At 43.8% G+C, this 144,179-nt stretch overlaps 1 protein-coding gene across 2 annotated transcripts; it reads left to right on the top strand.

Moving 5' to 3' along the window:
• The first annotated feature begins 28,893 nt into the window (after window positions 1-28,893).
• Window positions 28,894-90,400, top strand: RNF43 (ring finger protein 43). Of its 2 annotated transcripts, none has more exons than XM_073667574.1 (10): window positions 28,894-29,649; window positions 77,513-77,635; window positions 80,195-80,269; window positions 81,762-81,893; window positions 82,006-82,107; window positions 82,825-83,001; window positions 83,317-83,419; window positions 83,895-84,977; window positions 86,008-86,245; window positions 89,646-90,400. In XM_073667574.1, exons 1-9 carry the CDS (start codon window positions 29,422-29,424, stop codon window positions 86,052-86,054), a joined length of 2,070 nt encoding a protein of 689 aa, XP_073523675.1. In that variant the 5' UTR covers window positions 28,894-29,421; the 3' UTR covers window positions 86,055-86,245; window positions 89,646-90,400. The 2 variants fall into 2 exon arrangements, with proteins under 2 accessions (XP_073523675.1, XP_073523677.1); XM_073667576.1 differs by having other exon boundaries at window positions 89,632-90,400.
• The last annotated feature ends 53,779 nt before the right edge of the window (window positions 90,401-144,179 follow it).

Raw genomic sequence — 144,179 nt, 5'->3', positions numbered from 1 at the left:
AATTATTGGATACAGTTCCATTATTAAACTATCTCTACCTTCAGTTCAGGTCGTCTATTAACTGTTCGGCATCAGAACACAGCTAAAGCAAAGCAGAGACTATTTCAAGAAGCTTCTATCCATCCCATTCTTAGAAATAATACTAATTCTTAGGGATTGCAGGAATTGTACAAAGGCCCAGTGTTTGTGTGTGGCACAAAAGCTCCACAACAGCTGCAAAAAGCCACAGGATTGATGCCCCGTTCTTTTGATGTTCATGATACAGCATTAGAGCCCATTCGCACCCGCATTTTGATGAATTTTATTGAGCCAAGGAAAACTGCTTGAGAATTTCCCATTCCTTTAAGATTATTGCCCTTTGTCTAAGCCTATCAAATGACTTATCCTTTATTTGTGTCATAATATTAACACAATGCCGAGTCATTTACAATGACTATTCGCCTCGGTCTCACAGGGGCTTTAAAGCGCATTTTAAGTGTAAATGTATATGTGGTTTTTATTCTGGAATAGTTGTCTTTCTTTCTCATCTGAAATCATTTCATAAAATAACCATAAAAACACAATGGATAGCTTAAAAATATGTGATCAAGACTTACAGTAAAACCCCAGTGGGTAACAGCACTAAACAAATTGAAATTCAGAGTTTTCTGGGATTTTTTTTGTATATTTTATATGTAATGTATTGCACCAGATTAATGCCACCAAAATATGCTGTATGGTTCCCAACTGAATACCCTATCACACAACCAACCTTTAGGGGGCAGTGTTATCAGAATTATGTTTGGAGTGAAAGCAGAAAAGGTCACCGATTAGAAGTGTAAAATCAAACTGTACTTTCAACAAACATTGCATAAATCAATGGTACAAGCCAATATAAGGAACTTTGTAATGCACCCCTCAACACTGAAACTGCAACACCAAGAAGGAAATAATAATAATAATGATATGCAAATTATGAAAAAATGTAAACAAAATATGCGGCCTGCCGTGGTCGTGTTGAAAAACAACTTCTGGAACACTTCAGCATCAAATAGTGACCACACAGAAGGCATTTGCAAAACATTGGGCTACGAGCCAGATGTCCAGCTACAGATGTTCCATTGACCTCACGCCATTGATCTCACGCCATTGATCTGAAAGGCTATCAGAGCAAGATGGCAATGAAGGATGAAGGCTGGATTGGAGATCTTTCCTCTACAGCGATGAGTCCCACTTTTGTAATGGATGTAATGATAGCCAGAGATTGGACTGGAGACCATGTAGGCAACGCTGTGAAGAGGCCTCCATGAGAAAATATCTCACTGGTTCTACTCCTGCGATTATGGTGTAGGGTGGCATAATGCACAGTAGCCAGAGCCCCCTAGTCTTCAATCCAGGTACACTTTGATTTTGTTGTAGAACCAGTGGTTTGGCCATTTCCACAGTGTCTCAGAGACTGTTTTTCTACACAACACCAGGCTGCATGTTGAGTTGCTCGTGCTACTGTGAGCAGCCTAGCCTAAACGTGTTTTTATGGCCTACAGTGTCTCCGGACTTGTCTCCCAACAAGCACATCGGGGATGTCATTGGTCGGCATTTGCAAAGGAAGCTGCCAGCAGAGGATTTTGATGATTTGCGTACCCAGGTGCATTCAGAGTAGCAGAACTTTCCTCAGACCACCAGTGATAAACTCATTGTAGGCATGCCAAGGCATGTAAGCACATGTATCTCTGTCCGTCGCGCTCATACGCGATACTTGAAATGTTTTGAAAATTTTGTTTCCATATTTTCATCATTTGCGTATCATTAACATGTCTATCCATCCAGTGATTTCTATAAGTAAACAACTTCTGGTTCTTTGTGTTACAATGTCAATGTTTAAGAGCGTATAGCTTATCAAAGAAATTTGCTTCCTTGACTTATCAGACATTTTTTCCTCTCGTCTTGTCTCCTGAACGCACCCTCCACTCTGAACAAGCTGTTCAAATCAGTCTTGCTCAGACAAGAGGGACAGAGAGAACTCTGGGGTGTCATGTTTCATAGCCGATTATACTCTATGGAGAGGGCATGGGATTTAGGAGCACAGACAGGAAACAAGCAGAGGGAGACACAGAAAGATGGTGCTGAGCTCTCTTACAAGTCTTTTGCCTCCCATAGAAACTTGATTCACAACCAGACAGCTCAGTACTGCTGTATAATGTGATCCATAACTCTGCTGCTCTTATCTGTATGCTAGAAAAGAAATGAAGAGCAGGAATCTCTCTCTGTGTGCTGTTTATGGGAGAGATCCCAACAGTTTGTCTCCTCCCACCAGCTCAGAGTGGAATGCAATTTTAGAACTAGAGCCTGCAGAGGGTAAAACTAGTGATAATAGGTCACCAATGTCATATAATGGCCAGAATAAGTGTTATTCCTTATGTACACAGACAGACCTGCTTATTTTGAATAGTTACTTGAAAGCATGGATATCCTTTAAATGAACATTCCTGGTTAGCTGTGGGCTAAGTGCTTATTCTGCAACAGCTTTTCGCCCCGTCCCCCCAATATACTGTATATGCAGCTTGGGTGAGCGTTTATGTGTTCTGAATGGGGAAAGGAAAATAAGCTGCTGCCACGCATTTCTGGCAGAAGCTTATAAACCATAAAAAACAAAGAATTGGGCGTTAATATTCCGTACGCCTGATACATCTCTCTCCCAATATTACCTGTTAGTGAGGAGTCGGTAGAACCACTATACATTTATAGTTGTTGGCTAGTTCTCAAGAAATTGGTGCAATTTGCTGACAACAATCTAATATTGAATACAAACACATGGGCCATGCACACGGTGAACAAGTCTATAGGACAGTGTTCACACCACCAAAAGACTGAAACACACAAGGACACAGTAAAACAAACGTATAAAAATACTCTGTTGTAAAAAAATAACAGTAAACAGCAAGTGATAGTAAAAAGGTGATAAAAAACAGGGTATTTAGTTGACACGTTTTTTGCAAAAAATGTATACTAAGCCGCTCTACCAACGTCAAGGTAACCCAGATCAGAGCAGTCCCTATCTGATGTATTTAAAAACCCCTCCCTTGTGGGCCATGCACATAAAATGCCATCCTCTGCAGCGTGTCCACATGGACATTACCTGTCTGATCTGCTCATATAGGTACCATACACATGATCAGTTTTTAAATACATCAGATAGGGACTGCTCTGATCTGGGTTACCTTGACGTTGGTAGAGCCGCTTAGTATACATTTTTTGCAAAAAACGTGTCAACTAAATACCCTGTTTTTTATCACCTTTTCACAAGCATTTGCTGTTTACTGTTACTTTTTTACACGTTTGTTTTACTGTGTCCTTGTGTGTTTCAACAATCTAATATGCCTGGCCACCTTGACTCTGATACAGTGAGTTAAGTAAAAGGTATTTCCCTACTTTTAAATTTACTGTCAATGGGCCCAAGGTGGGGTAATAATAAAAAATCATATACTCACCTCCCGGACCGGTGCTGTGCCTCAGAGCTTGTTATTGTGTCTTCTGCCGAAATCAAAGCATTTCCACCCGTAAGGGGCAGCCAAAAGGTTGAAACCTTAACATTCCATCCAAGCGGAAGAAATCAGCTAGGTCGGAATGTATAGGCTGCAGCCAATCAAGGGTCATGTGATGCCCCCCTGACCAGCATGGAACACAACAGCATGGAACACTTCTCCTGTTGCTGAAGAAACAAGAGAAAGCATCTCTAAGTCTAGCACAGGGCCGGCGGCAGCTGTTTGTGACTAACGTATGTGTCATCCCCCCACCCCGACCTACTGTCTCTTCCCCCAATACCTCGTAGATTGTAAGTATGTGAGGATAGGGTCGTCCCCCCCACCCCGACCTACTGTCTCTTCCCCCAATACCTCGTAGATTGTAAGTATGTGAGGATAGGGTCGTCCCCCCACCCCGACCTACTGTCTCTTCCCCCAATACCTTGTAGATTGTAAGTATGTGAGGATAGGGTCTTCCCCCACCCCTCCTCGTACCTGTCTGTCGCTGTTAGGTCACGTTCACATGTTCAGTATGTGGTCAGTATTTTACATCAGTATTTGTAAGCCAAAACCATGGCCTTACTGTGTTTACTCTACGATTATAGTATATGTGTATTACTTATATATAACCCTCTTCACCTTGGAATTAATATTGCTTTTACAATAAATAATAACAGTAGATGCAATTCCTTCTTTTTTAGTAAAGTATTATTATTTTCAGTTAATTTTAATGCATGTTGCCCAAACATTCCATAATTTAATCACTTGGAACTGTTGGGGGGGGATTAAATTGTTTTGATGGCCGATATTGATGAATGCAAATAATTTTTTCCATTTTAATGTTTGGAGTATTCATCTGCTATGGCTTTACCCAGGTATTACAAGGCAAATTCTTGATGGATCCAATGGAATGGAGGTATCATGCCACATTGGACTTGTTTATGTAGTCGTGTCATGGATGGGCTACTTTTCTTTCCAGACATGCAGTTGTGAAGTGTTGAACCACTTTAGTGAGGTTGAAAGGGATAGTGTGTGGTTTATTGGGTGGCTCCCTGTGCTGCTGAAGACAAACACTGACCTTTGTAGACTCACTGTGAGGTCAGAGGTCACTTGCAAAGCATTAGCCCCATCATCCTAGCTATGTCAAAGGATTGGAACAGCTGAATTCCTGACCCTTGACATCTGCTTGATCCCTATCCTGATTAAAGTTAACATAGAGAAAGGGATAGAAACATAATTTTGTCCCAGGGTGGAACAAAGCGTATGAACGATGAATGATGGGCTTCTTTTATCCTATAGATATGGTTAATTTTAAAGCATAGTAATGAGAATTGATACACAATGTGTTATTGTGATAATAATAATAAAGAGCAATGCTCAGGGATTTCGGTCTTTTATGTTATCGTTATAAGCTGGCACTTGTAAGGAAGTGAACTATAGTTTACCTGGGGACATAAACCAGCTTGCTTTGACCGTTCATGGTCCATCATTCATAAAGGCCCAGGTTTCTTTTTGATGTTTTTCACACTAGCCTCATCAGAATGTTTAAAGGGGTTGTCTTGGACTAACAAATTGTAGCATCGGCGTCTCTGCCCCGTACTAGGCAGAGACGCCGTCCCTCTCACCTCCCCGCTCCTGGCGCGGCGTCCTCCGGCGCTTCCCTCCCCGCTCCTGGCGCGGCGTCCTCCGGCGCTTCTCTCCCCGCTGCTTCCGGCACGCGCTCCTTCCCCGGCAGTGTGCTTAGGGCGCGCGCGCGCTCCCCCTCTCTTAATGGGACCGCGCGCGCCGTCCTAAGGAGTCCCCGGCCAATTGCCGGAGGACCTCCCATATATAAGGCACCTCCTCCAAAATGGAGGTGCCCGAGCAATGTTGTAGCATAGTTCATCACTCTGCTTCAGCCCTCAGGTCCCGTTACCAGTTACCTGCCAGTTACCTGCCAGTTTCCTGTCTGATACCTGCCTGACTCGTGTCTATCTGCTGTTATTCCTGCGGTCCGACAGTCTGCCTACCAGCCCTGCCAGTCTGTCTATGGATCCGTCTGCCCGCTCACCTGGGAGCGCTCACCTGCTACCTGCCTGCTAGCCTACCTGGAGGCTCTGCCGTCACGTGCTGTGACCACCTGCCCGTCCAGAGTATCTTACCCGCTCACCTGGGAGCGTCCACCTGCTACCTGCCTGCTAGCCTACCTGGAGGCTTAGCCATCACTTGCTGTGACCACCCGCTTGTCCAGAGACTCTCGCCCGCTCACCTGGGAGCGTCCACCCGCTACCTGCCTGCTAGCCTACCTGGAGGCTTAGCCATCACTTGCCGTGACCTCCCGCCTGTCAAGAGACTGTCCCCGTCACTTGCCGTGACCTCCTGCCCTCTTACCCAGAGACTGTCCCCGTCACTTGCCGTGACCTCCTGCCCTCTTACCCAGAGACTGTCCCCGTCACTAGCCGTGACTGCCTGCCCGCCTTCCCTGGGTGTCACCCGCTTCCTTACAAGGACTGCCCCTTTGTATAGTTGCTCTGTGGTTCCACCTCCCAGACCCGTTACACATATTGATCAATATGAGATAGTTTGTGGTCCGAAACTGGGGACCCCAAGCGATCAGCTTAAATCTGCTCTGAGAGCGGCCAAATGTAAGCAGTATTCTACTCCATACATTGCCTACATGCGACCGCTGACAAGTTGGGGTGCCGAGTGTCAGACCTCAACTGATCTGATATTGATAACCAATGCTATAGTCCCTGACAACTCCTTTAATGATCCATTTGACAAGTGGATCCATGCACATGGATGACCAAACCCAACAATTTTGGACCAACTATTTCATGTGGGCATCCTATGAGGGCCTCCTGACTCGATGATGTCAAGGTAAGAAGGATCAGAATATCAACTCTGACTTGTTTGTTTTCCTGGAGATAAACCACTGCCAAAGGTGTCCGGCACCTGCTTCACCCCTCTGCCCATTCAAAACAAATGCATGATTGGCGTGAGGAATAGTGTTGGTCTGACAGCTATTGAAGGTATATGGGCATCTTATCTTCATATACATCCTGGTGTTAAAAAGTGCCCATATACATAAAATCAATGGTGGTGGATTCCGTCAAAATTGATGGTATCTTCCCATAATCTATTATTGCAGACTCCAAACTGTCCCTTGATGACACATGTTGGCCATCAGCTATCTTATGTATATAGCCATCTTAAGAAAGACATGGCTCACTTGAATGCATCCTCCATGTGTGGTTTCACATTTTTCTATATATTATGACCATAATCTTTAAAAAGTTAATCAGTAAAAAATGTACAGTACAATTTTTAGTTTATGTCCCCAACTCCAAAGAATTGTACAGGATTTGCATGAATTTGTAATTAGTATCCATGTCTTAATCTACTGAGTATACTACGTGCTATGTACTGAGTATATTGCTATATATGCTGTAAATGTGTATTATGGTGGATAATTTGTCAAATGCCCATTTCTTGGTTCTAAAGTACAATAGAAGGGGAAATAAGATTGTAGAATTCCTGCACAGGAAGAGGGAAGTGTACCTGCCCCGGTATGCCACGCTAGCCAAATTGTATACCATCAATCAAAATTCCATACAGTCCGTAGAACCCTTGCCTCCATCTTCCCCGGAGGAAGGTAACGGCTCTAAGGAAACAATGGAGGACTGGTGTCAGCAACTACATTTGGGTACTGACTCCACTCCCTCACACCAGAAACAGGGAGTCTATCGGGTGGTTCAAGAGTACGAGAGAGTGTTTAGTAAACACCCGTTAGACTTCGGGCGAGTCAAGGGGGTAGAACACCACATCCCCACGGGAGACCATCTTCCCATAAAAGAGAGGTATCGACCCGTACCCCCTGCACACTACCAACACGCCAAGGGGATGCTTAGGGACATGAAGGAGGCTGGGGTGATCAGGGATAGCTGTAGCCCCTGGGCAGCTCCACTAGTCTTAGTCAAAAAGAAAGACAACACCATGAGGATGTGTGTAGATTACCGGAAAATTAACCGTATCACACACAAGGATGCGTACCCCTTACCAAGGATAGAGGAGTCTTTGGCTGCTTTAAGATCTGCTAACTTCTTCTCTACCTTGGATCTCACTAGCGGGTACTGGCAGGTTCCTGTAGCAGAGGCGGACCGGGAGAAGACCGCATTCACCACCCCGATGGGACTTAGCGAGTTTACCTGTATGCCGTTCGGACTCTGCAACGCACCGGGAACCTTCCAACGATTAATGGAGTGCTGTCTGGGCCACAGAAACTTCGAGACGGTCCTGTTGTACCTGGACGATGTCATCGTATATTCCAAGACTTATGAGGACCACCTGAAACACCTGGCGGAAGTGTTCGAAGCTCTGGCAAGCTACGGCTTAAAGGTAAAACCCTCCAAGTGTCACCTCTTGAAACCAAAGGTGCAGTACCTGGGACACGTGGTGAGCGCTGACGGAGTGGCTCCCGACCCTGATAAGATCACCGCAATTAAGGAATGGCCAAGTCCCTCCAGTGTAAAGGAAGTGCGGCAGTTCCTCGGGTTGGTAGGCTATTACCGCAGATTCATCCCCGGTTTCACCAAAAAGGCAGCTCCTATGCAGGACCTCCTGATAGGCCAGTCCCGGAAGGCCAAGAACCAGAAGCCGCCCTTCAAATGGGAGAAGTTAGAAGAAGAGTCCTTCCGCCAGCTGAAGATGGCCCTCACGGGGGATGAAATCCTGGCGTACCCTGATTACAGCCAGCCCTTTATCCTCTACACCGACGCAAGTAACATCGGGCTAGGAGCCGTACTGTCCCAGATCCAGCAGGGGAAAGAATGAGTAATCGCTTACGCTAGCCGAAAACTGCGACCCACCGAAAGAAACCCTGAGAATTACAGCTCATTTAAGCTAGAGTTCCTGGCAGTGGTGTGGGCAGTCACCGAACGCTTTAAGCACTACCTCGCTTCTTCCCGGTTCACCGTGTACACGGATAACAACCCGTTGACACACCTGGACACGGCAAGACTCGGTGCCCTAGAGCAGAGATGGATGGCCCGTCTGCCCAACTACGAGTTCACAATCAAATACCGGGCAGGACGCTCCAATACCAACGCGGACGCCCTGTCCAGGATGCCAAACCTACCGGACGTAGGAGAAGATCCAGAGGGACTGGAAGAAGTCGAACTCCCCGCGTTCCACCGTCATGGGACTATCCAGTATTCCCATCGGGTAAGGAGTAAGCAAGCCGCTACGTTTAACCCCTTGCCTCACTACAACTGGGAGGAAACGCAAGACAGTGACCCTGCCGTCCGGCTGGTGAAGGAGATGCTGACTCGGCCAGAGGCTCGCCTTGACCCAGACGCTCCGGAGGAAGCCAAGCAACTGTGGGCTGAGAAGAGTCGACTGTTCCTTTACAAGGGGAAGTTGTGCCGCAGAATGGTTAACTCCCGGACGCATGAACTAATCTGGCAAGTAGTGGTGCCACGGAGAGACGCAGCCATGGTGATGGAAGCATACCACGACGGGGCTGGACACTTCGGATGGAAGAAGCTGGAGTTCCTGCTGCGTGGGCGGTTCCACTGGGTAGGCATGAGAGGAACCATCGAGAGGTGGTGCAGAGACTGTGGCCCGTGCAACCTAAGAAGGAAGGACCGTGCCAGCCAGAAGACTCCCCTGCAGTCCATCGTCACCCGGCAGCCGTTGGAACTGGTAGCCTTGGATCATGTAAAACTGACCCCAAGCAGAAGTGGCTACGTCTACGCGTTAACCATTGTGGATCATTACTCCCGGTTCTTGGTTGTCGTCCCCGTCAAGGACTTAACAGCTCGAACAGCAGCTAGAGCCTTCCAGCAGCATTTCTGCCGTCCACACGGGTACCCGGACCAAGTGTTGACGGATCAGGGACCTGCCTTTGAAGCGGAGGTCTTCCAAGAATTCTGCACTCTGTATGGCTGCCGGAAGATAAGGACGACACCCTATCATCCGCAAACTAATGGACTTTGTGAGAAAATGAACCAGGTGGTGATAGATCTTCTAAAAACATTGCCCCTGGAAGAACGCAGTCTGTGGCCTGAGAAGCTGCCCGATCTAGTGGACCTATACAACCACATCCCGGTAGGTTCCACCAACTGTACCCCGGCTTACCTAATGAGGGCGAGACCTGGTAAGTTACCTGTTGACCTGGAAATGGGAGTCCTGACACCCGAGGACACTTCACCAGAAGCAGACTGGGACACAGAGAGGCAGCAGCAGTACCGGAAAGTACAGGAGAGCGTGGAGCGAAGTCTCTGTCAGGCTAGGGAAAGACAAGAGAAAACTTACAACCAGTATGCTCCCGCTGTTCCCTTGGTACCCGGAGAGCAGGTCTTGAAGAGGAAAAGACGGCTCCACAAGTTGGACGACCAGTGGGAGAAGGACCCGTACACCGTACTGCCCTCAAGCCACGAGAACCCGAAAGTCTGTACCATCAGTAAAGACGGAGGGGAGACCATAGCCATTGTATCCCGGGATCACCTGAAGAAGTGTCCTGAACAGCTACGGAACCCTGAAGAGGAACAAGAAGACCATCGACCCGTAGAGGAAAGGGAAGATATGGTTAGTACTGTGCTCGGAGACTTCCCTCGGTCCTGGACTCAAGTCAATGGTGCAGTTGTGGTACCCGTCCTCACGTTCCTCCAACCAGCATCCCAAGTGCCTACGGAGCAACAGGTAGAGCTGGAAGAGCAGCCGGTCCAGGAGGCAGAAGACTCCACACAAGCAGAACAGGAGGATCAACCCTCTGTTTATAGTGAGCCTGCCGTACCCCTAGTGAGCCAAAGAGCCGGTAGACAGCTGCGCAGTTTACCCTTGACAGCTCCTACACCCTGTAGTTCAGGGCTAGACAGTCAGCTCCGTAGGTCCACTAGGGCCACTAGAGGCCAGTTACCCGCACGTTGGAGGATTTGAAGTGTATAAATTGTTTTATTTGTGGTTACCTGTTTTTCTTGTTGCTTGTGTATAATTATGTGTTTCTAGTTATTTATAGGAGTCCTTGGTGGATTTACCGGGAATCCTTGTATATGGTTGGAGCGTAACCTAGGAATGGACTAAAGACTGTTAAGGACTCGGGGCAGGACAGACCCCTACCTGGTTACGTCTCCCTGTTTTGGTGAAATGTACACCTTGCTTTTCTTCAAAAACTGCACCCGGTTGCGGACACGCCGTAACCATCTTTATATGTTTTTCTTATTGTACTATTATTGTTTATACCTTGTTATGTTTAAAAATATGTTTAGTCCCGGAGTACTAAATTTCACTAGGGGGGAATGTGGCACCCCAGGGGTCTGGTTTCCACAATAACAGCAATGTTATGTCTGAGAGCAGGTGGGAGGTCTCTTGGTCAGGGATCCTGTGCATGCCACACCTCCTGCCCAGTCCTGGGAGGGGAAGAACTTCCCCTATATAAACCTAGGGCTGAGGCAGGGTTAGTGAGTAGAGAAGAAGTAGAGACAGAGAAGAGAAGCAGATATAGGAAAAGAACATCAGGAGCTCTGTGGGAGCAGTGCTATAAGGAGTCAGGGGCTGGCAGCTGCAGAGCTCGCCCTGACTGAGAAGCTATCACCGGACCCGGAGTCCGAGGCTGTGGGGACTAATCTTTACCCAGCAGCAGAAACCGCCCGGCAGGGGATTTCAGGTCCTCTGGCCAAGAAACCCGAAGGCACGGTCACACGCGTGGGACCAGCACCGCCGTCGTGGAGCGGACGCCACTAGAAGGCCCCGAGTCACCGGCCATACGGGTGAGCACCACACGGTACACTCAGGGACGTGGGCTACTTATACCCGCCTCTAGCAAGGTAGCCAGAAGAGTACAGTCAGTTTGGGAGGCCTACAACTCCGCCTGGCCAGGGGAGATCCCATCTGCTCAAGGACTGACCAGGCCCCGATCGCTAGCCAGTACTCCGGGAGGGTCTATCTTTATCACCAGTAAAGACCCTGAATTACACCGCATCGTCTCTGAGTGATTCCTGCTACCCCATCATCCACGTCGGCTGCCCTGAGGCCATACCCCTCCCGTTGGGGGTGATACTATCACGCTGCACAATCCTACCACCGGCCTCAGCGGTCTGCCCTGCAGCGGCAGCTCCTTCGCTGCATTCAACGGGTGGCGTAGTCGTCCAACATCTACCGCTAATACAGCGCCACTTAGTCTGACTCCCTGGGCACGGACCGGTTCACCGCCACGAGACTACAACCCTCAACAGATCCGGCTCCGGGTAAGCTCCCGCGTGCGCAACGCTGCGCGACACAGGCCCAGGGGTGCGTCATGTCCATTCTTCAATAATCCTGTTATAGTTTTTAGAAATCCGGCCATACACTAGAGATGTTGGCCCAACAATCATGTGGCCAATATGGATCTCTCCTCACACCCCATGAGCATGCTTGGATGGACTTAATCATGTTTATTTCAGTGGTGAGATGATATAGGCCACTGTCAGACCTTTTCACCAGCAGGTTTTTTTTCCCACACAAAGAATGAATAGGGCATGCTGAAATCCAATATGCCCAAGCCTTCTTTTCCATTATCATTCTGCTGCCATGCACATTAGCCCATTTTGAGGGGTTGTCTCATGAAGGAAAGCTCATTTTACAATGAAGCCGACCTGGCAATTAGCCAATAAACCCCGTTCCCCTTCTGAAAACCTCAGCTGTTACTGAAGTATTGCTTACCTGCCTTTCACGTAAATGGCTGACCATGTAATAGGTGGCTTGGCCTAGGGTGGCAGAGCGAGCATCAATATTTGGTATTGTTTCTCTACTCTGGTTAATAGAAGAGGAGAGGGTCTCAGTGAGACCCTCTCCTTCATGACACTCACATGGCCCTATTGAGAAAACCCCATTGAAATAATAAAAATATACAGGTGCATCTCACAAAATTAGAATATCATCAATATTTGACTCTATATAATGACTCTAGATAATATATGAGTTTCACTTTTTGTATTGAAGAACGGAAATAAATTAACTTTTTGATGATATTCTAATTTTGTGAGATGCACCTGTATATTAGAAAATGAGAAATAAAGTTTCTAACAGTCATGTCTGAGTACTGGATTTTGCCCACCAGGGAACATGTACAAAACCCGATACTGCCCAAGATACTACACTGCTCAAAAAAATAAAGGGAACACTCAAATAACACATCCTAGATCTGAATGAATGAAATATTCTCATTGAATACTTAGTTCTGTACAAAGTTGAATGTGCTGACAACAAAATCACACAAAAATCATCAATGGAAATCAAATTTATTAACTAATGGAGGCCTGGATTTGGAGTGACCACCAAAATTAAAGTGGAAAAACACACTACAGGCTGATCCAACTTTGATTTAATGTCCTTAAAAAGAAGTCAAAATGAGGCTCAGTATTGTGTGTGGCCTCCACGTGCCTGTATGACCTCCCTATAACGCCTGGGCATGCTCCTGATGAGGTTGCGGATGGTCTCCTGTGAGATCTCCTCCCAGACCTGGACTAAAGCATCCGCTAACTACTGGACAGTCTGTGGTGCAACGTGACGTTGGTGGATGGAGCGAGACATGATGTCCCAAATGTGCTCAATCAGATTCAAGTCTGGGGAACGGGTGGGCCAGTCCATAGCTTCAATGCCTTCATCTTGCAGGATCTGCTGACACACTCCAGCCACATGAGGTCTGGCATTGCCCTGCATTAGGAGGAACCCAGGGCCAACTGCACCAGCATATGGTCTCACATGGGGTCTGAGGATCTCATCTTGGTACCTAATGGCAGTCAGGCTACCTCTGGTGAGCACATGGAGGGCTGTGCGGCCCTCCAAAGAAATGCCTCCCCACACCATTACTGACCCACTGCCAAACCGGTTATGCTGAAGGATGTTGCAGGCAGCAGATCACTCTCCACGGCGTCTCCAGACTCTGCCATGTCTGTCACATGTGCTCAGTGTGAACCTGCTTTCATCTGTGAAGAGCACAGGGCGCCAGTGGCGACTTTGCCAATCCTGGTGTTCTGTGGCAAATGCCAAGCGTCCTGCACTGTGTTGGGCTGCGAGTACAACCCTCATCTGTGGACGTCGGGCCCTCATACCACCCTCATGGAGTCGGTTTCTAACCATTTGTGCAGACACATGCACATTTGTGGCCTGCTGGAGGTCATTTTGCAGGGCTCTGGCAGTGCTCCTCCTGTTCCTCCTTGCACAAAGGCAGAGGTAGCGGTCCTTCTGCTGGGTTGTTGCCCTCCTACGGCCCCTCCACGTCTCCTTTTGTACTGGCCTGTCTCCTGGTAGCGCCTCCAGCCTCTGGAGACTACGCTGACAGACACAGCAAACCTTCTTGCCACAGCTCGCATTGATGTGCCATCCTGGATGAGCTGCACTACCTGAGCAACTTCTGTGGGTTGTAGAGTCCATCTCATGCTACCACGAGTGTGAAAGCACAACCAACATTCAAAAGTGACCAAAACATCAGCCAGAAAGCATTGGTACTGAGATGTGGTGTGTGGTCCTCATCTGCAGAACCACTCCTTTATTGAGTGTGTCTTTAAAATTGCCAATAATTTCCATCTATTGTCTATTCCATTTGCACAACAGCATGTGAAATGGATTGTCAATCAGTGTTGCTTCCTAAGTGGACAGTTTGGTTTCACAGAAGTTTGACTTACTTGGAGTTATATTCTGTTGTTTAAGTGTTCCCTTTATTTTTTTGAGCATTGTGTTTCGTGGAGGACACATCTTTGAACATCTTGTGGGATTGTTGCTTCGCAGAGGGCCTGTTGGACATCCTGGAACAAAAACTCAAAGACTTAGAAGAAGCCTAACGTACCACTCTGTACTTTAATGACTATTCCCTGGGATTTCATTTTGTTGGAGCCATCAAAGAGGCCTGGATCCTTAGGCTGTGTTCAACATCATATTTTGGCCACTGGTCAATGGCTCCGTCAGGGCATCGGTCTGAAGAATGGGATTCAGGCGGATCTTCCAACAGGGCCATTGACTTTAATGAAATGTTCGGAGTCACTTTGTTTTCTGTCTGACCTCATTTTCGTCATCTTTTTGAGGCTGGCACAATAGAATGGATGACTGCGCTTTTGTACCCACCTCAAAAAGGCAGACACTAAGAATGTTGTGTGGCTTGCCAGGAACTGGCTCATTTGTGGATGGGAGAGCATGTCCATCCAGGACTGCCTAAGTCTGATCCATAGCCTGTGGCATCTTGGTCAGTACGGGTGTCGATTAAGAAGAGGACTAATACCTTCTTCTTCCCCTTTTCTCTCTTTGTGTCATTGTCTCTCAATAAAACTTTGAATCTGTGATTCCCCTCCCTGTCCCCTGTTTGCCATCCCTTTCCCCTATCACAGCTTGTAATGATTTGTTGGGTGACTTGCTGTACTAATCTGCTGGAATGTTATTGTAGTATGGGGGTTGATGTATAGTGTATGATAACCTGTAGAGCAGGGGTCTCAAACACGCGGCCCAAGGGCCAAATGTGGCCCCTGAGGCTCTGTTGCGCAGCCCTCGGGCCCCTGAAACAATCGCATCCAACGAGCCAGGGGCGGCCGACATCAGAGCTTTTTTTTTTTAACTGATTGCCAATTGAAATGAATTGTTGCACAGAGACCAGCTCTCTACACCAAAATACCAATAGCAGCCACCCGCCAATCAGAGGCCATCGGCTGACGTCAGCATCCTGGTGCGACAGCACATGACATCATTACTAAGCTCCCTGGCTGTGGAGGAGGAAGAGGACACTTTTCGCAGAGGGAGCGAGGTCAAATGGGAAGAATTTTTTTTATGTGTGTATAGAGCAACAGAATGTGGGACACGAAGGGGGACAAGGAATGGAACATCTCTATAGGATGGGACCAGGATGGGAGAATTACTATAAGATGGCACCAGGACCGGAAGATTACTATAAGATGGGACCAGGATGGGAAGATTACCCTAAGATGGGACCAGGACGGGAAGATTACTATAAAATGGGACCAGGACAAGAAGATTACTATAAGATGGGACCAGGACAAGAAGATTACTATAAGATGGGACCAGGACGGGGACATTACTATACGATAGGACTAGGATGTGAAGATTACTATGAGATGGGACCAGGATGTGAAGATTACTATAAGATGGGACCAGGAGGGGAAGATAACTATAAGATGGGACCAGGAGGGGAAGATTACTATAAGATGGGACAAGGAACTGAAGATTACTATAAAATGGGACCAGAACGGGAAGCTTACTATAAGATGGGACCAGGACGGGAAGATTACTATAAGATGGGACCAGAACCAGAAGATTACTATAAGATGGGACAAGGCGGGGACAATACTATAAAATGGGACCAAGATGGGAAGATTACTATAAGATGGGACCAGGATGGGGACATTTCTATAAGATGGACCCGGATGGAAAAATTACAATAAAACGGGACCAGGATGGGGACATTATTTTAGGACAGGGGACATTATTACAGGCTGATGGGCATTATTACAGGACAGTGACATTGTTAGAGGATTAGGGAAATTATTACAGGATAGGGGACCATTATTACAGGTTGAGGGACATTATTACAGGACAAGGGATATTATTTCAAGCTTGGGTATATTATTACAGAGTGAGGGACATTATTACAGGACACGGAAAATTATTACAGGATGGGGACATTATTACAGGACAGGGGACAATATTACAGTATTGGAAGCATTATTTCAGGATGGCGGCTAGAATTACTATATAGGGCTAATTGTAAAACTATATTACTGCGTGGGGCTGATTGAGAGTCAATAAAAAAGCAAAACAAAAAAAAAAAAGAAGTAAAATAAAGAATGAAAAATAATGGAATAAAATTTGGTAACTAAAAATAAAGTAATAGAGAAGACCTTTAAAAAAAATGATGAAAAAGTCATATAGAAAAATAATGGCATCACTGAAAACGTAATCTTCTCCCGCAAAGAACGCGATCCTTCATATTCAAACTTTTCTATGTGTGGCCTATTTACCGGCTGAGTTTGAGACCCCCTGCCGTAGAGAGTGTTTTGCTCTCATGCTATATACGGTAGATGGTATTATTTATTGTATGCTGCTACTTAGCCTGCGCTGCATCCCACTACATTGTATGTTTGTGTTTGACAACTGATTTTTAATAAAGATATTATAAGTGAAAAAAGTAAATGCCTGCCATTCAAATAAATGGCTGCCGTGTAATAGGTGGCTTGGTCAAGTGTGGCAGAGCAAAAGTCAGTATTTGGCAGTCTCCACACTCTGGCTAACAGAGCTGGGGGACTCAGTGGACCCCCCTTCTTTATCACACTTATATGGCCCTATCGGGAAAACCCCATTGATCTAATAAATATATATATATTTATAAAATGAGAAATGAAGTTTATATTACTTATGTTTGACAAGTCTGAGGAGTGACAGTGAAACCGTGCACATCAAAAGCATTCCTCAGTGCATGAGAACGACATGATTTACATGTCAGCGTAAATTACTTTTTGGGTGTAGTTCTTTGATTAACATAAGATGTAGCAAGGCGATAATTACCCTTAAGAGACATTGCAGGAACATATTTCTCCTCATTAGACCAATGCACAACATATAAACCTTCTGCTGACCTTGCTTCAGGTTTAAGAAATATAAGCAGACTTGAACTGACCACTTTCACTAAAAGGGAACTTGTCATGTCCCCAAGCACTAGTAAGCTGAAGATATAGGGTCAATCTGCAGGGTAATGGCGTTCCAATGCTGTCCGGCCGCCGCACTGAAAGCTGACGGCTTTTAGACATAGGGAGTGTCGGCTGTAAGAACGCCTGACACTTTGACTGACAGCTCACGCTGCACAGATGTGCTGCAGAGCAAACTGTCAATCAAAGTGTTAGGGCGTGTACCGAGTGGCCGGACAGCATCGGAACATTATTACCCTGCAGATTTAACCCTATATATTCAGCTTAATAGTGTTTGGGGACATAACAGGTTCCCTTTAATAAAGAAGTTTTCATGGTCTTATATAAAAAGGCATTTTTTTAATATAAGACCACCTGCATCGATCATAAGAATGAAGGGGCTGTAGGAGTCGTGCAGCGCTGCATCTCCAGCACAGTCTTTCACTGCACAGTGGCACTTCTGGACGCCAGCTACCGTTCTCTTTGAAGTGGGTGACTTCATTCTTGGGAATGTCTGCTAGGACCTCGAGCATACAGCACGGTGGCTCAGTGTTCATTGGCACTGTTGCTTTGCAGATTTGGGGTCCAGGGTTCAGATGTTAAGTAAATTAAGCAAACATAATAAAGAAATAAATGGCATATCCTGTGGAAATACCATGAATGTACAAGCTGGTCACACCCCTTGCCTGAAAGTAAGGCTGACAACATATTCACCCAAGAAATGGTAAGAAAGGATGTTGAGAAGGCCGAACCTTTTAATTCCTATTTTGCATCTGTTTTCTCTCAGAAAGAAAATGTAACATCAACTGATCTTCACTGTCCTTTTAAAGGAATAGAAGAATCCAAGTTATCTGTAAACAGAAAGATTGTGCGGGAATATTTAGCTAACATAAATGAGTTCAAGTCTCCAGGTCCAGATGAATTACACCCCAGAGTACTGAAGGAGATCGTAGAAGAAATTTTAGAACCACTCTCCATAATCTTTGAAAATTCTTGGAGAACAGGAGAAGTCCCAGAAGACTGGAGAAGAGCAAATGTTGTTCCTATCTTCAAAAAGGGGAAGAAGGTGGACCCAGGGAACTATAGGCCAGTGAGTCTGACTTCTATACCAGGAAAGATCTTTGAACAAATTATTAAACAACATGTATGTAAGTACATGGAAAAGAATGAAGTGATTAACCAGAGTCAGCATGGGTTTGTAACTAACAAGCAGGGGTGGATTAAGAGTAGCAAGGGCCCCGGGTAGTTTAGACGGCATGGGCCCCCCCCCACACACACACACACCTGATGTATCACGTGACTTGTCACAGGATCCCCCTTTGATAGATCATGTGATAGTTCATGTGAAATTAATTCTGCACAATATTAATATATTAATTATAATTATTTTTTATAGTAATTGTATGACTTAATATTGAGCACAATTAAGTATGCTGACATCCCCCTATGTATGTAGGGTCTCATACTGTATAATATGAGCTTTCGCACGGCGCCCCCCACAGATGCAGCCGGAGGCCGCACGGCGCCCCCCACAGATGCAGCAGGAGGCCGCACGGCGCCCCCCCCCCCCAGATACAGCCGGAGGCCGCACGGCGCCACCCCCCAGATACAGCTGGAGGCCGCACGGCGCCCCCCCCCCAGATACAGCCGGAGGCCGCACGGCGCCCCCCCCCCAGATACAGCCGGAGGCCGCATGGCGCCCCCCCCAGATACAGCCGGAGGCCACACGGCGCCCCCCCCAGATACAGCCGGAGGCCGCACGGCGCCCCCCCCAGATACAGCTGGAGGCCGCACGGCGCCCCCCCCCCAGATACAGCCGGGGGACGCACGGTGCCCCCCCCCCAGATACAGCCGGGGGACGCACGGTGCCCCCCCCAGATACAGCCGGGGGACGCACGGCGCCTCCCCCCCAGATACAGCCGGGGGACGCACGGTGCCCCCCCCAGATACAGCCGGAGGCCGCACGGCGCCCCCTCCAGATACAGCCGGAGGCCACACGGCGCCCCCCCCAGATACAGCCGGGGGACGCACGGTGCCCCCCACCCCAGATACAGCCGGGGGACGCATGGTGCCCCCCCCCCAGATACAGCCGGGGGACGCACAGTGCCCCCCCTAGATACAGCCGGGGGACGCACGGTGCCCCCCCCAGATACAGCCGGGGGACGCACGGTGCCCCCCCCAGATACAGCCGGAGGACGCACGGTGCCCCCCCCAGATACAGCCAGAGGACGCACGGCGCCCCCCCCCCAGATACAGCCGGAGGCCGCACACACACAAACAAACATATGCAGACCTATACAAAGACAAATACATACACGCATGGGCTGCGTGCCCACTGTGCGTTTTTCAAGCGTTTTTCCCACGGAATTTCCGCAGCGAAAACGCTGAAAAACGCTTGGTAATACGTGCCCCATGGTCTCCAATGATAATCCGCTGTGCTGTGCACATGCAGCGGAAATTTCCAATGCGGATTATCATTGCGGAAAAAACGCAGCATGTCCATTAATTTTGCAGACACGCAGCGTAATTGCCGCCATTGAATCGCTTAATATCCGCATGACTACATGTGCACATGCGGATATTAAGCGATTCAATGTGCGGATGGTACCCGGGTTTTGAGAAGAGGAGGCTCTCATCCAGACCCGGGTACCATAGTACCTGTAAAAAAAAGAATTTAAAATAAAAAAAATAAAGATTATACTCACCTTCCGATGGCCCTCAGCGATACGTCTGGTCAGTTGTATGCGTCGCGGTGGTGTGAAAGGACCTGCCATGACGTCATTTAGTCATGTGACAGGTCACACGACAGCTGACATCGGCTGTCGCGTGACCTGTCACATGACTAAATGACGTCATGAAAGGTCCTTTCACACCACCGTGAGCCGCCCAACACACCGGACGCATCGCTGAGGAGACCGGGAGCCATCGGAAGGCAAGTATAATCTTTATTTTTTACCATTCTTATTCTTTTTTTTAACTATTACTTGGTCACACTATATATGCCGGTTGCATGGATTTATATAGTGTGACCAAGTTGTCAAGCACTTTTCCAAGTGATGCTAAAATCGCCTGGAAAAGTGCTTGATAACCCGCATGCGGAAATGCATGCAAAAACGCTTGACAAACGCTTCTAGCTGGCGGGAAAAGCGCATGTAAAATCCGCATGTGTTTTTCCTGCCAGGGAGAAGCGGAAAAAATATGCAGCATTTCTGCATCTTGGGCACATAGCCATAAACACATTTGAAACACAAAAATACATATAAACAGACATATCACACAATGATATCTGCACACACTGACACATCACTCACCGTTCCCCTGCTCGGCTCCAGTCGTCCAGCTCCTCTATGGTGGTAAGAAGCAGTGCAGGGCACACTGCATGACGTCACGCTAGCAGACACTGCCGCGCACAGGGCCGTGTCTTCTAGCTGTGATGCACGATATGCAGATATGCGCACAGACACATGCATACAGGCATACGTACATATCTTATAAACACATAAAACTGTCCTGTCCAGCAGCTCCTCAGGCATGTCCCAGTGCAGGGCCGCCGGCATGTCACAGACATGGCCCTGGACCGTCAGAGGGGCCCACTCGCCGTTGGGGCCTGGGCTGCTTCTACAGCATCTGTGTAGTACCTCTGGCGCTGCTTGATTGCCGGCACTTCACTCGACATGGCCGTGCGCTGTGCGGTTGTGTCTGGTAGTAATGGCGCGGCAGGGGCAATACACAAGCACAATTATAGGCGCAGTGTCGCCCCTGCCGTGTCATTAATACCAGCCACAGCCACACAGCTCACGGCCATGTCAGGTGAAGTGCCAGCGGTCCTGCACAGGGGAAGCAGCCCGGGCCACGACAGCAAGTGAGCCCCTCTGATGGTCCACAAATACATAGATATAGATACATACATACACACACATATACATACATATATATATATATATATATATATATATATATATATATATATATAAGTCACACACACACTGCACATGGCCTTACCCTTTCTGTACATGATGCAGGTTCTTCCATCTTCTCTGTGGGGCAGCCTCCCCTCCTCTTGAGGCCCGACTGCAGAGCTCTGGTGTAATTGCAGGGCAGGAGGGGGAGAGCGGAGAGGTAACATTCAGAGCAGGGGAGAGGGGCAGGGAGAGCAGTGGCCATGCTGTAAGCTGGCTCTGTGCTCTGCTGGAGGCCGGAGCAGGTGGGCGGAGCCTCTTCTGCACTTACACAGTCAGCAGCTGGTGAGTCATCCTCGCAGCACCGCCGGACACAGCAGAGCAGATTCCATCTTCCGACTCCCGGGCCCTCCTGTCACACATTATAATGAGGTCAATCCGGCCACAGGCCCCTGGGAGCCCTGGGGCCCATGGCAGCCCCGGGCCCCGGGCGGTAGCCCGGATTGACCTCATTATAATCCGCCTATGCTAACAAGTCATGTCAGACTAACTTAATTTCCTTCTATGACAGAATCACTGACTGGGTGGATCAGGGAAATGCTGTAGATATAGTATATCTTGACTTTAGCAAGGAATTTGACAAAGTATCTCACACCATCCTTATTGAAAAAATTACCAAGTATGGAATGGACAAGGCAACTTTTAGGTGGATTCATAACTGGCTTAGTGATTGGACTCAAAGAGTGGTCTTAATGGCTTCACATCCAGTTGGATGAATGTCTCAAGTGGGGTACCACAGGGCTCTGTCCTGGGACCTGTATTGTTCAACATCTTTATCAATGATTTAGATGAAGGAATTGAGGGTAAACTGATTAAATTTGCTGATGACACAAAACTAGGAGGGATAGCTAATACTAGAGAAGAGAGAGGGAGGATTCAAAAAGACCTAAATAAACTGGAGCAGTGGGCAGTAACTAACAGAATGGTTTTTAACAGGAAAAAATGCAAAGTACTACATCTAGGCAATAAAAATGAAAAAAGCATATACAAAATGGGATGAATAGAGCTAAGAAACAGTACATGTGAAAAAGACTTAGGTATACTAATAGATCATAGACTGAACATGAGTCAACAGTGTGATGCAGCAGCAAAAAAGGCAAATACAATTCTGGGATGTATTAACAGAAGCATACAGTCTAGATCACGTGAAGTCATTATCGGACTTAACTCCTCTTTGGTCAGACCTCATATGGAATACTGCGTCCAGTTTTGGGCACCACATTTTAAAAAAGACATCGACAAACTGGAGCAAGTTCAGAGAAGAGCGACCAGAATGGTGACCGGTCTGCAAACCATGTCCTATGAGGAACGGTTACAGGATTTGGGAATGTTTAGCTTGCAAAAAAGAAGACTGAGAGGAGACTTAATAACTGTCTACAAATATCTCAAGGGCTGTCACATTGAAGAAGGATCATCTTTATTCTCATTTGCACAAGGAAACACTAGAAGCAATGGGATGAAACTGAATGGGAGGAGACACAGATTAGATATTAGAAAAAACTTTTTGACAGTGAGGGTGATTAATGAGTGGAACAGGCTGCCACGAGAGGTGGTGAGTTCCCCTTTAATGGACGTCTTCAAACAGAGGCTGGACAGATATCTGTCTGAGATGATTTAGTGAATCCTGCTTTGAGCAGGGGGTTGCACCAGATGACCCAGGAGGTCCCCTCCAACTCTACGATTCTATGATTCTATGATTAATTCAATGGAATGCTAAAATGGACAAATTAGTGATATGACAAAGAAAAAATGATTAAGAGCAGACAGGCGTATAATCATCGGAATCTGACAGCAGGTTTTGCTATGTAATCTGAGAGCAGCATAATATAGGGGCAGAGAGCCTGAATACAGTGATGTGTCACTGACTAGGCTATTTTGCTGTTTTAATACAATCAGCAGGATATTAGCACTACAGGACAACTGGCCTCATGCATCCTAGTCCAACCACTCCCCCAGCACTGATTAGCAGCTCTCTGTTACTATAGAAAGTACACAGAAAGCTGTGGTGTAGGTTGAGGTTATACACAGCTCAATTACTGAGCTCTGCTAGATCTGCCGCAGAGAAGACTGACTCCATCATAAGTGCTGCACCCAGTAAACTAAGTGATACATCGCTGTAATCAGGGTCTCTGTCCCTACCTCATTCTGCTGTTTATTACATAGCAAAACCCTGCTGACAGAGTCCCTTTAATGTATCATATACTAATTGTTACGCTCGCGCCCGGACTGACTGGCGTGAGCGTGATTAGTAATCCCACTGTACCATGAACCGAGGAGTGCCTGGAGGGGCGTAACTAAGTATCAACCCGATCTGACCAAGGTCGCACGGCAGCTCAGTCGATTCCGTGAACCAAGGAGGAACCGAGCAGAGGGACCAGGTGCTACTCCAGGTCAGACCCCGGTCACAGCTGTTGACCCACACCGGGGAATGCAGGAACAGGCAGGTTAGACTGGCATACAGGCAGGTGGGTATTGGCAGGCACGGCTGGTATGCAGACAGTTGGATACTGGTAAGCACGGCTGGTATGCAGACAGGTGGGTACTGGCAAGCACAGCTGGTATGCAGACAGGTGGGTACAGGCAAGCACGGCTGGAGTGCAGACAGGGAGATACTAGCAGGTTGGAGCGCAGGCTGGATAGGGTCCAGTACAGACTGGGAGACAGGAACAGAGCCACAGATGCGGTAGAAAAGCAGAGTAAAGCGAAACCGCCGGAGCGGTGGACTAGGCAGAGCGGAACCGTCGGAGTGGTGGACAAGGCAGAGCAGAGAGGAACCGCCGGAGCGGTGGGCAAGAGAGAGCAGAGAGAAACCGCTGACGCGGTGAGCAAGCAGGGCGGAGCGAAACCGCATGTGCGGTGGACAAGGCAGAGCAGAGCGAAACCTCCGGAGCGGTGGACAAGACAGAGCAGAGAGGAACCGCCGGAGCGGTGGACAAGGCAGAGCAGAGCGAAACCGCAGGTGCGGTGAACAAGGCAGAGCAGAGAGGAACCGCCAGAGCGGTGAATAAGCAGAGCAGAGCGGAACCGCCGGAGCGGTGGGCAAGGCAGAGCAGAGAGAAACCGCTGACGCGGTGAGCAAGCAGAGCGGAGCGAAACCACAGGTGCGGTGGACAAGGCAGAGCACAACAGGGCTGAAGGTGCAGGCAGAGAGTACAGGGCTCTGTTCACATGGAACAGACTGGAAAATACAGGAAGGTGGCTAGAACACAGGAGGTAGATACAGAGGAAGGGAAAAGGGACAAGCAGAACCAGATACACACAGGGTACTTACAATGAAGTAGCGAGTGGACACTACACTGTGTTCCAAATTATTATGCAAATAATATTTTCTCAGATTTTCCCAAATTACCTATATGAATTGCAGTCATTGTAATTTTCCAGTCATATAACTATTAGAGTACAATTGAAAGGTTTTTGTACAAACTGACTATGATAACAGTATATTTAAAAAAAAATAAAAAGCTCAAACTGCACTCAAAATGCATGTTCCAAATTATTATGCACAGCAGAGTTTTCAACCTTTTCATTTTAATAAAGAACAAAAATATGGTCATTTTTGAAATTATAAGCATTAGCAGGTTATTAAAAACTGAAATCAAACAGTTTTCAACTCAAAACTTTATTGTAGGTGATGTTACATTTGCACATAGGATCCCTTGTTCGAAAGGAGCTTCTGAACTCTCTCGTCCATTGAATTTGTCAGGTTTTGGATGGTTTCTGCTTTAATTGTTTTGCATGAGGACAGAATACCCTCCCAGAGCTGTTGCTTAGATGTGAACTGCCTCCCGCCATCATAGACACTCCTTTTGATGATGCTCCAGAGGTTCTCAATGGGGTTGAGGTCAGGGGAGCATGGGTGCCACACCATAAGTTTGTCCCGTTTTATGCCCATAGCAGCCAGAGATGCAGATGTGTTATGTGCAGCATGAGACGGGGCATTATCATGCATGAAAATGATCTTGCTGCGGAATGCACGGTTCTTCTTCTTGAACCATGGAAGGAAGTGCTGTTTGAGAAACTCAACATACATTATGGAGTTCATCTTTACCCCTTCAGGGATCCTAAAAGGGCCGACAATCTCTCTCCCCATGATTGCAGCCCTCCTTCTTGTTAGCGCCGTAGCCGTGTTTGCATGGGGTGTCCATCAACCAGCCATCCTCCACTCCATCCATCTGGACCATCGAGATCATTTCATGCATGATAATGCCCCGTCTCATGCTGCACATAACACATCTGCATCTCTGGCTGCTATGGGCATAAAAGGGGACAAACTTATGGTGTGGCCCCCATGCTCCCCTGACCTCAACCCCATTGAGAACCTCTGGAGCATCATCAAAAGGAGTGTCTATGATGGCGGGAGGCAGTTCACATCTAAGCAACAGCTCTGGGAGGGTATTCTGTCCTCATGCAAAACAATTAGAGCAGAAACCATCCAAAACCTGACAAATTCAATGGACGAGAGAGTTCAGAAGCTCCTTTCGAACAAGGGGTCCTATGTGCAAATGCAACATCACCTAGAATAAAGTTTTGAGTTGAAAACTGTTTGATTTCAGTTTGTAATAACCTGCTAATGCTTATAATTTCAAAAATGACCATTTTTTTGTTCTTTATTAAAATGAAAAGGTTGAAAACTCTGCTGTGCATAATAATTTGGAACATGCATTTTGAGTGCAGTTTGAGTTTTTTATTTTTTTAAAAAATATACTGTTATCATAGGCAGTTTGTACAAAAACCTTTCAATTGTACTCTAATAGTTATTTGACTGGAAAATTACAATTACTGCAATTCATATAGGTAATTTATGAAAATCTGAGAAAATATTATTTGCATAATAATTTGGAACACAGTGTAAACTCACAAACAGAAGTACAGAGACAACGAGTTGGGGTTAGGTGCAGGTTCAGACACTGCAGGAAAAGGGAAGGTACGGACATAGAGACAAACAGGTAACAGGCTAGGATACAGTTCAGACAGGAACTGCTACTGCAACGAGCTACAAGAACGAGCCTGGGTATACAGCCCCCAGAGTGGCGGAAACGGACTAGAAATCACAGGTAACAGGTCTGGGTATACAGCCCCCAGAGTGGCGGAAACAGACTAGAAGTCAGAGATAACAGGTCTGGGTATGCAGCCCCCAGGGTGGCAGAAACAGACAAGATACAGGACAAGACCTGGCAACTCAGAGGCAAGGAGCACACTGATAGTTAGTGCTGCTCAGGCATCTCCTTCTGGGTGGAGGGGGTTTAAATATCCAGTGACTCACAGCAATAGGCTGAGGACGCATTAGGAGTGTGCCCACAGCAGCTATAAGAATCAGGAAGTAACCGGGCCGCCGCCCTAAGCAATCAGACAAGAGACATGCACACAGCATGAACTGGAGCAAGGTTTGCAGGCTGGACTGACAGGTAAGATTGCGGTCTTGCATAGTGGGAGGTGGTGCACTATGCAAGCACGCCACCAGGAATGTTACACTAATGCTTCAATCCTACTGCTAAGGCACAGATGGTGCGGTGCCGCTATGTGGAGCTGTGTCCTACCGTTAAAGAAAAGAACTGTATTCTACTCTAGAAGAACTTATGTAATTTGATCTTTTTTTTCTAATATAATGGAAAAACTACCATGTAAAATTAGAGGCATAAGTGATATGTAAGAGACAAGAGAATTTTATGAGCGCCGTGTTCGGCCATATAATGAGGCCCTTATGCATCTCCGTCTTTGGAGCAAAGGACTTTCAAACCTTTGAGATGCAGAACAAGATGATAACATTTTGGAACCATATTGGCAGAAGACACCCAGGATCCACAGACTGGTGATCATTATGGTCGTCACTAAGTTAAAAACTAGTCCAGTGCTTTATTGTTCTGTAGATTCACCACGAACAAGGCAAGTTACAGCCATTCTGCTAATGTGGGACTACAACTCCTTCCAGACTTTCTCTACTCCTTCCAGTAGTTCTTCCTGGAGAGCAACTGTTAGGTTGCGTGCCCACGATGCGTTTTTCAAGCGTTTTTAATGCGGAATTTCCACAGCGTAAACGCTTGCAAAACGCTTGTTAATCCGTGCCCCATGATCCCCAATGATAATCTGCATGTTCTGTGCCCATGCTGCAGAATATTCCGCAGCGGATTTTTCTTGCGGAAAAATCCGCAGCATGTCCATTGTTTGTGCGTGTCCGCATGCGGATTTGAGATCACAATGCATCTGAAAAACGCAAGTCAAATCCGCATGTAAAAACGCGTGTAAAATCCGCAAGCGTTTTTACTGCCCAAGAACATGCAGAAACGCTGCGGAAATTTTCTGCTTCAATTCCGCATAGTGGGCACATAGCCTTAGACTAAGCTTCTTTGCAGAGGTCTCTAATCTGTATCTCTTAAACTGCTGCAAAACTACAACTCCCAGCATGCTCTGACAGCCAAAAGTTAGTGAACACTACACTGTAATTTGCTGAGAACTTTAGTTGACCTTTAATTGCAAGCTCTTTGCCCAAGTGGCATGCCTGAGAGCAGATTATATTTCTATAAGAAAACATAGCCTATAACTGCAGGGAGACTTAAAGGTAAAGGCTTCTTTACAGATTGATAGCTCCACAGATCACCTTTACAATCCAGACTTGTCCAACTTTTTAACTTTTTTTTTAATTTAACAAAGAGCTCTAAAAATAATAAAAACCACATACCTACCGATCCCCTGACACTCCTCTGTACCGCTGTTGCGATTCCCCACTAGTCTATATAAAGAGGATCGTTCCCTTTAAATTTGAGCATCACTAATAGTCAAGGACTGAAGATGTGGAGCTGTGCTGTGTTTGCCATTTTCACTTTCGCCTGTGCCCCAGTTGTCCTTTTACAAAGTCAATCATCTCCCCAACCTGATTTCCTAAGCATTGTGGGGAGTTAGAGGGGGGCTCATAGCCGTGCCATCACTTACTCCAGCTTGCTTAAAGTTGTGGTTTAACAATAAATAATAGCAGGAAAATAGGGTTGGCGACTATGTGAGGTATGTTCCTCACCTCAGTTGTAACACCAGAAGCAGCCTGTGTACGAGAGTGGCGCTGTTTCTGAATGCACACGTACTTTTCTAATCTCATACAATCCCATTTAAAAGCTATGGTAACACCATGGATTTTTTTCTGTGAAAAAATTACCAGCGACTCCGTATCAGAAATCTGCGATTAACGCAGGGTGAAAAAAAATGAATGGACGGAGGAATGGCAAAGCAGATCTTTCAACAAATTATGGCATAGAATACACGCTTAGATCCATATTAAATCACCACGTGACCACTGACTATGAAACTGCTTGAAAACTGCAGCATATAACAGGTGTGAACAGCGTCACCAGCACAGCTTGCATGTTGGCCGCACAGGGGGCGATACTTGTTCCCATTGGCAGCCCCTGCACATTCCTTGGTTCTGCCCTACAGGAAGCTCCACAGCAGGACTGGACATAGGGTGCAATGTGTGCAGCTGCATAGGGGCACAGTAGATTAGGGGGCCCCGACTACTAGGATCCATGTTAGGCTGATCTCTTGGATTCTGAGAGAAATAATGAGGCGCTTTGTGATGTACTAGGGGTTACTGTGGTCCCATACACAGTCCTTGCACTGGGGCCTCTATATATATCTGCCTGCGCTCCATGGCCATGTGTGACACCCTGACACTGACTGAGCAGTGCATTATGTGCAGAGAGGAGGCTGCAGCAGCAGGCAGGCAGGCAGTAGGCATCCAGCAGCAGGCAGGGAGCTGCCATCTGTCCGCCAGGCTGCAGAGGGAGTCTGGGAGCCAGCAGAACCACATTCTCCAGTGAGGGGGGAGGGGAGGGGATCGCCTGCAGCTGCTCCACCCTCACTTTGTGTCAGCAGGTAGGAGCACAGCAGCACAGTCCCCGGGGAGGGAGCTCAGTGTCCTGGGAAGAAGCGTCCTCACTGCGAGCACTGAGCTGCGGACAGAAGTTGTACACAGGGCGGCAGGAGCTGGAATCCACCTTCTGCTCAGCTGGGATTGGCTCAGGGAGATGTGAGTGGAGCTAGAAGGGGCCTGTGCTGCGACCACTGAGCAGGAGGAGGGGGCACTGACCGGCTACACGGCCTCATCTACCTGTGCACCTCGCCGGGCACGGCGCCTCACGCTGCGGGCATGATGCTGCCCATGTACCAGGCTGAGCCCCCCTGGTGCTAGTAGAGGAGTCAATGAATGGACGGGGCTGTGCTGTGAGCAGCTACTGAGGATTACGTGACAGCCCAGGCCATGGATGGGGGGCCCCTGCCCTGGGGGTAGCGGCTGGCACTGCTGGCACGCAGGGTTCCTGGGACTGGCTATGGATGCCGGCTGCTGGCTGCAGTATGACTAGAGCCCGGCTGCAGCTGGCATCCCACTGGCTGCTGCTTCTGGTGACTCTACAGGCGAGGCTGGCACTCACTGAGCAGGAACCCAAGCAGAAAGCCCTGCTCAAGGTCTACCCTCTGAAGATGGAGACCCCAAACTTCACCGTGGAGGGGGTGTTCGCCATGGTGGCAGATGTGACCGGCGCGGAGGGCAAGTTGTTCCAGGTGAGTGACCAGAGCTGGAGCTAAAGGGGCAGTTTGCTGTATATAACCACCCTGCCCCTTGGCATGTAGCACCTGCCGCACACGTCCTAGTTGCCCCTAATGACTCTCCTGAGTGCGACCAGGCCTGGCAGTGCCCACAAGTTGTTACATGTAGGTGCTGTGGGCACAGTCATGGTGTGCGCTGCCATGTTTGCAGAGGTGAGGACCTGATCGGGCATAATAACTATGTAGTGTACAAAAATAACATGAAAGCCACCGCAAATGCTGCCCTTCACTCGGAAAGGTAGAAGGCACTACATGCCCGCTGCCCACAGACCTGATGGCTTCACCTGGGCGACCATGTGCTGGAAATCCAGCACCGATATGGGCGGCAGGTAATAATCAATGTCTAATGTTTCCTAGGAATAATATTTCAATTGATTTTGTCTGAATGTTGGCGCCTAATTCTCAGTTATTATCATAAGCCATAAACTTGGGGTGAAACGCCAGCACGTCTATGGCGGCTCTGCTGGCACAATCACTACGTACTCGTGATGTGGAGATAAGGACTTCCAGTGTGCCGGGTAATAATGACCTTCATACAGCGTCGTATGAAACCTACCATGCCAGATAACGAGGTAGCCTCGTGTGACACGTTCCTCATGGATTGTCAGACATTTCTATGCAGAATTCTCCTGGGAGAGACACTTTCTAAGACCAAAATAATCCGATTTTGTTACCTCTATTTTATGTTAACCCCAATCATTTGTGTGACGCCAGGACTTAAAATGGAGCAGTGGTTGCACCTCCAAAAATAAAATGGTTCTCTCATCCTTAGTCTCTGTTCACATTGGTGGTATTCGCTTTCCATCAGGTTCTGTTTTTTTACAGTCTGTGCCGCCATGGGTCCCGTCGTAAGTCAGCCAAGACCTTTCTAGATTTCAGGTGCCACCTCCTGAGCTGGCGACATCATAACCCCCAGATTTATATGTATCATACAGTGGACAGTTCTACAATTGTGTAACATCATTGTGTCCAGTTTTAAGATTTTTTGCTTGCTGTCAGTGAATAGAAACATTCTTGTTTACTTCCAGGGGCTGAAGACCCCATACAGACCCCAGACCGCTCCCAGGTTAGGGGTTTCTGCCATTGCATCCAGTCCAGACCGTCCTCTGCTGCAGCACAAATCTGTCTTCTTTGCTGACAGTTTAGCTTCCATGTTTATAAATCCAGGTTATATACAGTAATATCCCCAATATTTACCATAGTATTGAACACGGCTTTATTATCACCCGGCCTCTCAGGTCCCTCCTGTGCGGTCACTTTTGGGAATCCGGTAACTTCACAAATAGCAGCGGGGAACACAATGTACCTGGACCACTTTCTGTCACAGTAGGCTACAACTATACTATTGTATCTTCTATACAATTTTGTGCACTTGTAAAACTGTAGCGTTAAAGTGAAACTTCACGTTTAAGAAAACATTAAGAAAGCTTGTTCAAAAGCTTTGAAACTTGCAAAATTCAGTCTAATTATGAACTGGGATGTATACTCTGGCAGGGGGTCTTCTGACCCAAAACGCGACAGCCTCATATATGCCTATGAGACTGTCGTATTCGGGTTCGGAGACCCTCGTCCACTCCGTGCATCTCAGTCCATACCTGGTGGTGTGAATCCAGCCTAACTCTCCCAACATAATGTGATTTTCCGCTAGTTAGGGACCTGTGAATGCATTTGTCAAATGAAAGTGGCCCCAAAGTTGAAGCGTCACTAATCTTAAACACGACGTAGCGTTTGCTTCCAAGTTCAGGTTTTTGCTACAGTTTATGAAGCCAAAGCTAAGGCCTCATTCAGACATCAGTGATTTTTTTACAGACGCAGAAAAAACAGTCCACGTTTCATCAGTGTTTATGATCTGAATTGTATCAGTGTTTGTTTGATCAGTGATTCTGTTTTACCATCAGATTTTCGTCAGTGTGTAAGATTTTGCCATCAGTGATTTTATTAAATAAAATAATTACAAAAGCTTCTGCTATTCATTACAATATTAATCATGTACAGCACACAGACTGCACAGTGACGCCATCCCATTGACTTGTATGGTTGATTTTGATCCGTGGCTCCGATCAATAAAAGACAAGTCTCCGTGAATTTTTTGCGAACACACTGCTCCATAGTTCAAGTTTATAATGGGTATGTTTTTTTCCGTGAAGGCCATGCATAGGAGATATACGTGAAAAATGAAAGTCTGAATGAGGCCTAGGCGTGTATACAAAAAAAGGGAGAAGTCTTAGGAGATAATTGATCAAGACTGGCGTTCTGTATATCAGGCTTGTTATGAAGTTACCACATCTTTCAGCAATCAGTGTGCCAGAGCCAGAAATCTAGTAATCTAGTACATTTCTGCTGTAATTTATCATGTAAATTAAAGCCAATCTATTGGGCAGCAATAAGCCACGCTCCCTCCTGACAACTTTTCAAAAAGTTAGTGGACTTGACATGAAAACACAAAAAGTCACGAAATCTTTGTGCATCTTCGCCATTCGTGCACAAACTAGATATTTTTCAGTTTTTTTGGTAAAAACATCTTGATGAATTCGCCCCCTCAGTGTTTTCTTCACTTTCATCTTCTATTTATGATCTAGTTCTAAGTTTGGCCCGCAATGGCTCCTGACCGTCTGCACATACCCTTAATGGCCACAGGGTACATAAACAAAAAGCAAATCCATACTTACCACCTGGACCAACCTCATTTCTGTGCTCTGAATCCTGTGATCTCTGGCGGTATTAGGGTCATCTTTAAAGCCTAAATTGGGACATTTCCTGCCACTTTATCTTACATGAGCCCCATCACTGTCAGAACAATACGGTACATTTACATTCTGTAAGTATAGTTTTCTTAGTGTCCCATACACATGAGCTCTACAGCGCTCTGTAATAAGCAGCAGAACCCCCTGTAATCCTATCATTCCTATAATGAGGCACAGAATAACTGATTCTACAGATTACTATAATAAAATTGCCCGCTGAATGCCAGCTTTATCATGCCACACAAGTGCCTCTTTGTTCCAGTTTGATGATTTTATATCTTCATGTATAACATTAGGATGTGTGCTCACTTTTATCATTTCTTAAATTCCATCTCCTGGTCAAGTCCAGCCCCATAAAATTCAGTTTGCTGCCATCATATCAAGATCACAATTTAGATAGGTATATCTGTGTATCCAAAGAAATTAGGAGGTCTCGAGACACCTTGCATAAATAAATAAATAGTAGAAGCAAATATTAGAAATACATCTTTTCAGAGAAATATGCTTCTTTCTCCGCTTATGAGCCACCTCTGAAATTCAGCTAAAATCCTGCCAGCTCACTGAAGTATCAGATTACAGCTGCATATTGAAGTCTATGGGAAAAGGAAAGAGGAGCTTAGTGAGAGGACAGGTTGATGGAGACATACTGATTGGGATGCAGCTTTCTAGTAGGTGTTTAATGTTAAACGTTCAGAGACATGAAAGGAAATAGTGTGTTTTTTGTGTGTTTTTTACTCGCTCTTTTTTTCTCTTTTAGTTTGTGTTTTTTTTTTTTTATGTGTTTGCTTGTTTTGTTTTTTTATATTTATATATATATATATATTTTGGGCAGGTTTGATGTTTCAAGATACTTTCGTCTGATTCGTCAATTGTGACTTTTTTTTTTAAAGTAGCAACATTTTTGTGCAAATATACTCCAGCCACCCCCTGGAGTGATTTTTATGTATGCCTTTTTCTTTTAACTCAAATTTTGCAACATCTTAACAGAACATGTGACTGCGCTAAAAAGTCACAAAGTGGGTTAAATACAAAAATAAAGAGCATGTTTGATTTTTTGCAAAATTGATGAACCACTTGTGCCATTACAAAGAATTTGGCACAAAAAACATCAACAAATTCCACAAGACAAAGAAAAGTGGCTTAAAAAACTTTGCAAATGATAAATCGGGCCCTATGTGTATATTACACTTAGCCGCATATATAGTCCCAACAAAAGCTCTAGTAAGTACTTTATTATTGCCATAGGCTCCATTCCCTTAGTAGAGGCCAAAAGGACATTCTGGCCGTTATACGTTGGCATACTATTATACCGTATAGGAAAGCGCTGCATACAGAAAACCACTGCAAAATTAAGTATGCCGTGCTATGGATTTCTATGACGGATGGATGCTGAGTTTTTGAGTAGAAGAATAGCACTGAACGTGGGACTAGTTTTGAACTGGATGCTGTTATAAGTTAGGTAGGGTCATCAGGTGCCTTTGCTTTCATTACACAGGATAGGTAATAAATATATGATTGCTGGGGAGTAACTGCTGGGGCCCCCACCTAGCGTAAGAACAAGGAACCCATGTGTGAATGGACCAATAGCGCCATGTATGACTACCGCTCCATTCTCCTCTATGAGACTGATAGCTCAGCTATGTCCGTCATTGCCATATAAATGAATGGCGTAGTGGTCACGCATGCAGACTACTACTCCATGCACACAGGCTTTGGTTGCCTGTTCTTGTGATCAGTAAGGGTCCCAGCGGTTGCACCCCCAGCGATCACCACTTACAATAAGCTAATGGCCCCCTATGCAAAATCACTAACAGGGACCCCAACTATCACAGGTATTTAATACTATTGGTCTTCTTATATGGCCAAAGAGACCTCTTGGGACTCCCGAGGTTTCAGTGTGGCTACAAACGCTGTAGCTACGCTCTGATCACCTATCTTCTGGCAAAGTTATGTAATTACTGGGAAGACCTATTTGACATATTGCCTGAGGATCCTAATGGTGTGGTCTAAGGCACTGGCAGACACAGACAGAAGAGACCCCTGTGCAAGAACAATATATCGGCCCTTTGCAGTCCAATAACTCCTCATAATGCACAATTCCACCTGCTTTAAAGGTGGACATGGGCCCCCTTACCTCTAGACTCCTGTGCGACTGTACCGGTTCCCCAATGATATGTCCACCCCTGGTCCTAGGACTGATCAACACTTATTAGTAAATGAATCCTATTCTGTAGAACAAATTATAGAAAGTTTAAAATAAATGTGTAAATGGCAAACACTATACAGGATTGTGACAGGGGTTGTACATAATCCTCTTCTCCTGAGAAATAGCGTAAGCTGCCGTCTATAAACATGGATGAACTTTGGCCGCTTATCTCTAGTTTTAGATTTTGTGATAATTGTGGTCAATTATTCAGAATTTCCAGCTATATATTATATTGCTGCCATTTTAGACCCTTTTTTTATTCCCTCGCTGTGGTGTATGTAGGTGATGCTAAGCCCATAGTAAAAAAAAAAGGAGCATTGTTCACCCTATGGGAGTGCCCGTGAGAGCCAAGTACAGTGTTTGGGTTTTTCTGTCACTTCCAAAGTGAATGACTGGAGCGGTGGCTGCACGTATGTGAGGCCATTGCTCTATTCCAACGGGGTATTCCTGAGCCCCATTCTTGGGATCCGTGGGGGGGTCTATGCTGTCCGTCCCCCACCGATCCACACATTATTGCCCATCCTATGGCTGGGGATACTTTAACGATAAGAATAACCCTTTAATCCAGATTGCTCATACAATACTTAGAACAGTGGATATGGATGAGATTTATAAAACCCCATTATATATGTCTTATATTGAATTCCTTTGCCGATCTGCGGCAAAATCCCAAGCACATAAGATAAATGCCCCAAATGCCGAAATAGCGTTTCATAAAATGTAAGAAGAGCTGAAGTGTAAAGCATGGATTTAAAGCAGAAGAATCAGCCTCCGTTAAGACAGGAAGTGGATATCGGACAATTTCAGACCTCCATTACACCAAGAGTGGATAAATCCCAGGAGTCTGCAGCCAGTGCATCTTGAAAATTGCAAATCGATTAGGCTGTCTTTTTTTATGGCTCGTATGCCTTTGATATCCCAAGTGTGAACAAGGCGAACAACAAAAAAAAAAGATTACTTATGGTGAGTCAGGCCTGTAGCAGAAAATTGTGTAATATCAGAAGATATAGGACGGCTAGCCGGTGGGTGCATTCGTCAGGTTTCAGCCATATTTCACACTTGGTGAGGTTTGTGGGAACCTTAATTACTTGTAAGCCCTGTGTAGTGCGCACACGCATGCATTGTTCCTGGCACCGATCAGGGCAGCAGCAGTGGGTGAATACTTCTGCCTGGCATGAGGACTTGGCTGTGGGAGAGGGAGCAGGTGGGTTGTAAGGAAGAGAGCTCGCTCTGTTATTGAAATGCATGCTTTTTATTATGTCATTAATGTTACAACATACAAGAACTGGGGAACTTCTCATTATCCAACTCAAGGCTTCCGACCAGCGCCATTGCCAAGGAAAACAGATCTGTTCTCAGAGCAAGATGTTTTTTTTCAAGCATAAATTTTTATGGTGTTTTTAAAGTGAATAAAGGAAAGTTTGTGAGGACATATGTTTACGTTTTCACTTTTTCCCCCTTTATGTGCCATTTTAGAAGTGTCATACTCTCCTCTTAACTATCCTGGATATGGAATAATAGAGAAGGCAATGGAGTCACAAACCTGATTCTGGGGTCCAACAGTTATATTTTTTGGAAAGGTTCATTACAGTTTTAAAAAAGTCATTGCAATAGGGGTCTAAACGTTGGGAACCCCATTGGCATCCAGTGCGTACAGCCTTCACAGAATACCAAGATGCTCTATTTTAGGACGTTAGCGGGGTTCTCAATGTAATTTTGTTTATATACAGTACAGACCAAAAGTTTGGACACACCGTCTCATTTAAAGATTTTTCTGTATTTTCATGACTATGAAAATTGTACATTCACACTGAAGGCATCAAAACTATGAATTAACACATGTGGAATTATATACTTAACAAAAAAGTGTGAAACAACTGAAAATATGTCCTATATTCTAGGTTCTTCAAAGTAGCCACCTTTTGCTTTGATGACTGCTTTGCACACTCTTGGCATTCTCTTGATGAGCTTCAAGAGGTAGTCACCGGAAATGGTCTTCCAACAATCTTAAAGGAGTTCCCAGAGATGCTTAGCACTTGTTGGCCCTTTTGCCTTCACTCTGCGGTCCAGCTCACCCCAAACCATCTCGATTGGGTTCAGGTCTGGTGATTGTGGAGGCCAGGTCATCTGGCGTAGCACCCCATCACTCTCCTTCTTGGTCAAATAGCCCTTACACAGCCTGGAGGTGTGTTTGGGGTCATAGTCCTGTTGAAAAATAAATGATGGTCCAACTAAACGCAAACCGGATGGAATAGCATGCCGCTGCAAGATGCTGTGGTAGCCATGGTGGTTCAGTATGCCTTCAATTTTGAATAAATCCCCAACAGTGTCACCAGCAAAGCACCCCCACACCATCACACCTCCTCCTCCATGCTTCACGGTGGGAACCAGGCATGTAGAGTCCATCCATTCACCTTTTCTGCGTCGCACAAAGACACGGTGGTTGGAACCAAAGATCTCAAATTTGGACTCATCAGACCAAAGCACAGATTTCCACTGGTCTAATGTCCATTCCTTGTGTTCTTTAGCCCAAATAAGTCTCTTCTGCTTGTTGCCTGTCCTTAGCAGTGGTTTCCTAGCAGCTATTTTACCATGAAGGCCTGCTGCACAAAGTCTCCTCTTAACAGTTGTTGTAGAGATGTGTCTGCTGCTAGAATTCTGTGTGGCATTGACCTGGTCTCTAATCTGAGCGGCTGTTAACCTGCGATTTCTGAGGCTGGTGACTCGGATAAACTTATCCTCAGAAGCAGAGGTGACTCTTGGTCTTCCTTTCCTGGGGCGGTCCTCATGTGTGCCAGTTTCTTTGTAGCGCTTGATGGTTTTTGCAACTGCACTTGGGGACACTTTCAAAGTTTTCCCAATTTTTCGCATTGACTGACCTTCATTTCTTAAAGTAATGATGGCCTCTCGTTTTTCTTTACTTAGCTGCTTTTTTCTTGCCATAATACAAATTCTAACAGTCTATTCAGTAGGACTATCAGCTGTGTATCCACCAGACTTCTGCACAACACAACTGATGGTCCCAACCCCATTTATAAGGCAAGAAATCCCACTTATTAAACCTGACAGGGCACACCTGTGAAGTGAAAACCATTTCCGGTGACTACCTGTTGAAGCTCATCAAGAGAATGCCAAGAGTGTGCAAAGCAGTCATCAAAGCAAAAGGTGGCTACTTTGAAGAACCTAGAATATAAGACATATTTTCAGTTGTTTCACACTTTTTTGTTAAGTATATAATTCCACATGTGTTAATTCATAGTTTTGATGCCTTCAGTGTGAATGTACAATTTTCATAGTCATGAAAATACAGAAAAATCTTTAAATGAGAAGGTGTGTCCAAACCTTTAGTCTGTACTGTACATATTAGAAATCTAAATGTTTTACTATAATATGCAAAATAATGTACAATAGTAGCTTCGACATACGACGGATGTATACAGAGTATGGGCCTGTGCACACGTTGCAGATTTGTTGCTTTTTTCTGCACAGATTTGTCAATAAACCTGAAGTGTTTCCTGATGCCAGCAAAGTGAATGAGAATCCTGAAGTCTCATGCATGCATTGCTTTTTTGTGACTTGCAGATTTGATGCAGCATGTCAATTCTTTCAGCGTTTTTGCTGCAGATTTCACTTGTTCACACGTTGCTTTGCTGCGATTTTGCAAATTAAAAGCTGCTTTTTACAGTATCAGCAAAAGCTATGAGATTTCAGAAATCTCATACATGCTTGTTTTTTTTCTTGACTGAATTTGAAAACTGCAGAATGTAAATTCTTTCAGCGTTTTTGCAGCATTCTATCACCCATAGACAGCAATGCGAGTGCAAAAAACACTGCCATCAAAAAAAGCAGGTAGAGCAGCATTTATTTTTGGGATTTTTCCCAAGTTTAAACCAAAATGTCTTGGTCTCCTCACCTAAGCCTGACATTTTGTACAGTTTAATAAAATTAGTGATATGTGTGAAAGTAAATAATACCTGAGCATTTCAATGCCGGATCAACATGTGAAATTGAACAATACCTGACCATCTCAATGGCCCTACCAATGTGAGAAAATAAACAATGTCTACCAACTCAATGCTCTGCCAATGTCTTAGGTAAACTATGCTCGACCAACCAGGGCTGTGGAGTTGGTAAGCCAAACTTCCGACTCCGACTCCTCAATTTCCATGCCACCAACTCCGACTCCCTCATACATGGTTCATGTTTAAGTGATAAATTTACTGTAGCACAGATTTATCTCAGCTAAAAGTCTAGACCCTTAGATCAGGAATAGGACAGACATTTATAGGACATTTCATAACTTTCCCAAATCCTTATGAAAAAATATTCCCCACAAACTGCATTGAGCTACTGTACCAAATTTATTATATATTTTAGGAGTCGGAGTCGGTTCATTTTATACCGACTCCACCAAAACGGACTCCGACTCTACGACTCCGAATCCACAGCCCTGCTGTTTTTACATTTGCGATTATGTATTTTTTCATGAACTCATGTGACCTTTTTCATTCAGAATAGTTGCTATTTTTTCAGACCTAAAATACTTTTTCCACTAAATAGTTTGATCAAATTGCTCTTTGTTCCAAAAATGTTTTATGGTTTCACATATTTCTTGAATTGGTGGCCAGACACCTTGTATTGTTCATGCTTATATGGTGGAAGCAAATTTGAACTTTGGTATCTTGAAAAACGCAGCAAATAAAACAGTCAAAACCTGCTTTTTGTCTGCAGCTTTTTTTACTGCCAAGAGATCAGGTTTTGACTGCAGAAAAAAAAGCCGCAAAAAAAAAAAAAAGCATCGTGTGAACGTAGCCTAATAAGTGGGGAAAAATCTTCACCAAAAACGCATGTGAAAAACACAGCAGACAGGCATTTTTCCTGCCAAGATATGCAGAAATTTATGCACCAAATACTTAACGTGTGCACGAACCCTTAGAGTGTTAATAGGTTTATATGTATGTATATATATATTTATATATTTACACATAATACTCCCTATATATTATGTAACTATATACTGTACGTATATATCTAGATGATACTCTCTATATAATATATATGTATTTTGCCTCTGATCCAGTGTACACTTAACCATTTCTAAAACATTTTTGAAAATTGCCATTTTCTTGATTTCTACGTAACCCTTTTCTGTGGCCTTACAATACATTTACTCCTGCCAGCTGCAACTGTCAAATGACCGCCAATCGGCTATATACAAGCTAATTGGCAGTCGTTTAATAGCCTGGCCGAGTGCACTCGGATGTCATCTGATTACCACGGATGTCTGCAATGGAGAAGATGGAGAAATTACTTTCTCCATCTTCTCCGCACCCGTGATACAGTTTTCTCTTGCGAGAGGATTGTAGCACAGTGAACTGACACTCGGCTCAAACTCTGAGTTTGAGCCAAGTGTCATTTGCATAATCGGTCGAGAAAATAGACGGCCGTGTGCCCCTGGCCTTAATCTGATCATTTTGTGCACAGAATATCATTGTTATTGGCAGCACATCGCCTGTTTACACGGGGTGATGTGCTGATGATAATGGTATTTCGCCCGTATGTCGGGTGATTGCCGGCATGTTTACACAAGTCAGTAATCAGCCCACAAGTGCTCTAACGAATGCGAGCTCCCCATTATTGGCTCATCTTAATGGGCTTTTACATTGACTAGACTGGCTCTCAGCCAAGGATGACCTCTGCAGCTCGATCGCCCATGTATTAGATAGCCATTGATAATTGACCCCGGTTTTGGTCATTACATTTAATGTTACAACAAAGTTGCCCATGTAGCCCTCAGCATAAAGATAATAACCAGTTATCTTTCAGGAACACAGATTACAAGATCAAAGCAGAGCACCGGTTTGTTTTGAGGCCAATTTAAAGATATATCACAAAGGCTCTCATGCTAAAAAGAATACTACCTTTTTTTGTGGTATATCAAGGTTTTCCAGTCTGATGATGAAAGATCGCTCTTTTGATCTCTATCTAAAGCACAACGGTCACTCACACTTCAGTTCTTTGATCAGTATTTCCCATCACTATTTCTGAGCCAAAACCAGGAGTGGATCAGAAAGTAGTGCAAGTGTTTCCAATTCTCTTTTTTTTTTTTTTCGCTTTTGGTTTTGGGTTAAATATAATGATGGAATTACAAACAAATACTGATGTGTGAACTTGGCCCTAATCGATTTCATGCGTCTGACATTCACAGTTCACGTATAGACTGCGATGTCCTGACCGGCCACCCATCTCCTGACCTGAACTCAACAGCCAGAAAGGCATATATGTTGTTATTGTGTTCGGGTCAGGAGACCCACGGCTGGTCCAGACATCATGATCCGTAGTTGGACTTCTGAAGCTAAGCAAAGGCCAAATGATGGTAATGATTAGTGTAATAATGACTTGATAACAGACTGGTCACCATAGAAGGAGAAGATTCTTCTGTCAAGATCCCAGATGATGACACCAAGGCATCTCCATTGCCTTTCAGGTCCAGTAGTGGACCATCCATCTAGAGCTGTCAGGGCAGGCGCTTGCTTATCACTTTTTAAGTTGTCTGCGTGAAGAGGACAGAGGGGTCGAGCTGTCATGAATTCCCAGCACTGTCTGGAACGTACAAGAGATTGTTACATACAAGCAGCTGCGGATCGGCTGCTGGCATGTACTGTATTATCAGGGCACTGTGGCTGGCACAATTCAGGAGTATCACTTGCATCGCTAAGTGTTGGCATTCAGCTGAGAACACAGTAATCTCTTCAGCCTATGATCAGTGGTGGTTTTTGGGCAGGGTTATGGTGGACTCGTATCTGAAATATTTGCTGCTGAGGGGTTTCCTGAATGGCAGATGGTTATTATTGTGGGTTTGAAAAGAAGAGCGGCCAGACACCCCCTTTATAGTATTTAGGGAATTACTGTAATGAGTGAACGTTTACTCAGAAATGAAAAATGAAGAACTGACCTGCAATTTTTGAAATCTGTGAAATTGAAATGTCTTTTATCATGTGAAGAAAAGATGTCCTCTGCGGAAATGCTAAACACATGATGTGCAGCTAGTGAATGCGCTCAGCAATTATCCAGCCACTGATCATCCTGTAACCCTTCCGTGTTTGTGTCTTTAGGTCTTTGAAGTTTTGCAGTGGTCTGTACTTGGAGAATCTTTTTTTCACTTTTGTCCCCTTGTTTTGTTACCTGATTCACTCCACCTTTATTCTGGCTAGTCCCCTAAGTATTCCCTTTTTTTTTTTTTAAATCCACCATACAGTCCCAGAAATATGTTTCTTTTCATTTAATGCTAATTTTTATGGTCTTTACAAGGGGGGGTTTCTCGCAGGATAATGATGCAGAGCGTCCCCAGGGAATCCTATGAGCCCTGATCCCTTGGTAAAGATCATAAAAATTAGCACTTAATAATAATACCCATATATCTGGAATCGTACGGCATTTTAAAAAAAGAAATAAAAAAAAATAAATTGGAATTTTCAAAGGTTGGATGTGGAGCAGGCATAATTAAGAGCAAAAACTGGGCACAGGTCCTCTTTCTAGTGATGGATTTCTCAAAAATGTTTATTTTTTTCATTTATTCATCATTTGATGTAAAAATGTGAATAAAGTGCTTCTTGCATCTTCAAAAATTCCTGTACTGCTGGTCTTAATACGTGTGGCTGCTGCGGTCAGCAGGATTTTCTGCTGCTATAGGAAAGAGTTCATTCTACGTTTACGTAGGGACAGTTTTCAATTATATTTTTTAACCGTTCTTTTTTTCTGACTTGACTTTTCTTACAGACAAGATAACCAATATGGTTATAGTGTGGTAGGATGAAAGGAACCAAAAATAGTCCAAATCAAAAAGGTTATTTACAGGTCATATGCGCAAAAGAAAAGATTTATTCCTTGGTTTAAAATAGATGAGCAATGTAAATAAATCTTTTCCACCATGGAGTCATAACTGGCACTCCCAAGTTAGGCTAAGTTCACATTATCCAGTAATCATCCATTTGAAACAGATCCAGCAGAAATCTGTTATTTTAGCAGGACAAATTTAATTTTTGTCAAGTTAAAAAAAAATGATTGCAACTGGATCCGTTTTTTTTTTTTAACATTGAAGTCTTAAGAAAAACGGATCCATTAAATAGCCATCTATTTTTCTTCCATTTGAAACGGATCCATCTTTTGCTTACTGGACCAGTTTTATATGGAAGACAAGCAGTCATTTGAAACTGATCCTTTTTGTCCTCCTAAGATAACAGGTTGCTGCTGGATCCTTTTCAAACAGATAATTACTGGGCATGTGACCTTAGCCTTACATATAACAGTTTCAGCCCTGTTAGCGCTCTTACTTTTAGGATATGGAAATGATTGCCCTTTGAGACCTAATCGATAGAGCCAGCCAGAGTCCAATGGGATCCCAAGTCTTAGGCTGTGTGCCCACTATGCGTTTTTCAAGCGTTTTTGCCTCGGAATTTCTGCAGCGAAAACGCTTAAAAACCTCTTGGTAATACGTGCCCCATGGTCCCCAATGATAATCCTCAGGGGAAATTTCCGCAACATGTGCACAGCACATGCGGATCATCATTGTGGAAAAATCCGCAGCATGTCCATTATTTTTGCAGAAACGCGGCATAATTGCCGCCATTGACTTGCATTGAATCACATAATATCCGCATGACTACATGTGCACATGCGGATATTAAGCGATTCAATGTGCGGATGGTACCTGGGTCTGGAGAAGAGGAGGCTCTCATCCAGACCCGGGTACCATAGTACCTGTAAAAAAAAAATAATTTAAAATAAAAAATATATACATTATACTCACCTTCTGATGGCCCCTGGTCTCCTGTACGATGCGTCCTGGCTCCCCGATGGTGTAAAAGGACCTTCCATTACGTCATTTAGTCATGTGACAGGTCACTCGACCGCTGACATCGCGTGACCTGTCACATAACTAAATGACGACATGGAAGGTCCTTTTACACCATCGGGGAGCCAGGACGCACCGGAGAGAAGACCGCGGGCCATCAGAAGGTGAGTATAATGTTTTTGTTTTTTTTATTTTTTACCATTTTTATTCTTTTTTAAACTATTACTTGGTCACACTATATAAATCCATGCCGGTTGCATGGATTTATATAGTGTGACCAAGTTGACAAGCACTTTCCAAGTGATGCTAAAATCGCTTGGAAAAGCGCTTGATGACCCGCATGCGGAAATGCATGCAAAAACGCTTGACAAACGCTTCTACCTGGCAGGAAAAACGCATGTAAAATCCGCATGCTTTTTTCCTGCTAGGAAGATGCAGAAAAAATATGCAGCATTTCTGCATCGTGGGAACTTAGCCTTAGAGCACTATAGGTCCTGCAGAAGACCACTCCAATTGAAGCTGATGGTGGAGCATGCAACTAGGAACTCATAATAAGTCATTTTACAAATATTAGACCTTATTACTGTAATATATCTTGTGTGTGCAATGATCACAGCAAAGTTTATGATGCAATTAAAAGTGCACATATGTGTTGATGGATGGTGAAGAATTTACTTTCTGGGCCCTAAAAGCTCCATATCAACACAGTTTAAAAAGTACCTGTCACTAGGTTAAAAAAAAGGTCAGTTTTTTGTCTTATTATACTTCCGCTGCTCTTATTAGCATGTTTTTTGTATTTGGTTGCATATGGATTCTTTCATATAGTGCTAATTTTTAGGAGTATTGCTCACAGAGTAATAATGCAAAAGCAGCCAAAAGACATGCCCCCAGAGAATCCTTTAAGCCAGTGCCCAACAAAGAATATTGTGAGCCACTCCTCCAGACAATCCTGTGATCCACTCCCCCAAGGAGGACCCCCATGAGCCACGCCCCCAAGGAGAATCCTGTGAGCCACGCCCCCAAGGAGGACCCCCATGAGCCACGCCCCCAAGGAGAATCCTGTGAGACACGCCCCAGGAGAATCATGTGAGCCCCGCCCCCAAGGAGGACCCCCATGAGCCACGCCCCCAAGGAGAACCCCCGTGAGCCACGCCCCAAGGAGGAACCCCCATGAGCCACGCCCCCAAGGAGGACCCCCATGAGCCACGCCCCCAAGGAGACTGTGAGCCACGCCCCCAAGGAGAATCCTGTGAGCCACGCCCCCAAGGAGAATCCTGTGAGCCACGCCCCCAAGGAGAATCCTGTGAGCCACGCCCCCAAGGAGAATCCTGTGAGCCCACCTCTTCTTGGTGAAGACCATAAAAATTACCACTAAACAGAAAGGTCTGCATCTCTGGAACCGCATGATAAATAAAAAAAAAACAACAAAAAAACGAATACTGAGAGTAGCATTGGGAATACAATAATAGCAAAAACTGGCCACTTTTGACCTGATAAGTTCTTTTTAAAACAATGATGTCATGCGAATAGCTTTGGTTTTAGTGCAGTGATGTAAAAGTAGAAAAAAGGGACACGTGACAATCTGTTTGCCTTCTGCTTCCAGTCATAAAGTGGTTAAGCTGCAATCAGTGTTCCTGAGTAGCGACAAGCAAATAAAACCCACTGGTCTTATAAACATTGTCCCATATATCATTATGATTCAGACTACCGGATGATGTCATTTGTACCCTTTTAAAATGTGGTTGGAAATGCTGATGTGCAGAGAAGTGCAGAGGTTTCTTCATGTGTTGGAGACATTTATTTCTACAAGATGTTTCATTTGTCTGACAAATCATCTATATTCTACATTAAGCCTATTTCATGTATATATCTGTACACAATTTCTACTTTCTTCCTCTGTGTTTTGTTTGTATGTTTTCATCTAAGTGCAGCATCCACAGTGTGACGCCTTGGGGTTCCATTAGCCCTTGGGGTTGGCACCTTCAGGGATAGATAGTTGGCACACAATCCACAACCAGTTTTATTATCTTCATGGACAGCAACCCAAGTTACATTGCAAAAACAAAACAATCCCCCAGCCGTCCGCCCACAAACTAAACATCAGCGAATAAATCGCACATTATGGTATTTAACGCCATCAGACTTCAATGTGGTTTTCAGCTGGATTATTCTAAATTCAGTGGAAATTGATTGCCTGTTGTTATGGCAGTGTTATAGTGCAGAGGCAATGCAAGCAATTTACACTGAATTTTCCCGTTGAAATTGCATCTGCATCTTAGCCACATGTCTACATGATCCATTAATGAACCCAACAGCTTCACTTGAGCCTAAGGCCTCATTCACATGTCAGTATTTTGCATCAGTATTTGTATTCCAAAACCAGGAGTGGAACATACCGAGAACACCTATAATTAAAAAATTGACACCTGTTCTGGGTTTTGGAAACGCTCATGGTTTTGGCATAGAAATATTGAAGACATACTGATCAAAAATACTGATGTGTGAATAAAACCCAAGGAGGCTGTCCAACAACTTAAACAGAAGCATACTCATTTTCCTTAACCCACATGAATCTGCGTCACCTCTATAAGGCCACCGCCCCACTATCAGTATTTGGTCAGTATTTTTTCCCAGGAGTGGGTAATAAATACAGAATTGGTGACTTGTTTCTATTATACCTTTTCTCTGATTGTTCCTCGCCTGGTTTTGGCTCCCACTCCTGAGAAAAAATACTGACCGAATACTGATCAAATACTGATAGTGGGGCCGTGGCCTAAGCGGTGTGTCTGTGTCCTCGGGATGGCAGCAACACAGCTGAAGCCTGTGATTGTCTACAGTGGTTACTTACCTAGAATAGTGTATCATCAGAGAATTATTCATTCCTGAACAAGCTTTTTATTGAAGACTTGGCCAAAATCCATACTGGTTGGAGAAGGAGTGGCATGTCCAACTACCGACTGGCCTGCCACTCCATTAAAACCCAAGCCCAGAGATAACGCTTATCCAAAGACCCAACATTTTATTTTTGCTGAGAAATCCACCTTTCCAGGATTGTTTTCTCTCTCCTGGGTAAGATTCTCCTTCTCTCCAGTACTTTTCCTGCTATGGACTCAAGAAAGTTCCATTCAATGAAGAAAATTTGAAATATTGACATTTACTTGTGTGAATTTAGTGGCTTTTGATTATTGCTGTGGAAGGACAGTCCAGTCTGCTTGAAATAGCTAGAAGCTTTCCGTAAGGACAGATGGGGGATCTGGACAAACAGAAAGTAGTACGTAGCCGAACAGCTATGGGAACCCCAGGACTCCTGCAGATGACGGAGCCCATACCTGAAGCTGTAGGGCCGCACATTACTTCCCGTTCCACTGATTGCTTTCCACACTCGCCCAGTTAATAGGCCGAGCATCTCACCTCAGAGCAGGTCACCACGCCCCGGGTGTTCGGAGTCCACCCCTGGCTTGGAACAATATTTCGTACTCATTTGCACAGCAAATATATGTTAATAAATTAATTATCGTAGGTTTTGTCAAGGTGTGGAATCTTTTACATCTGTAATGTGTAAATGTTTTATTAATGGTGTCTTGATGTTTGTGTTAGTGTAGCCATAAACAGGTTGGTGTCACTTCAGTGGGTGGATAGACCTGTACCTACGTGTCCTCAGATCCTATGTGTCACTATCGAGACGTAACATGAGTGGGGGACATTGCTCCTCCTGGGAAGTGGATGCCCATTGCTTAGACAATTTCCACCATTATGGAAAATCTGTAGGTTTGGCTATTTTGCTCTTTACGGCCTGATTTTTCTTCTTGATTGAAGAATGGCATCAAATTCAGAAAGTGTAAAGTCATAACAATCCTAGGATCACCCAGTGAGTGAGCAAAATGTGTATGGGAGAGATAGAGGAACCATTGTTTAGCCAACAGTTAGCTACAGTATCTGTGGGGCTTTTGTCTTGTTGATTTTATCTGTAAATAGCACCTTTTTTTTTAATTACAGCCTAGTTAAAGTAAATCGGTCACCAGGTTTCTGCCACCTAATCTGAGAGGAGCATAATGTAGAGACAGAGACCTAGATTACACAGATGTCACTTACTTGGCTGCTAGCTGTAGTTTTGATAAAATCACTGATTTCCCACTGATTGGGAGCTTTCTGCCTATGCACAGTGTATACAGATATGTGCCAATCAGTGGTGTGGGCGGGGTTATACACAGCTCAGCATTCAGAGAACTGCTAGATCTGCAGTAGAAAACAGATTTTACCAAAATGACCCCAAGCAGCTCAATAAGTGATACATCGCTGGAATCAGGGTCTCTTCCCCTACATCATGCAGCTCTCAGATGGGGTAGCAAAACCTGGTGACTGGTTTGCATTAACCTTGTGCTTCATTACTCATTATTTCCCATAAATATCACCATCGTGATGATCTGTCACCACTCCTGGCAGGTAGACTTTTGCATTGAGCTGTTCTTCTGCTTTTCCTCCTAGACATTTCTGCAAAACATGACAACTGGGGATGTTTCCCTACACACACAGATATTGCCCAATCAGTGCTGTCAGGCAAAGTGTATAGCGAAATGCCCCGTTCACATTGGGAATGGTGATGCCCAATTGTCAATTGATTCAGAAATGAACAGGAGGAATAATAGAAGAACAGCAAAACTCAGATTTACCAACAAAGACGCTCCAGAATTGCTAGAACTGCAAGTATTTACTAAAACAGACACACAGGGTGTGCAGATGTTTAAAGACGGAGAACCAAACTTGAGTGATAAAATATTAGAACAATTGATTGGAGAAATCCTATCTCATAGAAGAAAATGAAATGAGCTCATGTTCTGCTGCTTGTTACAGTCATTTGTTTTGTAGCTTAAGCAGGAAACTTGGGGGAACAGTTGACGGCTTGCAGAAAGCTGTAACATAACATGGTTGATTATTCTCGCTTCTACAGTTCTGTAACTATTAAATACAGCCCCGCTCTGACACAGCTGCATTGTAAGCAACGAGTAGGAGCGGGGTTAAAGTAAGGGCAGTGCATTGGTATCTTATAAAACACAGTGTAAAGTAAATAAAAATGTCACTACACGTCGAAAGATTAATATTATTAATTAGGATCCCTGCACACAGCTAAACATGAAAAACCACCAGCGTGCTCCTCTAGAAAAGACAGACCCCTTATATGATGTAAACAGGATTTTGGAAGGCACACTTCAGAAACTAGCTTTTCTGGAGATTAAAGGGGTTGTCCACTACTCAAACAACCCCTTCTCAATCCCTATGTTGCCCCCTTGTAATATAACACTTACTCTCACCTCTGGTGCCGACACCATACCAGCGTGTTAACACTGGCTTTCCCCGGGATCTCGTGACAATGTTATATCATGCATTCCCTGCAGCCAATCAGTGGCCGCCTCACTATCCTCACCTTTGAACAACTCACATACATCTGGAGGAAATGAGAGAGCTGCAGCTGATTGGCAGCAGGGATTGTGTGACAATGTTATGCAATCCCCGGGAGAGCCAGTCTCAACACCGCTGAAACGGCACTAGCACCGGAGGTGAGGATTAAGAAGATGTTGTCCGAATAGTGGCTAACGCCTTTAAGGCTAAGTTCACATGATTGTATAAAAAACTGTCTTATTTTCCTCAAGAAGAAAAGGTTGATTTTTCATCAGTATTGGCACATGTGTGGCTTCTGCTTTTATAGATCAGCAATAAATAAAATCTGCAAAACCAAATACTTTTGGCAATGTATCCGTAAAAAAAATCAATGTTTAACGAATAGGGTAGGATTGTGTTTGCGCACCCATAGACAAGTCTCATCTGAAATATGGAAAAGAATAGTGCATTCTGCAATTTTTTTCATGCGGGCATTCGATTCATGTGAACAAAAAAAAAAAAAGTAATCCGAACAGCCGTATTAAATAACATTGGTCCTAGCGCTGCCTGTATTTTCCATGGACAGCACTCGGATCGAAAATATGTTAATGTAAATGCAGTCTAACGACTACAAAGCTATCTATCTGGTTCCTCATTCTGCTTGGTTACCACATCTAAGCCTTTTTTGGTTTAAATCCACCACCTCCCCCGAGATCTGATCCGCTACTAATAAACGTGACATGGTGATATAAGCGGGATCTAAGTGGTTTCATTTTGTAATCACTCATGTGTCACCCACAAAACTTTCAACAGGACCCCTGTAAAACCACTGGGCTTCACGACGACCCACTTGCGATTCTGTCAACTATATTCGTAAAGCAGATGCCGCATTATTCGCAACACGGTTTTTACGTTGTAGTGGCCTGCTCTTATTTTTATAAGCCTTTCTTGCTCGTTGCAGACTGTCATTAAGTTTTACAATCAATAACTGTAAATACTAAACCTGGGTCATTGCAGGAAACCTAGGCAGGGCTTTGATCTCACTGGAGAAAATGCCTGCATAGCATATCCAATTCCTTCACAGCAAGAGATTATTACTAACAAAGGGCAGAATTTCACATGTGTAAATCCATAGCAACTAGTCATCATTTAGCTATTGAATGACCCTGCCACATGATAGACCACTGTGATGATCTGCTGAACACTTGAGGAGGGGGGCTTACACCAGCGAGAAGTTTGTAGATTCTTTTGCAAAATTTTAGCCAAAGCGTTTTATTAGTTTATATGCTGTGATTAGTTCATTTAGGTTTTTTAGGTCGGCTCATCCAGACGAAATCATGGATCCTTGCAATTTAGTGATTGAGTAAATGGCAATTTCTGTAGTCGGGCAGAAAAGGATTAAAGTTATTCTTCTGTGCCATTACGCATTTGAAACTATAACTCTGGGTGATGGACACACAAGAAAATATTTTCACATAACGCTCATTCAACTTGCCTGGTGTCCTTGTTCTTACGCTGTTTCTGGCCTTGACCTATGTGATTGTTTAGAAATTCTAAGCCTACATGGGAGGGCTAGACTGTAGTATACAGGATTCCAGTTACTTTTCTTCTTACTGGTCTCCAGTAACTCAAACTCGGTGAACTTAAGGGAAAGGCAACTTTGAGTTTATTAAACCCACCAGAGAGCGTGCCGCAGTGCCTGGTTTTGTGTCCTCTGCCACCGTATGTCAAGCATTTCGTGGTGCTTGGGGATGGCTCTGTTGTAAGTTCTACATGTGGGTCCCGGAGATTCAAATTAGGACACAACCACTCCACATTGTATAAACCGTAAGCCAAAAAAGCATCAAAGTTTCATTGTTTCAGAACAATAAATGGACCTTGAGCGTCATCAGATGCAAAAATGCTATAGACATTTTTTTTGTACAACGCGCCACACATTAATTAAACTCACGCAACCTTTTGCCTAAGGCAACGTTCAGTATTTGGTCAGTATTTTACATCAGTATTTGTAAGCCAAAACCAGGAGCGATACAATCAGAGGAAAAGTATAATAGAAACACGTCACCACTTCTGTATTTAGCACCCACTCCTGGTTTTGTCTTACAAATACTGATGTAAAATACTGACCAAATACTCAACGTGTGAGCGTGGCCTAAAGTTGACTCTACATTAGGAATTTCAGACTCTGGTGTCCTTAAGACTTCTCACTAATGGTTGGCTCAGATAATAATGGCTTAAAAGGAATCTGTTAGTAGTATCAACCCTCCTAAAGCCCCCGTCTCACATAGCGATATCGCTAGCGAGATCGCTGCTGAGTCAAGGTTTTGGTGACGCAACAGCGACCTCACCAGCGATGTCGCTATGTGTGACACTTTGCAACGATCAGGCCCCTGCTGTGAGGTCGCTGATCGCTGCAAAGTGTCCTGGACCATTTTTTGGTCGTTGGCCTCCTGCTGGCCGGCACACATCGCTGTGTGTGACCAGCGGGACCAACGATCAGGCTGGTATCCATGGTAAACATCGGGTTACTAGGGGCACGCGCGCACTTAGTAACCCGCTGTTTACCATGGATACCACTCTGCTACGGTGCGCGGGAGGTTACCGCTCACCTTAGCAGAGTCGTAACCATGATAAACAGCGGGTTACTAAGTGCGCGTATGCCCCTAGTAACCCGATGTTTATCATGGATACGGCTCTGCTAAGGTGAACGGTAACCTCCCGCGCACGGTAGCAGAGTGGTATCCATGGTAAACAGCGGGTTACTAGGGTCACACGCGCACTTAGTAACCCGATGTTTATCAAGGTTACGAGCCTCCTCCTGCTTCAGCAGCAGGCTGGTAACCGGGAGCAGGGCATCGTGGAACGATTCTTTCCACGATATCGCTGCTCCCCTGATCGCTGGTGAGCCTGCCTGTTTGACAGCTCACCAGCGATGTATTAGCGACGCAGCAACGATCCCTGACAGGTCGTATCGTTGTCGGAATCGCTGCTGCATCGCTTAGTGTGACGGGGCCTTTAGTCATCTATATGGGCTTGAAGGTCATAGAAAGCTTAAGAAAATGATACCTTGATATTTACGATCCGATGGTTTTTCTTAATATGTAAATGAGCGGATAAGATCTATGGGCCGGACATAGATCTCCCTGAAAGTCTGCCTCCAGTGGTTAGCTTAAAGAAAAAGGGGGCGTTACCAGTGTGTGATATGTATATCAGGAGAGCAGACTGTCAGTCATTACATGTCTCATACTGGTAATACTCTGGAGGCAGATTCTCAGGGAGACCAGTGTCCGGACCATAGATCTTAACAAGTCATTTACAGGTTAAGAAAAATGTGGATTATTCTGGAATAAAACACCGGATCATAGATATCAATGTAACATTTCACTCAGCTTTCTATGACCTGTATGTCCATATAGATGGCTGAGGAGGATTGATCTACTGACAGATTCTCTTTAAGTAAAATGACAACTTGCTCAAAATGACTAATCTGTGACCTACTCTGTTCTTCCATTGATGGGATGTAGATTTATCTATACACAATGCACAATAGATAGCAGGCAGAGGAACAATGGTTCTGTCTATCGTTTGTCTGGCAGCTATGTCTCCCAACTCCTCAATACACAGGAGAGCGCTCTCTGCTGAGCATTCCTGTGCGCTCCACGAGAGAGCCGCCGTCAGACTCCTCTGCGACTTATCTCAGCGAGGACAAAGGGATCTGCCTTCCGAAATCGGACGTGCTGGATCCTGATCACCCCTGACGTTAGCCTAATGTGTATGGCAACATGGCAGATTCAACAGACATGTGGCATCGGTCAACACCTGTCACTATCTTTTTTTTGTCACTAATAGATGATGATTGTAGGAAGAAAAATGTCAATCGGCCTTTTTGGCTTTCTGAGGGTAAGTACACACTGAATTTTTTTTGCTGCGTTTATGGAGCAGAAGCTGAGCAGATTTGGAAGAGTTTCCACTCAGTCTCTACTCCAAAAACACCTAAAAAAACTCAAAATGTATGACCACCTTAGAACCTGAGCTCAGTATTTGAAGTGTTTGTTAGCTTAACACGCTGCCATGTGATGCTTCCTAAAATCTGGATTATAATTATTATATTGTGATATGTGTTTTGGACATGGCTGGATGATTGACTGAATATCAGATCACATCTCATTTAGCAATGCAAACAAATTATATTAAATAATGTGTTTTATTGGTTAATTCTTGAATTGATCATCAAAATGTGGAAGTAAAAGACTAGGTGGTTTGTTTATCAGTTGTATTATCTAGATTTGACCTGTAGAAAAAAATTATAATGTAAGGTCTGCATTGACATCATCTTCTGCGGTCCAAAACTGCCGATCACCCAGTGCACATAGGCTGATGAGAACAATGGCAGCCTTTCCTCATTGAATACTCTACTATATGCATCGTTTACTGCGGTCAGCCTCTGTAAACAAGCTATTAAACGACTGTAAACGGTAAAGGTTTTCCAATCAACGGTCGTTAAGTTCCCTCATTCGGGCCGAGTAAACAAACGCTTACTATTCTACTTGATAGACAATTACCCATGGTATCCCCATGGTATCAAGATGTCGAACTATAATTCCCAGTTGGTGACTGGAAGAGTGTACAAGTTGGGTGACCATATAATACCTACTAGTGATGCGCGAACGTGCTTGGATAAGTAGCTTTGGCGTGCTTGAAAACTATGTTTGAGTCTCCGCGGCTGCATGTCTCGCGGCTGTTAGACAGCCTCAACACATGCAGGGATTGCCTAATAAACAGACAATCCCTGCATGTATTGTAGCTGTCTAAAAGCCGCGAGACATGGGGCCGCGGCGACTCAAACATAGTAGCTTCAGCGCGCTTGAAAACTATGTTATAACACCTTATCAGAGTACGTTCGCGCATCACTAATGCCTACTTTTGCCGAATATTTCCCACCTACTTTTTAGCCAAGTGCCCAAACACAAACAGATGTATGTTGTCCGAGCAAAAATTGGAAGCACACTGGCCAATGTAATTCAATAAGGCTGTTCAGATGTCTGAGCGTCCGTGTGAAGATAATAGCGGCATGCACTAATCTCTTTTGTATATCCGATGAGACTCGCCCATTCAAGTTTATGGCTGCTCAAAGCAAATTGGATCCCATACGGATCGCATCCAATTTTTGCGGATATATTGGCATTTTTAACACAGGAAACTATTTTACTAAGTACATTTTAAATGTTGGTATATAAAGACTGATGTCACATGGAAATAAAATATGGACACTCGGGTGACAATACAGACGAAATTCGTCCAAATTTTCTGGATAAAAAAAAGCCGATCTTTCATATGCTAATCTGACTCCACCTAATGGTTGATTGAACGATTCGATTCATCTTGTGAACCATTACTTTGCTGATGAACACCTGACAAAAACAGTTCAAAGAAAGACGACCAATCTTTCTGGGAATTTCCTTTTATATACTGATCTTTCGTGGGCTAGCAGCCGAAAATATAAAACTTCTTTCCAGATGAGGGTGGTCTGTCATCAGTCAGTTAAAATGATCAATTGTTGTTAAAGGGAATGAATCATCAGAAAATGACCTATTGTTTAAAACAGGTTTTTTGGTTCTATGTATTAAATTTTTTTGTAATATTTTTCATATTACGATTTAAAAAAAATAATAATAAAAATTAGAAAATCCTGCATTTTTCACACTTGTGTCATGGCTCGATTTTGAGATTCAATCCGGTGACCTCTGGCTCTGTGGTCTGTTCCCTTATCCGTTAAGTTATTGTCCTTTTCTTCCCTGTCTTTATGCTGATGGTTCCTATTGCCTTTATTTTTCCTTTCTGGGTTTGCTCCTCTTCAGGTGTTTCCCATTGTTTTCTTTTGGTTGCCATATTACATTCTGGGTTGAGCTATATATATTCCCCCTTCACTATACTTCCTTGCTGGCTATACTTCTAGGTGGATTAGTGCTATATAGTTCCAGCCCTTTATCGAAGGGATTTTCCCTGCTAGGCGAACATTGTATTTCTGCTGTGTGTTTGTTTGTCTGCATTGCCAGCACCTTTCCGTATGTACAGGGACCAGTAGGGTGCGGGTACGGCTTCTCTGTGTATAGGCTTTAGGCTTTAATTATTCCCATCTCCTGTCTGTGAGTAAGTTATGTGCCTAACAATTGGCCACTAGAGCTTTTTAGATTCATACTTCCTGTTTTTTAGGAAGACTTTTCAGCAAGGCTCCATATCAGCAGAGACAGGATTACAATGACAGGTAACAACTCCACACAAAGGTGATAACATAGGACCCACCTATCACAATAGAAGATGTCATTATGAGAGGACACAGTGTCAGGTGTGACCTTTTTACAAGTTCACTTAATACTTCAATACAAAAGATCTGGTCAGGATCTGACCATTGTGGCTATGACCATACAGCGGTCAGTGTGAAAATTTCAAGATTTTTTTTTTATTATTTTTTTAACATAGATTGTGACATGTTAAAAAAAAAATTGCCAAAATTACAAAAAAAATACATTTGACGCAAAACACTGATTTACACAATAGGTTATTTTCTTATGACACATTCTCTTTCAATTCCATCTGATGAACAATCGGTTTGGTGGAAATAATCCATTGTGAGCAACTTTACACTAAAGTGTATGGCCTCCAATAAGGTGAATTTTCACATTATTGATTTCAGAAATGTCTGCGATAGGAAATTAGTTCCATTTAGGGAAGTATGATTTTGATGGTAAAACGTGGATTTCTGCAGGCTCCAAATGCCACGGATTCAGCACAAATAAAAAGCGAGATCAGCAGCAGAAATATTCTGCCACGTCTTTATTTGCCCTTACAGTTCGGCAGCACATGGATTACGCCTGCTGTAGATGGTTTAAAGAATATATTCTACGCGGATTAAAGTTCTGGTGCCAGTTGTAGTGTTTGCGTTTAGAACCTGTGATACTGGAGAAAGACCATCCTTTCTGAATAATAACTGTTTCCTGTGAATCATATAACCTGTAATTGATACGCTTTTGTTTTACACTCTCCTTTGCTGATTTATGTTGTTCATAGCCCTACATTATAAAGGGGGTGGGAGTGGTGGCGGTGCACCAGGAGTATTAACTGATTGTGTCCCAGTGCAGCCTGCAACCTAATCATCTGCGGGAGTTTAAAGCATTAGCTGGTGTTTCGGTTCAGTGTTAATAAGGGTCAATGAAGGGCAGAAGGCAGCAGAAGTCTTTTTCCTAACCTGACCTCCTTTAGTGTTAGGTTTAGGCCTCGTTCAGACGTCCAGCTTTCCCATACGAGTTCTATCTGTGTTTTTCACAGATAGCACTCTTACCTGTGACATTCTATGGGACCATTCACGTCTGATTTTTTCTCCTCGGACCGGGCAGTCTGCGTAAAACATTGGAGACATGTCCGATTTTCATCAAAATCGTCAATGCAAGTAAGTGGGTCTGTGAAAATTATCGGACTGCACTCGGATGACATCTGAGTGCAGTCCTATTCTAACAGACTGCCAGAATGTTGAAGAAGAAACTTTATTTTTAAAATGTACGAGAAAATCAGATGACATTAGGACCAAACTTTGATCAAATGCTGGTCAGAATAATTGGTTCAATTTTCTTGTACGTGCAAAATTTGAATGTCTGAATGAGGCCTTATGGTAATGTAAAATGTAATATACTCACTTTAAAATTGTACATTCACACTGAAGGCATTAACACATGTGGAATTATATTCTTAACAAAAAAGTGTGAAACAACCGAAATATGTCTTATATTCTAGGTTCTTCAAAGTAGCCACCTTTTGCTTTGATGACTGCTTTGCACACTCTTGGCATTCTCTTGATGAGCTTCAAGAGGTAGTCACCGGAAATGGTCTTCCAACAATCTTGAAGGAGTTCCCAGAGATGCTTAGCACTTGTTGGCCCTTTTGCCTTCACTCTGCGGTCCAGCTCACCCCAAACCATCTCTATTGGGTTCAGGTCTGGTGACTGTGTAGGCCAGGTCATCTGGCGTAGCACCCCATAACTCTCCTTCTTGGTCAAATAGCCCTTACACAGCTTGGAGTTGTGTTTGGGGTCATTGTCCTGTTGAAAAATAAATGATGGTCCAACTAAACGCAAACCGGATGGAATAGCATGCCGCTGCAAGATGCTGTGGTAGCCATGCTGGTTCAGTATGTCTTCAATTTTGAATAAATCCCCAACAGGGTCACCAGCAAAGCACCCCCACACCATCACACCTCGTCCTCCATGCTTCACGGTGGGAACCAGGCATGTAGAGTCCATCCGTTCACCTTTTCTGTGTCGCACAAAGACATGGTGGTTGCAACCAAAGATCTCAAATTTGAACTCATCAGACCAAAGCACAGATTGCACTGGTCGAATGTCCATTCCTTGTGTTCTTTAGCCCAAACAAGTCTCTTCTGCTTGTTGCCTGTCCTTAGCAGTGGTTTCCTAGCTATTTTACCATGAAGGCCTGCAGCACAAAGTCTCCTCTTAACAGTTGTTGTAGAGATGTGTCTGCTGCTAGAACTCTGTGCGGCATTGAACTGGTCTCTAATCTGAGCTGCTGTTAACCTGCGCTTTCTGAGGTTGGTGACTCGGATAAACTTATCCTCAGAAGCAGAGGTGACTCTTGGTCTTCCTTTCCTGGGGCGGTCCTCATGTGAGCCAGTTTCTTTGTAGCGCTTGATGGTGTTTGCAACTGCACTTGGGGCCACTTTCAAAGTTTGCCCAATTTTTCGCACTGACTGACCTTCATTTCTTAAAGTAATGATGGCCACTCGTTTTTCTTTACTTAGCTGCTTTTTTCTTGCCATAATACAAATTCTAACAGTCTATTCAGTAGGACTATTAGCTGTGTATCCACCAGACTTCTGCATAACACAACTAGTGGTCCCATGGTCCCAACCCCATTTATAAGGCAAGAAATCCCACTTATTAAACCTGACAGGGCACACCTGTGAAGTGAAAACCATTTCTGGTGACTACCTCTTGAAGCTCATCAAGAGAATGCCAAGAGTGTGCAAAGCAGTCATCAAAGCAAAAGGTGGCTACTTTGAAGAACCTAGAATATAAGACATATTTTCAGTTGTTTCACACTTTTTTGTTAAGTATATAATTCCACATGTGTTAATTCATAGTTTTGATGCCTTCAGTGTGAATGTACAATTTTCATAGTCATGAAAATACAGAAAAATCTTTAAATGAGAAGGTGTGTCCAAACTTTTGGTCTGTACTGTATATACACACACACAAAAAATGCAGCAGCACTCCATATGGCCAAGATACGTCTTAACAATGAAAATATTAGATCTAAACTGTTTTGCTCAGTAACAAGTACTTACAGAAAACGAAGGTTTTTAGCGCATAAATTGGCCAATTCATGTGTGCCCATCAACCACGGCAAGGTAACCACCCCCTGATGGGTAACTACTCTGCCTTCCATGCTACAAGCCTACAACTAAACGGGCAAACATGTCTTCTTCTGGGCTAAAAACACCCACATTTAAAGGGCAAGCAGAGCTGTTTATACAACACCTGCTGGTTAATGGGAGGAGTGCAGAATCAGGCAAGAGGCAGTGACACCCCCTTATAGTAATACAAACCAGAGAAACCTGACCAGCACCTCCTAGTGTCCACTGATAAAGTAACAGTTAGTTAGCTGCTAGTGGTCGTAACCTTGGATACCTAAGGTCCTGCGATGCCTGCACATGAGGAAACAGACAAAGTGAATCAACGATACTATACTACATTTCTAATTGGAGATATTTGCTAATATTATTACTGTTAATACACCTACTACATATTGGGATAGGATCTTGGAGATGGGAATACCCCTTTAAATGTATTCCCACTTCTGGAGAGCCTGTGGCTTCTGTGTAGATGTGACTGACTACTAAAATGAGATTTCTTTCAGAACACACAAGACATCTTCATAAATAAGGGTTTGTGCACACATTTAAGTATTTGATGCAGACATTTCTGCATCAAAAACATGTCTCTTGGCAGGAAAAACGCTGCATAAGGCTGAGTTCACACGATGCGTATTTAATGTGTTTCCGTGGTGTTTTTGCAGTTGCGTAAACGCCGCGGAAACGCATGAAAAACGTATGGTAGAAGGGCAGCAATGTTCCCCAATTGAAATCCGCATGTGCTGTGCCCATGATGCGGATTTTTCCGCAGCGTAAACGCTGCGCTCAAAAATCCGCAGCATGTCAATTAATTTTGCATAAACGCGGCGTTTTCGCCGCCATTGACTTGCATTAGAACGCGCCAATTCCGCAAGACTGCATTTGTACTTGCGCTATTGGCGCGTTCTAATGTGCGGATGGTACCCGGGTGTGGAGGAGAGGAGAGTCTCATCCACACCCAGGTACCATTAAAAAAGCTGTAAAACAAGAATAAAATAAAAAATATATATACTTACCATCTGTCGGCCCGCGCAGCGCTCCTCCTTGCTTCCCGGCACTTGCAGTGAGTTGAAGGACCTGCGCTGACGTCAGAGTCATGTGACGGGTCACGTGACGCTGACGTCGGCAGGTCTTTCAATTCAAAGTTGCCGGCAGCCGGGAGAACGGAGTGAGCAGGACAGCGCGGGCCATCGGAGGTAAGTATATACACTCTCTCGGGTCACACTATATAAATCCATGCTGTTTGCATGGATTTATATAGTGTGACCTACTTGTCAAGCACTTTCCAGGTGATGCTAAAATTGCCTGGAAAGCGCTTGTCAATCTGCATGCGGAAACACATGTGGAAACGCATGTGGATCCGCATGTATTCTGCAGGAAAACCGCATGCACAATCCGCATGCGTTTTTTCTGCCAGGGAGATGCAGAAATGATGCAGAAATTTTCTGCTTCATTTCTGCATCGTGTGCACATACCCTAAAAAAGTGTGTTTTTTCTCATTCATTAAGATGGGTGAAAAAGTTGCAAAAACGCTGAAAGAATTGATGCGCTGCAGACGTAAAACTGCCTCAAATATGCAAGGAAAAAATAAGCAACATGTGCACAAGACTTCAGAAATCTCATTCATTTTGCTGGGAAAGTAAAAGTCTGAATTTTTCGTGACAAAAAAACCCCGCTACATGTGAACATACCCTAAGTCTTGATTTTTTTTCTTGTAAAACTGATGCCTTATATCTTCTTCTCAAATGTGTGCACAGTGCACTAAACATGAAATCACAGTCCACAATATGCTTTTCTCCGATAAACCAGCCATAAATGAGTGTATGAACTTAATTGTGCTTTTGTTTCGGAGCGTTCTGTAGTTTTGTGTGTTGGCTAATAGCTAATCTTTTTATGCCCCTTGCTTTTTTTATATTTTTATGTAAGACAGAACTGATAGCATTATCACAGTTGTCATGAGAAAGTTGACTTACAAACTGGGATGTATGGCCATTTAGGAGTAGAACTGGGGCAATAAAGGTGTAAAATGTCTTTATTAACTTGAGTTGATGCATATGTCTATAAAGCCAATCACATTAGAAATATGTGGTATTCTTTTCATTTACCCTACATCTCCCTAAGAGTATACAGTCACATTGCCAGTCTGACCTGCTGTCAGTCATATAGACTATACTATATAGTATAATGGGCCCCATATAGCCTTTCATATAGTATGATGGGCCACACATAGTATTCAATACATTATAATGCGCCCTGCATTTCCCTCCATACAGTATAATGGCCCACATAGTCCTCCATACAGCATAATGGGCCGTGCATTGCCTTACATACAGTACACTCCCTGACTGAAGTTATGTCGCTTATCCATGTTAGGTAAATAAAAGCTTATAACCTGACGTTAAATTCATCCATTGGTTTTATAAATTACTCTTTTGAAAGCTGAAACCCTCCCAAATTTGGTATAGGTTAAGAAAATAAATTGGCATCAATGCTGAAATATTGATCATTTAATGAACACAGAATGGTCAGATTTTGGCAAGACAAAAGTTTTGTCGCCTGGTCATATAATGCACCCAATCCTAGTTTACATCCTCACCAGTGCTCAGTAAATGATTGGTTAATTAGTGGGTGAATAAAAAGAAACCTAGCACCCCAGACCTTCACTTGAATTGCAACTTGAGCTCTGGGAGTGTAATAGCCCCGCAGTCCTCCATATAGTATAATGTCCCCACATTAAAAAAAGTGAATACTCAATTCTCCCACAGCCCCACACTGTTCCGGTCTCAGCATTGAGCGCTCTGAACCTCTTCACTGTTCGGCACAGTGGGCGCGTTGTAATGACGTCATTGCATCGGCTGCACTGAGATGTCAGATGCAGAGAGAGAATGATGGCGGAGGGAGCGTCAGCTGACGGCTTCTTCTTTCATCATTGCGTTCAACTGTATCCAGGATGCCAATACAGTTGAAAGTGTGATGCCTGGTGGCCTGCGGGCCGGAGTTGACGTGTGCAATAGAGGAACAGCTTTTTAAGTATCTTCATTTATTTTAATGGGATGAGACCTGCTTACTTATTGTGAATAGTCTCAGAAGCCAAAACAACACTGACAAGTCATAAGACTTTGTCTTGGGAAAACCCTTTTGTACAGCACTCAGTTTTCTCTATATATAGGTACTAGCTATTGAACCCGTTCTACGCCTGGGTGGCGAGCATTTTTATTGGTATATGGTTTCCCATACTGGTATGTGCTGCCCCCCTCCTGTCCCCACCATCCTATCCTGGTATGCATGGCACCCCTCATCCCCAATCCTGCTATGCATGGTATCCCTCATCCTTGTATGCATGGCACCCCTCATCCCCAATCCCGGTATGCATGGCACCCCTCATCCCCAATCCTGCTATGCATGGTATCCCTCATCCTTGTATGCATGGCACCCCTCATCCCCAATCCCGGTATGCATGGCACCCCTCATCCCCAATCCCGGTATGCATAGCACCCCTCATCCCCAATCCCGGTATGCATGGCACCCCTCATCCTCAATCCCGGTATGCATTGCACACCTCATCCCCAATCCTGATATGCATGATCCCGTCACCCCACAATCCTGGTATGCATGGTCCCCTCACCCCCCAATCCTGGTATGTGTGGCCCCCTCATCCCTTTCACTCTGTACTCACATACAAAAAAATAAACAGTTATACTCACCTTTCTTCTCTGTGCTCCAGCGCTTCTGTGTCCTGTTCTGCCGGAGGCCGGGGGAGGAGTGTGGCGCCGGAGCACCGCGCTGTCCGGCGCCATTTTGCTGAAGACACACTGCAAATGTGTCTTCAGTAAAATGGCGCCGGATAGCGCTATGCGCATACGCCGATCCAACGCCTCACTCCTGCCCCGGTCTCCGGCGAAGAGAGAGGCGCCACGGCAACGCTCCTCCCGGTCAGGTAAGTATGGCGCCGTAGATCGCGGTATTCGTTCAGGGCCTACGTATACCGCGATCTCTGGCGCCATACACCTCCTCTTACCTGTAACGGCTGGATGCGGTCTTCTGTCTGGAGCCAGACTGTGCGTTGCACATGCGCAGTCCATAATGGCTTCAGACAGACACACGCTTAGCCGGTTATATTATAGATGCACAAAACATGGAGGCTTAGTTGTTAACCGAGCTTGGACCATACACTTAGCTCTGACTTGGGTGCTTAGACTTTACATGTTATTCCTTTGTTCATGTGGGTCCAGTATTAATGTTTCATTTTGTATGTAGGTTTAATAAAAATAATAGGAAAATCATAAATAAGAATTTTTCTCCTGGATGAATATAAAATAAAAATTCCATGATCTCATTGGAAAATTGTTACCTCCAAGTATGGGGTTTAGTCAGTGTAGATCATTGAAAATTTGGATCAGGTAAACAGAGATTATACATCGAGGTAAAATATTACAACTGTGTTGTAATAAAACTTTCATAGATTCGTAGTATTAGAAGACATACGGCAAGTCTATTGAGTAACTTACCTATAACCCAACATGTTGATGTCAAGAAAGGCAAAATGCCCATGAGGCTAATTTTTATTTTATTTTTGTTTTCATGGTTTTTGATGTTTCCGTTTTTCTCTTCTAAAATTCTTTTACTTCTCAGAGTACATGGGGAAAACACTTTTCGACTAATAAAAAAAAGTTTCATCTACTTAATATTTGAAGGTTTCATATGAGTTAAATCTCCGCAGTTCTGGCATCTAAATGTTACAAGGCAGGAAAAGTCTTCTAGATGTTTTTGTTAATGAGCCTGTTTACTCCTTGACTTCGGCATGGAGAACTGTTAATAAATAGGAGCACTTAGAAGCTGCGAGGCAGGACATGACCTTTCTCTGCATTATCACTCTCCTGCTATAATGGAAGGATAATATACTTCAGAGGCACCGCTCATTTTGCCTTCAGAACACGCCCTGGGAACAACTTTTTTTTTTTTTATTACAAGTGGAACAAAAGAAATAGTTTTATAACCATGCTACGTGCAGCTGCTGGCAGGATTGATAAAAGGGAGCGAGTTGGGGGAGAGTGAGGGAGATTTGAGATAATTCCTTCACAGTAGAGACCTGTAGAATTTTGTTCATTGAACTGTACTCCAAGGTGAAGAAATGCTGGAGCTGCGTCTGCTAGATCCATGTACACATGTGGGAAGACATGTTGGGATACGTAGCCACAGAGGAATTCTGCTTGCCTGTATTCACAAACACGTGAAGAGGCACTACATTGTCTAATTTGTTGTAAAACTAAATATGGTGTTATTATACTTGTAGTATTAATACTAGGGCTGCCTGTTATTGAGAAGAGCATCTGTAGAAAAAAAAGTATTTGCCCTAAAAAACAAATAAAATCACACACCACGTTACCATTACAGCTTCCATATATGTTGTCATCCATCTTCTTCCAGATTCCAAAATGATGTTTCTGCCTTAGCCGAATTCTGGAGACTGTTGTATATTGGACCAGAGTCAAATTGCAGATGTGACTGGGGCCCGCATGCAGGTCCCTGCGCGTGTCCACATCATGGACTACCTGCGATTGCATGTGGTAAAATAGTGCATGCTGTAATTTAAAGGGCTTGTCTAGGACTATTTTATTTTTTTTACTATGGGTCTAAAAACTAACAGGCAGGAAGTTGCTAAAAGAAGTACCTTATTTTTCGGACTATAAAACGCACCGGACCATAAGACTCACCTAGGGTATAGAGGAGGAAAATAAAAAAAAAATTGAAGCAAAAAATGTGGTCATGATGCACTGTTATGGGGGAGGGGGGGGTCTGCTGCTGACACTGTTATAGGGGTAATGTCCCCCAATTCTGTATCTATATCCCCCATCCTGGTATGCATGGCACCCCTTATCCCTCATCCTGGTATGCATTGCATCCCTCATCCTGATATGCATAGCACCCCAATCCCCCATCCTGGTATGCATGGCACCCCTCATCCCCATCCTGGTATGCATGGCACCCCTCATCTTGGTATACATGGCACCCCCCATCCTGGCATGCATGGCACCCCCCATCCCTCATCCTGGTATTCATGGCATCCCTCAACCTGCTTTGCATGGCACCCTTCATCCCTCATCCTGGTATGCATGGCACCCCCATCCTGGTATGCATGGCACCCCTTATCCCTCATCCTGGTATGCATAGCACCCTCATCCCCATCCTGGTATGCATTGCACCTCCATCCCCATCATGCTGCACACAAAAAAAAAAGATTCTACTCACCTTCCTCCCCTCTGCTCAAGCGCTGCGTCCTGTTCTGCTGGCTGCAGCTAATCTCAGCGTGTGGGCCACGCATGCATCACTGCCATGCGCCCTCAGATGAGCTGCCGGAAGATCCACTGCTCTTCACGCCGGGACTATGTGCGTGGGGTGTAGTGACTTCATTCTCCTTAATAGCGCGCACACTGTAGCCGCAGCCGCGGCTCCTGCTGCGGCTGGGCGATCACGTGTGCCCTCTATTAAATAGCATGAATATTCACTCCTCTAGTGAATATTCATGCTCTTTAATATCGGGCACACGTGATCGCAAGCCACTGCAGGAGCTGTGGCTGCTGCTGACACTGTGCGCTATTAAGGAGAATGAATATTCAGTGCTCCACACACCCCATGGGCATTGAGAGTAGTGAATATTTATTTTCTTTAGCAGCGGGTACAGTGTGAGCTGTAGCAGGCGGCTCCTGCCTCTTGTGCCCCGCTCCCCCACTGCTGCCGTTCCCCCCACACCACCCACCATCCACAGCAACAGTATAATATAGTACATTCGGACTATAAGACGCACCCCCCCCCCCACTCTTTCCTCCAAAATTTTGGAGGAAAAAAGTGCGTCTTATAGTCCGAAAAATATGGTAACTACCTGCCTCTTCTACCTGGCGCCGCCTCAGAGCGGTCACTGCCTGCTCCTGCCGACAGTTCAGCTGCTCCACGTTCTTCTACCAGGCTGCTCTGTCAGTGGGGCGTAACTGCAGGCATCATGCTGATTGACAGCCGGGCTACTACAGTTAGGCAGCGGGGAACCAGCTGCCAATGAGCATTACCTTGGTAGTTACGGCAAGGCGGAAGAAAAGTCGCTGCTCCGTGTACCTGACATCAGCGGAAGGCGTTGAATCGCCGGCAGGAGCCGTCTGTCTGTTTTGTGCCGACAGAGCTCAGTGTTGGGCAGAATAGGCAGGTAGTTGCTGCCTGTTACCGTAGTTTTTAGGCCCATAGTAAAAAAAATTATATAATCCAGGATAACCCCTTTAAGTAGGACATATGTTAACATTGGTCAGTATGCTGTGCGTGTGGGATTTGTATGAACAAAGCCTAATTTTGCAGGGATGTTCATAATCAAAGGCACTAGGATGTTTGGTGACAACCTAAGTTTTGTTCTTAAAGTGAAGGTATCAGCAGAAAATTACCCTTTGGTTAAATCAGGATTTTGTGTTGCACATATAAAAAAAAAAAATGGGAATGTTTTTTCTTTTCCTATCATAATCTTTATTTTAAAAATAAACAACACAAAATTAATATTCCTGCAATTTTCACAATGGCCACTGGGGCTTTTTTTTAGACTTATACTTCCTGTCCTTTCAGGAGGAGTTTGGCTCCTTATCAGCAGAGGCGGGATTACAATGACAGTTAACAGCTTTATACAAAGATAACACAGGGTCACACCTGACCTTACTCCTTCACCATCACAATGGCCTTTGCACAGGCTCATTATAGATACTTCAATACAAAAAGATCTGTTCGGGGTCTGACCATTGCAGATCATGTACATATGTTGTTTCCTTAAACAACAGGAAGTTAGAGTCTTGAAAATCTCCAGTGGCCAGTGTGAAAATTTGCAAGCTTTCTACTTTTTTATTTTTAATACAGATTGTGATATATAAAATAATTAAAAAACATTGTCAAATTTTAAAAAATATATATACAATTCACACAAAAACCTGGGCAATAAGTTATTTTTTGATGATAGTGTCCCTTTAAAGAAAGATGTAACTTACAGGGCTTATACACATTAGATTAATTCAACCAAACCTGTTCATTTTGCCAAGACGTGCTGGCCACCTAATGTGTATTGGGGTGTCTTGACTCTCAACTGACGGCAGATTTTGGAGGGAAAGAAGGGTCGGGTATATTGGATTTAATAGACCTGAGTCTTTTTACAACCATATCAGCTATGTTACTTGCCCAAACTTGGCCAGGTAGTCCACTATTTGAGACACTTAGCAGTTGGCAACTCTTGATTTGTTTATATGAAGTTGGCAAGAATAACTGTTTTCCAAAAGATTTATATTTACTGGTGGTCCTTTAATTTTTTTTGTCACTTGAATGGGGGCAATCTGAATTGAGGACCACAGCAGGTCGGACTGCAGAAATCTAAGGATCATGCTCAGAGTCCTGCCACAGATTGACTGCAAATAATTTGCTAGTGTACTTGGTGCAGTCATCGTTATTTGACCAATGTCTGCGCTGATCATTTCACAAGTACTGCATGGTAAAAGAAAAACTAAGCTTCTTTGGTTTCTATTACATAAAATGTTGACATTTTCGGTACCAGTTGTCAGTTTTTGGGAGTTTTCCCTTATGTCAGTTTTTTTTCCTTCAGTTGCTGGTCATACGGCTAAATTAATGCTTTAGTAACTTGTCTTTTAGCTCATGTCCAAAAGACTCATTTTAGACAATTAAAATGGATAGAAATTATAAGGCTCATGCATTGAGTTATTATTTTTGGTTTTCAGTTGTGATTTTTGTTTTATGGTTCTGGAAGTGTCAGAAGAAAAGAGACTCTTCACCCAAATAATAAAATCCATACAGTGCTTCCCTTGCCGCTTTTTATGTACCCTCTAGAAGTGGGGAGCAGAAGTTACCGCCATGGTAAATCATTGTGGAAGCTCAGCGGTATCTTTTGTTATGTAGCCTGCAAACAAGCAACTAGACGCCTCCTTATATTATCCAAGTACCTGTTGTGCCTAAATTTGTAAATCTGTATGTTACTCCCTTAGTCGTATCCCAGGGTCTTCTGTTCCTGACTAAATTAAAGGGGTTGTCCACTACTCTGACAACCCTTTCTGTCGGCGCAGTTCCAGCGTCGTTGGCACTGGCTCTCCCGGGGATAGTTTGACATTTCTATGTCATGCAATCCCTGCTGCCTGTCAGCATTGGCTTTACTCTTTGCTCCCCTTCTTAGACATGTGGAGTAAGAGAGAGATGTCTTGATTCATCTGTAGGAGAGGAGAGTGAAGCCATTGCTGTTTGGACACAGGGATCACGTGACATAATGTCATGCGATCTCTGGGAGAACCAACATCTCTGGAACCGGATCGGCACCAGAGGTAAGTATAAGTGTTATTTCTTTACTGGGGTGAAACATAGGGATTCAGAAGGGGTTGTCCAAGTAGTGGAGAACCCCTTTAAGGTACCCATGTATGTTAAATGAGTGTTGTCTGAAACAACTGATATTGCTAGAGATGGTTGATGTGTATGAGGATTTTCCAGCTCAACCCTGATATCAGATGGAAAAGAAGGATTGTGCATGTCTAAAACATTGTATTTTCAAAGGCATAAGCCACCAGATTTGGCAGTGATTTATTCCCCTCTCATTGAGATCACATACATATATGAGAATTTCATCATAAAATTATGTTAAATATCTTTCTGAATATTAATGGGTAAATTGCTTTTAGTCCTGGACTATTCTAGAACTTCATGACTGTATACTGGGAAAATTACTGAAGTGAGAACAGACTGGTGGAGCTAATTTGTGCTTGTTTGGTTGGCACCGTTTTCAAAGAAGTAAACCTGACTCGGCTTGGATCCCCATTACACAATGCCAGCGCTCATGTAGCCATTCAGAGAGAAGGCTTTTTTTTTCTTCTAAGTTTCATACGCTACAGCACGGCCTTTGAAAGCCAAGAAGTATGGAACATTTGATTAAATTAACTCCATTTTCCATATGTGGGAGTTGTTACATAAGATCACACGTTTCGAACAAGCCCTTATTAAATGGAACAGATCATAATTAATACTATATTAAAGGCATTGTTAAAAATAACACTTACACAAAGTAACCACATTACTGATTTATGAGGCAACAACTTATTAACCAGGGACGTCTGAAAACTGCTGCAGGTACCGTGCAAACCATCTGTGATTTCACTGTTCTCACACTCTGCAGCCCCAAAGGCTCCCCTAGAAGGCAGGAACCAGTAATATTATCTATAGCCAGGGAAATGGAACATTTTTACTTTAACAGCTAATTGCATCATGTCTCCTATTAGACTTTTAGATCTATTGAGTGCTGCTCATGTATTTTTTTTAAATCACTTTAATCATACTTCTGCCCAAATTATAAATCTTACATGAGCTCACATATGATTCAATTCTCTTGATTGCATTTCAAAAAGTGTAGCAGCATGCGGTGCGCTAAGATAGATGCAAGCATTGAATATATGAAATGTAAACTGCATTACGGCCGTATAGCATATACGGTACTTTGATTGAAATAATTGGGACACAAATTGGCCAATTCGTGTGCGCCCACCAGCCACAACCTTTCTTTGATGGGACCCTAACCTTTTCTATTAGACATACCTCCCTTGGGCCAAAAGTTTACAAATTTAAAGGGCAAGTACGATCCAGCGCTGATTAAAAACAGCCTAAAGCCTCATCCAGACATCTGTCTTTTTACACAATTGTTCTGTGTTTTTCACATGTCTGTGTGTTTTCTTTTTATCTCCACCTAAATACAGAAACATATTTTGATCCTAGTCAAAGATCAAAATCGCCCTTTCTAGTCTGTGACAAAAAACGGACAGTGCACAGATGCCATCCATGTACTGTCCATTTTTAACATTACAACATGTAGGAGAAGCTTTGCACATGTGAGGGGCATATGAGAAAATCACTGATGAAACACTGATGATAAAAATTGAATAACTGACTGAACACTGAAATCTGATACAGAACACTGATGGAAACTGTCTGAATGAGGCCATAGACTGATGGGAGGAGTGCTCAGCCAACCCAAGCATGGAGGCAGTCACCACTTCCAAGTGTATTCTACAATAAAACTAATCTGACTAGCACCTCCTAACAGAATGAAGCAAGTGTGAACAGATGCCAAGCTGCTGTGACTGCAATGTATCATATATGCCAACATTGAGTATACAAAAATGTAAACAGCATTACTGCCACATAAAATATACTTATAAAATGTAGGTACTTGGCACACAAATTGGCCAATTTCTGTGTGCCCACCAGCCACGACAAGGCTACCTTTCTTTGATGTGACCCTAACCTTTTGTCAATCATACCTCTCTCGGGCACAGTGTTTCCCTTATAAGGGTATGTTCACACCTGACTTTTGTGATGCGTTTTTTCTACATGAAAAATGTAGCAAAAATTATGCTTGGAAAACCAGTTAATAAATATTTAATTTTGCCCCAGAAACTATAAGAATGTACATTAAAGACAAGCAGACTATACAGATGGGAACTTTGACTCTTTTAAGTTGTCGCATTTACATTTATGTCTTATACTAATGCATTTAAAGGGAATCTGTCACCACCAGGGGCATAACTCTAATAGCTGCAGAGGTTGCAATCGCACCCGGGCCCTGGAGACTAGAGGGGCCCCAAAGGTCCTTTTGCCCCATATGAAAAGACTATAACCTGCGGTAGTGGTGGCCCCATTGGATATTTTGCATTGGGGCCCATAAGCTACAAGTTACGCCCCTGGTCACCACAGAACACCTCATACACCCTCACACTACAGTAATAAGCGAATAGGTTAAAAAAAAAGAGGATGGATCCGAATGTGTAACTTATTTTTCCCATAGTGTAAACCGCCCGTGCTCTGCATGTTAATGAAGCCATTAAGAGTCCTGGTGTGTTATATTGCTGAGCCCAGGAGTCCAGGGTATGCATTAGCTGGCAGTGAGTACAAATATAAACATTACAGATTCGGAATCTGCATCTTTTCTGCTCTCCAGCCATTATACTAGTTTAAGGGATATTTTACATTGCAGGGAATCTATCACAAGGTTTTTGCCACCTAATCTGAGCACAGCATAATGTAGAGACATACACTTACTAGGTACCTTGCTGTAGGTTTGATAAAATCACAGTTTTATCAGCAGGAGATTGTCACTAGAGGACTAGTCAACGTGCTGCCATGTAGTCCTCCATATTCATGAGGTCTGTATAACCCCACCCTCACCACTGATAGGCAGCTTTCGGTGTACACTGCATAGGCAGAAAGCTGCCAATCAGTGGTGTGGGTGGGGTTATACAGAGCTCAGCATTCAGAGAACTGCTATATCTGCAGCAGGTAAAAAAGGGATTTTATCAAAACTATAGCAAGCAGCCCAGTAAGTGACACACCGCTAGAATCGGGATCTTTGCCCCTATACCATGCTGATCTCAGATGGGGTAGCAAAAACCTGGTGACAGATTCCCTTGAAAGCCATGTTCACACACGTGATTTTCTGCTGAAAATCTGCTGCTAACTTTTCTCTGGCAGGAAAACAGCTGCGTTAAAAATGCGGATTTTGCTGCTTTTTTTTGACCACCCATTACTTCCTATGGGTGAAAAAAACGCAGGTGCGTTTTCCGCTTCAAAAACGCTGAAACAAGTGACATGCTCTATTTTCCAAATACTCAAGCAAGGCAGAAAATAAGCAGCAAACAAAAAGCAACATGTGTGAACAGAGAATTCTGGTTTCTCATACACTTTGCTGGTACTGCAAAAGGCAGCTGAACATTTGCATAAAAATCTTCTGCAAAATACACAACATGTGTGAACATAGCCTAAGTTGCCTTATTGTTGAGAGTTTTCTGGAGCTGTTTAATATTAGTTATACCTGTTTCTGGAAAAGCCGGGTAGTTGATTGACCTTAGAAGTTCACGGGTGAAGCATCTATCCTCCTATTATTCAGCCATCACTATATAATGTTCAGAGGCATTCAGTGCATCTGTAACTTCATTAATGCTGCCAGGCATAGTTTTTATCACTGGTGTATATGAGGCCTTACATATTCATTAACCACAGCTATATACTGTTTGGATGGCTCATTAATAAGTGGCTGACCTATTATTAATGCACATTTTTTATAGGTCAGTTTATGTACTTATGGCTTTTTTCTCTTATTGTTATGTTGGCATGACTTTATCTTTTATACTTTGTTTAGTAGAAGAAGTAAAATATTAATCCCCCAGTGTAGCACATGTTTACAGCGCGAAGAATCCTCCCTTTGCTCCTTTTCTGCGGCTGCCCCTGCTCGCTCCTTTTATCAGCATGTTGGCTTCTGTGAGAATGTGCCACGGGTGTGTAAGAATTTCGGCTTGCAGCCAAGACACACACGGCCTGCAATCGTTAACTCTGCTCTGCAAAGAGTTCAAACAGCACTAAAGGGGCCGACAGTTAATACAAGATGGAAAGAGAGCGAGCGAGGCAGGTCGCTGCAAAATCTCAGCGCCTGCCCTGTCACACACATATTCCTCTGACTTTTCCATTTTATAATCCTTCATTTTTTTTTTAATCTCTACAAAATAAACCTTGAAGTTGGTATAGGGCTAAGGGCATTATTTTTCCCCCCTGAAAGTCTAAGGCCACGTTCACACGTTCAGTATTTGGTCAGTATTTTACCTCAGTATTTGTAAGCCAAAATCAGGAGTGGAACAATCAGAGGAAAAGTATAATAGAAACACGTCACCACTTCTGTATTTATCACCCACTCCTGGTTTTGGCTTACAAATACTTAGGTAAAATACTGACCAAATACTGAACGTGTGAACGTGGTCTGAAGGTTGGGTTGTTGACTACATTCAATCCCAATAGCCTCCCCTGATATCACACTCAGCAGGTCGGGATTGGGGTTTGTTAATTGGGGTCCACACACTGGAGAGTTAGTGGTCATCTGTAAACTATGGCTCTGCAGAGGTGGAAAATGGCCAAACATTCTCACAGATGATAGTCACCGATGCCTCGAGCCATGAATATATATAAAAAAGGAAAGACCAAGGGCTTGTTCATACTTTGCGGATTTTTTGTGCGTTCTTGTATTGGAAAAAAACACCCCATTTTACAGTACCAGCCAGGTAAATGAGATTTCTAAAATCACCTGTTTATTTTTTCCTTGTCGATTTGAACCTTCAAAGCGTTGTTCACATCTGTATCATTTTTGTGTTGTTTTTCATCCATTCAAATGAATAGGGGGGAAAAACACAAGTAAAAACCGTTCAGAAATGCACAATTTTTACCCAGCATTTTTCCTGACAACATTGGTTTTCAAAAAAGAAAAATCTGCTGCAAGTACTGAACGTGTGTACATAGCCTAAGGCCCGATTTAATTATTGCTGTATTGCTGTTTCAATATTGCATGCCAATTTTTTTTCAGCATTTTTACTTTTCAACCTTGAGATGAAAATGTAGTAGCACTTAAAAACAGCACATAAAAAAAAATGCACCAAAATTACACCTAATTTTGACTGCGGTTTTCTGGCCATGCTAGAAAAAAAGGCATCAAATATGCTATGTGTGGGGTAGCATTATAAGGCTATGTTCATATGTCCAGTAATCATCTGTTAGAATAGATCCAGCAGCAATCCATTGGCAAAAAAAGTTGTACAGGTAAAATTTCTTAGTCTGTTTAAAAAAAAAGAAGAGATTTCTGCTGGATCTGTTTTTTTAACATTGAAGTCTATGGAAAACGGATCTATTAATCTGCCATCTGTTTTTTCTTTTATTTGTACAGGATCCGTTTTTGCTTACTGGATGTGTTACAAATGGAAGACAACGGATGGCTAATTAACAGATCTGTTTTTCACATACTTCAATGTTAAAAAAAATGGATCCAGCAGAGATCAGTTTTTTTTAAAAAACGGACTAAAAAGATGTGTCTGCATAACTTTTTTGCCAACAACTCAGTGCTGGATCCGTTCTAACGAATGATTACTGGACATGTGAACATAGCCTAAGGGTGGTTACACATTGCTTTCAGGTACCCGTTCAAGGGTCCGGTCGGGGCTTACATCCAAACACCCCCCCCGCAAAACGTTATTCGGATGTATGCGCCAACAGAGCCATAGAGTATAATGGTGCTTGCTGACAGCGAACGTGCACTCTGCCGTGCATCATATTTGGGCGTATATGCCTACTGGTAGAGGACGCTGAGACGCAGTTTACTACATCTGAGTGTCCTCCTCCAGTAGGCGTATACACCAAAAAATGATGCACGACAAGAGGTCACATTCGCTGTCAGCACCATTATAGTCTATGGCCTCGTCACGTTTTGCGGGGGGGAGTTTGGACATAAGCTCCGACGGGGCCACTGAATGGGTGCCTGGATGCGATATGAAAGCACCTAAAGTCTTTTATTTTGGCTAAAAAAAAGACCCTTTCAAAACTGCTGTATGTGAACCTTGCCTAAAGAAGCCCAAACAACCATTGTCCAACAGCTAATCTTCCCCCTAGTAAACACGTGCATGCTCTGCTAAGCTTGCATGTGTTTTATGTAGATAGAGGGGACGCAGAAAGCCCCTGCCAGACACCTCTAGTGGTGGCTTATCTCTCGAGGAAACAAATCTTTGTCACCACCGACTTCCTCTGTTAGAAGGGTTGAGGTCCCCATACACAAGAGACAGCCGGTCCTGCCCACTTTGCTTTTATGCATCCGATACTCAGTTTATCTTTCTAATCACCTATCAGCTCACACATATAAGAGACTTATTTCATAACATCATTTAAATAACGTAAGTGAACTGGATCAATTAGTGAAAAGTCTGAGCAATATTTGAAGATTACTATGTTCTTCTTTCTTTTTTTATGTTCTTGATTGCATAACACTTTTATACACTGATTTTTTTTTTGTTTTGAAATAGTTTTTTTACAGTGTCTAAAAGAAGCCTGCCACCTTGCCTCCAATCAGGCGTAAATGGTAACCTGGTGTATTCATGTTCTATATATTCGGCAGCAATGTTTTTTGTTTTTTTTGCAGCAAGTTTTTTTAAAAGCTTTTTTTTTTAACACTCATTTTAAGTATTTTCCTTGTAGAATCCCAACGTTTGGATTTAAGGAAAAAAATGAAATCAATGAACATCTATATCTGTCAGTGTGAATGCGCTACATCCATCTCTTCTTTTTAGTAATAGATCTTGTGTGTCAGACAGGAAGAATTCAGCCCGGTCTTGTCGTAGACTGTACTTTTTGCCATCTAATGTTAGAAAATGCCCTAGAGGTTATTCCCGATTCTGCAGATACGTCACTGCTTTTTAATTTAAAATAATTGTTTCCTGAATTTGTAACATGACTTTTTGGCGGACTTACTCATTTTTACAGCTAATTTTTAGGTGCAGAGGTTTCTTTGTTCTCTTTAGTGTTCAGACAAAGTGGAAATGCAGATAACGAAAATGTGAATCAACTTGATCAACTTCATAGGTGTCATCTTATGCCAATGAGCAGGAATTCCTTACCGCATGACTACTTAGCGAGTAAGGATGCCCATACTTACTGGATTAAAGCTTGTGGAAAAATATTATTTCAACTGTAAGACTTGACCGCTGGATTGGTGAAACGGGCAACATTTTGTTTCAACCGACAAAAGACTAAAAAACGTTTGTAATCGTTAAAAACACTGGTTTGGCATTTTGGATTCTTTTTTAGGCTCAGAAGCTGCTGCCCAGATCATCCTCCGACAAAATTAAAAGTGTTTATGGGACCATCATTGAATGAACAATCGTTCAACCAACGATCATGAATTCATCTTCCCATTTTTATCTAATGTGTAATGTATAAAGATGACCAGACACAGTAGATGGACATCAACTGAACCAGAAGGGGACCAGTCAACCTCCTAATGTGTAAAGGGTGGTCCTGACTCCATAAAGACACCAGATGTCTGGGAAAGATGGTCTGGGCTTGTTGGATTTTAATATGCCCAATTCCTTGTTCTCCCCAGAGATAAATAAGTTGCTGTCAGAGAATATTTCCCTGTTCCCGTAGAGAGCACATGTTCACCTGAGCATTCATGCATATAGGAAGGTTGAAATGAATTGGTGTCCCAGCCCAACAAGCATTGTATCTGCGGTGCATGGTTATTCCCAACATCACTTATCTACAGGATAGGATGGATTTTGTTGGTTAATGGGGGACCGATGACTGGGACTCTCACCGATTCCGATATCCGCAAGGATAACTAATAACTTTAAATGTTGGGAAAAAACATTTCTGGCCATTAATGTTACCATAAACTGTCAAGGAAGATCAGACAGCTCCAATAATTTTTCATCTTCACTTATATGTATAATATCATTGACATTATGCTGCAAGAACCTTTTATCGTTGCTGACCTGTAGGCTGCACTATTATATTGCACATTTCTGTATGTAGGGTTAATATTGGAGAAAATGGGCCTTGGGCAAGACGCCAAGTAGACCACTCACCTTGCCATTTTTAGACTTTATTTCTTATCATGTCAAACCACTTCATGGTGCTATATAGTGTCGGAACAATCTAACATATACAGTTCAAATAACAGCACCATATAGTTCCCGAATGATATACAACGTTTATATAGTACTCCAAAATGGTATTTTCAAACTCTGCAGATTTGTTACAGAAACTTCTGCCACTGTCCTGTTGATCTGGATCTGACCTGGAGACCTGCGTTTATGCTGTATGAGTGGACCGTACTCTGCCGCACATATTCCAGTCCGCCTAAGTTCAGCTATGTGTATTAGTTCCCTGAATAATACGATTTAGTCGGAAATATTTAGAAATAGAAAATATTCACAAAGAACTTTGCTGGACATGTTATCCACCGAACCTACTGATTCTTTTGTCTAGCAGCAGCCTACTCTCTTCTATCTACTCGGGACACATGCACACTCAGCCGAGCTGAGCGTACAGGTGTATAGGGAACGTCAGGACAAACAGATATCAAATAGTCATTGCTTTTACTACAGTGAGCGCTGTATCGGCAGCATACATCGAAACTTGTCCTAATTCTGTGTCTGATGAGAAGTGCAGAATAGGTCTGTGTACATAGTCTGTTTGCCTTCATCCTATATAGAGAGAGAAGAGTTTTGTGGGGCCCGCTGTTAAGATGCTATGTTTATCTGTGCATCTGTGTCCTTCTTCCTTCAGACTAAATATTGTTATCCAGCTCTAAGCACACACATTCCTTGTGGCTGGATTGGAGCGAGCGCTGGAGCCAGGAGCACAATTATTATATTCTCATACGCAGGTTCTTCATATTTAGAACGTCTGGGGACATTCCTATCTCATTCTATCTCCTTCATTTCCTCCATGGAGCCCCTCAACCCAGATACCTGATATTGTTCATCTATCTGCAAACATTTACCTTGCACTCTCTCCTTGTTTGCCCACCTATCTTATTTCACTGTCACTTTTTTTTTTTGCAGCTCTCCGGCTGCACGGATATTGTTCAGCATGGTATGAGGCTACATTTTTTTCAGATGCACTTTTTTTTTTTTTAAATCCGTGCCAAGAAAAGCAGAGGTATCGCCCACAGGGGCCAACTGACCCCTGATCTGGTAAACACTGGGAGCAGTATTCAAAAGTCTGACTTTGAGCTGAATGTTTAGAGGTAAAGTAGAGGGCATTGTGTGAGGCCAAATTCCATTCCACCCAAACCTGGAAATCACAAGCTATCAACACAGGCCACCGTAGTTTTTCTAAACTATGGCCCCAATAATGACCTCTCCTAGTAGTCCTCCTGGTAAGTAGGGTTCAGTTGTTGAGTGAAGGATTCACTCGAACGTTTGCTTTATGACCAAGTTGGAGTGGATACATTTAGTCATTCTGGACATCTTGTAGATAGCCACAATTCATACCAACATGTGTCATCAAAAATGGTTATGATATCCTTATCAAGCTGGAAACACACATACTAAAGAAGACCAGCAAACATTCAGTTTTGTGACCAACAATCCACAATCCAGCATCAAGCTACAGCAGTTATTCTTCTTGTATGGCAGCCCTGAGGGAAGTGCTTTAGGTTCATATGAATATATGTCTCTAGCCATGTGACCACGCAAGGTCTACAAGAAAGAGCAGGCAGGATTGTGTTGTCTCCCATTTTCCATGTTCTCAGGAGTCTTTTTATTTCCCCAAAAAGTTGACCTTTCCTTACATAATGTTAAGAACCATCACATCACACTTACCAATGTCTTTTTTTTCTCTCTTTAGTTTCACCCACTGTCTCTTTGCAATGCCAGTGATGACGACCCGCCAAAGCCTGAATTCATTTCCATTGTGAAACTGGAGAGCCCAGAACGTTCCCCCCAACCATGTCTATCCCTGGCGAGCAAGGTAAAGTAGTATCTAATATATAACAGCATAGATAAATGAATGCTTAGTAAGTCTGGATGTTTAAAGATGTTCTCTTTGGCAAAAAAACATATCAAAGGGGTTCAGATGATAACTCTACCTGTCACAAGAGCTCCATGCACTGCTACTTTTAGCTAATTTTCAATAATGCTTAATTACATGCTGTGTGATAGACTGTGCTAAGAATAAGGCCCATTCACAGCTACTTATCAATTTCTCTGAACTGGAGCAAGTTCAGAGAAGAGCTACCAGGATGGTGAGCAGACTGCAAACTATGTCCTATGAGGAACGGTTAAAGGATCTGGGAATGTTTAGCTTGCAAAAAAGAAGGCTAAGAGGAGACTTAATAGCTGTCTACAAATATCTGAAGGGATGTAGCGGGATCATCCTTATTCTCATTTGCACATGGAAAGACTAGAAGCAATGGAATGAAACTGAATGAGAGAAGATACAGATTAGATAATAGAAAAAACTTTTTGACAATGAGGGTGATCAAGAGGTGGTGAGCTCTCAATGGAAGTCTTCATACAGAGGCTGGACAGACATCTGTCTGAGAAGGTTTAGTGAATCCTACATTGAGCCGGGGTTGGACACGATGACCCAGGAGGTCCCTTCCAACTCTTAACGTTCTATGATCCCACATATTCTGTCCATAGAAAATACTTCTATGGATGGGAGGAAAGTATAAAGTTAATTCATTCTATGCTCACATGGGCCCTTACATCAGGATTTGGTAAAAGCCATATATCTAAGATGCTTTCCTAGCTACCAGTGACAGGGACAAGCCACAATCAGAAATCACAGATCACGCTCATCTCCTGGGGCTCCAGCAAGCATGAACTTTTTTGTCCACTGTATCAAATGCTTATGGGACAGCCTGAACGAAAAGCAAATTGTTCTCCATTATTTTAGGAACTATAGTATGTAGCGCCACTAATAAAACCACCCTGAGGAATTGGTAGCAGAGTCCTGGGTAATGACAATGGAGTAAGTAGCTCTGTGTCTCTGGGTGCTTTTCTCATCCTGCTTTTGATCAAACAGCTGGCCACTGACCTCTGACCGTGCACCTGAAGCGGAGGAATGCAGAGGGGGTAGTAGTAGTTAAAAACCATCTGTTATTCCCTGTCATCTGTCTATGTACTGTATTACCGGATGCTACCCACAGATGGAAATTTAGGTTAGGTACCGCACCTGATAATGAATCGATTGCACTTTGCTAGTAAATTCCTCCATTATTATGCCTGGAACGTAGAATAGTTTAACCTGAAAAAAATCCTTTGGCGCTGGACTTTATTAATATTTTAAAAAGATGGGGTACTCTTCCAAAATACTTAATTTCCTTATTGGTCTATCCCTTGTTTACCTGTGCATGTATTCAGGATGCCTTCTGCCATGTAAAGAATAATCATTTGTCTTAAGGAGAACATAGACTTTAAATATTTGATTGTAAGGTAGTTCTGGTGGCATGGCTGGCAGTCTGGTGGGTGAACATGTGGCACCAGTCTATAGATATGGGTCTCTTGTTTTACACCAATGTCTCACATCTGAAATCAGTTCTGTAAAGGGCATCAATATATAACCATCATCCTGACATTTAGATTTTGTGATGCAAAGGACTAAAAACATCCAACTAGTATAGGACCAAATCAGTTGATCAAGGCCAGTAGCAGTCATAATCTGACCTACTATTTTTAAGGTTGAGGAGTTTTTCTGATCTTTAATGTTGATGATCACATAAGATCAGTGGGGTCATCAATACCAGATCAATCGGGTCTGAATCCTGTCCAAGACACGATCTTCTGATTGAAGGTGCTGCTGTGCACTGGATATAGCTCTGTACATTGTGCAGTACATGTGAGTAGTGCTGCAAGCTTCCCCCTGTACAGGTAAATAGGAGGGAACATGCAGTACCACTCACAGCCAGTACACAGTGTATGGCGCCTGCCACTCCTGGCACACCACCGCACCTTCAGTCTGGCGAATGGTCGGGTTACTGGGATGACCTATCCTATGAGTGGGTCATCATTACAGTTCTAGAAAAAAACCTTTTACACAAGTTCAGTAGAAGTCCACTTTGGAAGGCCCCTCTACAATGGAGGAGGCAGATAGGGGCAGCAATAGTTTTACCCAAGCCATATTTTCATGCCTAATAATGTAGACAATATGGTGAGTGAGCTAATATTTATTTATTTTTTTAATTCACCTGGAGCAAATTCCATAGTAGTGTAAAGAACTAGTTCCCCAAACCTGGATGTCCTGCGTGGTCAACAACAATGGCGCAGCTCACAATGTGTGCATTCAGTGTGCTCACATATTTAGTGCTTAGGGAAAGAAATGATGTGTATGGGGATTTCTGCAAGGTAATATAATAGCACATGGTGCAGGCTTAGTCAAGGTTCCCCAGCAGATTTCCTTTTAGAATATGATACCTAAAAGTGTGCCGCTCCGCTCTGACTCCTCGCCCTCCTTTCTCCCCGATCCCTTTGTTTCCCTTTGTACTGTGGTATCTGCCCTCCAGTAATCTCATAGCTCTTATTTCAGGTTCGCCTCGCAGGGGAGAGGGGTTCCCGAGCTATAATCTTCGATATTACTGATGATCAGGGAGCCGAGCACCAGGTAATTCAAGCCGTGCTGCTTTGTGAAATCTGTACACCAACTTTCTGTATCTCTGGGCTATTTCAAAGTGTTCAGTACATGTAAAGCAGATATGCAGCCCACTCCCTTCTTTATTAAGGCTCAGTTCCCAGCATCCATTTGCCCCTTTGATCTAATCATTTCTATCCTACTGGTGTTTTAGTTGCTTGCAACTTATAATTATTTATTGCTTGCTGAAGTCCACTCTAAACGCACTGATCTGCAGTGTAAAGCATGGTGGAAGGAGTCAGAACCCCTAGTAAGGCAGAAATTAGGATTAAAGAAGGCCTCGTCAAAAGTGACCAATTTTTGCTCTTATTGTATTCCCCTTGCTTCCCTGAGTATTCCTGATTTTGTTGTTTTTCAATCCAGCATACGGTTCCTAAAATATGTGGCTTTCAGTCTTCTCTGGACACGTGTCTTTAGGATGCACTGCATTATTACACTGTGAGCAACACCCCCTTGATAACGGCCATAAAAATGAGCACTAAATAAAAAGGCCAAGATCTCTGGATCATTGGCTCTAGAAAAACAGTTTACTCAAGGAAACAGCGAGAATAAAATAAAGGAAAAAATTGGCTACTTTTGACATAGTGACAAGTCCCCTTTAAGGGAATCTGTCAGCAGATTTTTGATACCTCATCTGAGAGCAGCCTGATGTAGATAAAGAGAAGCTGAATCCAGCGATGTATCACTTAGTTTACTGGGTGCAGCCTTTCTGACACAATCAGAGATTTTAGCTTTTGAATGAAGCAGAGCTGAGGAAGCTAACCCCGCACACACCACAGGTAACCCCGCACACACCACAGCTAACCCCGCCCACACCAGGCTCTCCATGTATAAAGCCCATAGACAGTGAGGTGCTTATCACTAGGGGAGGGCGCGTTGCTGGGCTAATGTAGCCCCAGCATGTGATCAAGTGCTAACCATGCATGTGACAGCTGCAGTCAATCACTTTTCTCAGCAGTGATGTATGCATGTACAGAATAAGACAGTTAAAGGGATTGTCCGAGCTTGAACTACAAGTCTGCAGTCATTGTAAGTGATTGCAGACTTGTTAATCCTCCACTGTGTGCACAGCACGCTGTGAGGATTCGCAGATGGTGGTTGTGTGACCGCAGGTGTGTGATTTGCATACATGCGGTCACCTGCCGACTAGATGGGCGCAGCATAGCTCGCTGCAAGTGCATTGAGCAGTGACGGGCATAAAGTGACTGCAGACTTGTAGCCTAAGGCCGGACAACCCCTTTATGATCAGCCATTGCCTGGCCTGCAGCGGTAACATGCATGTACAGTAGATAGGACTGTCAGAGACCACTAGAGTTGATGGGTTTGAACAGGAGAGTATAATTTTAGCAACTCAGCCATTTTTTATAGAAACTGGACAATTTCTTGAATAGGTATCCTTCAACAAAATGAAATAAATCGTTGCATGTAGAAATGTCCTTACAGGATTGGTTTTCTCATTACTTAGTTACAACAGCCAGGGGAGCTGAATACTCCCGTGGTACTAGTACGAGGCCTGGATGCAGAACGGCTGATGACCCTGGTGCACAATAACACTGAAGCTTTTGTGAAGATTGAGGTTCAGCAGCCAGTCAAGCTGGTGAGGCTGGGTGATTACTGTATTACTATGAGGGATGAGGGTATGTGGAATTTGTTAGAAGTTGGCCTACAGAAAGGTGCCCAAAACTTGTAAACCATTTCCATTCTTACAGTTTGTCCATGACATCTGGATTCTGGGCACAGTGGTTGGAACAGTGGCCATCATTGTGATATACTCTGTGATTCGGCTTCGTTGCAAGCAATCTCCGGCACAGGTAATGGGTTTCTGGGCAATTAAAGGCATATACAGAAGAAAGTTGCACATAATATGGGATTGTAAACTTTTGCTAATTTTTCTGCATCCCAATCTCCTCGTAATTCACCACATTCTCCAATATCAGATTTAAAGGGACTCTGTCAGCACAGAATGACTGTTCAAACCAAGTACAGGCGCTCAGTGCCTCATGGCGGGACCAATCATTTACATGCACCTTCCCACCTGCTTGTTTTCCCGCTATCTCCTCCCTTCTTTCACCCTATGAAGCCAGAGCTGTCAATCAAATAAGGAGATGGTGGAGATGGAGGGAAAACAAGTAGGCAGGAAGGTATATGTAAATGATTGGCCCCACCATGATGCACCGAGCTTCTGTACTTGGTTTGAACAGTCATTCCCTTTAACATAGTAACATAGTTTTTAAGGTTGAAGGAAGACTAAGTCCATCTAGTTCAACCCATAGCCTAACATGTTGATCCAGAGGAAGGCAAAAAAAAACCATGTGGCAAACACTAAGCTCCACATTGGGGAAAAAAATTCCTTCCTGACTTTAAGGGCAGTTTTGTAAAGGGCTGGAATTGATTTCTCCTATTACATGACAGCCGTTGACTTTAGGTAAAAGTAGGGTTTGTCTAAAGACCTTCATCTACAGATGAAATAATATAAGGATGAAAGGCAAACAATCAATTTTACGTGGTATCTATGGCTTTTCTTCCAGGATACTGTACAGCAACAGACTGCGCTGGCCATAAGTCGCCTCGGCACGAGAAAATATCAGTCTCGCATAGCAAGAGATCATCGTAGGAGTTCACATGGCTGTCATGTAGAAACTGGCAGCACCAGCAGCTCTGTACCGGTGTGCGCCATATGTCTGGATGAGTTTTCGGATGGGCAGGTAATCATTGTGAAACATTTCTTGAACTGGTGACTTTTTGGAATATGATGTCACACATACTGCAATGTCCTCTTCTGTTTTTCCCTACTACTGCATGCCTAACAATGGTATGGCTACTTATAGCCAAGAGAGTATATAGTGCAAGAGCCAATGGACTTATTTTATCTTTTATGGCAAGTAACACTTCTGATGCCAGTTAAAACAAACATTAGGTTAAATATGTGCACTATCCCTACAAATATAATGGAAATTACTTGTACATTACAAAAATGTTGGTATAATAACGGTGTTTCTCTAAAAAAAATTTTTTTGTAGGATTTACGGATTTTACCTTGTAGCCATGAGTACCATCTGAATTGTGTGGATATTTGGCTGAGGGACAATCACACCTGTCCCCTCTGCATGTTTGACATCTTAGGTAAGGGAACACGTTGCTGGGGGATGGCTGGCTTAAAAAAACAATAAAACTTTGCAGTTAACTGTGTGCAAAACAATAAGCCTAAGGGCTCGTGCAGACGACCATATTTTCGGTCCAAGTGTGATGCGACAAAACATCAGATCGCCCTCGGACCAATGTTATTCTATGGGGCCGTGCACAAATCCGATATTTTCCCTGGACAAAGTCTATCCGAGGAAAAAAAATCACAGCATGCACAATTTGCATACGATATTCGGATCGCACTCAGCCATGCAAGTCCATGAGTCCGAGGAAAAAATCGGGCTGCACTCATATGACATTCAAGTGTGGTCTGATTTTCATGGACTGACAGTTTGGAGAGGATAGAAAAAAAAGGTTTCCATCTTCTCAACCAAGAAAATCGGATTACACACTGATCAGGGCGTGATTAGTATAATCGGACTGAGCATTTATTTTGCTTTATTTTATTTTACAGCAGAACCAAGCGCTACTTCCCGTCCTGCACCAATAAGACCTGCTTCACATCCGCAGTTATGGAGACGATATCCAGGAACGGCTCACTTTCAGTATCCTGCACATCCTCACACGACTCCGTTAATATATCCTCCGCTGAACAATACTATATATTTGTCCCGCTCCCCATATACTCTTGGTACTGGACTTCAGTGGGAAGCAGCAGTGCCCCATTCTCACCGGCGTACACCAGAAGGACCCAGAGAAGTGGGAATTTCTCCACTCTGCCAAGTGTCCAGTGGATATTTACCCGATGACCCGGGCAGTGATAGCAGCTCAGGTCCTTGTAATGGCTCCTCCAGTGAGAATTGTACAGATGTCAGTCTACGTTGCCTACAAGGATCCTCCTCCTCTTCTTCTTGCCACAGCTCTCAGAGCAACCCAGGAGATTCACCACCTCCAGCACTTGCCTCTATTCTTCTACCTCAAAATGATCTACCAGGATTTAACACTGTTGTGCCTGCTGAAAGTTCCTATGCCAGCCATGTTCACTACCACCAACACAGACATCACCACTACAGACGGCAACAAACCAATTCATCTCACCCCCACAGACCCAAACGGAGACCTAGGCCCTCTAGGAGTGAGGCAAGGACAGATCTTGGGAGTCATAGGGAGCACAGGTCCGGTAATGGCCATAGTGGGGAATCTAGATCTCTTTTGACTCGAAAAGAGCCAAGGACTCAGTCATCTAGGCACTACCTTGATTCAAGGACCAGCAGGGAAGCTGTGAGACACAGAGAGTCCTCACCGCAATCTCCATCACCAGCACATGAGCCAAATAACCCCGAAGCCCCAATGTCTTCTAGGGGGCATAAGAGTGAACCTTCAAGTAGAAGTAATCGGAAGAAAAGATCATCTGCACAGGTGCATCTCCCCCCATATAGCACCCGCCATACAAGCCAGGTTGTTCAGCACTGTGAAACAATCCATCCACTCTGGACAGATGCAGCCAGACTCCCGCATACAAAAGTGAACACACACCGGGAAAACACAGCAATGATGCACTTGTATCACCCTCCGCATCACTCTAATCACAGCCAAGGTACGTCACATGGAGTACGGGAACCTCGTAAACTGGAAGCTCGTGCAAGCCTCCATTCTGTTGTCTTATCACTTCCATTCTTGCTTTGTAACTTCAAATTTGTATTGATGCCATGTTGTTGAGCAGTAAAGGGCATACTCAATTTCAAGGGTCAACAACTGATTGGCTTGTATCTGCGGACATGCTTTTGCAGTAAATTATCTAAAATAGTGACCTGACAGCCACATGGATGGTCCCGTAGTTAACCAGTGGGTTCAGCTCAGTAGCTCGATGTTGACAGTAACCCATTCACATCTCCGTCCCCAGATTTCCCAGTCTAAACTGCATATATTGTTAAACAGATCTCTTACACCTGATGAAAATCCATGTCACTGGCCTCGTAACTGAGAGTAAAATGAGCATAGTATGAGTAGGGCTAGAGCTGAAATAAAATGCAAATTTTAGCGTTAAGCAGGAAAACTCTAAAAAGACTTGGAAAAAACTTTCAAAGGAAGTATACCAGCCTCATTGGGTCTTAGAGTCAGTTTAATAGTGCGCACAGTTTATATTGAGAAATCTGGTGCTTTATTTTCTTTTAAGACCTCAATACATATTAGAGCAATGTTGGCAGAACCCATAGATTTTTTGGCCGGACTGGCCAACCATCTTATGTATATGGAGGCATCCTGATTCTCCAATGACAAATAATATCAGGGAAAAGAAGGATCAGGCTTGTTGAATTTTAACGCCCAATAATTTGATTCTTAGGGGAGATAAGCCCCCAGCATAGATGTCAGGCAGCAGCTTACTCCGATCTTGACAGTAGAAACACAAGCACAATTGTCCGAGTAGGAATGTATGTGTATGGGAGACGGGAGGAAGAACTGTCAGCCAAATTATGGTGTGTTAGACATTCACACAAGATAATGGAGAATCAGAACATATAAATTATCACCAGTGTAAACTAAAAAATGATATCAATAAGCTGGACAATACTCTCCATGTGTCGGGATTTATCTACTAATTTTTCTATATATATTTTTTTCTCTAGGTGTTGGTACAGAAGAGATTGAAGCTGTATGTGAACACGCAGTGTAAAACATCAGGCATTACAACTATTTGGCAGGACCCACCAGTACAGGCTCCAGTGATGGGGACTCACAGTCCCCAGCAGGCTGCCTCCATATTTAAGCTTCCAGATTTTCCCTTAGCCTCCGAGGTCATTTTCCACCCGTTTCATCTCCATCGTGTCTGTGCAGCTGCTGACTGAGCGGAGAACATCTGTGCATGTGAGTTTACACTTCCTTTTCTTAAGCCTGATGAGAAATCTCTCAAACATGTCACAGTGTTTTCTAAGTATATTCATTTCGTGCCAAGAACCAAGACAGTTTAGCTGATCCAAAAAGCATGTCAATGGGGAGAATGAAAAACACATGGTCCTTAAAAGAAACATGGGGACTAATGGATACAGGGCTCCTTATAGATTTTTCGATTTAGTGATTGAAAGTTGGCAGATTTGAGCAGCCACCAAGCAATAGATGCAGCTCTCGGCTGGGCGACTTCTTTTTCGGAAATGTTTAGTACAGAAGCGGGTGATGTGTAATGATTTAACCCAACACAGGCTCATTACACTGTTGGGGCTGCACTAGTTGTGAGGGAAATCACACACACTTCACAGTGAACTTATGGAGGCTTGAGTTTCAACACAACCGCCAATCTGATCCAACTGAGCCCCCATACCTGCTAAATGACGATTCAGCTGGTAGCCACCTCGGCCATTTCTCCCATGCACAGGAGCGCTAGTTCGATTGAGTACTCCTGTGTTTTCTATGAAAGAACCACCGCCAGACAAGTCTGGTGGCGTTTTTTTCTCTGGGACAACAAATGAAGAGGCAATTAAAAATCAGACATGCCGGATTGATATCTTCCCCAACAATAAACTATCCTGGGCTCCAATAGACATTGGCTGATATCGGCAGGTTAGTCTAATGTGTATGGAGGCATTAAGGGAGAAAGGACGGACAAATCAGCATCATGCTTTTGTGATAAAACAGGAAATAGATTTCAAACTAGCTTAGACAGCTAAGGTCAGATTCACATTTCTGTAAGAGGTTCGGTTTCCATCTTTTTTTGTACGAAAAGATAGCGCACCATTATTTTTCCTGATAAAAAATGCAAAGGACTCCATTATGAATCAACAGGGCCTGTCAGGATAGCGACATGATCTGATACTCTGTCCGTCATAGAAATAGAAAACCGGTGATCTAGATGTTTGCAGGAGTTAATTACTATGTGCCCTGATGGAGCAAAAAGCAGCCAATATCAAAGAAAATTAATAACGGGCAAGAATTGCATTGTTATGTTCTGCTACCAGAGCTAAGGAAAGAGAGGAGATCTGTCCCTACGATAGAACTCAGCTGAATCCCTACGATGTAACAGGGAACCTGATCCTGCGATCAGACCTGCTAAAGTCCTAAGCTAGTCTGTACGAAGACCTATAGATGTGGGGGAGGAATCCCTACAAGTACTAAGGACTGGGAGGAATATGGGACACCTCCTAACAGAAATAGTAGCAGACAGACGAACAAACAAAATATATAGAACATAGAGGTCAGTAGACCAAGCAAACTAACAGAGCAAGACACAGAGCACAGGCTAGCTAGAAAGTAGATATACAATGAAGTCCAGCAAAGCCAGAAGGGCGGAGCAGGATTAAATAGGCCAACAAGGTCATGTGACCAGCAAAGGAAAAAAAACCTAACAGCAAGGTTCTAACATGCATGACACTGGACATCCTATAAAAACTGCAAGGAGTAGTGACATCTGGCAGCATTAAATATATACAGTACAGACCAAAAGTTTGGACACACCGTCTCATTTAAAGATTTTTCTGTATTTTCATGACTTTGAAAATTGTGCATTCACACTGAAGGCATCAAAACTATGAATTAACACATGTGGAATTATATACTTAACAAAAAAGTGTGAAACAACTGAAAATATGTCTTATATTCTAGGTTCTTCAAAGTAGCCACCTTTTGCTTTGATGACTGCTTTGCACACTCTTGGCATTCTCTTGATGAGCTTCAAGAGGTAGTCACCGGAAATGGTCTTCACTTCACAGGTGTGCCCTGTCAGGTTTAATAAGTGGGATTTCTTGCCTTATAAATGGGGTTGGGACAATCAGTTGTGTTGTGCAGAAGTCAGGTGGATACACAGCTGATAGTCCTACTGAATAGACTGTTAGAATTTGTATTATGGCAAGAAAAAAGCTGTTAAGTAAAGAAAAACGAGTGGCCATCATTATTTTAAGAAATGAAGGTCAGTCAGTCCGAAAAATTGGGCAAACTTTAAATGTGTCCCCAAGTTCAGTTGCAAAAACCATCAAGCGCTACAAGGAACCTGGCTCACGTGAGGACCGCCCCAGGAAAGGAAGACCAAGAGTCACCTCTGCTTCTGAGGACAAGTTTATCCGAGTCACCAGCCTCAGAAGTCGCAGGTTAACAGCAGCTCAGATTAGAGACCAGGTCAATGCCACACATAGTTCTAGCAGCAGACTCATCTCTACAACAACTGTTAAGAGGAGACTTTGTGCAGCAGGCCTTCATGGTAAAATAGCTGCTAGGAAACCACTGCTAAGGACAGGCAACAAGCAGAAGAGACTTGTTTGGGCTAAAGAACACAAGGAATGGACATTAGACCAGTGGAAATCTGTGCTTTGGTCTGATGAGTCCAAATTTGAGATGTTTGGTTCCAACCACCGTGTCTTTGTGCGACGCAGAAAAGGTGAACGGATGGACTCTACATGCCTGGTTCCCACCGTGAAGCATGGAGGAGGAGGTGTGATGGTGTGGGGGTGCTTTGCTGGTGACACTGTTGGGGATTTATTCAAAATTGAAGGCATACTGAACCAGCATGGCTACCACAGCATCTTGCAGCGGCATGCTATTCCATCCGGTTTGCGTTTAGTTGGACCATCATTTATTTTTCAACAGGACAATGACCCCAAACACCTCCAGGCTGTGTAAGGGCTATTTGACCAAGAAGGAGAGTGATGGCGTGCTACGCCAGATGACCTGGCCTCCACAGTCACCAGACCTGAACCCAATTGAGATGGTTTGGGGTGAGCTGGACCGCAGAGTGAAGACAAAAGGGCCAACAAGTGCTAAGCATCTCTGGGAACTCCTTCAAGATTGTTGGAAGACAATTTCCAGTGACTACCTCTTGAAGCTCATCAAGAGAATGCCAAGAGTGTGCAAAGCAGTCATCAAAGCAAAAGGTGGCTACTTTGAAGAACCTAGAATATAAGACATATTTTCAGTTGGTTCACACTTTTTTGTTAAGTATATAATTTCACATGTGTTAATTCATAGTTTTGATGCCTTCAGTGTGAATGTACAATTTTCATAGTCATGAAAATACAGAAAAATCTTTAAATGAGAAGGTGTGTCCAAACTTTTGGTCTGTACTGTATATGTTGTTATCCTGCTTTATAAACTGATAATACATGGCATTGCTTTCAAGACTGGGGGGGGGGGCCTTTTTTCCTCCAAAAAGGAGAAAATGTATATATATTTTTTACAAAATAGCGCCACTAATGTCCAGTGGCTCTATCTGGTATTGCAGCTTAGTACTATTCATTGGAATTTTTAATGCCTATTTTTTATAATCCCAGTTTTCCTTTTCTAGAGTTAAATGTGATAAGACCTTCAGGGCTCTGTCTTACCCTAGAAGAGTGCCGGATGCATCTCCTCACAGACCACTTCTGCCACTTTTAAAACGTTGATCCACAAGCACCAGTCTTCACACAGAATCGATCAGTGAGGAAAGCCTAACCAGGATTGCTCTGTGACTGCACTTGTGAGCCTGAATGGGAGCCCATCCTTCTTGGAGACATCCAGTGCATTGCGTGGATGCTTTTTCTCCAGGACTGAACCATTCCATTGGGAATAGAATGTCAGAACGTGCGGCCAATGGCCTAATCGCCAATGCAATATATACTGTATTTTATCAAATTCACTGGACACAAGGTGTTAAAAATGATTTTAATTTGCACTTAATGATTCACTTTTTTTAACTATGGACTGAAAACCGGTTTTGGCCTTAAACCATTACTGAAATCTAATCTGTGATATGGCAGCTGTTGTGTTCGTAGTCTGGGATTCCAGATATTGGGTACCTATTTGGGTAAATTTACCACAAATGACATTTCTCAGGTACTCTCGGTGAATCCCAGCTATACATGTCAAGACTTAGAAACTTCTTATGTTAAATTCTACTATCTGTGCCTCATGTCCCAAAAGAACTGATTGTAAGCTCTTGTGCCTCTTTTATGCCTTGTACAAATTGTATAAAAAATATGGATTGTATATTTGTAAAAGTTTTATATTTATGAGACAGATTGTGGTTCTTTGAAGAACTAATGAAGCTAATTTTCCTATGGATTTATGTCGTATTTGTCATTTGTTATCATGCAGATAATGCAAAAAAAATTTGGTAAAGAGTAAAACACTGCGCCCCAAAGTAGAAAAAAAAAATGTTAACCATGGTTATCAATCCAAATTTTACTTTTAATTTTTATTACTATTGCAACTTGATAAGGTAACATGGACACCACCACCAATAGTTTATTTTTTTTTCTTTTACTGCTGTCCTTTTAAATTAACCTTTAAAATACTCACGTTGAGTATTTGGTGAATTTTTTACCTAAATATTTGTAAGCCAAAACCAGAAGTGGGTGATAAATACAGAAGTGGTGACGTCTTTCTATTATACTTTTCCTCTGTCTTGTTCCACTCCTGGTTTGGGCTTATAAATACTAAGGTACAAAACTGACCAAATACTGAATGTATGCACACAGCCTCAAACTACTTGGACACAGCATAAGACCCAGTGGGGAAATTCTTAGACTGGTATTTCCCAGACCAGTGGAAGTGGTATGAAGGGAAACCATTGAACCAGCTACAGGGTCATGGGTAGCCAAAGTTGATTAATACACAGGAGGAGTGACAACTAGCCGCTATGGTTTAATCACATAAAATAACTACTGCAGCATAAGTTGCTGAAAAGTTAATGAGTACACACAGAGCATCCAAGCTTGCAACATACAGACTAGTCAGAGTGCCAGTGGAGACCGGTCTACCACCAAAAACACACTTAAAAGGGAATTCTCAAGTTTAAACGTTTACCTCTATCTGTTGGATAGGAGATAACTTTCCAATCGCTGGGGCCCCAGTGATCCCAAGAACTGGTGATCTGTGGAGCACAGTGTGGATAGAGTGGTGGATCATGTGCACTGCCGTTCCATTCACCGTCAATAGGAGCATCGGAGATGCTTGAGTGCAGCTCTTTGTTCTTCTTCAGCACTCCCATTAGAATGGATGGAGCAGAAGTGCGCATGATCAGCCTTCGCTCCATTCACTCGGGGCTCTTCAGAACAGTTCACAGGATTACAGGGGGCCCCAGCGGTCACATACCCGGTAATCGGAAAGCTATCGCAAAGGGAAAATGACCGATCAAGTTGTTGACTTGACCACCAAATTAATCCAATTGTGAATCTGTGGGATGTTCTGCAAAACCAAGTAACCATGTAGGAGCCTCACAACATAAAGGATCGGTTGCTAAAGTCTTGGGTCCAGACAGCACAGGACATCTTCAGTGGCTGTGTGGTTCTCATGCCTAAAGAGGGTCAGAGCTGTTTTGGCAGCACAAGCGGAAGCTACACATTTCTAATGTTATTGCTGATGGGTCAATATAATATATACATTATATGATGGGTAATTTTAGATAAAATACATATGACTGAGCTTTATATAAATGTATATTTTTTTCTTTTCAATATACACTGCTCAAAAAAATAAAGGGAACACTTAAACAACAGAATATAACTCCAAGTATATCAAACTTCTGTGAAATCAAACTGTCCACTTAGGAAGCAACACTGATTGACAATTAATTTCACATGCTGTTGTGCAAATGGAATAGACAATAGATGGAAATTATTGGCAATTATCAAAACACCCTCAATAAAGGAGTGGTTCTGCAGGTGGGGACCACAGACCACATCTCAGTACCAATGCTTTCTGGCTGATGTTTTGGTCACTTGTGAATGTTGGTTGTGCTTTCACACTCGTGGTAGCATAAGATGGACTCTACAACCCACAGAAGTTGCTCAGGTTGTGCAGCTCATCCAGTATGGCACATCAATGCAAGCTGTGGCAAGAAGGTTTGCTGTGTCTGTCAGCGTAGTGTCCAGAGGCTGTAGGCGCTACCAGGAGACAGGCCAGTACACCAGGAGACGTGGAGGGGGCCGTAGGAGGGCAACAACCCAGCAGCAGGACCGCTACCTCCGCCTTTGTGCAAGGAGGAACAGGAAGAGCACTGCCAGAGCCCTGCAAAATGACCTCCAGCAGGCCACAAATGTGCATGTGTCTGCACAAACGGTTAGAAACCGACTCCATGAGGCTAGTATGAGGGCCCGACGTCCACAGATGGGGGTTGTGCTCACAGCCCAACACCGTGCAGGATGCTTGGCATTTGCCAGAGAACACCAGGATTGTCAAAGTTGCCACTGGCGTCCTGTGCTCTTCACAGATGAAAGCTGGTTCACACTGAGCACATGTGACAGACGTGACAGAGTCTGGAGACGCCGTGGAGAGCGGTCTTCTGCCTGCAACATCCTTCAGCATGACTGGTTTGGCAGTGGGTCAGTGATGGGGTGGGGTGGCATTTCTTTGGAGAGCCGCACTGCCCTCCTTGTGCTTGCCAGAGGTAGCCTGACTGCTATTAGGTACCGAGATGAGATCCTCAGACCCCTTGTGAGACCATATGCTGGTGCAGTTGGCACTGGGTTCCTCCAAATGCAGGACAATGCCAGACCTCATGTGGCTGGAGTGTGTCAGCAGTTCCTGCAAGATGAAGGCAGGCATTGAAGCTATGGACTGGCCCGCCCGTTCCCCAGACCTGAATCCGATTGAGCACATCTGGGACATCATGTCTCGCTCCATTGCACCACAGACTGTCCTGGAGTTGGCGGATGCTTTAGTCCAGGTCTGGGAGGAGATCCCACAGGAGACCATCCGCAACCTCATCAGGAGCATGCCCAGGCATTGTAGGGAGGTCATACAGGCACGTGGAGGCCACACACAATACTGAGCCTCATTTTGACTTGTTTTAAGGACATTACATCAAAGTTGGATCAGCCTGTAGTGTGTTTTTCCACTTTAATTTTGGGGGTAACTCCAAATCCAGGCCTCCATTGGTTATTAAATTTGATTTCCATTGATAATTTTTGTGTGATTTTGTTGTCGGCACATTCAACTTTGTACAGAACAAAGTATTCAATGAGAATATTTCATTCATTCAGATCTAGGATGTGTTATTTGAGTGTTCCCTTTATTTTTTTGAGCAGTGTATATACACACATGAACAAAATTGTTGGTATCCTTGTGTTAAAGTAAGAAAAATAGTTGCATGAGACGCACATCAATTCATATCAAAATATCAGCAACTAACGCAGCAAGTCCAGTTCGGTGTGTCAGAGTCACACTCTCTAAATCCACATATAAATTGAAACACCCAACAAATGTATTCTTAAATAGAAATGCAAAAAATACAGTCCGGCAAAAATATATACAAAAAGTAGTTCACTTTTGGTACATACTGCTACCTTAGATGGACATGCTATATATCCACACCAGAAACTCCTACATTCTCAGACGCTGCAAGGAGGAACGAAACGCCTGCACACATTTCGGGGTAAACTCCCCTTTTTCAAGCTTGAAGAATATATATTCATGCTGGACTGTATCTTTTTTATTTTAAATTATAAAAATATTTCTATTGAAGAATACATTTGTTGGGTCTTTCAATTTATATGTAAAATAAGAAAAACCCACAATGGTCACTGAAATAACTTGAAACTGACAAAAGTAATTTTAATTTTATATTTACTGAATATCAACTAATGAAAATCAGACATTGCTTTTGAATTGTGGTTAACATAACATATGTCTACAAACTTATAATCAGTCAGTCTGCCTATTTAAGGGTGAAAAGTAGTCACTGTGCTGTTTGGCATCGTTAACCACACTGAACATGAACCAAAGAAACTATGGGTCCAATTTTATCTGTGTGTGTATATGTATATATATATATATATATATATATATATATATATATATATATATACACATACATATGTATATATATTTTTTTATATATTTAATCTGTGCCCCCATACACATGCTGAGACCCCCACCGATCACTCAAAAAACAGCTCTGAAGTGCACTCCTCAGGAGAATGTAGTGCTCAACCTCTGCAACTACATCGCGCACAGTGGTGTATGGGCTCAATAGAAACAAGGAGAACAATGATAGCCTATGGGCACAGAAGGATCATTTTAACAATTGTTCTGTGGTCATGGAAATATGGTCAAACTGTCTAATGGACATTCGCAGTGCGACCAAAGCTGAGGGCCTATGATGTGCCATTGTGGTGAGCTAAACTTAAGCTGCACTGTCGAGTCCTTCCTTAAATTGGCCATTAAACAGCCGTAGGATGGCATGCATGTAGCCAAATTGGTAGTCGTTTAATAGCCACAGACAGCCTGTCTAAATAGCTTGATATACTGTATAAAATGTAAATGAATAAAAATGGAGTAAACCATTGCATAATAACGATAATTCGGCCTAAAAAAGGCTGTTTTTTCTTCACCGCATGTTGAGTAGAGTGTAAATTATGTGCAGATTGCTAGCACAACTTTTTTTCATTATTTAGGACCATTTGCTTGCTCTTATCATAATACATAATCCTCCACAATTAACTGTTTGCCTATCTCCCTTTATCTCTTTTTAACTTGGGACTTTAAACCGGAGATTATGGTTTAACTGAGGTTTTCCAGCACACATTGCACAGTGCGTGCCGTGTAGAGGCTGTTCTTTTGATCTTGGCTTGGGGGCTTTCACCACATGCGCTGTGTGACCCCTGAGGCCTGGAGATTTTTCTGGCTTAAGTGCAAGGGCAGGGTGATGGGAATCTATTTAACTTTTAGATTTTCTCTCTGGTAGATTTACTGACTCTCTCTAATTTCCATCGCGATAGGAAACCATGCTGTTAAGTACACAGTGTCATTAGGAATGAATTATAAATGCTTTAAAATGTACATATGTCACTGCTGCGAGATCTTGACCTCTTCATCCAAATCTTGTTGTTATATGAGATTTATTTATAAAGGAGAAAAATATACAGTCATGGCCGAAAGTGTTGGCACCCTTGAAATTGTTCCAGAGAATTTATTTATTTATTTTACTCACTTAATTAATTCCACAGCGCTTTACAGACATTATCATCACTGTCCCCATTAGGGCTCACAATCTACATTCCCTATCAGTATGTGTTAGGAATGTGGGAGGAAACCGGAGAACCCAGAGGAAACCCACACAAAAACTTAAGGAGAACATACAAACTCCTTGCAGATGTTGTCCTTGGTGGGATTTGAATCCAGAACCCCAGTGCTGTAAGGCTGCAGTGCTAACCACTAAGTCACTGTGCTGCCCAGAATGAAGTATTTCTCCCATAAAATTATTGCAGTTACACATGTTTTGTTGTACACATGTTTATTTCCTTTGTTTACACTAGAACAACACAGAAAAAAGGCAAATTGGACATAATTTCACACAAAACTCCAAAAATGGTCTGGACAAAATTGTTGGCACCTTTCCAAAATTGTTGGTAAAGATTTTTGTTTCAAGCATGTGATGCTGTTCAAACTCACCTGTGGCAAGTAACAGGTGTGGGCAATATGAAAATCACACCTGAAACCAGATAAAAAGGGGAGAAGTTAACTCAATCTTTGCATTGTGTGTCTGTGTGTGCCACACTAATCATGGAGAACAGTAAGAGGATTAGAGAACTGTCTGAGGACTTGAGAACCAAAATTTAGAACCCCCATCCTGTCCCTGCTCCACTTATATTGGTGGAGTAGGCAGAGGCTGGTGTGAAAACACTTTATCAGTCGCAAAACTTTTTCACAACCTTGTGTTGTGCAAACATTTGAGACTTTTCAAAGCATTTCAGTTTTCTGGCATAAAAGTTTTGATGAATTTAGGACCTTATTCTCTCTTATTTAAACCATTTAAGAGGGAACTGATGATAGGAGATCCCACCTGTCTAATATTTGTCTTATGTAACGGTAATGAATGTTTTTTTTCCTATTTTTTTCCTAAATAAACACCATTATGATTTTTTACTTCATTAAAGTTGATGGTAATGTACTGAAAAAGAAACCTAAAGTGATGAACTGGAATTTAAGTTAGTATGCATGCAATGTGTAGGCGCATATTGACACTAGCCACTAAACAGACAAAATCTAAGATAAAAGCAAAATGAGAAAATATCCTGTAGTAAATAAGTAAATAAAAAGCAATAGTGCAGAAAAATAACATAGGTTTCTTAGTTAACATAATTTTGATAAAAAAAACGTAAAAGCCATCCCACCACATCAAGGTGACCCTATTCGGGACGGTCCTAACCTCTAATATTAAAACCTTACCATATGTCAAGTGATGTAATGTGAATAAGCCAAAATCAGGAGTGGAACAATGAGAGGAAAAGTATAATAGAAACAAGTCACCAATTCTGCATTTATCATCCACTCCTGATTTTGGCTTACAGATACTGAAGTAAAAAACTCACCAAATACTCAACATGTGCGCGTGGCCTAACACTTCCGTCTGCAAGCAGTGCTTGGTAAAGTTCCTCCATCTTCTATTTAGGACATATGATCACTCCACTGGGGCATCACATGGGAGTGAAGTCAACTGGTTAGATATGGTTATGAATCAGAAATATGGGTTCTCTAAGCTGTATTCTCTTTCTCATGCGGTAAATGCTGGCATTTCAGAGGATCAGTGCTGCTGCCTATTACCAATACCCTAGTGCCCCAGGCTTTAAAAGAGGTCCAACCCATCATTCTGGGCTTGGGTTTGTTTTTGACCACATTTACCTGTCTGCTGCCTACACTCACCTTCTGCCAGTCTATTGACACCTGCCCTGACCTTCTGACACTCTTCCGATTCCTGCCCTGACATTCTACCTCTCTCTTTTTGCCTAGCCTGAGTTTCTGCCACTGTACAGTTGCCTGCCCTAATTTTCAGCCACTATATTGTTGCTTGCCCTGACCTTCTGCCTTTCTACGGTTGCCTGCCTTGACAATTTACAACTGTATCATTGCCTGCCCTGATCTTTTGCCACTTTTACTGTTGCCTGCCCTGACATTTTAGTACTGTAGCGTCGCCTGCCCTGACCTTTTGCCACTCTACCATTGCCTGCCCTGACATTTTGCCACTTTACCGTTGCCTGCCCTGACCTTAGCCTGTCTGGCTATGCTTTCCGTCTACTGTTTGGGTACCGTGTATTGGAGTCTTCCACAGACTATCTGCTTATAATGGAGACTACTCTGGAGGTAGCAACTTGGGGATTCCCTACTGTGAAGTCCATATCTATGTATGAAAGCTAAATAGTGAAAACCAGGGAATCCCTTATACTCATCTCCCAATGTCAAATCTTTAACAAGCCAACAGGTTTACATCTTCCCAGGTAGGCTTTATAACAAAAATTAGTCCAGTGAGCCAGCTTATGGTAAGGAGGAATACATAGATTTCACGGTATTTAGTCTTTTTTTTGTTCTTCTGTAACTGACATGAAGCAAAATGAAATCAAGTATTCTTATATTATCTTGCCAACCTAACGATTATTATGCTTCCTATAAAGCCTGATTGACCTCTTCTCTGTCTCTCTAATTTAGACATCAGAACAAACCTCCTCCTCAGCACTCACAATGCAATACTTTGCCCAAGACTTGTAAGATTATTGCATGCCTCGCACATCAAAGCTTTGGCCTCCTTCTTAGTATCAATTTCCCTTTGCCTTTGGTGAGTCGTAAAAAAAAAAACAACAAAAGAGCACAGAGAACAACTCGGATTGCAATATGATAACATCGTTCCCCGTAGCAATCATGGACGTAGTACCCTCATGGCCTCGGTTATTATAGAGAACAGTAGAATGATTGCCATTATTATCTGAACTATACTGTATATATGGATCAGCACGAAAAGAACATTTCAGGACTGCCGCGACAAATTACACGGAGTAGATTTCACATTCTCTTCTGTAAGTGTCCTACCATGTTAGCTAAGATTCCCTAAAAAAATAAATTTGATTTTGCAAAAATATTTTTTGGTAGCCTGTTATCAAGAAGGCAGCTATAGACGGCATATACTGACTTTTACCTCTTGGTATAATTTACAGTTTAAAGAGCAGATTCATAAAAACTAAATGAAAAATCTTTTTGCCAATAACAAATAATTACAATGCAGCTTTCATCTTAGCAGACCTGTTTATAAAATGAAAAGTCATACAATTAGGTAAATTCAACCTCACATGCATCACAGAAACACAAAAAACTCACCTTGTTATTATATATTTAACAAAAACTATGAATTAAGAGGGTGGGTAGCATCCAGGCGTTGCTAATCAAATGTTTTAGAGAGTGACCACCTCTATGAAAGCAGAAGTTTTGGAAGTATACTAATCTGGAGCATTCAGGTGTGTGTTAACAAAGTGGCAAGGAGAAAAGACATCAACAATGATCTTAGAGAAGCAATTGTTGCTGCCTATTAATCTGGGAAGAGTTTTAAGGCCATTTCCAAACAATTTGAAGTCCATCATTCTACAGTGAGAAAGATTATTTACAAGTGGTAAACATTCAAGACAGTTGTCAATCTTCCTAGGAGTGAAAGGCTCAGAAAAATCACCCAAGTTCAGACCATGCAATGCTCAGAAAAAATGTATAATAGAAACAAGTGCACCAATTCTGCATTTATCACCCACTCCTGGTTTTGTCTCCCGCTCCAGAGAAAATATACTGACCGAGTACTGATAGTGGGGCCGTGGCCTTAGACTCCATCTCTATATGTCAGTTTTCCTTGAGCTCAGCTCCAGAAAGCGCAGGCACTAGTAGCTTAGAGGTCTTATATACTCATCATAGGACATGGGTGCTGATCCTCACTGTTAATCAAAGGTGGTAAGTGACCCATCCAGTTCCAGCCAGGGAACATTTGTCGGAAGGCCCCTTAAATGTAGAGTTTGGAGCAGTAATTTTTTCTGGGTTCTAATTTGTTGAATCCTTTTACTTATTTTGCCTTCAGATGAATTTTACTGTTCCTTTGATCACCTTTTCAAGAAGGTTAATAGAAAGGAAAATATTAACATATAACTAAACTAAAGACATTTTGCAATGAAACATTTGTCCAATAAATGCTACCATAATCTGATCTGGAGACTGTAGTACAATAGAATCGGATATATGCTTACAGTAAAGCAAACAAAGGTAGTGGCCTCAGGCCGCAGAATTGTGGAGGCAGAAAACTGTAGGGAAATGATTTACTGAATAACTTACTTCATTCACGATTTCTGTTGACATTCTCCCTACCCTTCCCCCATTACAATAAAAAATCCAAGAAGATTGTCTTGTTCATAAGGTTTAAAGAAAATCTATTTGTACCTGGACCAGTTACACTTATAAGAATGTAAGTTGAATCTGAAAGGGAACCTGTCACCTAAAAAACCTGCAGTTATGGGGTTGATCTGCAAGTTTATAGTGGTGTGAACTTACCCGGTGCAGGCCTTTAGACCCACACTACCAGGAGGACATTCATTTTATTCCCACCAGCAGCGTTCCAGTTTCAGTCACGGGGGCAGTGCCGTCATGGGTTTAGTCATTGCTTTGTGTATGGAGAGCGACAGCTGTAACTGCTCCCCTGGCTCTGACTGACAGCCAGCCCTAATGCTGAGCTGCTTTCAGTCAGTGCCAGGGGTGCGGTTACAGCTGCTGCTCTCTATACACAGAGCAGAGACTGAAACCGTACCAGTGCCAGCCCAGTGACTGGAATAAAGTTAGACCCCCGCTGCTGGGAGGAAATTAAGTCCCAGCACCAGGTAGGTTCACAACGCTATTAACCCGCAGATTAACCCTATATCTGCAGGTTAATAACATTTTTTCAAGTGACAAGCTCCCTTTAAAGGGAGTCTGTCAGCCCAAACTGACAGTATAAACTAAGCAAATAGCCTTGTAGGTGATAATCCCCTATAAAAGTTACACCTAATTACTGCCTCAGTTCTGCAGAAACTAGCATTTAATCAAACATGCTAATTAGGAGGCTTGGTGCACCCTTGATGTAGCCAAGAGGCTCAGTGCAGTGTTCCCCCCCTAGTTTTGCATGTCCGGCCTCCCTCACCAGAGATTGACAGCACTGGTTCGCCTGAGCTTTCTCTGCAGATAGTGATCACTCAGTGCTGCCAATTACCAGTGAGGGAGGCAGGACATGAAAAACTAGTGGGTGGAGCAGGGCAGTGATCTTCTTGGCCACACCAAGGGTGCACCGATCACCCTAATTAGCATATTGGTTAAACTTCTGCAGCAAAGAGAACATTAAAAGTGTGATTTTTGGGGGGCTATATCCCCAACAAGCTGATGGGGCCGATTTTTCAAAGCTTTTAAGCCAGAAAAGTGGCTTAAAAGCTTTAAATAGTGGTAAAACTTGTGACTTTTGGCATTTTCAGTTTGAATCAGCTCAGCCAAAATGGGCTGATATAAGGAGAAGTCGGGGCAGGATGCAGGCACAGCGACGTCCACCCATCAGATTCTTTAAAAGGGCTAGTGTTTTCTACAGCAAAAATGCTGCTCCAGTCGCTAACTGGAGTAGCATTTCTTTTGTGGCACAAGTAGTGTAAGTGTCATGCGCCTCTTAATGAATTCAACACATTCTACTTCCGCAAGACTGGCGTAATGCAAGCGTGAGCTATGCCAGTCTTGATAAATCGGCCCCTATGTGCTGGCCCTTATGTACTGTCAGTTTTCTGACTCCCATTAACCTCTACATATTTAGTTACATCTAGTGGTTGCATTAAAATATAATAGGAGTCAATTTAATTTAATTTAAATGAACCTATCACCCTGGAAATGCAGACCAATCTGCAGGCACTATGGTGCAGGGGGAACTAAGCAGATTGATATATAGTTTTATGAGAAAAATTCAGTATAACATGTGTTATAGGCATTTAATCCTCTGCCATTTCTGGGATTTTGGGTCCAGTGGGCGGTCCTATCAGTGACTGACAGCTTTCTTCGTATAAGTGCATACAGATGTAGCTGTCAGTCACTGATAGGACTGCCCACTGGACCGAACATTCCAGAAATGGCAGAGGATTAAATGCCTATAACACAGGGTATACTGAATATTTGCTCACAAAACTTTATATATCAGTCTGCTCCTGCAGTGGTGCCTGCAGATTGGACAGCATTTTCATGGTGACAGGTTCTCTTTAAAGGGGTTATCCGAGACATTTTTTTCTTTCTTACCTGTGGGGCTAATCACTTATCGGCAGGTAGTTGCTTGTGCTCCAGGTTTAGAGTGGTCACGGCCATTCTCATGCTTCCTCTGACATCATGGGGCGTCACTAACAAAGTCATGTTGATTGACAACCGGCTCCCTGCTGCATTAGCCTGTGCCGGTTGTCACTCAACATGATGTCGGCAGTGACAACCTGTCAAAAGAGCAGAGCAGAAGAGAAAGAACTGCTCTGTCGATGTGATGTCTCAGGAAGCAGGAGAATCGCAAGCAGTAGCGGTGTCTGCACTGAACCAGAACAGAACAACGCAGATCAGAAAAATTCAGGTAGTTATCAACTACCTGCCGGCAAGTGTTTAACCCCGTAGGAAAAAAAGGTCAGATACCCCCACTAGAATTAGTGCTTAAAGGGGTTGAGTCCCAAGTGAAATCTACCCTGAAAATTGATTTATTTCTTTATTCCAGTATAGAATACTTATAAAAGTGTAGATTTTATGGAAATAGGTGTGGACTGTCAAACTAACTTTTTGGAACAGTTGTCATAACTGAGATTTCTACTGAGGACATGCAAAATAGTTTCATTAAAGAAATGATTGTGCCTTGAGCCATGAGTGTAGAACTGAGCCCATGTGAGTAGTAATGAGTCACTGTAGAGTATGTATCTGGAAATTTGTATAGACAAGTGATAAGTGAAATCAGTGTATTTCCCCATGATTGCTGGATGTGTGTATGCCACAGGCAGAGATGGCCACAGCCAGCTAATAGAGAAGTGTGACACAATGATGTGATCCAGCGCCCTCTGGTGGCAATGATACCGTAGTGCAGTTGTGTGGATAATTCTATCATCGGAACTCACACAGATGTACGCTACAATAAAGATAGGTTCATGTCACTATTATCTAATGTAACACTAAAAATGTAAAAACATACTGAGGTCTCCCAACACAAAAGTCAATATTGTTCTGTACCTTATACTGTAGATACAACAGAAAAATAAAAATGGACATTTCTTGTTTTAGTGGGCAATATTATACTGTATAATCAGCATAATACCCAAAACGTGTCTTTTTCTGTAATTGACCCTAAAGTTTACAGGTAAATTATAACCCAAGATTATTCAATTGAAAACACTTTATTATTCTCAAGGCCAGTGCAGAAGAGTGAAGTTTCTTCAACATCTTTTTTGCACAACGGCTTAACCCCTTAAAGGTGTTAGCCACTACGTGGAGAACCCCCTGGTTAAATTCCTGAGTCCTCTGAGTAAAAAAAAAACAACAGCGTCAACATCGCTGAAACCGCACCGTTGAAGGAGGAAAGTATACATTGTTTTTATATTATATGGGGCCCGGAATTTTGTAGAAGTTGTCTAGTAGTGGACAACCTCTTTAAAGGGGTGGTCCAAAGTCCAGAATAATATTCATCCTAAACAGAGCGGAGTCAGAATGCCGTCCCCGCAAGTGACGTAACTGTTCTCTGCACGATCGTTATTCTGACACCCCGTTACTGCTGACCTGAGCCGGCAACAGACAGCGCGCTGTCATCGTGCACACCACACAGTGACAGATTAGAGATTAGCCCAGCCCTGAAACGAGTATCACTGATGACCCTTCATTTCAGGGTGGGGGCAGAGGTTGTGGCAGTGACTGCAGTCTCTGACCCCAGATGACGCTTCGTTTCCATATCCCAGCAGGCACTCAGATTCTCAAACGAAATGTCATTAAAGAGGAAGTGAAAAAAAAAAGAAAAGCAGATAATGTAGTGACAGAAGTATAGGACATTTTTAAATCAAGTATATTAGAAAATAAATTAGATTATGGCATTAAATAGATAGGGATTTAGAATGAAAATTACTTTGGATTTCGAACTGTCACCAGAAAAACGCTATTAACTTTAATTAAGCATTACTAACCTTCCTGGCGCCTGCACTTAGCCTAACGTTGCAGGGAGAAAATCAACTTTATTCCTCCTGGCAGCGTTCCGGTTTCAGTCACGGGGGTGGCATCGACGTGGGTTCAGTCTGAGTATGCAGAGCGGCGGCTGTAACCGCGCTCACGGCCCTGACTAACACTCCCTCTGCATTGGAGCCGCTGTCAGTCAGGGCCGGGAGCGCGGTTACAGCGGCCGCTCTGTATTCTCAGAGAGGTGAATGAACTGTCCCCGCCTCCATGACTAAATACCGAATGTTGACGGGGAGAATAAAGTTAATTTTCTCTCCGCAGCATTCGAGTAAGTGCAGGTGCCGGGCAGCATAATAACGCTGTTAACCTGCAGATTAACCCCACGTCTGCAGGTTAATAGCGTTTTTTCTGGTGACAGGTTCCCTCTAGCATACCATGGGTCTAATGTCTAAACCAAAAGCATAAGACATCCATGTCAGACACCAAATATCACATACTTTATCATGAGAGAATACCCCTGATTACCTGGGGACTGATGTGAGTCAAAAGGGAATCTTCTTTTCTTACTTTAGTGGCTTAAAAAATTCTGAGATGTGTGATTCTGATGCTGGATCAGTGTTTTTTGCTTCTGCCTACCTCTCACCACATTACAAGTCTCCGTGCAGCTGATCTTCTTATGGGTGAGCTGACTTTTTTTGCCTTTATGATTATATACATGTCATCCACTTTGCTAGGAGTGTTATACGCTGTAATATGCTTTATTGCATGAAAATATGCAGTAGAACTTATCCCAAATGAGTGTGTCTCATACTCAGATTCAGTAGCTGGTTGTAAGTGAGGTGAGGATAGGGGGACAGTTATCATAGAAGTGATCATATGCTGCCCAGTCTGTCCTGGGGAGGGTGAGGACAGTACAGTTTGTTTGTTTTTAAAATGGCAACCGGGGCACAGGGATTTATGAAACCGGAAAACTCCTTTAATGCTTGTAACCTCGGCTGCTTCACTGCAACTCACACTGTCACATCAGTCAGTAAGGATTTAGGGCACTTTTACATGGTGATATTTTCCATCAGAATTTGTTAACAGATGCCAGGAGTGAATCCAAAACACAGAAGAGGTGAAAGTGTTTCAGTTATTATTTTTCTCTGTTTTTTCCCCTCTGGTTTTTAGCTTACAAATTTTACTGATGTAAATTACTGCCCAAAATACTCACTGTGTGAATAAGGCGAGGAAGCTGCTTGTAATACTGTAATATAAGTCCTTATTCCGAGGATGAGTGAACACTTGCAGGTGCTGTGCTGCAATGCTTGTCTTCCCTGCTCCATCATACTACCCAGAGCAGGGGCAATCTCTAGGGCAAAACTGCGGCCAGCAGAAGTCCAGATGTATGACTCAGTGATATGTGATGAACCCCGACTCCCACATAAAATGAATAAGATAGAAGCACGCAAAATAAATACACAAAGCATTGCAATTAGGTGTCAAATGTTCTCAACTTTATTTAAATTCACATGACACCGAAAATAGCACAACCCCCGACTCACAAAGAGTCACCCTCCAGCACTCAGGAGAGGAAAACCCCCTGTGGGGGAAACCTCTAGAGAACCATCGCTGGACGATTGCCCTTCCCTCGGGCTTAGAGAGTTAGTGCCGAAATATAAAAGAGTTTTACAATTTGTACATTTTACTAGATTTAGAGAATCAAAACCTACAAAAGACAGAAAATATATCTCATACCCTACCATCATTATATATAAATGTAAAGCAAAGTTGCATAATAAATATAGGGTACTTAGTGAACTATTTTTGATCAAAAAAAGTATACAAGCCGTCCCACCAGCGGCAAGGTGACCCTAAATTGGGACGGTACCTATACTGTCTATATTAAAAACCTTACTGTATATCAAAGTTGAAGTAATGCATATAAAAGGGTAGACAAATAGGACCGGGTCCCAACTCCAGACCACCTAGGCCCGTGGTAAGCTACATATATACTAATCAGCTCAACAAAGGGGATGCCACACCCTTAAATTGCACAGAATGCAAACAAGACAAAAAGCCAAGCAATGTGAACTGAGGTCTAAGATGGCACACATGCAAGAAATAGGAGCATGTTCACACTAGCAAAAAGAAGCAAAACCTACAAAAGACAAAAATATATCTCATACCCTACCATCATTATATATAAATGTAAAGCAAAGTTGCATAGATTTAGAGAATGACATAACAAATATAGACTATAAATGTGACAAACTGGATGTGGGAGAGATCTTGGCTGCTATCTCTGTCACCACACTGCTAGAACAAATTTGGTTGATCTGATTGCCAGGTGGATGAACTATTCCTCCCTTACAGATCCAGGTCCAAGTCTCAAGAAGTTGGACATTTGGTAAAAAAGATTGTTCATTATGGATAACTCCTACTAGGATAAATACCCCCTCCCCCTTCCTCCTCCCGCTCCCAATTTATCACCCATTAGGCTATGTTCACACACGTTGGGTTTTTCAGCGTATTTTGCTGCAGATTTTTATGCAAATTTTCAGCTGCATTTTGCAGTACCAGCAAAGTCTATGAGAAACCAGAATTCTCTGTTCACACATTTTTTTTTTTTTGCTGCGTATTTTGTGCCTTGGTTGAGTTTTTGGAAAATAGAGCATGTCATTTCTTTTAGCGTTTTTTCACCCATAGGAAGTAATGGGTGGTGAAAAAACGCACCAAAAAATGCTGAAAAAGGGTACCTGCATTTTTTGGTGCGTTTTTGATGGCAAAATAAAATGGGGTTCTTTCTTTTCACAGAACTTTATGTACATGCAGAAATAGAAATAGAAGGACTGTGGAAAAAAAGGCTGAAAAAACGCATCAAAAAGCGCAGCAAAACCTGCATTTTTGACCCAGATGATTTCCTGCCAGAGACAGGTTTTGCTGCAGATTTCTGATGTAAAAAAACACAACATGTGGGAACATAGCCTTAAAGTTATAGATACGTCCATAAACTCCCAAAGGAGAGCTGCTCTATGTAGAGGGTAACAGAAGGGGATCCTGTGTTAAGGACCCCCCTCTGTTACCTTTGCATGCACCGGGGCGTCTAAAGCAGACAAACCCTTTCCCTGCTAGAACCTTGAAATTACACCAAGGTCAGCACATTACGTGGGGTGGTCAAGCTCAAGGTCCTCAGACGCATCAGTAATGGCGCTGATCATGGCTGTGCGCCCTTCTTTTATGGAATCTTCTTTTTACGACACTTGTTTATCACCTCATAACAGTTGTCATGGTTACTACAGGGGCTACTACTGATGAAGGGCCCAAGTATTAACCCTTATTCCATGGTAATTCGCTTTCATTATAGAGGCAAATAACTGCATTTCTTACCAAGCAGGCTTCTTATCATTATGGCTTCCCTTAAGCACCATAAGAAATACAGATTACAGATTAAACGTGCAAGTGTTTCAGGAGTGTTTTGCACTTTTTAGATGCAGAGATTGGGTTTATAACTAGCACTTTACAAAGAAAAAAATTAAGAGGAAATTATTTGTAAAATCATATTATAGGGAATTGCATTTCAAGCATTTTCCTAATGTACATTCAACATAGTTACATAGTTATATAGGTTGAAAAAGACGGGAGACCATAAAGTTCAAACTATCTTCAAAGTTATACATTTTCTATTGGTAGATTATTTATAACTCACTGTGACATGTTTTGTTAAAAAAGTATCCAGCCCTTTTTAAATGTTGCTGTAGTGTCTGCAATCACTACCTTTTGTGGTCGGCATTCCACAGTCTGTCTGCTCTAACTGTAAAGAACCCTTTCCTATTGAGCTTCCAGAAATGTCTTTCCTCCATGTGTAACAAATGTTCCATTACCCTTTGGAAGGTCCAGGAAGGTGATAAGTCATGTGCCAGTACTGCGTATTGACCACACATGTATTTATACATATAAATGAGATCTTGTAATAATGTAATAATTTAGTTTCTGCCTTTGAACTGACTCTAAATTCCAAATATCTTTTTTAAAATGTGGAGCCAAAATTGGATCCCATATCCAAGATGTGGCCTTACAAGGGATTTATAGAGGGGCAATAAGACATTTGGAACACAGGATTTTATCTCTCTTTTTATACACCCTAAAATCTTGTTTGCTTTTGCAGCTGCTTCCTGACATTGAGTACTGATGCTCAGCTTATTTGGAATTAGAATACCCAAGTCCTTCTCCTGTTCTGTAATCTCTAATATATTTACATATAATCTATATGCAACAGCAGGATCGGACTGAATTCTCCAGAGGGCCCGGGTCCTCAGCAGGCCCCCCAGCAGGACGCACGGGGACCCCTGGTTAACATGGTCGGCGGTGCTCCGCACTGCAAGGGCCCGGAGGGTCAGAAGGGTCCTTGCAGTGTGGCTGATGAGGGCAATGTGGCCTGCTTCTCGGAGTCCCAGGCTCAGGGGGGCCCATGGCCAGATTGCCCTCATCCTGTGTCGGCAGGCAGGGAGCGATCCCTGCAGCTCCGCTGCCGGCAGGAGGAAAATGGCAGCGGAGCTGTAGGGATCCATCCTCTGCTTCCTGCCTGGTGCTTCTTCCCTGACACAGGCTCGCGCTGCTTGATGATGTCATCATGCAGTGCAAGCCTGTGTCAGGGAGAAAGATGCCGGGCAGGAAGCAGAGAAGCAGAGGACGGTGCTGCGGGGGAGTGCGCTGAGAGGTAAGGTTTTTTTTGTTTTCTTTAGGGAGAGCAATGGTGATTGAGGAGGTGAGGGAGATATGACATGGTGGGGGAAGATATGGTATGTCAATGGGGGAGGTGGGGGGAGATATGACTTGGTGGGAGATATATGGCATGGCAATGGGGGAGGTGGGGGGAGATATGCATGGCATGGTGATGGAGGAGGTGGGGGGAGATATGCATGGCATGGTGATGGAGGAGGTAGCGGGAGATATGCATGGCATAGTGATGGAGAAGATGGGGGAGATATGACATGGCAATGGGAGAGGTGGGGGGGAGATATGACATGGTGGGGAAGATATGGTATGGCAATAGGGGAGGTGGGGGGAGATATGACATGTTGGGGGAAGATATGGCATGGCAATGGAGGAGGTTGGGGGAGATATGACATGGTGGGGGATATATGGCATGGCAATGGGGTAGGTGGGGGGAGATATGCATGGCAATGGGGAAGGTGGGGGGTGATATGCATGGCATGGTGATGGAGGAGGTGGGGGGAGATATGGCATGGCAATGGGGGAGGTGGGGAGATATGACATGGTGGGGGAAGATATGGCATGGCAATGGGGGAGGTGGGGGGAGATATGGCATGGCAATGGGGGAGGTGGGGGGAGATATGACATGGTGGGGGATATATGGCATGGCAATGGGGGAGGTGGGGGGAGATATGCATGGCATGGTGATGGAGGAGGTGGGGGGAGATATGACATGGCATGGTGATGGAGGAGGTGGGGGGAGATATGACATGGCATTAGTGCTAGAGGAGGTGGGGGAGATATGGCAATGATGATGGAGCAGGTGGGGGTAGATATGGCAATGATGATGGAGGTGGGGGGAAATATGGCAATGATGACGGAGCAGGTGGGGGGAGATATGGCAATGATGACGGAGCAGGTGGGGGAGATATGGCAATAATGACGGAGCAGGTGGGGGGAGATATGGCAATGATGAAGGTGGTGGGGGGAGATATGGCAATGATAGATAGATTCCCCCTGTCCACTTTTACTGATCCCCAGTCCCTATTTATTTGCCTTATCCCCATCCATATTTAATTAACCCCCTGTCCATAATTAACTGATTGATTCCCCAGTCCACAATTAATTATTTCCCCAGTCCATATTTATTGATCCCCAGCCCATAGTTAATTGACACACCGTCCATACTTAATTAATCCACCTGACCTACTTAGCTGATTCCCCCGTCCATACTTGATACTTAATTGATCCCCCGTCCATACTTAACTGATCCCCCGCCGATATCTAATTGATACACTTGCACATCCCTAATTGATCCCCGTCCATACACCTATATATAAATAATTGTGTTTTGGACTTGTATATACAGTGCCTACAAGTAGTATTCAACCCCCTGCAGATTTAGCTGGTTTGATAAGATGCAAATAAGTTAGAGCCTTCAAACTGCAAACGAGAGTAGGTTTTATGAACAGAAGCATAAATCTTACAAACCAAAAAGTTATGTTGCTCAGTTGAATTTTATTAAATTTTAAACATAAAAGTATGGGTCAATTATTATACAACCCCTATGTTTAATATTTTGTGGAATAACCCTTGTTTGCAATTACAGCTAATAATCGTCTTTTATAAGACCTGATCAGGCCGGCACAGGTCTGTGGAGTTATCTTGGCCCACTCCTCCATGCAGATCTTCTCCAAGTTATCTAGGTTCTTTGGGTGTCTCATGTGGACTTTATTCTTGAGCTCCTTCCACAAGTTTTCAATTGGGTTAAGGTCAGGAGACTGACTAGGCCACTCCAACACCTTGACTTTTTCCATCTTGAACCAGGCCTTGGTTTTCTTGGCTGTGTGCTTTGGGTCGTTGTCTTGTTGGAAGATGAAATTACGACCCATCTTAAGATCCTTGATGGAGGAGCGGAGGTTCTTGGCCAAAATCTCCAGGTAGGCCGTGCTATCCATCTTCCCATGGATGCGGACCAGATGGCCAGGCCCCTTGGCTGAGAAACAGCCCCACAGAATGATGCTGCCACCACCATGCTTGACTGTAGGGATGGTATTCTTGGGGTCGTATGCAGTGCCATCCTGTCTCCAAACGTCACGTGTGTGGTTGGCACCAAAGATCTCGATCTTGGTCTCATCAGACCATAGAACCTTGAACCAGTCTGTCTCAGAGTCCTCCAAGTGATCATTAGCAAACTGTAGACGAGCCTTGACATGACGCTTTGAAAGTAAAGGTACCATACAGGCTCGTCTGGAACGGAGACCATTGCGGTGGAGTACGTTACTTATGGTATTGATTGAAACCAATGTCCCCACTGCCATGAGATCTTCCCGGAGCTCCTTCCTTGTTGTCCTTGGGTTAGCCTTGACTCTTCGGACAAGCCTGGCCTCGGCACGGGAGGACACTTTCAAAGGCTGTCCAGGCTGTGGAAGGCTAACAGTAGTTCCATAAGCCTTCCACTTACGGATGATGCTCCCAACGGTGGAGACAGGTAGGCCCAACTCCTTGGAAAGGGTTTTGTACCCCTTGCCAGCCTTGTGACCCTCCACGATCTTGTCTCTGATGGCCTTGGAATGCTCCTTTGTCTTTCCCTTTTGACCATGTCTGAGTGCTGTTCACAAGTTTGGGGAGGGTCTTAAATAGTCAGAAAAGGCTGGCAAAAGAGATCTTTAATCCACACATGTGAAGCTCATTATTCTTGGTGCCTGAACTACTTCTTAATACTTTAGGGTGACCAAACAGAATTCTTGTGGTTTGAGGGGTTGAATAATAAATGACACTCTGAATTAACTTTTAACGTTTTTTTAAAAAAAAAAAAAAAATTTGCTACAGTGCATTTCCCACTTACAGGCTGATCTACAGTACAAATGTCACAATGCCAAATTAATTCTGCATGTGTCAACCAGCTAAATCTGCAGGGGGTTGAATACTACTTGTAGGCACTGTATATACTGACTGTATCCCCATATTTAGAATGACGTCCATGTTGGCCGGAGCCGTGCAGTGTACATCTTGCGCAATGTATGCATTCCGTGAGCAACCGCTCGAGGATCCATACTGCTGCGAGAGATGTGAGCATATCGTGCACTTGGAAGCCCAAATTCTGGATCTAAGTGCTCAGATAGCGATACTGAGGAGCATCGACAACATGGAACGGAGTTTGCTGCTCACCGAGCAGACACTCAATGGGTCAATACTGGGGGTGGAGCATAGAGGGGAAGTGCAGGCTGAACAGGCAGGGAGCTGGATAACAGTTAGGAGGGATAGAGGGAAGAAGTATAGGAAGGCTGGTTCAGAACCGGCATTATTGGAGCACGACAGATCCTCTGACCGCCGGGGGAGTGTATGCTTCAGTAATGAGGGGGAGGGGGGAAGTGTAGGGCAGGCAAGACAGGTCCTGGTAGTGGGTGACTCTATTATTAGGGGGACAGACAGGGCAATCTGTCACAAAGACCGGGATCGCCGAAAGGTGTGCTGCCTCCCTGGCGCTCGAGTCCGGCACATCGCGGATCGGGTTGACAGGTTACTGGGTGGGGCTGGCGAAGACCCAGCAGTCATGGTCCACATCGGCACCAATGACAAAGTGAGTGGTAGATGGAGGGTCCTTAAAAATGATTTCAGGGACTGGGGTAGGAAGCTTAGGGCAAGGACCCCCAAGGTAGTTTTCTCAGAAATACTACCAATCCTGCGAGCCACACAGGAGCGCCAACGGGAAGTTAGGGAGGTGAATAAGTGCCTAAAGAGTTGGTGCAAGGCAGAAGGATTTGGGTTCATGGAGAACTGGGCCGACTTCGCGGTCGGCTACAGGCTCTAGCGTAGGGACGAGCTGCACCTCAATGGGGAGGGTGCAGCGGTGCTGGGGAAGAAGATGGCTAATAGGTTGGAGGAGTTTTTAAACTAGAGACGGGGGAGGAAACCAAGGAGATAGGTGGGATGTGAGGCAAGGAAGGGGGAAGGGGAGAAGTGAATATAATGAGGGTGGAGAGGGGGGTGGGGATAGTACAGTTAGATCGTTGGAGAAGAATAGGATGCTAAATAACCCCAAAGTTTTATCTTGCATGCTGACCAACGGAAGAAGCCTGACCAATAAGGCGGATGAGCTGTGGGCGCTTATATCGGAGGAGAGGTATGACATCGTAGGTATAACAGAGACTTGGCTAGACGATAGCTACGACTGAGCGGTAAATTTATTAGATTATAGTTTATTTAGAAGGGACCGGAAACAGGGGAAAGGCGGAGGAGTCTGCTTATATGTAAAGTCATGTCTAAAGCCCAGACTAAGGGAAGATATAGGAGCGGGAAAAGAGGGGGTCGAGTCCATGTGGGTAGAGATAGAGGGGGCAAAAAATAATAATAAAATATTACTGGGGGTCTGCTATAAGCCACCCAATATAACAGAGGAGAATGAGAAACTGCTATTAGGACAAATAGACAAAGTAGCAAAAATATAATGAAGTGATTGTAATGGGGGATTTCAACTACCCGGATATTGACTGGGAAACAGAAACCTGTAGATCTCAGAAAGGAAAAAGGTTCTTGACAAATATTAAAGATAATTATCTCTCCCAACTAGTGCAGGAACCAACGAGAGGGAAGGCCGTGTTGGACTTAATATTGACTAATAGGCCTGATAGAATAACTGAGGTACAGATAGGGGGGCACCTAGGTAATAGCGATCATAATATTATCGACTTCAAAATGCCCTTCAGTAGGGTTATCAATAAGGGAACAACAAAAACATTAAACTTTAGGAGGGCGAAGTTTGAGCAGCTGAATAGTAAATGGGAAACCTTCAAAAGAATTCTGAATACTCAGTGCGAGAGATATATACCGTATGGGAATAAAAGGGCCCGAAATAAGAGGAAACCAATATGGTTGAACAAGAACGTAAAAGGGGCGTTAAATAGCAAAAAAGAGGCATTCAAGAGATTAAAACAGGAAAACAGTAAGGAGGCACTAATGTGTTACAAGGAAAAAATGAGAACCTGTAAAAAACAAATAAAAATAGCGAAGGAGGAAACAGAGAGACGTATTGCTAGGGAAAGTAGATCAAATCCCAAACTGTTCTTTACGTATATAAATAGTAAAAGGATTAAATCGGATAATATTGGACCGATAAAAAGTGAGGAAGGCAAAATCATAGAGAAAGATGAGGATAAAGCTAATCTATTAAATAATTTTTTTTCGACAACTTTCACAAAGGAAATAGAACTAACAGGAGAAATGAGAAGTGACAAGCTTAATCCTCCACTAAGTATGACTAATCTAACCCAAGTTGAGGTACAGAAACGCCTCAGTAACATTAAAATAAACAAATCACCAGGACCTGATGGCATACACCCACGGGTACTAAGGGAACTAAGTAATGTGATAGACAGACCGTTATATCTTATATTTAAGGACTCTGTTGAGACTGGGTCTGTACCACTTGATTGGCGACAGGCGAATGTAGTGCCAATATTCAAAAAGGGAGCAAAAAGTAACACCGGAAACTATCGGCCGGTGAGTCTGACGTCCGTTGTGGGCAAAATTTTTGAAAGCTTCATTAAAGAGGCAATTACGCAGCATCTTGATGCTAATAATCTATTAACCGCGAACCAACATGGATTCATGAGGAATCGCTCCTGCCAAACAAACCTGATTGACTTCTACGAGGAGGTTAGCTCTCGAGTAGATCAGGGGGAACCAGTGGATGTCGTGTATCTCGACTTCTCAAAAGCGTTCGATAGCGTGCCACATAATAGGTTGGTATACAAAATGAGAATGATGGGGCTGGGGGAAAACTGTTTGCAAGTGGGTAGCTAACTGGCTAAAGGATAGAAGGCAGAGGGTGGTTATAAATGGAATATACTCAGATTGGGTAAGCGTCACTAGTGGGGTACCACAGGGGTCTGTACTAGGCCCAATGTTATTTAATATCTTTATTAACGACATAGTCAACGGGATAAATAGTAAAATATCAATATTTGCAGATGACACAAAGTTATGTAAAACAATGAATACAAAAGAGGACAGTGCAGACCTACAGAGGGATTTGGATAAGCTGGGTAGGTGGAGCATTAAATGGCAAATGAGGTTTAACGAGGAGAAATGTAAGGTCATACATATGGGAAGGAAAAATGGAAGTCACCAGTACTCACTGAATGGGAAATCATTGGGGAATTCAGAGATGGAGAAGGACTTGGGCATCTTGATTGATAGCAAACTAAATTGGAGTGCCCAAAGTCAGGCGGCTGCTGTAAGGGCAAACAGGGTAATGGGATGTATCAGAAGAGGTATAGCTGCAAAGGATGAGAACATTGTTCTTCCACTGTACAAAGCACTGGTCAGACCACACTTGGAATACTGTGCTCAGTTATGGGCCCCAATATATAAAAAGGATATAAATGAGCTTGAAAAGGTACAAAGGAGGGCAACAAAATTAATAAAGGGAATGGAGGGACTACAATACCCAGAGAGGTTGGCAAAACTAGGACTATTCAGCCTGGAAAAGAGAAGGTTGAGGGGGGACATAATAAATGTGTACAAATATGTTAGGGGACAGTATAGAGATCTTGCCCGGGATTTGTTCAAAAGGAGGGATATTACGGTAACAAGAGGGCACTCACTAAGACTGGAAGAGAAAAGGTTTCAGCACCAGCATAGGAAGGGGTTCTTTACGGTAAGAGCAGTGAGAATATGGAATTCACTGAGTGAGGAGACGGTAATGTCGGATTCACTACACCAGTTCAAGCGGGGACTGGATGCATTTCTAGATACCAGGCAGATTTCAGCGTATACTTAAAAATAAAATAAAATAGTAGGTTGATACAGGGATTTATTCTGACTGCTGGTTTCAGAGTCGGGAGGGAATTTTTCCTCAGGTGAAGATTGGCTAAATCATTTGGGGTTTTTGCCCTCCTCTGGATCAACTTTAGCAATTACAGAACTAACAGGTCGAACTTGATGGACGCAAGTCTTTATTCGGCTTTACAAACTATGTTACTATGTTAATGATGGAGGTGGTGGTGAGAGATATGGCAATGATGGAGGAGATATGACAATGATGGAGGAGGTTGGGGAAATATGACAATGATGGAGAAGGTGGGGGATATATGACAATGTTGGAGAAGGTGGGGGAGAGCAATGATGGGGATGGGAGGGAGAAAAGATGGAGAAGGTGGGGTGAGAGCAATGATGGGGATGGGAGAGAGTAATTATGGAGGTGCTGTTAATATCTGGTCTGGTCATGGTGTGGTGGTATTTCTCCCTTGTATGTGGTATTATTCAGTCACTATGTGGTGGTAATATGTGGTCTGGTCATGGTGTGGTGGTATTTCTCCCTTGTATGTAGCATTATTCGGTCACTATGTCGTGGTAATATATGGTCTGGTCATAGTGTGGTGGTATTTCTCCCTTGTATGTAGTATTATTCGGTCTCTATGTGGTGGTAATATGTAGTCCCGTCATGGTGTGGCAGTATTTCTCCCTTGCATGTGGTACTATTTGTGTTGGTACAGTGGATTGTGTTGTGTATGGCAGTCATTTGTTCTCTCTGATATTAATTAGGAGAAGATTCTTTATTTCCATTAGTGATTAAATACTTGGAACATGATCCACTTACAGGGGTTCTCCGGGGAAAACAAGTAATCACCTTTTCACATGATAAGTGATACATCATTGATTAGTGGGGGTCTGACTGCTGGGACCCACACCGATTGGTAGAATGTGGAGTTTTTATCCCCATTAGACTGGAGCTCATGTGCGACTTGACCACTGATCCATTCATTTGTTCTTGTTTTTTTCTGGAAACCCCAAAGAGAATGAATGGAGCTGCGGTCAGACGTCCCACCTGCCACTGCATTTTAAAATGGGGATAAGTATCCTGACAGGGATAAAACTTCCCCATTCTTACGATCGGTGTGGTTTCCAATGTTTGGACCCAAACGATCAGTAAGTTATCACCTATCCCGTGGAGCCCTTGGATCGGTGATAACTTGTTTTAACCAAAGAACCCCTTTACTGCAAAGTACCGTAATTGTACATCCCAGTTATAGAATGTGCACAGTAGATGTGCCGGAGCCGCCTGTAATTTACAGCAGACGCTCCACTATAACGGGGATATCGGCTATCAAGTATTTGCATATAGCTGTAGGGTAGGCCCCGAGGATCAATTCCTCCAGTGGGCCCCAGACACCCCACTCCGACACTGCGCAGCAGTACGATTACTCCCATTGTGGTGTATTACTCTACATTTATTAACATTAAACTTCATCTGCCATGTGTTTGCCCTTGCAGGAATCTTTTCCAGATCATTTTGTAATATTAAAATGTCAGAGGTTAATAATCAACATATGCAGTTTGGAAGGTGCCTTCATCCATTGGAAAAGGTAAGGATATCCAGCCATTTTTTGGATAAAAAATATAAAAAAAATTATTAGTAGAATTGAATAAAAACAGAACATTTTGGATAAGGTCTCATATTTTATCTATAGTACTTGGAATGTTCTGTTTTTATTGAATTCTACAAATAAAATTGTTTTGAATTTTTTTATTAAAAAAATGGCTTTATATACCTATCTTTTCCTATTGCTACCACCAAGCAGGAGTGGTTTTTAATCCGAGCTAAGGATTCTCTGACTAGTTCAACGTGGGTGAGCTGGATTATTCTCTCTTATTTATTGCCTTAATCCATTACTTTTAGATTCAGAACAGTTGTGGAGTTAAAATCATTTTTACTTAAAGGGAATCTGTGAGCATTTTTTTGCTATTTCATCTGAGAGCAGCATAATGTAGTGTAAGGTTGCTAAAGGACACATAGTTGATGGGAGGTATGTATCACAGAGATGGCTGTCCTCTGTGATGTAACCCGGAGTGTTGCTCTAGTGCATGTAAGCACTAAGAGGACTGTTTGGTGCACCTGGGACCGGGTTACGGGTAGTATGAGAGATGGACGGGTCTTGCTACCCACATACCTCACCTCTGGGTGTGGTTAAGGTATAAAATGGAGGCCTTTGTTTGGCACATGGACTGTGTGTTGGAGGGAGAAGGCCTCCTGTGTGTTGTGGTCTCCCGACTGAGCCAGTGGACTGGATGCTCCCCAGCCTGTGTGCCCTCAGGACAGGCTAACCAGAGTTTGCCTTAAGGACTCTTTACTTTGTTTTTGCCTGAACTAAAGGCCATTTGTATTCCTTTTTCTTTTGCCGGGTTTATGACGTAATAAACATGGACATTTAAAAGAACATGCCTACTGTTTGCCTCCCAACACACCTGAGTGAGTAGAACCCCCACAGTAGGAAAAGAGACCCTGATTCCAACGATCTACCACTTAGTTTACTAGGTACCTCTGTTCTCACAAAATCAGAGTTTTTCGATTTAGCAATGCGGCAGAGCTGAGAAAGCTAACCCTGCTCACCCCACAGCTATCCACGCCCACACCAGGCTCTCAGTGTACATAGCTATAGACCAGGGGTCCTCAAACTTTTTAAACAGGGGGCCAGTTCACTGTCCCTCAGACCATTGGAGGGCCGGAATATAGTTTTTAAAAAAATCTATGAACAAATTCCTATGCACACTGCACATATCTTATTTTGAAGTAAAAAAAAACAATACAGGAACAAATACAATATTTAAAATGAAGAACAAGTAAAGTTAAATCAACCGGTATTTCAATAGGTAGGTAACTGTACCCAATAGGCCGCATAGGTCCCCAATAGGCAGGTAATTATCCCCAATAGGCAAGTAAATGTCCCCAATAGGCAGGTAAATATCCCCAATAGGCAGCAAAGGTCCCCAATAGGCAGCATAGGTCCTCAATGGGCAGGTAAATGTTCCCAATAGGCAGGCTGTTTCCCCCTTATAATGCCATATGCAGGCTGTCCCCCCCCTTATAATGCCCCATGCAGGCTGTTCCCCCCTTATAATGCCCCATGCTGGATGCCACCCCCCATATAATGCCCCATGCAGGATGTCCCTTCCCCCCCCCCATATAATGCCCCATGCAGGATGTCACCCCCCATATCATGCCCCATGCAGGATGTCACCCCCCATATAATGCCCCATGCAGGATATCACTCCCCTGTCTTTATAATGCCCCATGCAGCATGTCACCCCCCCATATAATGCAGCATGTCACCCCCCCATATAATGCCCCATGCAGCATGTCACCCCCCATATAATGCCCCATGCAGGATATCACTCCCCTGTCTTTATAATGCCCCATGCAGCATGTCACCCCCATATAATGCCCCATGCAGCATGTCACCCCCCATATAATGCCCCATGCAGCATGTCACCCCCCCATATAATGCCCCATGCAGCATGTCACCCTCCCATATTATGCCCCATGCAGCATGTCACCCCCCACCATATTATGCCCCATGCAGGATGTCCCTTTCCCCCCATATCATGCCCCATGCAGGATGTCACCCCCCCCCATATTATACCCCATGCAGGATGTCACCCCCCATATTATACCCCATGCAGGATGTCACCCTCCATATAATGACCTATGCCTCCATACATTAAAAAAAAAAAAATAAAATCCAATACTCACCTCACTTCTCACTTGCTGCCCCTGCTCTGGTCTAGACTCCAGCGTCGCGGTGGCGTTGTCCCGCTCTGCGCTGCCTGTGACAGCACTCGGGAGGGCGCGTTGTAAAGACGTCACCGCGCCCTCTGACCTGAGACGTCACAGGAAGCCCAGAGCACGGAAGACAGCGGATCTGCAGAGGCACGGGGAGAGGTAAGTATCCGCCTGCTGGGGCCCTGAGCAAGCGGGGGGAAGGGCAGGCAATGGCACCGCTCTCCTCTCCTCCGCCCATAGCCCGGCGGGCCGGATGAAAGTCCTCCGCGGGCCGCATGTGGCCCAAGGGCCGTAGTTTGAGGACCCCTGCTATAGACAGTGAGGTGCTTATCACAGAAGGGGGCGGAGCCGGACCAGGTCTCACAAGACCAGCTTGTCATACCAATGTTAATCACAAGGTGATTAAAGCTTCAGTCTAAGTAAACAGCACACAGTTGACGTCGGCGGTCGCGTGACCTGTCACATGACTAAATGACGTCATGGAAGGTCCTTTTAGACCATCACGAGCCGCCGAGAAGCCAGGACGCATCATTATGGAGACCGGGGGCCATCAGAAAGTGAGTATAATGTATTTTTTTTTTGTAAATTCTTTTTTTTTTTCACAGGTACTATGGTACCCGGGTCTGGAGGAGAGTCTCCTCTTCTCCAATTCAATGTACCATCCACACATTGAATCGCTTAATATCCGCATGTGCACATGTAGTCATGCGGATATTAAGCGATTCAATGCAAGTCAATGGCAGCGAAAATGTCGCGATTACGCAAAATAATTGATAGTACTGCGGATTTTTCCGCAATGATAATCAGCAGCGGAAATTTCCGCAGCATGTGCACAGCACATGCGGATTATCATTGGGGAACATTGCAGACCTTCTACCAAGCGTTTTTTAAGCATTTCTGCAGCGGAATTGCCGCTGTGGAAACGCTTAAAAAATGCATAGTGGCTACACAGCCTAAATCTGTATGGTTCAGGGAACACATGTGGATTTTCCTGCGTTCAATAGAACGCAGCGTTTTGGACGCAGCAAAAATATGAGTCCAAAGCGCTGCTAATTCTGAATTGTGGGCACATAGCCTAAAATTTAACAAAAAATGGCGTGGGCTCCCACGTCATTTTTATAACCAGCAGAGGGAAAGCCGACTGCTTGGAGCTGATATTAGTAGCCGGGGAAGGAGCCATTAGCCAAAAATGTTCCCTGGCTATTAATAACAGCTAACAGCTGTTTGCTTAGACTTTAATAGCTATATTACAGGGGGACCCCAGAAAAAAATTGACATAGGGTCCCCCTATAAAATCTAACCAGCAAAGGCTAAACAGACAGCTGTGAGCTGATATTAATAGCCAGGGAAGGGGCCATGGATCCTGGCCCACTCCACAGCTAATAATATCTCCCCTCAGCAGTCCCAGAAATGGCGCATCCATAAGATGAGCCAAATCTGGCGCTTAGCCTCTGCTCTTCCCACTGCCGTGTAGCGGTGGCGAGTGGGGTAATAGGGCTGGGGTTCATATCAGCCTTGTATTGGTGGCTGACATGAAGCCCAGGTTAGTAATGGAGAGGCGTCTATAAGACGCCCACATTACTAACCCCGTAGTAAGGTTTACGACGCTTTTTCAATAAAAGACACGGCCAGAATAAAGTATTTTATTTAAATAAAATTACACACAGTTTTAATTTTTTTTTATTATACTGCCAGTCCACGAAGCCCTCGATCTTCTTTTAAAAAAAACAAAAAAAAACAGCCAAATCCCTCACCTGTCCGCCGTCGCAACGTAATCCAGATTGTCCCTCGGTGTTCCGGGTCACTTCTACAGCAGCCACATCAATCACTGATTTGACTGCTGTAGAAGAGAGCACTGTACACTGACAGGAGTGTAATCACTCCTGTCAGTGTACATTGCTTTGCTGCAGGCTGAGTTCAGGTGAGTTCATCAGCTGAAGATCAGCTAATCAGCTCTGATGACCTCATACTACATCAGTGGTACGTGGGAACATTCTCACAAATGTTCCCACGCAGCACCGGTGCTGTAAACTGAGGTCCCGGTGCTCCTCATGTGATCTCCATATGTGAACTTGCGTGACCGCATCCAGCAGCAGTGATGTACACTGCCGGGAGCGAGTGTGCTCCCGTCAGTGCACCGCCGTCCGGGTGATCAGGATGCCAGGGGACATCGCGAGGACACTGGGAGGACGGCGGGGGACGCCAGACAGGTGAGCATAGGTGTTTTTTTATTTTTTCTATTTTCATTTTTTACACTGCGCTCACTCCGGCTCGGCTGACTACTGCTCCCCTCAGCCATGCCGCTTTCGCTGTTATCAGGAGATGACGGGAGAAGTAGTCTTTCCCAGCCAGCCCAGGTACCATTCTATGTGCGTTTTTGCAGCGTATTTGACACGTTAACTAGTCAAATACGCAGCCAACAACTGCAGCAAATCCGAAAATATGCAAACGAAGGACCATAAGTGTTTCAAAACCCCAAAATAAGACGTGGTTAGAACGCAATGTGATGACTAAAAAGGTACAATACTTTATTTAAATATTTTAAAAAGACACACATAGTATAAATTTCATGTATTAACAGACATAACATAGTTACATAGTTACATAGTTTATAAGGCCGAAAAAAGACAAGCGTCCATCCAGTTCAGACTATTTCTTGTGCACTGCAGCTATTCCGCAGCGTTGATCCAGGGGAAGGCAACAAAAACCATGCGGTATAGGCCAATTTACATCATTGAGGAAAAATTCACTTCCCGACACCAATCTGGCAGTCAGATTAAATCCCTGGATTAATTAACTAAGCATAAGATGTAATTTTATTGTTCTCAAGAAAGGCGTCCATGCCTCTCTTGAACTCATTAAGTGAGTTGGACATCACCACTTCCTCTCCCAGAGAGTTCCAGAGTCTCACGGCTCTGACCGTAAAGAATCCCCTTCTATGCTGGTGCAGGAACCTCCTTTCCTCCAGACGCATAGTGTGCCCCCTCGTCTTTGTCACCATCCTTGGTATAAACAGGTCATGGGAGAGATCTCTGTACTGCCCCCTGATGTATTTATACATGTTTATGAGGTCTCCCCTAAGCCTTCTCTTTTCCAACGTAAATAGGCCTAATTTTGACAACCTCTCTGGGTATTCTAGTCCCTCCATTCCCTTTATTACCTTAGTCGCCCTCCTTTGTACCCTCTCTAGCTCCAATATGTCTTTCCTGAGCACCGGAGCCCAGAACTGTGCACAATATTCTAAGTGCGGCCTTACCAGCGCTTTATACAGAGGAAGAACAATGTTCTCATCATATGCCCCTATTCCTCCTCTGATGCATGCCATGACTCTATTTGCCTTCACAGCTGCTGCCTGACACTGGGCACTCCAATTTAATTTGCTGTTAACAAAGACGCCCAGGTCCTTCTCCATGTCAGATTTCCCCAACGGTTTCCCATTTAATATGTATGGGTGACTGCTGTTTTTCTTTCCCATGTGCATGACCTTACATTTATCGGCATTGAACCCCATTTGCCATTTTTTGGCCCAACTCCCCAATTTATGTAAATCCTCCTGTAGCTGTGCCCTATCCTCATCTGTATTAACTACTTTACAAAGTTTAGTATCATCTGCAAATATTACTATTTTACTATGCAACCCTTCCACTAGATCATTAATAAATATATTAAATAATATAGGGCCCAAGACAGACCCTTGAGGCACCCCACTAGTAACCCTGACACACCCTGAGCTTACTCCATTGATAACCACCCTCTGCTTTCTATCACTCAGCCAGCTATTTACCCACTTGCACACATTATCCCCCAGACCAAGCATTCTCATTTTATATACCAACCTTTTGTGTGGCACGGTATCAAACGCTTTGGAGAAGTCAAGGTATACAACATCCACTGACTCTCCCCGGTCCAGCTGTGAGCTCAACTCCTCGTAGAAGGCGATCAGGTTTGTTTGGCAGGAGCGATCCCTCATGAATCCATGTTGATATGGAGTTAGACAGTTATTATCATTAAGATATTCTACAATAGCATCTCTAAGAAATCCTTCAAACAATTTACCCACAACAGACGTTAAGCTGACTGGTCTATAGTTCCCAGGGTCACTTTTACATGGGCAGATGAGGCAACAGAGGGTAGATAAAGACACAGTTGGTATCAAATTTACACTGGACCAATAATAGGTCACATAGTCCAACCCATACAATCCATTGATCACAGCAAAAGTGTGCAGGAGAAGTTATAGTAACATAGGTCATGTGACCTGTATCAGGTCAAAATGTAAACAGTCATCAAAATCCTGCAACACACAAAAAATACAAGTATCACATGAATAAGGTTAAATAAGACATACTTAGTAGAGGTAAAAGGATAACCAACAGTGCCAGGGGAAGCCCCGACACGTGCTTCCGTACTTCCTCAGGGGGCAGTGGTGGGGTGTGTGTGGATACAGGGCCTTTTATATATGTGAGCCTAATAGAGAGCAGGTGGATATTGACCAATGGCGGCGCATAGCGCTGCACAGCAGCGGACATTGGTGACAGCGGCTCGGTTTCAGGCGGCGTCCAGGAAGGGGGGGAACTCCCCCATTGACGTCACATATTCCGGGACGCCGCCCATTCGAGACCGCGTCACAGTCACATGACCGCGACCATAGGCGGATTATAATGAGGACGATCTGGGCTACCGCCCGGGGCCCGACGCTCCGGCAGGGCCCACGGCCAGATCGCCCTCATTATAATATTTTCTGCAGAGGCAGGGGGACTGCACTGTACCTTTTAGACGCCGGCCGGCTACATCACAGGGAGGCAGACACGCCCCCTGCACTGCACGCTGTGTGCTGCGTCTCCAGGACTGACGTCACACAGCAGCGCCTGGAGCTTCTTCACTTCATCCTGCCGGAGAGGAGCTCGTGCAACAGTGGATGGCGGTAAATACAAGGTCGCGGTCGGGCCCTGGGCAGGATGTCTGAAGTGAGGAGGGGACTGCAGGACGCTGCTCCCCTCCTGATGAGTTCACAGGGATCCCTTAGTGTCAGGTCGGCGGCCGCTCTGCTGGGGCCCTGTATGACTTATGGCCGGAGTCTGACCTTTGCTGCAGATCAGGTCACTCTGGGTCATCGGCTTCAGAGTCACCAGATCTGCAGGAAAATTCAGAGTCCTGCAATAAATCACACTGAGCCCCTGAAGAGCGACCACAGACATCAGCAGAGTGGATCCTGCACTGACTGATCAACCCTGAACCTACAGGACGTCACATACTATACTGCTCCATATATAATATGTGAGGTCCTGTAGGCAGGTCCAAGTGTGATCAGTACAGTGTATACCCATGTACAAAAAATGTCGTCCAGTATATCGATTACTGTATGGTATACTGTGGTACAGACATCAGATGGGATATAACAATGTGTATAGCATATAACATCTAATGTCTGTATCACAGTATATCGTACTAGCTATTGAACCTGTTCTACGCCCGAGTGGCGAGCTTTTTTATTGGTATATGCTCTCCCATCCTGGCCCCGTATCCTGGTATATGCTTCCCCATCCTGGTATATGCTCCCCCATCCTGGTATATGCTTCTCCATCCTGCTCCCCCATCCTGGTATATGCTCCCCCATCCTGGTATATGCTTCCCCATCCTGGTATATGCTTCCCCCATCCTGGTATATGCTCCCCCATCCTGGTCCCCCATCCTGGTATATGCTTCCCCATCCTGGTCCCCCATCTTGGTATATTTGCCCCCTTCCTGGTATATGCTCCCCCATCCTGGTCTGCCATCCTGGTGTATGCTTCCCCATCCTGGTCTCCCATCCTGGTCTCCCATCCTGGTATATGCTCCCCCATCCTGGTCCCCCATCCTGGTATATGCTCCCCCATCCTGGTGTATGCTTCCCCATCCTGGTATATGCTCCCCCATCCTGGTCCCCCATCCTGGCATATGCTTCCCCATCATGGTCCCCCATCCTCGTATATGCTCCCCCATACTGGTGTATGCTTCCCCATCATGGTGTATGCTCCTTCATCCTGGTCCATGCTTCCCCCCCATTATGGTATATGCTCCCCCATCCTGGTCCATGCTTCTCCCCATCCTGGTATATGCTCCCCCATCCTGGTATATGCTCCCCCATCCTGGTCCATGCTTCCCCCCATCCTGGTATATGCTCCCCCATCCTGGTATATGCTCCCCCATCCTGGTCCATGCTTACCCCATCCTGGTATATGCTCCCCCATCCTGGTATATGCTCCCCCATCCTGGTCCATGCTTCTCCCCATCCTGGTATATGCTCCCCCATCCTGGTATATGCTCCCCCATCCTGGTCCATGCTTCCCCCCCATCCTGGTATATGCTCCCCCCTCACTCTGGTCCATGCTCCACATGTCCGCATAGCGCGATATCTGGTTTCATTTGAATGAATACAAATGTGCAGAGTGTATTCAACAAAATGGCGCCAAAGTATGCGCATGCGCATACCACGCTATACATTTTGTCGAAGACACTGTTCATATTTGTCTTCACTAAAATAGCGCCGGAAATCGGCACCTGCGCCACACTCCTCCCCTGGCCTCTCCAAAGATGACAGGACCGAACACGTATGTGTTTATGGTGCCGGAGATAGCGGTATGCGCTCAGTGCTTATGCATACCGCGATCTCCGGCGCCACACTCCTGATCCCTCGGATGTGGATGTGTCTTTCTGTCTGTGGCCAGACTGCGCAGGTATTGCGCTTGCACAATCTATAGAGGCTTCTGGCAGAAGGACACATCCCTGATTATACTATAGATACCAGTCATGTATTGTCATATAAACTATACAGGGCCATACCTAGGGGAATCAGGGGGGGCATGTGACCGGGGTACAGCCGTCAGGGGGGTGCCTTCGGGCCACCTCATGCGGTGGTCAGAGGTGTCTCCCAGGTAGCTGCATTTTGCATTCGACCATTCTCTGAGCAGGCTGTGGAAGTGACAGTCGATCAGAGAAGGGAGCTATGTACGGGCTCATATGGTATGTAGGGAGCTATGTGGGTGCTCATACTGTATATAGGGAGCTATGTGGGGCTCATACAGTATCTAGGGAGCTATGTACGGGCTCATACTGTATCTAGGGAGCTATGTGGGGGTTCATACTGTATTTAGGGAGCTATGTGAGGGCTCATACTGTATCTAGAGAGCTATGTGCGGACTCATACTGTATCTAGGGAGTTATGTGGGGGCTCAAACTGTATATAGGGGGATGTCAGCATACTTAATTCTGCTCAATATTAAGGCTTTGTGCCCATGATGCGTTTAAGCGTTTCCGCAGCGGCAAAAACGCTGCAGAAACGTTTAAAAAACGCTTGGTAGAAGGTCTGCCATGTTCCCCAATGAAATCTCCGCTGCGGATTATCATTGCGGAAAAAAAAGCAGCACTACCAATTATTTTGCGGAAGCGCTGCGTTTTCGCCGCCATTGACTTGCATTGGAATGCATGGATTACGCATCACTGCATCTGTACATGCGCATTCCATGCGTTCCAATGTGCGGATGGTACCCAGGTCTAGAGGACAGAAGACTCTCCTCCGGACCCGGGAACCATAGAAACTGTGAAAAAAAGAATAAAATAAATGTTATATTTACCTTTTGGCGGCCCCTAGTGCGCTCTTCCTCTCATGCCGGCAGATCGCGATGGACTGAAGGACCTGCGCTGACATCATAGTCATGTGATGGCAGGTCCTTCAGTGTACCGCGATCTCCCGACAAGGGAGAATGGAGAGAAGCAAGACTCCAGGAGCCATCAGAAGGTAAGTATAGATTTATTTTTTATTTTTAAACATTCTTTTCGTCACAGTATATAAATCCATGCCGTTTGCATGGATTTATATAGTGTGACCAAGTAGTCAAGCACTTTCCAAGTGATGCTAAAATCGCTTGGAAAGCGCTTGTCAACCCGCATGCAGAAATGCATGTGAAGAACGCTTCACTTCCGCATGTCCCTGGCAGGAAAACGCATGTAAAATCCGCATGTACAATCCGCATGTACAATCCGCATGTGCAATCCGCATGCGTTTTTTTCTGCCAGGGAGATGCAGAAACGCTCAGGAAAAATACGGAGCATTTCTGCATCGTGGGCACATAGCCTGAGTTATACAATTAATATATTTTTTTATTATTTTGTTAATATTATTAATATTGAGCAGAATTAATTTCAGCCTATTGATTCACCTTCCACAACAGTCATGGTCTCTCATGTGGCCCCTCAAGAAAATTAATCTCCCACCGCTGCTCTACTATATATAGCGCTATGTTATGTATAGGGCTGTGTACATAATTTTCCGTCTACAGATGTCACCAAAGCATCTGTGTTAGTCACATGACCTATCACATGATCTATCAAAGGGGATCATGTGACATGTCACGTGATACATCGGATACCTGTGGGGGGGCCCACACCTTCTAAACTGCCCGGGGCCCTGGCTACTCTTAATCCACCCCTGACCGCGGCATCCGGCGCATGCGCACAAGGTCAGCCCACAGATGTCAGTCATAGACATGCAAAGGATAGACATGGAGCAAAACAAGAACTACTCCACACAAAAGGATGAACAAACATCATATATAGTCACAATGTGACCGTGTCACCCCACTCGCAATATATATTTTAAACAACACATATGATGCACAGCAAATCACATTCCAATGAATATCCATGATATGAGTAAATGTCCATGTCCACTTGTTTTCCTTAAAGGCGAAGAGTTCCATTCACATCCAAATAGGTTGTTAATCAAAAAGCAGTCGGGTTCTCCTCCCATTATTAACAGAGCTCCGAATATAAAAAGAGGCCGGGGGAAAAAGTGAGCTAAAACAAGAATAAAAGATAACAAACACACACTAATAAAAAACAACTAACTGAAAAGAGAAAAATGGGACAGAAACAGACATAAATCGATCAAAATAAATTAATCATACTTAAAGCAGTATGTACGGGGGAGGTCACCGGGAGATCAAAGCATCCAGATAAGAAAATTTATAAGGATCAAAACAATGGGCAATCACAAGGAGAAGTCAAACAACCGCAATTACCCTGATCAATATGTCCCATGAATAATCATATATCAAGGGACATGGGTCGTGTCATGAGGGTACCCGCGTCCAGAGACAAAGAGAGGCGCGGAAGGAGCAGGTAACCGCCACATGGTTAGAGGAAGGGGGAGAAACTTAATCGTTCATTCAGGCCCGAATCCGCAAATATATTTATACCTGCGGGTATGCTGCTGTTCAATTAAAATTTATTGGCGGGAAACACTGCAGAAGCGCTACATAAAATGAACGTGCTGCGTATTTAAACGCAAATGACAATCCTGAGCGGAAATTTCCGCATCATGTGCACAGCACATCAGGATTGTCGTTGCATTAGCTGGCAGACGGATTACATAGCGTTTTTGAAACAACTGAAAATATGTCTTATATTCTAGGTTCTTCAAAGTAGCCACCTTTTGCTTTGATGACTGCTTTGCACACTCTTGGCATTCTCTTGATGAGCTTCAAGAGGTAGTCACCGGAAATGGTCTTCCAACAATCTTGAAGGAGTTCCCAGAGATGCTTAGCACTTGTTGGCCCTTTTGCCTTCACTCTGCGGTCCAGCTCACCCCAAACCATCTCGATTGGGATCAGGTCTGGTGACTGTGGAGGCCAGGTCATCTGGCGTAGCACTCCATCATTCTCCCCCTTGGTCAAATAGCCCTTACACAGCCTGGAGGTGTGTTTGGGGTCATTGTCCTGTTGAAAAATAAATGATGGTCCAACTAAATGCAAACCGGATGGAATAGCATGCCTCTGCAAGATGCTGTGGTAGCCATGCTGGTTCAGTATGCCTTCAATTTTGAATAAATCCCCAACAGTGTCACCAGCAAAGCACCCCCACACCATCACACCTCCTCCTCCATGCTTCACGGTGGGAACCAGGCATGTAGAGTCCATTCGTTCACCTTTTCTGCGTCGCACAAAGACACGGTGGTTGGAACCAAAGATCTCAAATTTGGACTCATCAGACCAAAGCACAGATTTCCAATGGTCTAATATCCATTCCTTGTGTTCTTTAGCCCAAACAAGTCTATTCTACTTGTTGCCTGTCCTTAGCAGTGGTTTCCTAGCAGCTATTTTACCATCAAGGCCTGCTGCACAAAGTCTCCTCTTAACAGTTGTTGAAGAGATGTGTCTGCTGCTAGAACTCTGTGTGGCATTGACCTGGTCTGAACTGCTGTTAACCTGCGATTTCTGAGGTTGGTGACTCGGATAAAATTATCCTCAGAAGCAGAGGTGACTCTTGGTCTTCCTTTCCTGGGGCGGTCCTCATGTGAGCCAGTTTCTTTGTAGCGCTTGATGGTTTTTGCAACTGCACTTGGGGACACTTTCAAAGTTTTCCCATTTTTTTTGGACTGACTGACCTTCATTTCTTAAAGTAATGATGGCCACTCTTTTTTCTTTACTTAGTATTTGTATTATGGCAAGAAAAAGCAGCTAACAGTCTATTCAGTAGGAATATCAGCTGTGTATCCACCTGACTTCTGCACAACACAACTGATGGTCCCAACCCCATTTATTAGTCAAGAAATCCCACTTATTAAACCTGACAGGGCACACCTGTGAAGTTTAAACAATTTTCGGTGACTACAACTTGAAGCTCATCAAGAGAATGCCAAGAGTGTGCAAAGCAGTCATCAAAGCAAAAGGTGGCTACTTTGAAGAACCTAGAATATAAGGCATATTTTCAGTTGTTTCACACTTTTTTGTTAAGTATATAATTCCACATGTGTCAATTCATAGTTTTGATGTCTTCAGTGTGAATGTACAATTTTCATAGTCATGAAAATACAGAAAAATCTTTAAATGAGAAGGTGTGTCCAAACTTTTGGTCTGTACTATACAAAAGTTTGGACACACCGTCTCATTTAAAGATTTTTCTGTATTTTCATGAGTATGAAAATTGTACATTCACACTGAAGGCATCAAAACTATGAATTAACACATGTGGAATTAAATACTTAACAAAAAAAGTGTGAAACAACTGAAAATATGTCTTATATTCTAGGTTCTTCAAAGTAGCCACCTTTTGCTTTGATGACTGCTTTGCACACTCTTGGCATTCTCTTGATGAGCTTCAAAAGGTAGTCACCGGAAATGGTTTTCACTTCACAGGTGTGCCCTGTCAAGTTTAATAAGTGGGATTTCTTGCCTTATAAATGGGGTTGGGACCATCAGTTGTGTTGTGCAGAAGTCAGGTGGATGCACAGCTGATAGTCCTACTGAATAGACTGTTAGAATTTGTATTATGGCAAGAAAAAAGCAGCTAAGTAAAGAAAAACAAGTGGCCATCATTACTTTAAGAAATGAAGGTCAGTCAGTCCGAAAAATTGGGAAAACTTTGAAAGTGCAATTGCAAAAACCATCAAGCGCTACAAAGAAACTGGCTCGCATGAGGACCGCCCCAGGAAAGGTAGACCAAGAGGCACCTCTGCTTCTGAGGATAAGTTTATCCGAGTCACCAGCCTTTGATATTGCAGGTTAACAGCAGCTCAGATTAGAGACCAGGTCAATGCCACACAGAGTTCTAGCAGCAGACACATCTCTTCAACAACTGTTAAGAGGAGACTTTGTGCAGCAGGCCTTCATGGTAAAATAGCTGCTAGGAAACCACTGCTAAGGACAGGCAACAAGCAGAAGAGACTTGCTTGGGCTAAAGAACACAATGAATGAACATTAGACCAGTGGAAATCTGTGCTTTGGTCTGATGAGTCCAAATTTGAGATCTTTGATTCCAACCACCGTGTCTTTGTGCGACGCAGAAAAGGTGAACGGATGGACTCTACATGCCTGGTTCCCACCATGAAGCATGGAGGAGGAGGTGTGATGGTGTGGGGGTGCTTTGCTGGTGACACTGTTGGGGATTTATTCAAAATTGAAGGCATACTGAACCAGCATGGCTACCACAGCATCTTGCAGCGGCATGCTATTCCATCCGGTTTGCATTTAGTTGGACCATCATTTATTTTTCAACAGGACAATAACCCCAAACACACCTCCAGGCTGTGTAAGGGCTATTTGACCAAGAAGAAGAGTGATGGGGTGCTACGCCAGATGACCTGGCCTTCACAGTCACCAGACCTGAACCCAATCGAGATGGTTTGGGGTGAGCTGGACCGCAGAGTGAAGGCAAAAGGGCCAACAAGTGCTAAGCATCTCTGGGAACTCCTTCAAGATTGTTGGAAGACCATTTCCGGTGACTATCTCTTGAAGCTCATCAAGAGAATGCCAAGAGTGTGCAAAGCAGTCATCAAAGCAAAAGGTGGCTACTTTGAAGAACCTAGAATATAAGACATATAGTCATGAAAATACAGAAAAATCTTTAAATGAGAAGGTGTGTCCAAACTTTTGGTCTGTACTGTATATATATATACATATATATATATATATACATACATACACACTAGCTATTGAGCCCGTTCTATGCCCGGGGCGAGCATTTTTATTGGTATATGGTCTCCCATCCTGTGAGACCCCCAATCCTGTTCCCCCATCCTGTTATGTGCTGCCTTCATCCCTATCCTGGTATGCATGGCACCCCTCACCCCCAATCCTGGTACGCATGGCACCCCTCACCCTCTATCCTGGTATGCATGGCACCCCTCACCCTCAATCCTGTAACGCATGGCACCCTTCATCCCCCAATCCTGGTACGCATGGCACCCCTCACCCCCAATCCTGGTATGCATGGCACCCCTTATCCCTATCCTGGTATGCATGGCACCCCTCACCCCCAATCCTGGTATGCATGGCACCCCTCACCCCCAATCCTGGTATGCATGGCACCACTCACCCCCAATCCTGGTATGAATGGCACCTCTCATCACTAATCCTGGTATGCATGGCACCCCTCATCCCTATCCTGGTATGCATGGCATGCCTCATCCCTATCCTGGTATGCATGGCACCCCTCACCCCCAATCCTGTATACATGGCACCTCTCACCCCCAATCCTGTATGCATGGCACCCCTCACCCACAATCCTGTATGCATGGCACCCCTCACCCCCAATCCTGGTATTCATGGAATCCCTCATCCCCAATCGTGGCATGCATGGCTCTCTCATCCCTAATCCTGGTATGCATGGTACCCCTCATCCTGGTATGGATGGTACCCCTCATCCCTATCCTGGTATATGTGGTACCCCTCATCCCTATCCTGGTATGCATGGCCCCTCATCTGAATCCTGGTATGCATGCCCCCCCCCCAGATCCCTATTCTGGTATGCATGGTATGGCTCATCCCCCAATCCTGGTATGCATGGTACCCCTCATCCCCCAATCCTGGTATGCATGGTACCCATCATCCCCCAATACTGGTATGCATGGTACCCCTCACTCCTCAATCCTGGTATGCATGGTACCCCTCACCCCTCAATCCTGGTATGCATGGCACCCCTCTTCCCCCAAACCTTGTCTGCATTGCACCCTCATCCCCAATCCTGGTATGCATGGCACTTCTCATCCCCCAATCCTGGTATGCATGGCACTTCTCATCCCCCAATCCTGGTATGCATGGTAGCCCTCATCCCCCAATCCTGGTATGCATGGTACCCCTCATCCCCCTATCCTGGTATGCATGGTACCCCTCATCCCCCAATCCTGGTATGTATGGTACCCCTCATCCCCCAATCCTGGTATGTATGGTACCCCTCATCCCCTAATCCTGGTATGCGTGGCCCATTCATCCCCCAATCCTGGTATGCATGGTACCCCTCATCCCTCAATCCTGTTATGCATGGTCCCCTCATCCCCCATTCCTGGTATGCATGGTCCCCTCATCCCCCATTCCTGGTATGCATGGTCCCCTCACCCCCCAATCCTGGTATGCATGGTCCCCTCATCCCCCATTCCTGGTATTCATGGTCCCCTCATCCCCCATTCCTGGTATGCATGGTACCCTCATCCCCCCAATCCTGGTATGTGTGGCCCCCTCATCCCTCAATCCTGGTATGTATGGTACCCCTCATTCCCAAATCCTGGTATGTGTGGCCCCCTCATCCTTCAATCCTGGTATGTGTGGCCCCTCTCATCCCCCAATCCTGATATGTGTGGCCCCCCCATCCTTCAATCCTGGTATGTGTGGCCCCCTCATCCCCCAATCCTGGTATGTGTGGCCCCCTCATCCCCCAATCCTGATATGTGTGGCCCCCCCATCCTTCAATCCTGATATGTGTGACCCCCTCATCCCCCAATCCTGGTATGTGTGGCCCCCTCATCCCCCAATCCTGGTATGTGTGGCCCCCTCATCCCCAATCCTGGTATGTGTAGCCCCCTCATGCCCCAATCCTGGGATGTGTGCCCCCCTCACCCACCAATCCTGGTATGCATGGTACCCCTCATCCTCCAATCCTGGTATGCATGATCCTGGTATGCGTGGTACCCCTCATCCCCCAATCCTGATATGCGTAGTACCCCTCACCCCCCAATCCTGGCATGCGTGGTACCCTCAACCCCAATCCTGGTATGCATGGTCCCCTCACCCCCAATCCTGGTATGCATGGTCCCCTCATCCCCAATCCAACTATGCATGGCACCCCTCATCCCCCAATCCTGGTATGTGTGGTCCCCTCACCTCCAATCCTGGTATGCATGGCCCCCCTCATCCCCCAATCCTGGTATGTATGGTACCCCTCAACCCCCAATCCTGGTATATGTGGCCCCCTCATCCCTCAATCCTGGTATGTATGGTCCCCTCACCTCCAATCCTGGTATGCATGGTCCCCTCATTCCCCAATCCTGGTATGCATGGTCTCCTCACCCACCAATCCTGGTATGCATGGTACCCCTCATCCCCCAATCCTGGTATGCATGGTACCCCTCATCCTCCAATCCTGGTATGCATGGTACCCCTCATCCCCCAATCCCCCAATCCTGGTATGCATGGTACCCCTCATTCCCCAATCCTGGTATGCATGGTACCCCTCATCCCCCTAATCCTGGTATTCATGGTATCCTCTGCACACATAAAAAAAAAAATAAACACTTATACTCACCTTTCTTCCCTGTGCTCCAGCGCTGCTGTGTCCTCTTCTGCCGGAGGCCGGGGGAGGAGTGCGGCGCAGGAGCACCGCGCTGTCTGGCGCCATTTTGCTGAAGACACACTGTAAATGTGTCTTCAGCAAAATGGCACCAGATAGCGCTATGCGCATGCGCTGATTCCGATGCCTTCACTCCGCCCCCAGTCTCCGGCCAGAAGAGAGGCGCCGCGGCAACGCTCCTCCCGGTCAGGTAAGTATGTAAGTATGGCACCGGAGATCGCGGTATGCGTTCAGTGTCTACGCATACTGTGATCTCCGGCGCCATGCAACACTCTTCTTACCTGTAACGGCTCCAAGCGTTCTTCTGTCTGGAGCCAGACTGCGCGTCGCGCATGCGCAGTCTATAAAGGCTTCAGACAGAGGGACACTTAGCCGATTATATTATAGATATAAAAGTTATAAAACGTATTAAGTAACTAAGGATTAACATGATTGTCTTACAACCATTTGGGCCAACATTGCTAGGTGACAAGGAAAACAACAGAAGTTCATAGGAGGCGAAGTGCAGGATTCACAAAAGCTGTGGAAAGACCAAAACACAAGACTAATATCACAGCTGAGTTTCTGTGAAATAGTGATTTGTTTGCGCCAAACCAGAAGAATAGAAGCAGTTTTATTCTATATATCCATGTTGATGTGTTTCTGGATCGGTCTAACCCTTTCATCAAGATAAAAATCATCAATTGATGAAATTTTGACCCAGTTTTTGACATCTAGAAAAAAATGCTCAAATAAACATGATGAGGTTTTATCCTGATGAAGAGTTTGGTCCAATTCTGAAATTCATCGATGTGGACATTTTGAATAAAACTGATGGTTTTTAAAATCCTGATGCAGAAGCTGTCTATGTCTGAAACGCATCAATGTGGACGTCTTGAAGAAAAGTTGAATAAAGCTGATGTTTTTATCTTGATGAAGGGTGTCAGTCTAAGCTCGAAACATGTCAATGTCAACGTCTTGACTAAAGCTTGAATAAAACTGATGATGTATTTTGTACTAATTAAATTCCAGTCTGAGTCTGAAATGCGTCAAAACTGCTTCTATTCTTCATCTTTGTGCAAACAAAACATAATTTGACAACAGGGCACCTGTGATACAGGTCAAGAACGTTGGTCTCTCCACAACTTCTGCGTATTCTGATCATCATGACCTGCACATGACTGGCAGCAGCAGTTGTGCTAACCTACTGTATATGTTTCAGCGTTGTGTTTTTAACACAAGATGAGAAGGTGAGTGGGCAATTACTCAGGGCGACAATACTCTTCGCCCATTTTCAGCACTTAAGACCTGTTACATATAGTGTTGTCCTATAAGAGTTTTTTTTCCCTTGTACATTTGGTTCCAGTCTCTATAGGAGGGTAAAGGATAGTGAGGTGAAAGTCAAGTGAATCTTTCAAATAACTGTTCATTATTAACGACTATAATTGTGATACCTGAAAAGTAGTCAGAAGCTCAGTTGACAATTTTAAACGAGGGTCGAGATGGTGGCATACACTGAAAAGCGTTAGTAGCAGAAAGAAAATACAAGTGACCCCCATTATACGGTGGGAAACCATATTTATTCCTGACCTTGCAAAGAAAGGTAGTAAAGGAAGCTACTTTTCTTTACACTTCACCTATGGAGTCCACTTTCCTGTCTTCCATCCAAGAAGAAAACACAACTTCACGACCCCTTTTATGTGTGTATCATCAACATGGCTTTGTAAAACCCATAGAAAGACCATCCAGTGTGTCTTGAAAGCACCTACTTGATCCCAATATAAATACATATTATAAGGAAATACTCTTTAAGGCTTGATGAGGCGACGTGTTGGAATGTGTCTGAATAAGATGATAATTCTGCTATTATATTGATTATATAACCATACATGGGGGTTAGAAAGATGTCAATGATTACATTGGCCTTATTATTCACTACTCAGACAGGTCTGTGATAAGTCACAGTTAATTTAAAAGCTGATGAGCCTTGGCTTCTGGCAAAATTCTATTTTTACTAGGTCACTCTGCGCTAGTAGCATTTTTCAGCCACAGACATGGGTGGAACAAGACAATGTTTCATTCTTCCCACCTGCGCTTGGAAACACATTTCTACAAAGAAGCAGCGTGACCCCAGAGGCTGAGATAACTTTGCACTATTGCCTGCAGACTCAACTTTGATTTCTTTGATGTTTCTTTATGAGAATGTTATTCACATGTGTATATGCATTTGTACACACATATTACTTACGTGGCATTGTAACTATTTTGTTATATATATGTACAGTATGTATATAGAGAGCGGGAGGCCTATGTTTCAATGTCAACTAAACATACTTAATTATTGCATAAAGCATAATATATTTTGCTCTGGCCAAATTCAGAAATAAAATCAGAACATGACAAAGACAAGAACTAAACACAAAGTAATTGTTTCATGCCCTGCAGTCTAACACCTCTCCAAAGCTTTGACTCCATGAATAAACAGCAGCCGAAAAGTAAAGAAAATTCATAATGAAAGCTAAAACTCATTTACACATAAAGGAATATCATCAATCATGCTAGGATCATCTTTCTGGTACTGCCCTTCATTTCTATCCATTATTAAACTATGCAATTTCCCACACCTTTCATTTGAGAATGCATTTGAAAGAATACAAAAGATATGAAGTTTCCATATTACACGTCAAATGTCTTTATACTAAAAGGCAATTCAATATATGCCGCCTTATCAAAGAGATTCATTAGTGATTATTATGCAAGTGCCCATGTGAGCTCTTGTGGGGGTTTATATAAGCATGGTTTCAGAACAGAAAAAATAAATACAATTTTATATATATATATATATATATATATATATACACAGTGCAGACCAAAAGTTTGGACACACCTTCTCATTTAAAGATTTTTCTGTATTTTCATGACTATGAAAATTGTACATTCACACTGAAGGCATCAAAACTATGAATTAACACATGTGGAATTATATACTTAACAAAAAAGTGTGAAACAACTGAAAATATGTCTTATATTCTAGGTTCTTCAAAGTAGCCACCTTTTGCTTTGATGACTGCTTTGCACACTCTTGGCATTCTCTTGATGAGCTTCAAGAGGTAGTCACTGGAAATGGTTTTCACTTCACAGGTGTGCCCTGTCAGGTTTAGAAAGTGGGATTTCTTGCCTTATAAATGGGGTTGGGACCATCAGTTGTGTTGTGCAGAAGTCTGGTGGATACACAACTGATAGTCCTACTGAATAGACTGTTAGAATTTGTATTATGGCAAGAAAAAAAGCAGCTAAGTAAAGAGAAACGAGTGGCCATCATTACTTTAAGAAATGAAGGTCAGTCAGTCCGAAAAATTGGGAAAACTTTGAAAGTGTCCCCAAGTACAGTTGCAAAAACCATCAAGCGCTACAAAGAAACTGGCTCACATGAGGACCGCCCCAGGAAAGGAAGACCAAGAGTCACCTCTGCTTCTGAAGATAAATTTATCTGAGTCACCAGCCTCAGAAATCGCAGGTTAACAGCAGCTCAGATTAGAGACCAGGTCAATGCCACACAGAGTTCTAGCAGCAGACACATCTCTTCAACAACTGTTAAGAGGAGAATTTGTGCAGCAGGCCTTCATGGTAAAATAGCTGCTAGGAAACCACTGCTAAGGACAGGCACCAAGCAGAAGAGACTTGTTTGGGCTAAAGAACACAAGGAATGGACATTAGACCAGTGGAAATCTGTGCTTTGGTCTGATGAGTCCAAATTTGAGATCTTTGGTTCCAACCACTGTGTTTTTGTGCAACGCAGAAAAGGTGAACGGATGGACTCTACATGCCTGGTTCCCACCGTGAAGCATGGAGGAGGAGGTGTGATGGTGTGGGGGTGCTTTGCTGGTAACACTGTTGGGGATTTATTCAAAATTGAAGGCATACTGAACAAGCATGGCTACCACAGCATCTTGCAGCTGCATGCTATTCCATCCAGTTTGCGTTTAGTTGGACCATCATTTATTTTTCAACAGGACAATGACCCCAAACACACCTCCAGGCTGTGTAAGGGCTATTTGACCAAGAAGGAGAGTGATGGGGTGCTACGCCAGATGACATGGCCTCCACAGTCAACAGACCTGAACCCAATCGAGATGGTTTGGGGTGAGCTGGACCACAGAGTGAAGGCAAAAGGGCCAACAAGTGCTAACCATCTCTGGGAACTCCTTCAAGATTGTTGGAAGACCATTTCCAGTGACTACATCTTGAAGCTCATCAAGAGAATGCCAAGAGTGTGCAAAGCAGTCATCAAAGCAAAAGGTGGCTACTTTGAAAAACCTAGTATATAAGACATATTTTCAGTTGTTTCACACTTTTTTGTTAAGTATATAATTCCACATGTGTTAATTCATAGTTTTGATGCCTTCAGTGTGAATGTACGATTTTCATAGTCATGAAAATACAGAAAAATCTTTAAATGAGAAGGTGTGTCCAAACTTTTGGTCTGTACTGTATGTATATATATACATACATACATGCACATAGATATCAGGGGGCCCCATGGCAGAAGTCCTATTGCCCCCCACCTCCCCCCACATTGCCAAACAGAAAAATATTCAGCATTTTGCAGAAGAGCATATCTCAGTCTTATAACTTTGAAGCCTTTGCAAAGTAATTTTGCTCCTGTTGAAGCCCTTTAGTGTTCCCATGCACTAAGATACCCACCCCTTTCATGGTTTCTATAATGTACCATATCATATGATGCCAACAAAAGTGCCCCCCCCCCCAAATACAGTATGATACCTTCACAGTGAATTCCTCCACAGTACCCTCCACACGCACAATATAACGATCCTACTTTACCAACCGCAAAGTATAATACCCACATAGTGATCCTCACAGTTTATGATGTCCCCCACAGTGACCACAACACAGTAGGATGGCCTCCAAAGTCTCCCATACGCAGGATGGCCGCGACACAGTCCTCCCACACAGTATGAGGCCTCCCACATCCCTCTACACAACATGATAACCCTCCACACAGCATGATGGACCCCACACAACACTCCACACTCTATAATTGCCTGCACACAGTATAATGGCATTCACTAGTCCTCCAAACAGTATAATGCCCCCCCCAGCCCTTCAAACTGTATAATGTCCCCCACATAGCCCACCAAACAATATAATTGGCCCCCATATAGCCATCTACATCGTATAATGGCCCCCTCAATCTACTGATTTATTAAAAAAAAAAAAAAAACCTCTGCGTGTTCCCCTGGTGCTCTGGACACCCGGGCTCTGTAGCATTTTGATTTGAAGCTCTGCACATTTGCCACAATGTAGTGATGTCATACAAGGGTGGATTAAGAGTAGCCAGGGCCCCGGGCAGTTTGGAAGCGTGGCCCCCCCCCAGCAACAAAGATAGCGGTGGACGTAGCGCAAATGTTTCACTTATGTATGGCACCATACATAACATAGCACTGTACATAATAGAGCAGGAGTGGGAGATTAATATTCTCAAGGGGCTGAAATTAATTCTGCTCTATGTTGACAAATTAATTATTATTTTTTATATTAATTGTTTGACTTAATATTGAGCAGAATTAAGTATGCTGACATCCTCATATATACAGTATGAGCCCCCACAATCAGCAAACAGAGCAATCAACCTATGGGGCCCTTATACATGTAACCATAACAAAAAAAACTAAAAAATTCTTGTTATTTAAGAAACCCCATACATAAAGACATAAACGCACACACATCTGCACATAAAACCAGTGATTTAAAAAAAAAAAGCAGAAATGAGGGGAGATGGGGACTAGTTTTGCCCTTCACAATCCCATACGGACAGTGGAGGTTGGCACCCTAAGTTAAAATGAAATGGCACCCCCGATTCTCGTCGACTGCCCCTATGTAGCCCTACCACAACGCTAACTGATCAGGCATCCTCAATAGGTGATCAGAAAATATGTAATGTACATATATAAATATATACAGTGAAGGAAATAAGTATTTGATCTCTTGCTGTTTTTGTAAATTTGCCCACTGACAAAGACGTGAACAGTCTATCATTTTAAGGGTAGGTTAATTTTAACATTGAAAGATAGAATATCCCAAAAAAAATCAAGAAAATCACATTGTATAAATTAGATAAATGTATGTGCATTTTGCAGTGAGAAATACGTATTTGGTTCCTCTGGCAAACAACACTTAATACTTGGTGACAAAACCCTTGTTGGCAAGCACAGCAGTCAGACGTTTTTTTGTAGTTGATGATGAGGTTTGCGCACGTCAGGAGGAATTTTGGTCCACTCCTCTTTGCAGATCATCTCTAAATAATTCAGATTTTGAGGCTGTCACTTGGCAACTCCGAGCTTCAACTCCCTCCATAAGTTTTCTGGGATTAAGGTCTGGAGACTGGCTAGGCCACTCCATGACCTTAATGTGCTTCTTTTTGAGACACTCCTTTGTTGCCTTGGTTGTATGTTTTGGGTCATTGTCTTGCTGGAAGACCCAGCCATGATCCATTTTTAATGACCTGGCGGAGGGAAGGAGGTTGCCACTCAGGATTTTACAGTACATGGCTCCATCCATTCTCCCATTGATGCGGTGAAGTAGTCCTGTGCCCTTAGCACAGAAACACCTCCAAAACATAATATTTCTACCTCCATGCTTGACAGTGGGGACAGTGTTCTTTGGGTCATAGGCAGCTTTTCTCTTCCTCCAAACACGGCGAGTTGAGTTAATACCAAAGAGCTCAATTTTTGTCTCATCTGACCACAGCACCTTCTCCCAATAACTCACAGAATCATCCAGGTGTTCATTGGCAAACTTCAGATGGGCCTGCACATGTGCCTTCTTGAGCAGGGGAACCTTGCGGGCACTGCAGGATTTTAAACCTTTAAGGCGTAATGTGTTACCCATGGTTTTCTTGGTGACTGTGTTCCCAGCTGCCTTGAGATTATTAACAAGTTCCCCCTGTGTACTTTTAGGCTGATCTCTCACCTTCCTCATGACCAAGGATACCCCACGAGGTGAGATTTTGCATGGTGCCCCAGATCGATGTCGATTGACAGTCATTTTGTATGTCTTCCATTTTCTTACTATTGCACCAACAGTTGTCTCCTTCTCACCCAGCGTCTTACTTATGGTTTTGTAGCCCATTCCAGCTTTGTGCAGGTCTATGATCTTGTCCCTGACATCCTTAGAAAGGTCTTTGGTCTTGCCCATGTTGTAAAGGTTAGAGTCTTACTGATTAATTGAGTCTGTGGACTGGAGTCTTTTATACAGGTGACTATGTGAGACAGCTGTCTTTAATGCAGATAACGAGTTGATTAGGAGCGTCTAACTGGTCTGTAGGAGCCAGAACTCATAATGGTTTGTAGGGGATCAAATACTTATTTCTCACTACAAAATGCAAAGAAATTTATCTAACTTATATAATGTGATTTTCTTGATTTTTTTTTTTGATATTCTATCTCTCAATGTTAAAATTAACCTACCCTTAACCCCTTTACCCCCAAGGGTGGTTTGCACGTTAATGACCAGGCCAATTTTTACAATTCTCACCGTTGTCACTATATGAGGTAATTACTCTGGAACGCTTCAACGGATCCCGGTGATTCTGAGACTGTTTTTTCGTGACATATTGTACTTCATGATTGTGTTAAAATTTCTTCGATATCACTTGCGTTTATTTGTGAAAAAAATGGAAATTTGGCGAAAATTTTGAAAATTTTGCAATTTTCAAAATTTTAATTTTTATGCCCTTAAATCAGAGAGATATCTCACACAAAATAGTTAATAAATAACATTTCCCACATGTCTACTTTACATCAGCATAATTTTGGAACCAACATTTTTTTTTGTTAGGGAGCTATAAGGGTTAAAAGTTGACCAGCGATTTCTCATTTTTCCAACAAAATTTACAAAACCATTTTTTTAGGGACCACATCACATTTGAAGTCACTTTGAGAGGTCTTTATGACAGAAAATACCCAAAAGTGACACCATTCTAAAAACTGCACCCCTCAAGGTGCACAAAACCACATTCAAGAACTTTATTAACCCTTCAGGTGCTTCACAGGAATTTTTGGAATGTGGAAGAAAAAAATGAACATTTAACTTTTTTCACAAAAATGTTACATTAGACCCAATTTTTTTTATTTTCGCAGGGGTAACAAGAAAAAATGGACCCCAAAATTTGTTGTGCAATTTCCCCTGGGCACGCATGTACCCCATATGTGGGGAAAAAACACTGTTTGGGCGCACGGCAGGGCTCGGAAGGGAAGGAGTGCCATTTGACTTTTTGATTGTAAAATTTGCTTCAATAATTAGCGGACGCCATGTTGCGTTTGGAGAGCCCCTGATGTGCCTAAACAGTGTAAACCCCCCACAAGTGACCCCATTTTGGAAACTAGACCCCCAAGGCACCTATCTCGATGCATAGTGAGAACTTGGAACCCCTAGGTGCTTCACAAATTGATTCGTAAAAATTAAAAAGTATTTTTTTTCCACTTTTTCATTTTTACGAATCAATTTGTGAAGCACCTGAGGGTTCCAAGTGCTCACTATGCATCTAGATAGGTGCCTTGGGGGGTCTAGTTTCCAAAATGGGGTCACTTGTGGGGGAGCTCCAATGTTTAGGCACACAGGGGCTCTCCAAACGCAACAAGGTGTCCGCTAACAAATTGAATGGAAAATCGGCACAAATTGTTAGCGGATACCATGTTGCATTTGGAGAGCCCCTGTGTGCCTAAACATTGGAGCTCCCCCACAAGTGACCCCATTTTGGAAACTAGACCCCCCAAGGCACCTATCTAGATGCATAGTGAGCACTTGGAACCCCCAGGTGCTTCACAAATTGATTCGTAAAAATTAAAAAGTGGAAAAAAAAAACACTTTTTCATTTTTATGAATCAATTTGTGAAGCACCTGGGGGTTCCAAGTGCTCAATATGCATCTAGATAGGTGCCTTGGGTGGTCTAGTTTCCAAAATGGGGTCACTTGTGGGGGAGCTCCAATGTTTAGGCACGCAGGGGCTCTCCAAATGCAAGATGGTGTCCGCTAACAATTTGAGCCGATTTTCCATTCAATTTGTTAGCGGACACCATGTCGCATTTGGCGAGCCCCTGATGTGCCTAAACAGTGGAGCTCCCCCACAAGTGACCCCATTTTGGAAACTATACCCCTCAAGAATTTTATTAAGGGGTATAGTGAACATTTTGAACTTAGAGGTACGACACAGAATTTGATAACATTAGGTCATCATATTGAATAAGTTGTCATTACTCTTGAGCGCAAGTGCTCGCTACTTGAGTTTGCATCGGGTACTGAGGTATGCACCATGTATCACGGGTGCTCAAGTGAAATGCTCGAATCCCCGCCCGCATGTTTCACGGTTATTAGACACCCCCCAAAAAACATGCGGGGATGGCTCGTGCATGGCAGGCAATCCCCGCGAGGTTTTTTTGGCCGCGAAGCATATGGGGCAGAGACTCAAGGACCCGCGATTCTCAGTGCATACCCGAGCACCCGATCCAAACTCAAGTAGCGAGCACTTGCGTTCAACACTAGTTGCCATATCGTCATTTTTATTTATTTTTTTACTTTTGAAAAAAAAAACAACCCCAACCCTAACATTAGCACAACCCCAGCCCTAGCGTTTATTTTTTACGCCGTTCCTCGTGCAGTATAAGTGATGAGATTACTTTATTCTTCGGGTCGGTGCGATTACAGCGATACCAGAATCATATCGGGTTTTTATGATTGACAACTGTCACACACTAAAAGACACATATTTTGTAAAATCTAGTTTTTGCATCGCCATATTTTGGCCGACAGAGTCATGTGACGGCTTGTTTTTTTGCGGGATGAGTTGACGTTTTTATTAGTGCCATTTTCAGGCATGTGACATTTTTTGATCGCTTTCTATTCTAGCTTTTGAGAGGCAGAACAAACAAAAAACAACAATTCAGGAATTGTGTTTTTTTACATTTTTTTATTCTGCTCCCGGTGTGGTAAAATTGATAAGGCAGCTTTATTCTTCGGGTCAGTACGTTTACAGCGGTACCACATTTATATCGTTTTTTATGTTTTGGCGCTTTTACACAATAAAAGCTATTTTATAGAAAAAATAATTTTTTTGCATCGCTTTATTCTGAGAGCTGTAACTTTTTGATTTTTCGGATGATGGAGCTGTATGGCAACTTGTTTTTTGCGGGACGAGATGATGTTTTCAGCGATACCATTTTTATTTATATTCGTCTTTTTGATCGCGTGTTATTCCATTTTTTGTTTGGCGGTATGATGATAAAGCATTGTTTTTTGCTTTGTTTTTTATTTTATTTTTTTACCGTGTTCACTGAAGGGGTTAACTAGTGGAACAGTTTTATAGGCCAGGTTGTTACGGATGCGGCGATAGCAAATATGTGTACTTTTATTGTTTGTTTGTTTTTTCATAATAATATTTATTGATGGGTACATTATATTTTTATTTTTAGTGGATTATTTTTTTTATTTTTTTAAAATATTTTTACAATTTTTTTTTATTTTTTTTTTCACTTTCTGGGAGTTTTTTTTACTTTTTTACTT

The sequence above is a fragment of the Phyllobates terribilis genome, unplaced genomic scaffold (genome assembly GCF_046119375.1).
Source record: "Phyllobates terribilis strain yellow unplaced genomic scaffold, ASM4611937v1 Scaffold_2__4_contigs__length_985480577, whole genome shotgun sequence".
In the NCBI taxonomy this organism is placed as follows: domain Eukaryota; kingdom Metazoa; phylum Chordata; class Amphibia; order Anura; family Dendrobatidae; genus Phyllobates; species Phyllobates terribilis.
This window is presented reverse-complemented; position numbering and strand designations above follow the sequence as displayed.

Excerpts from the sequence above, each read along its gene's own strand:
- RNF43 (XM_073667574.1), top strand. The coding sequence starts at position 29,422 with ATGCCGGCTGCTGGCTGCAGTATGACTAGAGCCCGGCTGCAGCTGGCA. Across the intron at positions 82,108-82,824 it reads GCAAGCAATCTCCGGCACAG|GATACTGTACAGCAACAGAC; the intron begins GTAATGGGTTTC and ends CTTTTCTTCCAG. Across the intron at positions 83,420-83,894 it reads CTGCATGTTTGACATCTTAG|CAGAACCAAGCGCTACTTCC; the intron begins GTAAGGGAACAC and ends TTTATTTTACAG.